Source organism: Parasteatoda tepidariorum, chromosome 3 (genome assembly GCF_982258835.1).
Source record: "Parasteatoda tepidariorum strain Cologne lab strain chromosome 3, Ptep-v5.0, whole genome shotgun sequence".
Taxonomy (NCBI): Eukaryota; Metazoa; Arthropoda; class Arachnida; order Araneae; family Theridiidae; genus Parasteatoda; species Parasteatoda tepidariorum.
In genome coordinates, this window is record NC_141757.1 from 3,637,109 (window position 1) to 3,781,287 (window position 144,179).

The 144,179-nt window shown below is 33.0% G+C and overlaps 1 protein-coding gene across 2 annotated transcripts; it reads left to right on the forward strand.

Moving 5' to 3' along the window:
* Window positions 1–3,078: 3,078 nt before the first annotated feature.
* On the forward strand, window positions 3,079–77,944 carry LOC107451065 (uncharacterized). 2 transcript variants are annotated; one of them, XM_087158611.1, is made up of 14 exons: window positions 3,079–3,247; window positions 32,228–32,821; window positions 51,133–51,259; window positions 52,737–52,770; window positions 56,080–56,145; window positions 56,386–56,428; window positions 58,966–59,039; window positions 59,988–60,048; window positions 67,577–67,619; window positions 69,666–69,694; window positions 69,774–69,816; window positions 69,898–69,994; window positions 71,253–71,327; window positions 77,552–77,944. In XM_087158611.1, the coding sequence occupies exons 2-14, from the start codon at window positions 32,308–32,310 to the stop codon at window positions 77,621–77,623; spliced, it is 1,278 nt and encodes a 425-aa protein (XP_087014737.1). In that variant the 5' UTR covers window positions 3,079–3,247; window positions 32,228–32,307; the 3' UTR covers window positions 77,624–77,944. The 2 variants fall into 2 exon arrangements, with proteins under 2 accessions (XP_087014737.1, XP_087014738.1); XM_087158612.1 differs by lacking the exons at window positions 67,577–67,619; window positions 69,666–69,694 and having other exon boundaries at window positions 3,113–3,247.
* Window positions 77,945–144,179: the final 66,235 nt, after the last annotated feature.

Sequence of the window (144,179 nt, forward strand, 5' to 3'; positions counted from 1 at the left end):
TTTCTTAGCCGTTAACTATTTCATTTTGATATATTGTAGTTATCGGGTAATTAGTGGTAATTGACTGCAAAGGCAAAATTCTACTTTCCAACCAAAAAAAGTCTCAAACTTTAATCATATGTTCCATGTTAAATTTTATTTTATACCCGTTGTTGAACTGCAGACCCAATTTTTTGGGTTTAAGACTACTAGTGTTCAACTTCGTAGCCTTGAAATTTCAAACCCAGTCCAGAAGACAAGGGTACTCCTGGATCAAGTATTGGGAGAATTTTTCCTTCGGGGAGGACTTTTGATGGAACTAACCCGCATTTGATTTACATGGAGAGCAATCATCATCGTATGAAATAGACAATGCTTTAAAAAAATATCAAAATTAAATTAAAAATAATTAAAATTAAACTTTTTTTTTCAAAAAGTGATTTCGTAACTTACTTTTTAGTACGTCTTATTATTTCGGTATTCCAACACCGTGAGTCAGTTTACGAAGAAACTTTCGATTGCCACAGATTTTTTGTTTTTTTTGTTTTCTCGTTTTGCCCTAAAAAGGAAAAAGCTTTTTATGATTGCATTTTCTAAACACGTTCTTAAAACACTTTTTGAGCTGAAGTCGAAATGTGAAGTCTCTATCTTTCACTCTATCAGAGATTAAAGAAGACGCCGCGATGGAACACCTGCCAATGTTCCGTAAATGGTCAAAAAGCATTGTCCACGACTGAAATGAAGACTCCTCTGTCCTTCCGGACAAAAGGGTCGGCCACGGAGCTATTTCCAGTAGCTAATTTGTGAAGGGACTTGTTTCTCTTGGGCTGTCGCCACCAATTATCTCGAAGGGAAATAGCCCTTGGGGGGTGAGGATATACCAGAGAAGACATCGTAAATTTCCTTTTTACAGTGATGCGTGTTAAATGGTACCAGTTGCAAAAGACCACCCCATGTGATCTCACGAAGATCGGATTCAGTCGATTTCACTTCTGGGAAAAATGTAATACAAGAGTAGGTAAAAGGAAGTAATAAGATGTAGAAGAATTAAGGGGGATAGGGTATTAAGCATGCAATACTGTATGTAATGCAGAAGAATTAAGTATGCAATAGATTTTTCTATCGCTAATTCAGATAAATGAATTTTTGTACCGTCCCCACCTCAATTAATACATAAATAAGTAAAATTCTACTTTAAAGAATTCTACAAAATTAAAAGACAGGGTACTGGTAAATTACAGACTTTCTGTGAGAAGTCCTATTTTGTGCGAAATCTCATTGAATTATTCTTGCAAAATACAATGGCGTAAGAGAATTTGTAAACTGGGTCGATTATCTCTAGAACTATTGGATCAATTTCAATCAAATTTGATATGTTCATACATTGATACAGTACAAAACAAATAACCATTCAACAATTGTAATACACACGCATGATTGTGCCCAACACTCTTTGGAGTCGGAAGGTATGAAATGGCCACATGACAATTCAGGCCAATTGCCACACAGGAAATGATAAACTGTCTTATTTCAAGTATGAAATCACGCTTGTATTGACATTTTGTTTGCATTTCATACAGGAATCCGTGCTATAAATCAATTAACGAAAAGGCATAACAGAAATGTCTTCAACATGGAACTATGATGGAACAGATCGTACTATTCGAAACAGTTTGGTTCAAGCTGGATTCTTAGTTAGCGCGGAGAATTTGGAAAGTGCGGAAGACGAGGATGATATTCCGTTAGAAAAACTTAAAAAAATGTGGGTACAGCTAAGAGAGAACCACGAAATTAACAATGACGCACTGATGAATGATTTTCATTTTATTGATTTTGAAGTGGCAACCACAGAAACATTAACTGAATCGGATATTTTGGATAGTGTGAAAAATAAAAACAATCCAACTATAAATTGTGACGATGAAGAAATCACCAACACTTCATATGATAAAATCATTTTAAACTATTAGATAGTAGACAATAATTTACAAGATGAAGGGGCATCCATTGCTAGTTTAATTATGTCTTGTGTTTATGAATTTAAAACATGTTTCGTGTTGTTTAAGTATTTCAAATGATAATTTTTTTTATTTAACGAATTTTCCATGAAACGATCTTTTTTATCGGGATTTAGCGGCTTCGTTAAATAGAGGTCCGACTGTATTTTATTTTGCTGTAGTCTTTTTTCATATTTACTATATAATAAGTGATATGAAAAAAAGTTGTAGTTTTTTTTCCATATTTAATATATTTACAGCCGCGATGGCTCAGGGGATAGAGCGTTCGCCTTCCAATGAGACGAACCGGGTTCGAATCCCAGTAGATACGATTTCCGCATCCGGCTTGCACCGACCACAGTGCTGACGTGAAATATCTTCAGTGGTAGACGGATCATGGGTGAGAGTCCAATTGCCGTCCGACTAACCGTGGGGGGTTCTCGTGGTCTTCCTCTCCATGCAACGCAAATGCGGGCTAGCTCCATCAAAAAGTCCTCCACGAAGTCAAATTTCTCCCAATATTCGATCCAGGAGTTCCCTTGTCTTCTGGATTGGGTCCAAAAGGACAAGGCTACGAACACGAGTCGTCGTTAAACCCATAAAATTGGGTTCAACGAAAGTTATAAAATATATGATAAACTGATTGCATTAAAATGTTTCAACTTTATTAAATTAACTTACATTTGCTTTAAGTATATCATATTCCAATTTTATTAACGATTATATTTGTTTTAACTTGCATTAAATATTTTTCAAATTGTGGTATGAAGTAAATTTTTATTCCTCGAAAATTGAATTTTCAATTTTTTTTTTTTTTTTTTTTTTTTATGAACTGACAATTTTAAACACGGTGAGCATTGATTAAGTGCTGAGATCAAAAAATTATTAACTGATCAAACTTTACTGACAGAAAAGGGGAGATTTGAGACCAACCAAAGGATCAGAAGGAGGGTCCTTTTTTTTTTTCATTTATTTATTGCCGCAAAACTCTCAAATCTGATGATTGTCAGAGATGGCGTTAGTGGCGATTATATCGTCCGACCAATCGGAGGAGACGAAAGAAGAATCGGTTGCCTTTCGGAGAGAGGGGGGTCGAGGGACCAGAAAAGTGTTCGGAAAAGGGGGGTAGGGGGAGGAAAAAGCGCGTGGAGAGCGATCACTTTAACGAAACACCGGGAGCCCCTCTATTCATATCAGATCCCTTCAGCAACATAGATTCAATCCCTATTATTTCTGGAATCAACTTTTTTCTTCTTCTTTCAACAATAAAAGTAAGTGTGTATAAATATTTTTTTTTTTTTTTCCTTTCGGTTTGGTACATTTTTAGTCAAAAAAATCTTAGAAAAGCTTTTTTTATTATTATTATCTTAGGAAAACTTAAATTATAGTGGATAAGTTAAAACTTATACAATTCCTACTATTAGCTCACACTTTCCCTTTTAACTTGCCTAATTTTTAATAGTTAATAAAATACTTTTTATTCATCCTGCATATTCTCTAATACTTAATGCTGTAATTATTTGGACGGACATCATTAATTGCGTAAGTTTCTCCTTTTTGAATAAAAGCAGGACGTTAAATATTTATTTTCTGAAATTCTTGCCCCAAATATATCATTTTTGTTCCCTGAAATACTTTGTAATATTTCTTTTGTACAGTGTCATCAGTTAAGGGATCACAGTACCCAAAAAATGACAAAAATACCAATTTTTTTTATTGCTTATAATAAAACTTCAAACTATTTCAAATGCACTGAAAAAAAATCAGGTCTCTATCTATATTTTTGAAAAAGTTGTGAATGATTTTAGATTGTCCTAATACAGAATCTTGCTCTGCAGACAAACTTTAAAGGGTTTTTTCTCATAAATGATAATTTTGTGTTTTGATCTTGATTAAATGCCTAAGGAATTTTTTCTATTTAAGATAAAGCTTTGAAGTAAACTTTTTTATCTTAAGTATAATACACTTATTTAAACTGTGCATGGAATAAGCATTTTTATAACGTATTACAATTTTTACAGCATGTTATATATACCTAACAGGAATTTTTACCCTTTTTTTTCTACTTTTTTACAAAATATTTTATAAAAAATACTCTAATTGAAATATCAATAAATGAATGCACAAAATTGTTAAGAAGAATATTGTAAGTACTAAGAAAAAAAATTTTTTTTTGAAAATAAGTAAAAGCCTTAGGAATTTAAAAAATTTGAATTTTTTCAACTTTTTTTAAAATTTTAAAAAATTTAAACAATTTAATTGTTTTATGAAGATAAATTATTGATTATAAGTTAAATAAGCATGTAAAGCATCCTCAAAATGAATGATTATACCTTTATTTAAAATATTGTTGCAAAGGTACTGTAACCCCTTAAAAGATCAATCATATTTTGAAAATGAATCGCTTCAATTTTTATGTTCTAAATAAACTTTTCCAACTTAGATCAAATTCACATTTTATATGCGTTTAAAAACAAAGATAAAGTTTCGAACTAAACCGTGAGTTCCAAAATTATTTTTCGTTGGTCTTATACTGTGGTCGGAAAAAACTACATTATTTTTTGTAGTTAACTGCAACACTACTTTGATGCAAATGTCGTTAATTACAACTACTTTTTTTTAAACGTAGTGCAAACTACTTTGGAATTGTAGTAACTACTTCACTAATTCAAGCAGACGAACTTTGTAGGAAAACTTAATGGACACCCATGTTCCGAATATTTTTGAATGAGAAATTGGCTTTATTCTATATAAGAGAATAATTAAGAAATATATATTTATATTTATGCGAGTCAGTTTGTTATTACTAAATATTTTTTTTCTTTTTCGAATTTGCTCATTTTAACCTTCTAATTTTTATATCGTTTTCGACAGCAAATATTAAATTTAAGAAATTCGAAATTATCAAATACTTCAAATTGTTTAATGCTCTAAGAAATAAAGTGCATCGAAAATACGTTCCCGTCTTTTTGAAATAAGATCAATGTTTTCCGAATGTGGAATCCGCATGTCGTGACCCAAGTGATGATTCGTAATGACCATATATGGCAGTACTTTTACTTTCGTTACTTGTACCGCCGGTACAAGCAAAAAGTACGTACTTTTACTTGTACTTCGTTACTTTTTAAATTTAGTACTTTTACTTGTACTTTCGTTACTTTTTTAGGGAAAAAGTACAAGTATTTGTAACGGAAATATCGAATAAAATCGTTACTTTTTTCTAAAACTCGGTAAGCTTTCTAAAAAAACAAAAAATTAAATTTAAAAAAAATGCTTGTTTTTTTGATTTATAAAATTAATGTGCAATATATATGCATTCACAGCTAACTTCGTGTTTAAATACCTAATGTTTCAACTTATACTGCACATTGAATTATTTTTTACTAGCTCAAAGATCACAAAGCTATCTGAAACCCCGTGTTTGCTTTGTTTATGTTTGTGCTTTTAAAACGCGTTTCTAAAGAGTAAAACAATTTTAAATCAATGGTAATTTGAATAAATAAAAATAATAAATTAAAAATTAAAATTAATTGATAAAATTTCTTTTTCGTGCAAATTCATGAAAAGTTTGATATTAAAATTATGTTTGATTTTAAAATTATATTATACGATTATATTATAAAATTATATTATAATATTCTTCCGAATTTAAAAATAAATTAATATCCATAACTTTCAAAATTAAAAATAATTAAATAAATAACAACAATTTTGCAAAAACATTAAAGAACTTAAGAATATTATTCAGTAAAATTTTAGGTTACTTTGAATCGATTACCTAGAAATGTACTTTTAAATCGTTACTTTTTTTGTTTAGTACTTGTACTTTTACTTTTACTTCTTACTCGTTACTTTTTAAAATAAGAACTTTTTACTTTTTACTCGTTACTTTTTTTAAAAATACTTGTACTTTTACTCGTTACTTTTCAAAAGTAACGTTGCCATATATGGTAATGACTCATTTAAATATTAGTTATAAGTGATTCCAAATACGTCATTCCTGTTTTAGAAGGTCGGAAAAGCTACATTATTTTTCTAGTTTACGGCAACTACAAATACTTTGTTACAAATGTAATTAACTACAACTACTTTTTTTTTTTTTTTTAAATGTAGTCACTAGAAACTACTTGAAGGAGACGAACTTTGCTGCGGAACTTAATTGACACTCATATTCAAAATGGTTTTGAATAAGAAATTAGTTCTCTTTAAATATAAAGCAAAAAAATAAGAAATATTCATTCATGTTTACATGAGACAGTATGTAATTCGAAACCTTTTTTTTTTTCTTCTTTCGAATTTGTTCATTGAATCATCCACTTTTTATACTTTTTTCGACAGTGAATATTTAATTTAAGAAATACAAAATTATCAAATATTTAATTTTTTTGAATTATTTAATGTTCTTTAATTTCCTCTAAGAAAGTATGCACATCGAAAATGTGTTCTTTTACTTTCAAATAACATCCATGTTTAATGAGTGCATATGAAAGTGTGAATAAAATTATTAATTATATATTTTTCGTAATGGCTAGTTTAAGTATTAATTATACGTGCTTTTAAATATGTATTTTCTGTTAAACGCTCAGCTACGAGGTCATTTTTATTACATTTGTGGGCGGACCTGCGAAGATTATTACTAAGGCCCGGAATTTGATGACATTTGCATTTTATGCATTTTTGGACATTTTTTGTCTTTAAGAGCATTTTTTTAGATTTATAGGGCATTTTTCTTTAAATTTTGGGGCATATTTTGCAATTTAATGCATTTTTTAAAGTTTTTTGTTAATTTTTTCCAATTTTTATTATTTTTTATCAATTTTCATTATTACACTGGCTTCCAAACAATGAGGAAAATCTATAGGATATTAACAGGTGAAGCATAATCTTTTCAAATTGAAGAAGAATTGTCAGTAAGTGAGACCGTCTTTTTCAAGTACGCACCAATAACATCAGTAGACGTTGAAAGAAGCTTCTGCAGAAATGAAAATTTACTTTCAGACAAGAGACGCTCGTTTACATTTCAAATTATCAAAAAACATTTAATAATCCACTGTAATTCTGATATTTAGTAATATTATGAGATGGAAGTTGTTACATCCATTAAAGCTTCTATACAAAATAAAAACATTTTGGTGTCAATATATTTTCCTTTTTTTGTTATTTTAGGATATAAAACATATTTTTCAAATTTTAATTTTAATGAACGTAGAACAAGTATTGCATTGCTTTATATTTTCTAAATGACTCATAATAATTTTAAAGAGCAAAAAAAATTTTTAATTCAATATTTTTACTTTATTTAAGGCATTTTTTGTGCAATTTTTGCATTTTTAAGGACATTTTTTGTCCTTTTTAAGGGCATTTTTTGCACTTTTTAAGGGCATTAGTTGAGATTTTTTAGGTCATCAAAATCCGGGCTCTAATTATTACCCATCAAATTCTAAAAATTCGTTGTGTTACAGCCGCGTCTAAACTAACGTTAAACGTAGTTTCAAGGAATCGCTGTAAATTACTGTCCCCCCCCCCTTCTTGTATCGCACAACTCACTGCACGATTGTTTTTAAAAAAGTAGCACATTATACTACTAACTACGCGAAACAAGTAATATGAAAAGAAAATTAAAGTCAATGGTTCTATAGAACATCAAAGTAATGTATATTAAAGCTGATATTAATACTCGTTTAATACACAACTATTTTTGGGGCCGCAAAAATACAGGGGCCAACATTAACATAATGCTGCAATTACGAATACGAGAGGAATTTCTGGATTCTGTTTTAAACCAACGTGAATTAGTCTATAATTAATATTTTGCTCCAGTACAAAATAGTTAATGTGAATAGATCTGTAATTTATCATTTGCTCCAGTACACAGAGATGAAAACCACGAAAACCTCCCATGGTTAGCTTGAGAGCAAGGATATTCTATAATCCATTATCCGCCTACCACTGAGGATATTTCACATCGGCACTTTGGTGGGTGCGAGACGGAGTTCGCATGGATCATCCAACGCTGGGATTCGAACCCGATTCACCTCAATTGGAAGGCGAACGCTCTATCCCCTGAGCTATTACGGCTCTATTAAAACTATTTGAGAAATATTCAGTGAAAGAGATTATTTAGAAAGCTAATTTTTAACATTCCTTTAGAATTGGCGCCGCACTCCCTTGATCGCCTCGTTCACCTGCCGGCGAAAATGTTCTCGAACTTCCTTTGGGATATCTCCGCAATTCGGGCTCCCTTCTCATTCCTTATTTCTAGTGTTGGTATTCTTTTAAAAATGAAACAACCTGTGAAGGCTTTAATTTGTATAGTATTTGTATACATTACGTACACACATTTCAATACTACTTGGAAATTTTACGATGCATTATTTTGTATTCATTCGTTTAATATGATAGGTTGACTAAGGAAAGTTTGCATGAAACTTATTACAAAAAGAAATATAATTTATTGAAATTTTTATTTAAATATTCACCAGTCAAACTCTTATTGTGCAGTCATTGGAAAAGTGTCTTTATGTAAAAAACAAGTAATATATAAAAGTCAATTCCTTCTTTATTTCCACTAATAATGGTAACTAATATTTATAGTTATAATAACGTGTTATTTAATTGAAACTTACGCAAAACAAGCGATATAAATTTCTTTTTAAAAGTCTATTCCAACTAAGGGTCAACAAAGAAAAATTTATTTCAGTGACTTTTTATTAAATAATTAAATTTTTTTTCTGCAACATAAAACTAAAATTAAGTAATTAAATTTTATGAATGAATTAATATTTGAAAAAAGTGTATAAACATCAAGTTTTAAAAAATTTATTTGAATTTGAGTGGATGCATAAAAAGTATTTTATTAACGATTGAAAATTCGAAGAAGCTATACAGAGAGAGAGTGTGTATAAATAGTGGAAATCGAATAAAGGAAAATCATACAGAAGTATTTATGATTTAATGGTAAGAATTGAAAAATTGAGAGATAAGGAACTATAACAAATTAAGCGAAAAAATCACGTTTTTCCTGTTCTTAGCTAATTTGATTTTTAAAGAAAATTTCAGCTGCTTAAGTTGAAAACAAATAAAAACTTTTTGTGTGTGTGTTTTTTAAATTTTATAACTGGGTTGTTAGAAATGTTCAGCTTCTTCAACTGTAAGTAAGGTTACCAGTCTTGAAAAAAACACATGATCCAAAACTGTAACATTGGCAATTAAACGGTTAGCCTATGGGCCGTTTCATAACTGTAAACGATAACTAAATGTTTTTATCATAAAATATTTCAGATGAAGATAAATTGATGCGATAACTTAATAATGAGGAATGTCACTTTTAGTTTTGGTCCTTTGATTCTCAATAATAATCAAATTCAAAAACGTAATAATAACGAAGAATAACATAAAGAGGGAATGATATATAAATATTATTGTTAACCACGGGATCATTAAATGATTTTAATGTAGATTCTGTTATAAGTATCATATGATTGGACTAATAATAATTAATAATTTGACTTTATATTTTTCTTTTTTATATTATACTTGTTTTTATAATAAAAATGTAATTCTTTAGTGTTCAATAAAGAAATAGTATAATAATAAAGAGAGAAACAGCTTTATATCGAGAGGTGGGTGGGGGTTGAAGTGTAAAGAAAAAAGCAAACGATGTATTTTAAGGATTAATATTTATGGGGAGGGTAAACATTATAGGATGTGCTGTAAAAATATTTTATTATCCAGATCACGTGCTCAAAGTTTTTCCCTTTACATCTACTTTGTTTTGTTGACAGTCGATGATTTTATTATGTAAGACATGTGGGTTCTTCGTCTGTGTTGATGAATTTAAAGAAATTTGTTTTACTTATATTATTTTAAGCATGTGAAACGAAATTTTTAAGGTTTATTAAAGAGAATATGTATTTCTCACTAAATACACCAAAAAAATTCACAATAAACTCAAAAAGTGCATTTTTTAATGACAAAAATATATTTTTTTAGCATAATGAAAATATTTTGCCATTGAGAGTTAGTATTTTATCATATTTTACCTAGAGCAAACGAAGAAAAAAATATTTTGCCATAGGGAGTATTTATTTTTTCATATTTTACCTGGAGAAAAATTTGTTAAAAAATATAGATGAAATTAGTATTGCATAGCTGCCAACTCTACTGGATTTTGGCCAGTTTCTCCTGGTCTGCTGGTTTAATTAAATTTTAATGTTTTTTGTACATTTTTGAAAATTCCCTAGAATTGCGTAAGTTTCCTAACAAAATCCCTATTGAAATAGAGTTTTTGTTCAGATTATTGATATTTAAATAAGTAGTATTACATAATGAAGCGAACCTCATTTATTTAAAACAGTTAAAAAAAATTTTTGTTATGAGATGTTCAGTTTATTTTTATTCAGAACTCTCTTCGTAAATTAATTTAAAAAAATCTTTTAATTATCTTTGATGAATTAAACGCCTTTTAATATTCGAAATTATGAGTAAACATAATACATAACATTTCAAGTATGTCTTGTGTCGATCATACCTGGAAAATATTGCAGTTTTTCTATTTTGATGACAAGAAAAATCTCTATTAAAATTCCCTATGTGTAAAAATACTTAGTACATTAGGCAACAATTATCATACAATTTATATTATTTCTTAAAACCAACTGGATTTTTTTCCTATCCATGTTGACAGCTATGCACCTTGGCAAAACTTTGGCCAAGGTGTGCACATTAAAGCTCTAAAAACTGTTTGTTTCGGTATTGAAAAATTATTTACAATTCTAATATAGCATATTTGACACCAGTTTCACAGGTATAATTGTTCTTTAATTAATAAAAGGAAGAAAAAAAAAACGCTTTTTAACGACGGCAAGAAAAATAATACTACGACTTAAGAGGACACCATACCACGGGAGAAAAGTTTCCTCTCAAATTCTCTTTTTCCTTCATTTCTAATTTAAAATTTAAAGTGTAGAAAAAGTGAGTTGGGGCAAACCTTGAGTAAGCCACAAAGTTTCAAATACTGAAAAGAAAAATTTAAAGTAAACAAATGAAAATAAATGATGAAAAGATAAACTTAGGATTACGCAACGGCGAAAATTTCTTCTAATAATTTGTTTGCATTTTAATATTTTGAAGAAATTTTTTTCAGCAATTGAAACATCATGACTTATTATAGGTTTGTCTGAACTTACTATTTTCTTTCTTTTAAATTTTAAATTAGTTATGAAGGAGGAAAATAATTTGCGACGAAACTTTTCTTCCACGGTTTTCCTAACTTAAATTAAACGTCCATATTTATTTAAAAAGAAAAAAAAATGCAATTTGTCATTCTAGAGCTTTGAAATATTTAAATTTTTGTTTACTTTACTCCCATTTTTAACTCGTTTTTTTTAGAAAGCTATATTTTTAGGTTAATTTATTTCTATAAATAATGTGTTTTCATCTTCATCATGTTTTTCAAAGGATTATTAACGAAACATATTTGATTGAGGGATTTTCTATTATTAGTTTGCAAAATATAACTTTTTGATTTTGAAATGGAGATCGGAAGTAGTGTAGTCGCTACTTATTTTCGTAGTTTGTAGTGTAGCGTGCGATTTTTTAAATTTTTTTTTTTTAAGTAGTGTTGCGATTAGTGCGACACAAAAAAACAGTCGTACTTTACTCCCATTTTTAACTCGTTTTTTTTAGAAAGCTATATTTTTAGGTTAATTTATTTCTATAAATAATGTGTTTTCATCTTCATCATGTTTTTCAAAGGATTATTAACGAAACATATTTGATTGAGGGATTTTCTATTATTAGTTTGCAAAATATAACTTTTTGATTTTGAAATGGAGATCGGAAGTAGCGTAGTCGCTACTTATTTTCGTAGTTTGTAGTGTAGCGTGCGATTTTTTCTTCTTCTTTAAGTAGTGTTGCGATTAGTGCGACACAAAAAAAAAACAGTCGTTTGTAGCAATTCCTAGCAACTACTAATGTTCATTTAGAAAAGAAATACGGTTCTAATTTCTAGAATTAGATGGGTACAAATCTTCGCGAGTCCATCAATGGATGCAATGAAAACATCATTTTTTAACATCAAATAAACAACATTTTAAATTATTATTTAAAGGTAAAGGAAAGTATTTTCGCTGTACCGAATTGCTTAGAGGAAATGAAAGAACATTAAAGAATTAAAAAATTGCTGGTATTTGATAATTTTGCATTACTTAAATTAAATATTCGCTCTCGAAAAAGACATAAGAACGTCGAAGGTTCAATGAACAAATTCGAAAGAACAAAAAAAAAAAAGGTTTGGAAAAACAAACTGGCTCATGTAAACATGAGTGAATATTTCTTAATTATTCCCTTATATTTAGCGTAAGCCAACTTCTTATTCAAAATCATTTAAAACACAAGTGTAAATTAAATTCTACAACAAAGTTAGTTTCCTTAAAATAGTGGAGTAGTTACACTAATTCCAAAGTAGTTCGTAGTCCCTATATTTAAAAGAAAAAAAGAAAGACAGTTGTAGTTGCAGTTAACTATAATTGCAACAAAGTAGTTGTAGTTGTAGTTAACTATAATTGCAACAAAGTAGTTGTATTTGTAGTTAACTTGAAAAATGATGTAGCGTTTCCGAGCACTGGGTGGATTGCAGGACTACCTCATTAATACACTGGAGTAAGAAATTAGTAGACTGGGTCTATTATCCTTAGAACTACAGAACCGATTTTAATGACATTTGATGTGTACAATACATTGATACAATGCAAAATAAATAACAATTCAACAATTGTAAAGCACACGCATGATTATGCGTAACACTCGTTGAAGTCTGAAGGTATGAAACAGCAGTTGCAGAATAAACAACAAATAAATGGGTTAATAGGGTGTACTGTCCCCTCTTACAGGTATACAAGACTTGCAGCGTGGTTTCATACTTGAAATAAGGCAGTGTATCATTTGACCTGAGTGCCCTGTGGCCATTTCATGCCTTGAGACTCCAACGTGTGTTACGCATAATCATGCGTGTGCTTTACAATTGTTGAATTGTTATTTATTTTGCATTGTATCTATGTATTGTACACATCAAATGTCATTAAAATCGGTTCTGTAGTTCTAAGGATAATAGACCCAGTCTACTAATTTCTTACTCCAGTGTAAATGAGAAAAGACATAACTCATTTCACATTTTTCTTAAAATATTTGGAAGAAATTTTTTTTTTTTTAAATAAATATATAATGTGAATCATGTGAAGTGACATGGTGAATTCATTTTTTTTAGAAATCTTTCAAAATTTTACAAATTAGCTACTTTTATAAAAAAAATAGTACATGAAAACCTTTCCAATCCAATGGTTTATATAGGTAATAATTTAAAGGTTTTATTGCAGTATCATCAAAAAATATTAAAAGAGTTATGGGGCAAATTTTTTAAATTTTTTTTTTTGATAGGGGGTGGTGAAAGTTTTCTGACTTATAAAGGGGACAGGGATTCAAAGAAACGTTAAGAACCTATACAGTAAATTTTAAACTATTAAATAATTTTTTTCAGTTCCTCTTTTTTTTTTTGTCAAAGAAAAACATTTACCGTTATTAAAGAATAGATTTTCTCTCCCTTCCAAAAAATTGTAAATTATACAATTATATGCAATCTTTAATGTGTTGTTTATGTGATATATCGATAATGTGTTTTAATGTGTAGAGCAACTAAACAGTCTTTTTACATCGAAATTTTTTTTTCATTTCCCAACGGAGTAAAATTCGGAGAAGAACTAAATAAGTGGTAATTACAGAAGTAATTGACAGTCATTGCTAAATAACGCGTTTTTATTAAGATAGAAGTCTCAAATTTAAACAATTTATAAAATTAATGGAAAAAAAACTATTTATTTATTACTGCAACTGAAAGTAAATGCTACCTAAAAGTTTGCCACAAATTTAAATTTTAATTTCGACTATGCATTCTGATAAAAAAAATAATAAACTTTTAAAAAATTTCATAGCCATATTTTCAAATTACTGTATTTAGCCTAAACGTGTTAATTTACAGTAATACGTTTTCTTTTTCCAAGTCTCAAATTTCACCCATGTGTTACTTATCCGATAAAAAGAAAAACTTTCTTTTTGGTGTTTGTGTAATTATCGGCTTGATTAATGGTTATGACCTAAATTGACAGTAAGCTAAAATAACGCTTTCCAACTAAATTAGAAGTCTCAAACTTGAATAATTTGCATCATTATTTGTTAATTAACATAGCATTCAGCTCAGTTGATAATAATATTCAAAGATCCCTTCCCTCCAATTCTCATCAAGAGTTTAACGCAGCATAGCCGATTCCGACTCTTGTGCTGTTAAACAGGGAAGATGTCATAAAAGATGAGAAACGGGGAAAATTTTGGTAAAATTACTGAACTGTATCGTAGGACATTCTGGTAAAAAAGCCATAACTATATAAATGACTGAATTGCTTATAGTAAAATTTAAAATAATGACTAACGCTTTCACCCATCAGAAAATTCCATTTCATGTTTTGCTCATTCCGACGATTTAACGAATAAATTAATATTTGGAAAAAAAACAAAAACAGTATAAACATCTTCTACTACTAGTTTAAAAAAATGTATTTAAATTGTGAGTGGATGAATAAAAGGTATTTTATTAAACGATTGAAAATTTGAACAAGATATTGGGTGAACTAATAGTAAGAATTGAATAATAAGAAATAAAATCAATGAAAATATACCGAAACCAAAGGTAATACGATAAAACTGTGAACTGTTTCAATTGTAAAAATAATAATCCTAGAAGCGTTCCTTCTAATTATGTTGTCTCTGTTCCTTACGTGTAAAGCTATTGTGTTTACAATTAAAATTTGAATGGTTTCTCCGAACTTTATTAAAATAAATCGGGAAAGCATTTAAACTTATATTGCCGTCAGAAGACGAGCGGGAAAAACTGGCAGCAGACTCGGTTATAAATGTTACAGTCATCCCCACAAACATTCGCTCTGTTTTAAATAGATTTTCGGCAGTAAATTTTATATGTACAGTCGGACCTCCAATTAACGAAGTCGATAAATCCCGATAAAAAGTTCGTTCTATGGAAAATTCATTAAATAGAAAATCACCATTTGAAATACTTAAATAACACAAAACAGCTTTTAAATTGATAAACACTAGACATAATTAAAATAACACCTTTATCTTGTAAACTAGTATCTAGTATCGAATTGTGTCAAATGATTTTAACATTTCATCATATGAAGGTTTGGTGATTGCTTCATCATTTTCGCCTTCTTCCTCTTCGCCTTCCGCACAATTTTTTGATGTATTGTTTTTATTTTTCACACTGTCCAAAATATCCGATTCAGTTAATGTTTCTGTGGTTGCATCTTCGGAATCAATAAAAAGAAAATCATTCATCAGTACATCATCGTTTATTTCGTGGTTCTCTCTTAGCTGTACCCACATTTTTTAAAGTTCTTTTAAAGGAATGCCATCCTCGTCTTTCGCGCTGACTGAGAATCCAGCTTTAGCAAAACTGTTAAGAATAGTACGATCTGTGACATTCTATTTCCATGTTTTAGACATTTCTGTTATGCTTTTCCTTAAACTGATTTTTGGTTTGGATTCCTGTATGAAATGCAAACAAAACGGGATTTTACCGCTTTCTCTAAAAGTTAAGTGGCATCAATTCAAGGTCATTCCCCCCCCCCCCATAAAATGCATTAACAAGTTTGAAATGTTCCGAAACATATTGCGAAGAGGGAAAGTGGATCTCAAAAAAAAGTTCGGTCAATATAAAATTCACGTCGCTATTTGGAACTTATTTTACTAAGAAATTTCAAAAATGTTCTCGGTTCCTCGAAAAAAAAATCGCAAAATGGAAGTTCGTTAAATAGTCTGACTGTGTTACGAACAGGCGCCGTAGTCGTTCAAAGAAAAGGAAGAGGACACACGTTCCAACAAAAATCAGGACTTTTTTTTTTTTTTTTTTTAGAGCAGTATACATACGGGATCAACCGCTTCGAGACGATATAAATTTCTGCTCTAGTTTTTTTGTAGGCAAAACTTCAGAAATTTGTAGCTTTAGTCTTTCTGCCTGGAGAGAAATTAAGAATTTTAAATTTAACTATTGCCTAATCTGGAATTTGAAAAATTGAAATCCAAAGCTTTGAGACGATGCAATTTTTCTAAACTTATATTGAAATACAGTAAATTTTTAATGCTTCGTTGTGTACCTTTCTGCTTTAATGACAGCAGCACACCACTATGCATCAAATTAACGAGGCCTTTGATGCTTTAATGTAATAGTATGTAGCGAAATACCTGCCTCTTCATCAGAAATATTTGCCTATAGGCAACGGAGGTATGATGTGGAGAAATATTAATAAATAATAAAATAAATAATATGTGCAAAGAAAAATGAATCCGATTAATAATGAATATAATATACAGGTAAAGCAAGAAGTCCGAATAATATACAAACAATATTTACATGATCGAAAAGGGAGTATTTACATATTTACAATAAGGAACGAGTATAAACATGTCATAATCGAAGTACAGTAGAGCGCCGATTATCCGAACTGCTCGGGAACGAGCGTGGTTCGGATAATGAAAAGCTCGGATAATTGGAGAGTTGTTTAAAATCTAATTTAAATGATTATTATTTATAGTACAACAATACATGTATGTATGGCTATATGTATGTATGATATAACAATACATGTATGTATAACTACTATATGAAAACTGCTAAAAAATGTTGTAAATTAAATATAGTCTTCAGATGTAGTGGATATTATTTATTCTTCTAAATTAGAAAAATTGTCGATAAGTTAAAAAGTATTCTAAACTTAAAAATAAAGAAAAAAAGAAGAAAAAACGAATGCGGAGATAGTTCGGATGATTGGACGTTCGGATAATCGGCGCTCTACTGTAGCAGTAAAAATTTAGAGTAGGCATCATCCCTCTGCCTCGCCTTCCCCCCCCCCCCGAAATTGCACAGAGGGAGGACTTAGTCAAAAAATGGGAACATGAAAGATTAAAAGTGGAAATAACTATAATTTGAAAAGCAAGATCCGGATTCAAGTTCTGATATTTTGCATGGAATTTCTCTCCTCAAACCTGAGGTATATTAGAAGAACTTATGTGTGAGAAATTATTATATACATTTAAGTTAAGCATTAAAAGCGTGAATTCTGTTAGACCGTTTTAAAACTTTCGATTTCAGTTTTTCCCATTAACATTTGGCATTTGTTGAATTGAAAATTTTCAACTCTATTATCAGTTATTTCCCATCTAGAACGACTAAAGCTACAAATTTCTAATTTACATCATTTTGAAATTTCGCTTACAAAAGAAAATCTTAAATCCAAAATCTGAAGATCTGAAAAATATATCGTTTCAAAGCTTTTGATTTTACTATATACCAGATACGTTTACTATATACCAGATAAGTTTTAAAAAATGGCGAACAACCTACTAAAAAAAGTATAATTTGCTTTACTTAATTGTAATAAAGGCGACTTTCATCACAAAAGAATAATAAAATATTTTACTTTACATTAAAGGATTACCTACGTTTCAAACAGATTCCAGTTTATTTAAAACGAATTAAGATAAATAACTCATAATATTTGGAGACTAAGAAAGGTTTTACAATAGTTTTGCACCAAAAAATAGCCAGTATAAACAAAATCCCTGTGGCAGAATTTTTTTGGGATTTCGGCGACAAACTTTTCTAGCACTAATATTTTACTTCAAGATAATTTATAATTACAGCAATTATTAATTTAAAGCAACAGAAACGTTGTGTTTACAGAAGAAAGTATAAAATAAAAATGAATAAAATTTTTTAATCGTAAAAGTACTATTTTTTTTTTTTTTTTTAAATTTTAATATTTCAGGCGTTATTTTCGCATTTTGTAGGTGGAAAAATGAACTCTTTATTTCCTCTTTCGAATTTTGTTAATCATTACACAAGTTAAAATTCGTAAATAGATTAAAAATCGTAAAAACCATGCAGTAACTCCCAAAATAAAAGTCACGCAAATAAGACTCTTTAAAAAAGAGATACTCAAATAAGTGAATGTAAAATAGGGTGTTCTTTAAAGAAGTGAAAGAAAGAACAGCATTTCTACAGAGAACTATCTTTTATACTTTTGCGATTTCTGAATTTTTTTATTTTATATTAATTTGAATTTCTATCTGAAGCCAGTGATTTCCGTTTTTAGTTTAAAAAATCTCAAATTAGAATCGAAAACTCATGATTATTTTCTTCCTCTCCGATGAGCAAGAAAAAGATCTTTTAAAAAAATTTTATTTTTTCGAAAAATTGGGTATAATATAGCCTACGTCACAGGTTGTGTTGTTCCTACTAAATTTAACCCATAAACGGCATTTTCTGCGAGCCTAACTTCAAGCCACAAATAAACAAACGAAGTGTTCGATCGTTTAAATAGCTGCTCGATAGATTTTATTGCATTATAAAGAAAAGTTACTGAAACTAAATACAACTAAATAAACAACAACAACTAAAACAAATAACAACAACTACTAATAACAATAACTAAATAAACAACAACTAAATTCCATTCGTTTAGCATTGCGTCATATGTTGTTCCTACTAAATCGAAGTAGTTGTGTTTTTTTCATATTATACCCAATTATGCAGAAAGGAAAACGAAAAATTTTCTTTTTCCAAATGAAAAATCCTTCTGCAAAAACTCTTTAACGTACGGCGACAATGTCGCCTTGTCACAGCAATTCTGCATGATAATAATACTTAGTACCCGGTATATTCGAATGCGTTAGTAAAATTCGAATCCAGTTCATCGGAAGGCGAACCCTCAATCCCCATAGCCAATACGGCTCTATTTGCCATATTGTTGTAAACCATTTTTATATTTTAAAAACCGAATTTTTCGCTTTTTTTAAAAAAAATATAGATAATTTAGGATAATTTAATAGATATCTTGCCAAGGCCACTGTTTCGACACAGATGACAACCCATCCACATCGGATTAATTTATGTCCGTATTGAACCACAATTTGCAAGAACCTTAATAGTTTGATTTGAAGTAGCATATTATTATACGATAATAATACGCTACGATAACACGATACGTTCACACGATAATATCGTTCAACTTGAGGGGATTTAATTTAACATTTTAATATAGTTGCTTCTGCATTAGCACCGAACGTTGAACTGATTTTTTCTGAAAGTGTGATGTGGGCATAATTACAGTATTCATCATTACAGTAAACGTTCGTCCACAGTAGATGGGAATCTCTTTCTAGTGAGATTGCCTACATAATACACACACTTAACGTTATTAATAATTACAGTCCCTGGCCAAATTATGAGACGTACTGTAAGATTCTATGAAAATTCTTAATTATCAGGTTCTACAGCTTTATTGTTATGCGATGTTTGCACTCAGTGGCGTACGCAAGGGAGGGGTTTAGGAGTCTAAACACCCCCCTTGAGCTCAGACAAAATGGAAAAAATAAAAATTTTAGTAGAAATTATGTAGGCTATTTTTTAAGACTATATATTTTTATTTGCCTTATGCCTACTTTTTTCCCCTCACTCTATTTCTCAGAATACTGAGAAAACATTTACTATAATAGGGTTGTAGTTTTGAAACCAAATTCACGTGATACTGTTACGGATTGGTTCCTTTCTGTCCTGCCATTCGCGATAGTTTTCGAGACTGGCTGTCATTCGCGATGATTCTGGAATACTAGACGTTCTGTCGTCTTTGAGACAATTCGAGAATTTTATTATGCGGTGAAAAATTATATGAAAGGGGGAACGGAGTACAGTGGAGTTAGTACTTGTATATGGTGTAAAAATTTTTCTTTTATCTTCAATTGTTTCTATTACCATGTATCAAATTTCGATTTTATTGTTATGTATATCCCAGACTTGAATTTTGATTTTCAACTGTTGTACATTATGAGATTTAACTTACCGTTAACGCAGCACCCCCTTCCCATCCTCCAATTAATTTTTCTATTGCGATGGAAGAGTAGATATTCAACACTGGATAGGTACTCCGATAAAACTTGAAAGTTAGCTGGTGGAATTAGTTAGTCAGACTAAGAGTTATCTCTGCCGCTAAATCTGCTTTTGTTTTGTCTTAGCAAAAAGTTCATTCAATCGCCGAACCCGTCGTCGCCACTATTTCGACTACTGAAGAAATACCTTAGGAGATACTGTGCTCGTTGAAGTAATTCATTCCAGCTCGAAACTTTGAGATCGTAGCATAGCGGATATTTCTGTGCCAATATATATATATATATATATATATATATATATATATATATATATATATATATATATATATATATATATACAAAAATATAATATACAAAAATATAATATATAATAATATAATATATAATATATATAAAAATACATCGGCAGAATATCTTAAAATAGTAGAAAAATTGACTCCGTTCAGAAATATGGGTCGCAACTTGTAGTTTTTAACTCGTTATGAACATGCAATTTTTGTGTAACAACTTCTGACGATGACGTGTTGTAATATGCATTACGCTAAAACCAATCTACCATACATATTTTCCTCCAATATAACATTCAATTAATTCAAAATATATGTCAAGACACACATTGGGGGGATATTTATAGATTCCGCTAGAAAAGTTGGAGAAAATATGCAAATAAATTGACAGAATCGAAATTTTCAGTAAAACGCGTGTTGACCGCATTCCATATTTTCTTCGGCATTTCCAACTTCACTCAGGCGGTGGCTAATTAATGATACTTTTCAGCTGTTATTTAGGGAAAATCGCTGTCAAACTGAAGAGTTTATGGAAATCCAAAACCCCCCTATTCTCTCCCCCCGAAGGAAGGCAGGGGGGGGGAGAGAAAATAGCTAAACAGATTAATGATAACTATCTCCAATGTGGGACAGTTATTTGGGCGTCGAAACGTGGCTTAATTAAAAATGCACAGTTCGAATCTTTTGAAATGAGTAATCGTTGCTGCAAAAACATACAGCGAAAACGACACGGGTTGAAAATCTCCCTTTTGTATAATTACCACTTTCTCACACCTCTTTTCAAAAGCATTTAATTAAAACGGTCCGATCCCTTGTTTATTTCGTCTCGCCTCTTTTTGTTCGCTGAATGTTTTGCGGTGATGTGTCGCCCCCTTCTTAAAAGTTACCTGTCATCGTTTCGATTTGTCAGATGCGAAAACTTTTCGGTGGCTTTTTCTCTTTTCTTTACCAAAATAATGGATTCCCTCGTGTCGGTAATTTTGCAAGCGACCAGAAATATCATGTATTTTAAAATGGTGCAAAATAATAGCATCGTTTTACTAAAGATGAATGAGTTCGAAAACAATTCTTTCCCTCCAGCTGTTAAAAAAAAAAATCGTTTGCTGATTATCATCAGCAAACGATCATTAATCAAGCAGTCATCGCCTATTTTAAACCTCAGCAGCGTCTCATTTGGGTTTTTTCCCGATGATTATGATTATTTAAAAAGTCTGACAGGACTCAAGGCATTAGTAATGACGGCTGTTGAGCTAAAATTAACACCGTTTCATTTTTTTAATTATTTATTTGCAAAACACTTTGTTTCTCAAATTTTATTTCGAGTCGTATGGATTTTCAACTTCTAACAAGAGAAAAATCCGATAAAGGGCAGATATAGGTAGAATGAATGTTATGGTGACGTAAATTGGATGGTTATTCGTGGTAGTTCGGACATTTGATTTTCTATTCCCAAGTCACTTGATGGTCCCATCAAAGCGTTTTGATGGTTTATGCTCGCGATAGTCCGACATCATTTGATGGTCATCATCCAACATTTTCCATTATGTATGCCATGGTGTTTGATAAGCCAACAAACTTCCATCATTCCATGATGGAAAATGCTACTTTAATTACTATGATGGTTAACCATCAAGAGAAGTTTGATTCTCATGGACCAACAATCAACGATGGTTCCAACTATACATTTCCATGATGGTTGAATTTTTTTTAAGTTGGCCCATCATAAATCACTCCGAATTCCTACATTAGGATGATGGTGGTTCATTAAATATTTAATTCTTCAAATATTTAATTATTTTATATTTGCTAAAGATATATTCAATAAAGAACGTTGCGTGGCAGCACGTATGGTCCACATCACCCAATTTATACTTTTATAGTTATCTGATATCACAGGTCTTTTTTTTTTCAATTTCATTTTTTTAAACTTGTAGTGTATGACACTTGATGTTAATACAGTTCTTTCAAATATTAATTCATTCATTAAGTTAATATTAATTTTATTTTTTTATGGGAAAAATAATTGTAATTATTTAATAAAAAGTAACTAAAATAAATTTTTTTGTTGTTGACCTGAATGGGAATTGACATAATTTTGTTTTTTGTTTTTTTTAATATTACTTATACACTGGTTATCATAAATTAAGGAAAATTCACAAAAATCGCGATAACTCAAGAAATTACACATGGAATTTTATGAAACTTACCCACAATATACAACACATAGTAAGGTATTAAACAACATAAAAAGAAATTATCAGACATTAATAGTAGTATAGAAATTAGCACATGTATAAAATAAACAAATTGGAAGTATCGGTTTGCAATAGAAAAAGTACCTTTAATATGGAATATGATTGCCTCTAGAAGCAATACAGCACAAACAGCGATGTGTGATGCTTTCAATTATGCGGTCTATCAGTTCAATAGGAAGTGAGAGCCATTACTCTTGTAAAGCAGTTGCAAGCGTGGCAAGGGTCTGAGGGGGCGGATTGATGGCAGATACACGCCTCCCTAGAGCATCCCAAACGTGCTCGATAGGATTCAAGTCCGGGGATCGAGCTGGCCACTCCATGCGAGTAATTGTTTCCTGTTGAAGATAATCATCAACAATGCGAGCTCTGTGTGGTCTTGCATTATCGTCCTGTAACAGGAAGCAATCACCAATTGCCCCGGCATATGGGCGCACATAAGCATCAAGGATGTTGTCTCGATAAACCTGAGCATTCACGGTTCCCCTTGGAAAGACATGGAGGTATGTGCGCCCTCCTAAGGATATGCCTCCCCAAACACAGACACTGCCTCTTCCGTATGCATCTCTTTCACGGATGTTTGATGGATGATAACGGGTCCCAGGTTCTCTCCATATCAAATAACGTCTACTGTCACTTTCTAGACTAAACCTGAACTCATCCGTAAAGAGAACAGGCCTCCATTGATCTGACGTCCAGTGGACATGTTGTCGGGCCCACTGCAAACGGTCTCTCCTATGGCGTGATGTGAGCGGCACGCAAATGGCTGGTCGTCTCGCATACAGACCACCTTCGTGGAGCCTTCTGCGCACAGTTGACGTTGACACCAACCTTCCGGTGGCTGCAGCAAGAGAGGATCTAAGATGTGTCGGAGTAGCGGTTCTATTCCTGCGTGCACTTAATGTCAAATATCGGTCATCGGCACTGGTCGTAACAGTTGGCCGTCCTTGACTGAACCTCCTAGATGCCGAATCTGTGGTTTGAAATTGCCTCCAAAGTCTATGAACCACAGATGGACTCACATTTAGCCATCTGGCCACTTCTGATTGACTCTGCCCTGCCTCTAGTCTCCCGATGGCTCTCCATCGTAGTTCTTCAGGCAAATGATGCCTAGAGGTCATTATTACGAATTGGCTATCTCAGATTTTCAATGTCGCAATCACAGTAAAATTTGTGTGCTTTCTCTCAAACTTGGACTTTTATGCTCCAGGCAGATGACGTAAGCCGAGTGCAGCGCCACTAATTTGCATATTGCAATTTTACTCAGCTACTCTTAGTGGACAACATATGCAAATTTTGCACGGTTTGGCTTACTTTTGAAAGAGTTATCGCTATTTTTGTGATTTTTCCTTAATTTATGATAACCAGTGTATTTCTATGTCAACTTCGATTAAAAGTTTTGGAAAACGCTGTTATTGTGCTCTCAATCGTAGAAGATACCTAAAATAAAACAGTCAGGAAGTCACTCTTTAGAAGTGAAATGGCAAAGGGGGGGGGGTGTCGATTTGGAATCACTTCTAAATAAACAGTTATATTATTAACCACATCACAAGAGATTAAAATAAGGGAGGGAATGAATTGTCCCCGAGAGCAGCTGTTAAAAAGGATTGTGTTAATCCACGATTGTTTCCCTCCCTCCCTCCCTCTCAGAAAAGCATTTCTCCCGGATATTAAACACACATCAGGGATTTCCTCTCGCCACTTTCACTCATGTGAATAAATTGGTGAATTGCACTCGTTTTTTCAACCCAGTTACCCCGATTTGTATTCACGTCATCTCAAATTCACCGATATTTCCCCGTCATCTTAACTCGACAAAGTTGATAACTGTATTAAGTACATCCTTATGTCCCGCAAATAAAAGAGTTTTTTTTTTGTTTATTTATTTATTAAAAATTGTGATTTAAAATATTTAGTAGCAAGGACCGGAGTTGGCAAGGTTTAAAACAGATTAGATTAATTCAAACCTTCCTGTCCAAAACCTCTTGGTTCAAAACCGTCTTAAACTGTCCAAAACCCTTTTATTCAAATTAAGTCACAATTTTTAGAAAAAAATTTGTGAAAAATAAAAGGTTAATTTTTGAACTAGAAACAAAATGAAGATAAGTCTTTATTTTATTAAAACAGTTTATAATTATTTTTAATATTGCATTATTTATCCTTATGCAAAAACATAATTTATCTGTATTAAAAGCATATTTATTCATATTTAAAGGTATTCACTTTTGTTGTTCAATGAATTACGGAGCTTCAAAAGCTATAAATCTTTTCCTGTTATATCATATTATTTTCCTTTAATAAGTTAAAGCAGATGAATAAAAAGTATCTAACATTTATTAATATATGTAATTATTATGTGTACAATGGTTACCCCATATAGAATTTCTGCCTTAGGTTTTGAACACTTTAAGACAGTTTGGGACAGTTTCGGACAGTAAAACCCACATGATTTGTCCAAATTTAATTTAGGATGTCCGAAACCCAAACTCTGCCAAAAGGGCATTCATAGATAAAATCTTAAAAATTGTCAACATAATGATAATTGATTTTGCCTTAAAGTTACTTAAAGCAGTCATTAAAAGATGGTGCTTGATAATAATTGTCCACTGTTAAACATAAAGAAGTTACTTTTACCAGTGATATAAATACAATATGGAAATTCAATGTTTAAACATATGCTAAGCCCCAGAAAAATAAATATTGAATTAAAAGCATGATCCGCAGATTAATTTAGAAAATTAACGATAAATTGAGTAATTGCAACAATCTGAATTACAATGAACAATAAATTTAAATGAATAAAAATTGTTATTAGAAAACTAACAAGAAATTAGCAGCTTTTACTTTGGATGTGATTTTCAATTTAAAAAAAGAAAGCTTTTTGAAGTTTTAGATGTTACTCAATTAACAATGCATTAAATTTTAAAAAAAACTATTCAAATAAACAATTAGTTTCAATCAGCTTTAACGCTGAGTTTGATTGCCTATTTTTTAATGCATATTTTTATAAAGTTTAACACGCATTTAATTATTATGTTTCACATTAAAAGTTTAAAATAAAAGAACAGCAATAATACTATAATAATAGTAGAAGTAATAAACTAATTGTAAGCAGCTTTAGCACTGTTTAGGATTTACTATATTTTTTAATAATTTTTTGTTTGCAAATTAAGAAGTTTAAAATAATGAATCTGAACAATAAATTTTAAACCGTTTTTTTAAATATCGTTGTAAACTTTATTTTGCTATGGTTCATTGCATAATTATTATTTATGCACATTTTCACAATACATTTCACAATTAATTTATTACTATTATTAAGTTACTATTATTATTAATTTATTTAAGAATTACATTTTTACTCTCATCCACTTTAATGCTGGTTTTAGTAATTTAGTAATAACAGTAGTAATTCTTAACAGTAGTAATTTTTAGTAATTCTTAACTAATTAAAGAAAAAACTATTCTAAAATTGTAATTCTCCATTTCAATTCACTTTATTAGAGCCGCGATGACTGGTCGATACGAACTCCGCACCCGGCTTGCACCGACCACAGCGTTGACGTGAAATATCCTCAGTGGTAGACGGATCATTGGTTAGAGTCCCCTTGTCGTCAGGCTAACCGTGGGAGGTTTTCGTGGCTTTCCCCTCCATGTAACGCAAATTTGGGTTAGTTCCATCATCCCCGAAGGCAAATTTCCCCCGATACTTGATACAGGAGTTTCCTTGTCTCCTGAATTTGTCTCAAAATTACAAAGCTACGAAGTTGAACATTAGTAATCGTAAAAAAAAAATTTTGGGTTGACTGTTGAACGACAGTTATAAATTATAAAAATTAAATGCAAGACTGTCTTATACAAGCACAATTAATCTTTAATTATTCGAATCTTTGTTTTATTTACTAGCTAAATTCCTGTTTTACGGTTATAAAATAAAATAAAATATGGCAAATAGCTTTTGATTCATATTCATTATAATATATTAAATAAATCTCGTCTAGTGGCCAATTCCGGACATTAAATTATGAACACTTTCATTCTTTGAAAATAGTTTTGATCTGACGTTACATAAAACTTCAGCTGTTACAGGAAGAGAGAGGTATTAAAAAAGAAACTTTTTGTTTGATGATTGTTTTCGTCATTATCGAGGCAGAAATGCCTTTGACAACAACAATAAATTGATGAGTTGAAAACTGTCTCTTAACTGATTTCCTAATATAGAGATATATATAATACTTTTTGTACTAATTTTTATTCTTTAATACCCAAGTCAAAATTCTTGATGGTGGTTCCAGTGCGACTCATGATGGTCCAACATCATTTGATGGTCACCATCATCCATCATTTTCCATTATGTGTTCATGGTTCTTGATATGACAACGAACTTTCATCATTCTATGATAGAAAATGTTACTTTAATACTTTGATGGTTAACCATCAAGAGAAGTTCAAGCTAGAAGATGGTTAACCATCAAGAGAAGTTCAAGCTAGAAGATGGTTAAACATCAAGAGAAGTTCAAGCTAGAAGATGGTTAAACATCAAGAGAAGTTCAAGCTAGAAGATAGTTAACCATCAAGAGAAGTTCAAGCTAGAAGATAGATATCCATCAAGAGAAGTTCAAGCTAGAAGATGGATAACCATCAAGAGAAGTTCAAGCTAACAGTGAAGTGATGGTTCCAACTATACATTTCCATGATAGTTTAATGGGAATTCTTGTTGGTTCTCAGAAATATACAATCAAAACATAAAATTGTTTTTTAAATTATTTTTTTAAAATTATTATTATCTTGGATCATCATAAATCTGTTGGAATTCCTACATTGAAATGATGGTTGTTCATGATCATTCTAACATTTGATTTCTAGAAAACTATGATGGAAATTTCTGATGGTTTAACATGAACAAACCATCAAAACAAGTTGTCATTCTTATGTTGGACCATCACAAACCAGTCCGAATTCCTACATTGGGGTGATGGTTACTTATGTTGGTTACCATAAAAAAAAATAATGATCCATGACGGAATTATTGGTAATTACCATGAAGATTATGTTGGTCCATCAATGATCAATGACGCCATCAAACATTTTGACTTGGGCAATTATACGAATTGTATTTAATAGATAGGATATGCCTGTCATACAAATTTAAAATTTATTTTTGAATTTTAGAAATTGATTTTAAATTTAAACAACATATCGGGCATTTAATTTTAGAAACCCACCTTCTATCTTTCTTTCCCTTTTTTTTCATCTTAAGTTTGCAATACTCTAGGTTAACTAGAATTCTGACCTGCTTCATGAATTTTAGATTTATTGGAATCATTAAAAAAAACTTTTTTTCGCAATTTGACTGAATTTGCTTAAACTTTTAGCAATAAGCCTTTAATAAAGCTTTTTTCAATAAGCGCTTTTTACTCTGTGTGTGAAGTATTTCAGATTTGATCGTTTAATAGTTATTAGGTCGATTTAAATAGCATGAAATTAGGTCGTTTATATATTGGAAATTTTTTTTTTTTTTTTTTTTTTGCGATTCTAATTGTTTCTTTCCTCGAGTTCCAAAGTCCAGTTATCTACTGAAATGTTTCAACGTGTCATGATTTTGTGGCATTTTTATTTTACTTTTCACAAAAATTATAAATAATAAGAGGATTTCAACATCTTGCATGATCACTGCTCAAAATTTTCCTCCAAACTTGTCAGCAAAAAAATAAGCAAATCACAATTTACCTCCCCTCGTTCGATATTCATGAAATACACTGGTTGTAAGAAATTAAGAGAATTTGCAGACCTGGTCCATTATTTCTAGAACTACTACACCGATTTTAATGACATTTGATATGTACATACATTGATACAATACAAAATAAATAAACATTCAACAATTGTAATATACACGCATGATCACGTGTAACCCTCGTTGGAGTTGGAAGGTATGAAACAGCGATTGTAAAAAAAAAAAATGTGTTAATTTGAGGTAGGGTCCCCTCTTACAGATATACAGGCCTTGTAGCGTGATTTCATACTTGAAATAAGGCAGTTAATCATTTCCTGTGGCAATTCTATGTATTCCGACTCCACCGAGTGTTACAAGCATGATCATGCGTGAGTATTTCAATTGTTGAATGGTTATTTATTTTGTATTATATCAATGTATGTACATATCAAATGTCATTGAAATCGGTGTAGTAGTTCTAGAGATAATCGACCCAGTCTGTAAATTCTCTTAATTTAATACACCAGTGTATTTGTAAGGATCTCGACTTGAAAAATGAGTTATATATATTTCCTAATCAGCCTAAATGAGTATGGGCTCACTGTAATTAGAATAAAAAGTGTCTACATTAAAATGTCCTAAATTATAAAAACTTTTGAATTTTTTAATGATGCGGGCTCTTTGGAAATTGTCAGTAGCACTCTGCAAAGAGTCAAACTGTTATTCGATATATTAATCGATATATCCTCATAGTTGCCAACTCTACTGGATTTTTCAGTAGACTACTGGATTTTGCCAGTTTTTGCTGGTCTACTGGCTCCATTAAAATTCTCCTGATTTTTGTACATTTTCGAAAATTCCTTAAAATTGAGTTAGTTTCCTAAAAAAAATCCATATTGGAATTTTTGTACAGATTATTGCCTGCTTTCTTGAATATTTATATATAATGAAGTGAACCTCATAATGATGAACCTCATAAAGCCTCATAACCTCATAATGATGAACCTCATAATGAACCTCATAAAGCATAATGAAGTGAACCTCATTTATAGAAATCAGTTCAAAACTGTTTTCGTTCTAAAATGTTAAGTTTATTTTTTTTCAGATTAAATAAATTAAATAAAAATTGTTTTTAATTATTTAAAAAAATCTTTTAACTATATTTTATGAATTAAATGCTTATTAATATTGGAAATGTGTAAACATAAGGCAATGAATGATATTTGAAGCATGGTTAATGTCAATCATAACTGGAAAATAGTGCAGTTTTTCTGTTTTGATGACTATACAAATCCCTAAATTTCCCCGTGTGTAAAATATTTTGTATATTATGCAACAATTGTCGTGAAATTTATATTATTTCATAAAATCTACTGGGTTTTTTCTTATCCATGTTGACAGCCATGCATCCATTTCTATTCTATTTCATATTCTTTGGGATGAAATTCGACAATTCTGAATTTCACACACACATAGAAGAAGAAAAGAAAAATTCTTAGAATAATAATAGGTAAAAAAATATGTGGGCGGCAAATACAATCCGCAAAGAAAAGCATTTCACCTTTAGAGAACGGGATTACAAATAATTTCCCGGGCATTTTTTCCCGTAGCGTAAACACTTTTCTCTGTGTTTGTGTTTCCCGTCAAAATCCTTCCCACTTGTTCCAAGGCAGAGAAACAATCACGCGGGAACAAAACAAGCAAACGATATCAATAATAATGGCGGGAAGAAATCGAACACACATATATATGCGTTGAATCGCCTTTTAGGAGGGATATTTTTATTCTATGTGCCAAATCTCCCAGGCAGAAATCCCTTTTCATCCTTTAAAAGAACGATTCTGAATAGGGGTGAAAGGGAAGAAATAAGACTTGCAATTCATTGCATATTTGACAATCAAAATTGTTTTTCGAATGAAACTCATATCGTTCTCATTCTTAAATCAAACTGGTCTTTATTATGCGTAAATTACAGAAATTTACAAGAACGTAAAGTTTTCTCAATCAGTTTAAAATGATGTTTGACAAAAAATATTATAATTTTTAAGATATTCCTTAAAAATTACTTTTGGTATCAAACATGGCACGTCTTTAAAAAGTTCTTAAAGGTGCATATTTTCGTTTTTTAAAACTCCTAAAGGTACTTTTTCATGGGGTGTGCTTTTTCAAAGTGCTTAATTTTCCCTTTTCGAAAATGAGATTTTTTCTTTACCATGTCGATTTTCGCCGCATATTATGCAAAAGCATGCTTTTCACAGTGTTCTATTCAACGTTTTCACAATTTATTCAACTGCAATCTATTTCTATGTGTCGTCGGCCCATAGCGTATGAAAGAGCCAATCATTTTACATGTTCGATGAAACACTTGCGAGTCCGTATGTGCTTCTACTGAGCTGGATTCAGTGAAATAATTGCACTCTCATGTACAACTCTGCTGCATTTTGCAAGATATTCTCCATTTCATTTTTCACTCTCTGAAACCGAACCGAAAAATCTCTCGATCTTATCATGGTGGTTAATATAATCAAGAAAAGAGTTCTTTGTCAGAAACTAGTTATCTTATCATGATTGAGCAAAGTTTTTGAAAATTATTTTGTATTTTGTTAATGTATATAGTCCTCAAAAATATTTTTTGAGTGCTTCAAAAGTACTTAAAGTGCTTATTTTTGGTTGAAAGATTTGGCTACGCACCCGGTTAAAAAATAGTTTTTTTCTCTTTTATAATAAAGGGAATTCATGGGCGCTGCAGGTTTCCAATTTTTAATTAACGAAACGAAATCTTAATTACGGGACGAAATTTAAATACACAGTCACAATAGTTTTCGAATGCAATATAAAATTAATTATATCTGCTAAAGAGCAGAAATATTTATTGTTCTTTCTTGTTTTTAACTTTGATAGATTTAAATCAATAATAGCTGATGCAAATTTGTTCATTTGACTTAAGGGAGTCCTTTAAGGCATATATCCATGAACCCCCCACCCAGCCAAAAACGCCTATGGTTGATATAGGAAAAAAAGGCAGTAAATGTCACATTTTTAGACGGTCCACGCAAAAAATCTTGACATGAGTCAAAATGATACGTTTAGATTTATGTAAACATTTGTAGATTTTTATTTAGCCTTTGAGAGGATACTATATCACGGGAGAAAATTTTCATAGTAGATTCTGTTTCGCCTCCATTGACATTTTAGAATTTAAAGAAAAGGGAGTTCACAGAAAAACCTGGAGTATACCATGAAAAACCAAGTGCAGAAGAAATATTTCCATAATATTAAAATGCAAACAATTGATGCTCAATCAGATTTGATTTTTTGGAAGCATTTGAAACTTCCTGGTTATCTTTAGGTTTATCTAAACTCGCTTTTTCTATATTTAAATTGAATCAAGAAGGTGTGAAGCAAAATTAGCCACGAATTGTTTCTCTCGTGGTATGGCAGTCATAATTCAACCGCAGGGGAACCGCTAGAAACCACTAGACTTCAAAAAAAAATTTTTAAATTTTTTTAAAATTTTCAATGGCAGAAATTGACAAAACACTTAACAAGAAGAATATATGCAAATGAAATAGATTAGATAAAAAAGTAAATGACTCATCAGCAGATGTCTAGCACTCCAATATCTTGTACAGCCGAATATCCCATCAAATGCTTCCTATCCATTACTTCGAATTTCCTACAGAGTACTTCAACTAAATTTAAGTACATGAAAATTTAACTAGAGTATAAAATTTGAAAGGAAGAAATGGAAGAAAAAAAATAATTAAGGCGACATAAGATTTTCAAATGAACGAAAATTTAACAAAAAAAGAGAAGAAGAAAAATTCGATTTTACGCTTTTCATATTTTTGAAATCTAATTCCTGATGTTTCTATTCATTTTATAAAGCTTAATTTCTGACTAAAAATAATGCTTAACATATTGTACCACCCATCTATTTAGATATAAAATTAACACTTGTATATTTTGATTTCATTTCAGGTTTTTTTCTTCAAAAGAATGGAGAATTAGTTTCTTCGCAATCACACAACTAACTGATCGTCGACTTTACGAACGAAAAGATGGATCCAAATCCCTACAACGACGTAAACAAGAATCCCCAATCCACATTCTACGGTGCTCTATCTGGATCTGTCTGCTTCCCCATGCCTCTCATGTACAATCCCATGAACTCCTACCCTTTCATGTCAGCTCCCTTCCTACCCATGCATCATCCCATGTTGTCTAACCATGGACTGCAGGATTCCCACGTGCTCAATCCTGCTTCAGATTCCATGCAGCTGGCAAAATCTTCCGAAGATTTGAGCACCAGGGCATTTGCCTACCTTCAAAGCAGATATCAGTCTATGGGCAAATGTTTCCTGCCCCCCTCGAGGAAATCTTCTAAATATTGCCCGTCTATAGTAGATGTCCAGTCAACGGATGAGAAGATGGGATACAGTGATCCCATTATGGGAGTAACGAGTAACAGTACCAGTTACTCCGATAAAGACTGTTACTTATCTAGTCCTGGTACAGAAGTGGAAGAACCAGATTCATCAGGGAAACGTTCGACCGATGTTATAGAACAAAAAGGTTCGTATTTTGTTCTTCAATTGCAATTTAGTATTATGCTGTGTAGTGTATCAACCTCTACAAAAATATAATTCTAATTCACTAGCCACTAATCACTTCACACTAATTCACTATATAAGACATGTTAACTCGATTCTATGTTGGAGTACCTTTTCATAGATGACGGTTGACAATGTCGGTAAGAGTCCGTACTTTGAGAAGAACTGCTCGAGACTAAGAGTCTGGGGCAGTCTGCTGCAATAGTGTAACAAGCGAGAGCACATTTCTAATGTGGGTGCAATAGAGGAATGAAAGGTACTCACGCTGACCAATGCAAGAATCAAAACAAAATTATTCACCCCACACCCCTATTCAAAGTGAATTTTCCTCATAACCATGGTAGCAGCCAATAAGCGAGATTGATGTCTGGAGGAATTCTCCTGAAAGCCGGACTATACAGAGATTAAAATTGACAAATGATAAATTTCTCTCATTGTTTTTACGATTTTTCTTCTAACTAAATAATTTAATTGCTAATCGCAAAACATGAACTTAATAAAGTATGAAATTTAGGCCGGGATATCCTGGTTGGTAGGGCACTGGGACCATGTTCAAGAGGTCTTGGGTCCCCCCCCCCTAAGACTCCCAGTGTAGTAAGTGGTGACTGATGCACGTTAAATCTGTCGAGTCACAAATTCTTCCATGTTCCCATAACAAATCATACCTCGACTGTTCAACAACGGTTATATATATACACGCACACGCACACACACACACACACACACACACACACACACACACACACACACACACACATATATATATATATATATATATATATATATATATATATATATATATATATATATATATAGGTTATAAAACTCCTTTCCCGAGAAGTCGGCCCCTATAACCAGTCAGTAAGAATTTTAATATCTCGATGTATCGTCAAAAATATCGATATTTAACTATATACTGATCGCGATATTTTTCCATTTAAACTAATCTGTGTTGTTTTTACATAAGGCAATGTTTTGTTGGTGTCAGTGCTGACAATGATATAGTATCTAATAATTATTTTCATATTATTCGTTTTTTGATACGTTAAGTTATCATTAATGATTGCACGTGCAATACCGATATATTGCACGTGTATTCTGTATATTGCAGGTGTATATTGCTCGTGAATTATTGGTTTATTGAACGCGTATTAGCATTGTATTGCACGTGTATTATCAGTATATTGCACTTGTATATTGCGCGTGAATTATCGGTGGCCGGTGTCCTGCAATAAACAATATCTGACGTAGTGTTGACTTTATTATCCCTAGAACCTATAAGTAGCAAATTTCGTTAACATAATTATTTTTTTAAAAATTAATTTGCATTTTTAAATTTATTAAAAAAAATAGAATTAATATATTTAATTATTTATTATTTCTGCAAGGGTACTTTCAAAATTGTTAAGAATACAATCAAGTCAATCATTGTTTGCAATATCTCTCTATTGTTCTTGTCGCAATCCATTATCGCAACGAGTTCTTTCTTTCCAGTGGTGTCATCTATGACCAAGAAATCAACTTCTGCCTCACCCATACGTCACACTCGTTTATGGGCCGATCCCATTCATCCACAGTTAGTAATTTTGACCTGAACCAGAGAACGACCCATCTCCAATTCACCACAACAGAAGTATAATTTGTTTTATGAACATGGAGGACTTTTTGACCCGATAGATATAACGTGCACCAGTCATGGGAATCTTCGGCTGGCTGGATTTGAACTCGAAATTCGAAAAGGGGGAGAAAAAAAATCTTTCCCTTTTTTTCCTTTTTTTTTTAAAATAAATGATTTTTTTTTTTATATTAAAATATTTAGCTTATCGTGTGAAATTTACTTGCATTTATTTTAGTTTTATATTCTTTATCTTCATGAAAGTGGCAATTTTAAGTGTGAGAAAGCGTTCTTTTATTGTTCCTTTTTATTTTTCCTTCATTGTAAAAAGAGGAAACAGAAAAGTTCACCAGTATACCAGAAGTTCACCAGTTAGACACCTAGTTTTCATTTATTTCATTAACTTAGCTTTGATACACTCTGCACTTTGACGTGACAGTCCCTGGTAAAATTATTTGACGAACTCTAAGATTCTGTGTAAAATCTTAAATATCAGGTGATACTATACAGCTTTATTGTTTTTTACGCGAATGTTTGAACTTGTATACGTTCGTTTATCAATGGGTTAAATTTGACGATATATATTATAAATTTGCCGATTGGATAAATTAGACTATATATTGTATAATTATAGAATATTTATTGTATTAGATATTATATTAGTGTATTATAATAATTAGACCAAATCATTAGACGTACTGTAGTGCTTTAATAATGACATGTCTTGCACGAGTTTATAGGCAATACTTTTATATTTAAACATAGAAGCAATGGGTTTTTATTCAGGAGATTTTTTATATACTTCCTATTTGTATTTATTTTTAACATATTGCATTACAATGTTAAGCAATTGATACACAAACATAAACAAGTGCAAACCTGTTTTAGCCGATCACCTGATAACTAAGATTTTACAAGGAATCTTGAAACACCTAACACCTTTAAAACACCTAATTTAACGCAGGAACGTAGCCTTACGCTTTTACTAATTCTTGTTTTATTCCATTCTGAAGATATATCTGCTGGAAAGTTTTTGACATAATATTCTTAAACTTTTTTGAAAGAAATAGCCTAACTGAACTCAGATAATTAAAAACTAGGTCTATCTAAAGTTTTCTTCTTATTAGCACTACACTAACACTTAAACACAACAGATGGCAGCACCAAAGAAAATTTATTTCTTCTTATATTCTTCTCCCCTCTGTCCCACACTTTATTCTCGCAATATTTTTTCCTAATTTCTCTTAATTATTTAATGATTCTTTTAAATGTTGCATTTTTGTATGCTTAACTCCCAACTACTAAGAACGAGGATAAAATCATTGGTTTCAATATAGTTAAGACTGCATTATAATTGTTAAAAACTTTTTCAATCAGCGCAAATATTGTATTCCATTCTCAGAGGTGATAAAAATATTGCAGAAATAGCAACATTTTTGACCTCTCATCTATTGTTTAGCTTTAAGTACCGCCTTTTCTTTGAATTTCGGAATTCAACCATGGATGAGATATTTAGTTACAAAAAGTGCATTTTGAGGGAACATTCACCATAGGACTCTGTCTTAATGGTTCGAGGGTGTGACTTCAAATATGCTAATTATCTAGTGCAGACTATTTTAAATTCCGTAATCAGATGCAAAAACATACTTTCTCTGAATAAACATAACTTTTGTTCAACAGATTCGATTTTCTAACCCCCCGTAATATAGAGGGGGGGGGGGTTGCCGTAATCTGGGAAAATAGAGTCCCAATAGTTTGGTAGGGTGAGCGATCCAAATGTTAATTTTATTTTTTCGTATTTCGCCTTAGCTCGAGAGCTTATTAAAAGGAGGAAATTAAAAACGTTTTACACACAATTATAAAAATTCTTTTATCGAAAAATAATTCCATGCAAAAAATAACTTTAGTAAATATTTATTATTTAATAATAGTCTGAAAAATTTTGATTAGAATTTGAAAAATAAATTTAAGGTATACAGTTTTTTGCATCATTTAATTTCACAGGGAAAAATTTAAAAAAAAAATTGTGCGAAATTGGTTGAATAGTTCCTGAGAAATCTAGTTTTGTACGACTTTATACGTACGACTTTCTTAAAATTTAATTTCTCAGGATGATTCAAATTTTGTATTTAGCCACGTGAAAAACCTACAATATTTTGTAATTCAAGTTATATCTGAACAAGTAACTTGCTTTCATAAATGTATTCGCTAACATAAGATATAAATAACTTAAATGACGGTAGATGGAGTACAAAAAGTTATTGAAAGGGCCCCGGTCAAAAATTTTTGCCACAGGGCCCCGAGGGGCGAAGTTACGGCACTATTCAAGTACCGCCTTTTTTTCAAATTTCGGTATCCATCCAGAGATAAGATAATTAGTTACAAAAAGTACATTTTGAGTGTTTTTTTTTTTACTTTTCTAAAATTTTCATAGTTTGCTGGGTACTTAAAAGAAACTTTTTATCTCAAATTCATTTTCATCTCCATTACTAATTTAAAATTTAAAAGAAAGAAAAATTTGAGTTCAGGCAAACATAGAGAGTAAGCCACAAATTTCAATTGCTGAAAAAAAAAAGTCAAAATATCAAGATGATAACAAATTATTGAAAGAAAAATTCTCCAAGGGTTGTGAAGTCAGATTTTTCAACAAAAAATAAGCAACTTTTAAATAATCTTTTAAGCACTCAGGAAATAATTTTTAATTACTTTCGAAAAAAAATCATCATTAAATCTATCATTTAAAGCTCTTAATTTATCAACATAAAATCCAAAAAATTCAAGATAGGAAATTAAGTACTTTTTACAAACCGCGAATAAAAAAAAAGCACCCTCAAGGACTTTTAAAAAACATAAAATCAAAAATAAGCACCTTTTAAAAACGCTACGCACCCTGTTCTCCATAGCATATCTCACTCATATATATGTATTATTTGGCCAAGATAAAAATAAAAGCAATAAAAATAAAACTACCCGACCAAATGTCATCAAACTTGGTAAATGTCTATAAAAGGTCATGGGATTTTAGTTCCCGCAAAAAAAAAAGAAAAAAAAATTGTCAAAAATTCACCACCAGCGGAGAATGGCACTTAATGCAATAGTGTTAAACAAATGTGAAATATGCAAATTTGTTTTACACGTCATGTGACTTAGCAGTTATAAAAGTGAGGCGCCTTGTCTGAGTTGTCAGTGTTCTGAGTCGACAATGTCTGTTACCATGCAAGACCGTGCTTTGCTCGTGAAATGTTACTATGAATGCGACAGCAATGAACGGAGGGCTTTACAAAAGTTCCGTACTGTTAGAGGAAAACGCCGAGGTCCAATGACACCGCAAGGTTTACGGCAAATTTACGGTAAAAATCGTGTAAAACAAATTTACATATTTCACATTTGTTTAACACTATTGCATACAGCGCCATTCTCCGCTGGTGGTGAATTTTTTAACTTTTTTTTTTGTTGTTGCGGGAACTAAAATCCCATGACCTCTTATAGACATTTACCAAGTTTGATGACATTTGGTCGGGTAGTTTTATTTTTATAGCCATTTCAAAGTGGAACTTTAATTATAAAGACCCTGTATATATAGTCAAACCCCACTATAATGAACCTTCAAGTGACCAAAATTTCGGTTCACTGTAACTGGAAGTGCACTATATCCGCACTGCAAATAGTTTTAACTAATATTTCCGAACTGCACCCTATTATTACACATCACTATTTAAATAAATAACCCTTAAAAAGAAATGAAAAAATGATTAAAAAGCAATATGTAGTAACAAAAATTGTGTTAACTTATATTTTTTATGACTCTTCGTGCTGCGTACAAAAATTCCAAGGATGACCTTTATTTAGGGAAAGTGAGATAAAAGAAGCAAACAAGAAAAAATGCTTATGATTACATTCCACTCAATAGATAATTTTAAAATTTTGGCATATGTATTTTACGTAGAAATTTCCAAATTTTGGCATATGTATTTCACGTAGATATTTCCAAATTTTGGCATATGTATTTCACGTAGAAATTTCCAAATTTTGGCATATGTATTTCACGTAGAAATTTCCAAATTTTGGCATATGTATTTCACGTAGAAATTTCCAAATTTTGGCATATGTATTTCACGTAGATATTTCCAAATTTTGGCATATGTATTTTACGTAGAAATTTCCAAATTTTGGCATATGTATTTCACGTAGAAATTTCCAAATTTTGGCATATGTATTTCACGTAGAAATTTCCAAATTTTGGCATATGTATTTTACGTAGAAATTTCCAAATTTTGGCATATGTATTTTACGTAGATATTTCCAAATTTTGGCATATGTATTTCACGTAGAAATTTCCAAATTTTGGCATATGTATTTCACGTAGAAATTTCCAAATTTTGGCATATGTATTTCACGTAGAAATTTCCAAATTTTGGCATATGTATTTCACGTAGAAATTTCCAAATTTTGGCATATGTATTTCACGTAGAAATTTCCAAATTTTGGCATATGTATTTCACGTAGATATTTCCAAATTTTGGCATATGTATTTCACGTAGAAATTTCCAAATTTTGGCATATGTATTTCACGTAGAAATTTCCAAATTTTGGCATATGTATTTCACGTAGAAATTTCCAAATTTTGGCATATGTATTTCACGTAGAAATTTCCAAATTTTGGCATATGTATTTCACGTAGAAATTTCCAAATTTTGGCATATGTATTTTACGTAGATATTTCCAAATTTTGGCATATGTATTTCACGTAGAAATTTCCAAATTTTGGCATATGTATTTCACGTAGAAATTTCCAAATTTTGGCATATGTATTTCACGTAGAAATTTCCAAATTTTGGCATATGTATTTCACGTAGAAATTTCCAAATTTTGGCATATGTATTTTACGTAGAAATTTCCAAATTTTGGCATATGTATTTCACGTAGATATTTCCAAATTTTGGCATATGTATTTCACGTAGAAATTTCCAAATTTTGGCATATGTATTTCACGTAGAAATTTCCAAATTTTGGCATATGTATTTCACGTAGAAATTTCCAAATTTTGGCATATGTATTTCACGTAGAAATTTCCAAATTTTGGCATATGTATTTTACGTAGAAGTTTCCAAATTTTGGCATATGTATTTCACGTAGAAATTTCCAAATTTTGGCATATGTATTTCACGTAGAAATTTCCAAATTTTGGCATATGTATTTCACGTAGAAATTTCCAAATTTTGGCATATGTATTTCACGTAGAAATTTCCAAATTTTGGCATATGTATTTTACGTAGAAGTTTCCAAATTTTGGCATATGTATTTTACGTAGAAATTTCCAAATTTTGGCATATGTATTTCACGTAGATATTTCCAAATTTTGGCATATGTATTTCACGTAGAAATTTCCAAATTTTGGCATATGTATTTCACGTAGAAATTTCCAAATTTTGGCATATGTATTTCACGTAGAAATTTCCAAATTTTGGCATATGTATTTCACGTAGAAATTTCCAAATTTTGGCATATGTATTTCACGTAGAAATTTTTCAAATTTTGGCATATGTATTTCACGTAGAAATTTCCAAATTTTGGCATATGTATTTCACGTAGAAATTTCCAAATTTTGGCATATGTATTTCACGTAGATATTTCCAAATTTTGGCATATGTATTTCACGTAGAAATTTCCAAATTTTGGCATATGTATTTCACGTAGAAATTTTTCAAATTTTGGCATATGTATTTCACGTAGAAATTTCCAAATTTTGGCATATGTATTTCACGTAGAAATTTTTCAAATTTTGGCATATGTATTTCACGTAGAAATTTCCAAATTTTGGCATATGTATTTCACGTAGAAATTTCCAAATTTTGGCATATGTATTTCACGTAGATATTTCCAAATTTTGGCATATGTATTTCACGTAGATATTTCCAAATTTTGGCATATGTATTTCACGTAGAAATTTTTCAAATTTTGGCATATGTATTTCACGTAGAAATTTCCAAATTTTGGCATATGTATTTTACGTAGAAATTTCCAAATTTTGGCATATGTATTTCACGTAGATATTTCCAAATTTTGGCATATGTATTTCACGTAGAAATTTCCAAATTTTGGCATATGTATTTCACGTAGAAATTTCCAAATTTTGGCATATGTATTTCACGTAGAAATTTCCAAATTTTGGCATATGTATTTCACGTAGAAATTTCCAAATTTTGGCATATGTATTTCACGTAGAAATTTTTCAAATTTTGGCATATGTATTTCACGTAGAAATTTCCAAATTTTGGCATATGTATTTTACGTAGAAATTTCCAAATTTTGGCATATGTATTTCACGTAGAAATTTCCAAATTTTGGCATATGTATTTCACGTAGAAATTTCCAAATTTTGGCATATGTATTTCACGTAGAAATTTCCAAATTTTGGCATATGTATTTCACGTAGAAATTTCCAAATTTTGGCATATGTATTTTACGTAGAAATTTCCAAATTTTGGCATATGTATTTCACGTAGAAATTTCCAAATTTTGGCATATGCATTTTACGTAGAAATTTCCAAATTTTGGCATATGTATTTTACGTCGAAATTTACAAATTTTAGCATATGTATTTCACGTAGAAATTTACAAATTACCAATAAATGAGGTGAAAAAAATCAGTCGAAGACAGGAAAAAGTTCATAATATCCAATATTCTCTCATCATTTGGTTCACTATATCCCCAAAAAATAATATTATACGTGTATAGCATGGAACGGGAGCGAATATTTCGTTCACTTTAAACCAGGGCTCGAAAAACCGCCCGTCCTCGGCGGTCAAAAATTCCCTGCGGACAACGAATTTCTCGAATCCGACGTCCGCGCAGACGGCCATTTTCCCGTTAATGTTCGTGATACATTTTCAATTTTTGTTATCTTACAAGAATCTAGCGCCTCACTTTTAAAATGACCCTCTAATCTAGAAATACAGCAACATACTGCGTATGGTGGAATTGATGTTTTCTCTGTCTGGGAGTACTGTAGCGGTTGAAAGAGGCTTTTCAGCAATGAACTTACAAAAAAATAAGCATTACGTACTGGTCTTAAACAAGAAGCGTTAAACGCAATTATGAACATCCACCTAAATGGAAAAACCCTTTCAGATTTCCGCGCAGAAACCTCTGTAAATCATTGGCTTGATTGTGGAACTGGCAAACGTCATATTTGATTCAATTAAAAAAAAACAACAAAAAAACGCATTACCCTCGGATAAATTGACATTCCAGATAACTCGACTTTTGTCATTTAAATTATTTCATGAAATAAATACTAGGTTACTATTAGTAACCTAGTATTTCTATTATTCCTGTATAATGTAATCCTAGTATTTGTAATCCCAGTAACTACTAATTCATTGTGCAATTTATATAAATGTTTTTGATAAATAAGAGAAAATTATGTTTTTATTTATTTAGAGGTTAGTTTCAAATGAGGACGGGTACATTGTTGGACATGCCGTCCTCGGGGACGGGTAAAATTTCTGAGTTTTTTCGAGCCCTGCTTTAAACGATGTTCACTATAGTGGGGTTTGACTATATATAATGAGAACGCTTTTATATCTACATCCTACTCACTGTACAATAGTTCATTAATGAAGTAATGTTTAACTTCTGAGGGGATTTCATCCCCTAAACCCTCCCCAAAACTACTCCACTGATGGAGGTGGAAGAGAATTAGCAACGAAAAGCTTCTTCCGTGGTACGGCGTCTTCTTAAGAAGATCGCGGGAGAAGCTTCCCATGGTAAATTCTCTTTCATCTTCATTCATAGATATTTTAAATAAGATTTCATCTTCATAGATATTTATTTAAAGTGGAGGGAAAATGAGTTTTCAAATGCCGAAAGAAACAAAACTTTTTTTCTTCCCCCTTCTAATTATCAAAATGCACACAAATTATGTCAAGAATACTCAGGATTAAGCAGTGACAAAGCAATTCGTTAAGAAATTGTTCGCATTTTGATACTTAGATTCTTTTTCTTCCAATTCTTATTCTTACTATATCTTGTTCAAATGTTCAATCGTTCATAAAAATACTTTTTATTCGTCCACTAACACATCTTTTAAAAAATTTGTAGTGGAGGACACTCGATGTTAATACAATTTTTTCAAATATTAATTCATTCATTAAATAGGAATGAGTGAAAAATTGAATGGAATATTCTGATGGCTTAAGCGTAAGTCGTTATTTTAAATTTTACTAGTATAAGCGATTCAGTCTCTCACACATTTTAAAAATAGCATCAGTGATCCTTTCTGACTTATAGCTCTACTTGAGCAAAAAAAGAAGTTTATTAGTTCACACTCTTCCTATATATATATATTTATATATCTTGTTCAATCGTTCATAAACTACTTTTTATTCATTCACTCAAGTTCAGCTTGTAGTGGATGACTACTAGTGGATGACTACTAATGCAGTTTTTTCAAATATTAATTCATTCATTAAATAGGAATGAGTGAAAAATTGAATGGAACATTCTGATGGCTTAAGCGTAAGTCGTTATTTTAAATTTTACTAGTATAAGCGATTCAGTCTCTCACACATTTTAAAAATAGCATCAGTGATCCTTTCTGACTTATAGCTCTACTTGAGCAAAAAAAGAAGTTTATTAGTTCACACTCTTCCTATATATATATATTTATATATCTTGTTCAATCGTTCATAAACTACTTTTTATTCATTCACTCAAGTTCAGCTTGTAGTGGATGACTACTAGTGGATGACTACTAATGCAGTTTTTTCAAATATTAATTCATTCATTAAATAGGAATGAGTGAAAAATTGAATGGAACATTCTGATGGCTTAAGCGTAAGTCGTTATTTTAAATTTTACTAGTATAAGCGATTCAGTCTCTCACACATTTTAAAAATAGCATCAGTGATCCTTTCTGACTTATAGCTCTACTTGAGCAAAAAAAGAAGTTTATTAGTTCACATTCTTCCTATATATATATATTTATATATCTTGTTCAATCGTTCATAAACTACTTTTTATTCATTCACTCAAGTTCAGCTTGTAGTGGATGACTACTAGTGGATGACTACTAATGCAGTTTTTTCAAATATTAATTCATTCATTAAATAGGAATGAGTGAAAAATTGAATGGAACATTCTGATGGCTTAAGCGTAAGTCGTTATTTTAAATTTTACTAGTATAAGCGATTCAGTCTCTCACACATTTTAAAAATAGCATCAGTGATCCTTTCTGACTTATAGCTCTACTTGAGCAAAAAAAGAAGTTTATTAGTTCACACTCTTCCTATATATATATATTTATATATCTTGTTCAATCGTTCATAAACTACTTTTTATTCATTCACTCAAGCTCAGCTTGTAGTGGATGACTACTAGTGGATGACTACTAATGCAGTTTTTTCAAATATTAATTCATTCATTAAATAGGAATGAGTGAAAAATTGAATGGAGTATTCTGATGGCTTAAGCGTAAGTCGTTATTTTAAATTTTGCTAGTATCAGCGATTCAGTCTCTCACACATTTTAAAAACAGCATCAGTGATCCTTTCTGACTTATAGCTCTACTTGAGCAAAAAAAGAAGTTTATTAGTTCACACTCTTCCTATATATATATATTTATATATCTTGTTCAATCGTTCATAAACTACTTTTTATTCATTCACTCAAGTTCAGCTTGTAGTGGATGACTACTAATGCAGTTTTTTCAAATATTAATTCATTCATTAAGTTTCATTAATTTTAGATTAGATTTCGATCGCTTTTTTTCCCCCTTGGTTTAAAAAAAAAAGTTTTTTTTTTCTTTTTCTTTTTCTTTTGTTCATCTTTGAAGGGAGTCGCCATTGACGCACAAAAATAAAATAAAATAAATAATCAAACTTGGGTGGAATTCAAATTGTTATTCCATTAAACAAAAATAGTTATTAATTCCTCGATCGCTATGGAAAGGGTTAATTCTTACTAGCGATGATACAAGATAAATCCTCAAAAAAAAAAAAATAATAAAAGCGGGGGCGGAGTACCGTCTCGGGAGTAGAACTTTCAATAAAGTAACCCGAAAAGCGGTACAAAAACCAAATACATAAATTGCTGGGCGAAAGCGGAATTGCAATAAGTAAAGGAAACAAGGAGAAGAGGTTAAATGACACCCATAAAAAAGTTCCGCTCTCTGCTCACAAGTATTTTAATAAATGTATAATACAAACTCTAAAAACGGCCACGCCCACTTTAATAATAAATCCACTTCTATTGGAGCTCATCTTTTAAAGGACGACCTTATCAAATGCAATAAAAGGTTTCTACACTTGTGATCATTTCTCTCGACCCCCCCTCCCCTTTTCGAATGCTTGGATGGGGGGGGGGAGAGCATTTATCTTTAGATCCTCTGACAGTCACGAGTTCTTCATCAGTTATTAGTTCTTGGGAGTTCCAAGATGCGAACTACAGTATTCTTTTTTTTTTTTTCATTGATCTTTATTTCTCCCAGTTATCTCTTCTGCATTCTCCATCTTAAGTCTCTCCCTCTCTCCGGTTTCAGTTTTTTTACTTTATTTATTTATTTTTTATATTTTATTTTGAGTTTTAACCTCCGCCAAAGTATTGAATAGTTTAGTTTGAAAGGAAGAGGAATACATGACTGTCGAATGCTTTAGTATTTTTTTTTTAATGCAGTACGGCAAAAAAATTGTGCTGTGAATTTAGTTTTGGTTTTATTTATTTTATTAAACACTAGACAACTAAAACTTATATCAGTGTTATACAATGTTACACTAAAGCTGAAATCAGTGTTATACTAAAACTTAAATCAGTGTTATACAGTGTTTCACTAAAACTTAAATCAGGGTTACACTAAAACTTAAACCAGCGTTATACTAAACTTAAATCAGTGTTATACAGTATTTCGCTAAAACTTAAATCAGAGTTACACTAAAACTTAAACCAGTGTTATACTAAAACTTAAACCAGTGTTATACTAAAACTTAAATCAGTGTTATACTAAAACTTAAATCAGTGTTATACAGTGTTTCACTAAAACTTAAATCAGGGTTACACTAAAACTTAAACCAGCGTTATACTAAACTTAAATCAGTGTTATACAGTATTTCGCTAAAACTTAAATCAGAGTTACACTAAAACTTAAACCAGTGTTATACTAAAACTTAAACCAGTGTTATACTAAAACTTAAACCAGTGTTATACTAAAACTTAAATCAGTGTTATACAGTGTTTCACTAAAACTTAAATCAGGGTTACACTAAAACTTAAACCAGCGTTATACTAAACTTAAATCAGTGTTATACAGTATTTCGCTAAAACTTAAATCAGAGTTACACTAAAACTTAAACCAGTGTTATACTAAAACTTAAACCAGTGTTATACTAAAACTTAAACCAGTGTTATACTAAAACTTAAACCAGTGTTATACTAAAACTTAAATCAGTGTTATACAGTGTTTCGCTAAAACTTAAATCAGGGTTACACTAAAACTTAAACCAGTGTTATACTAAACTTAAATCAGTGTTATACAGTATTTCGCTAAAACTTAAATCAGAGTTACACTAAAACTTAAACCAGTGTTATACTAAAACTTAAACCAGTGTTATACTAAAACTTAAATCAGTGTTATACAGTGTTTCGCTAAAACTTAAATCAGGGTTACACTGAAACTTAAACCAGTGTTATACTGTGTTAAATCAGTTTCCCAGAGAAAGTAAGTTTTTGAGTCTGATTTCGTAACTTAAAATATTGTCAACACAAATTAAGTAGCATATTTATTTTATAACCGTCGTTGAACAGTCGGTCCAATTTTTTTTGTGGCTTTGCGACAACTCATGTTCACTTCCGTAGCCTTGACATTTTGAGCCCAATCCAGAAGACTCCTGGATCAATTATTGGTTGAAAGTTTGCCTCCGTGGAGGACTTTTGGATGGAACAAACCCACGTTTAAGTTACATGGAAAGGTGAACCGCGAGAACCTCTCTCGGTTAGCCTGACAGCAAGGGGACTCCATAACCCATGATCCGTTTACCACTGAGGACATTTTACATCAGCACTGTGGTAAGTGGAAGCCAGATTTGTATCAATCAGCCATCGCTAAGATTCGAACACGGTTTACTTCATGGGAAGACTCTATCCCGTGAGCCACCACAGCCCCTTATGTTTATAAAGCAAAAGCATGGGTGACCAATTGTCAAGGTATCTTTTTCCGCGTAAAAAAGGGATATTCTTCTATTATTCCTAAGAAATCTGCCACAAAAGAATATTTCTTCTGTTGATCATATACCAACAATATCCCCCTTGTTTCCTTTCTGGGCAGCCTACAATTGAAATCAACACTCAGTGTTATTAATGACGTCAGAAAATACTACAGTACAGAACCCGTTATCCGGAAATCAGAAAACCGGAAAACCAAAAAACCGGAATGAAATTCCATACATTTCCCCGCTATTTTCAAAACAAAAATTTTTTTTTTTCCTCATAAGATTTTAGTATTTTTCTTTCTACTTTGAAAGATGTTTATCTTACCATCATTTTGGAAATAATCATTAGTGTATTACTTCGTTTTAAGATTATTTCCAAATTTTTTTTTTTTAGTTGGGTTTAACAATAAAAAAAGACGGCTTTTTGTAGCGATTCGGAAAACCGGAAAAATCAGTTATCCGGAATAGCGATGGTCCCGATCGTTCCGGATAATCGGTTCCCTACTGTACTTATCTTTTGGTCTTTTTCAATTCCTGCTATTAGTTCATTCTCTCCCTCTATCTTGTACAAATTTTCAATCGTTAATAAAATAATTTTTATGCATCCGATCAAGTTCAAATATATTTTTTTGAACTTGGACGACACCTAATGTTAATATAGTTTTTTTTTGAAACATTAATTCATTCATTTAATTTATTTAATTGATTTTAGTTTTATATGGGATAAAAAATTATAATTATTTAATGAAAAGTATCTAAAATAAAATTTTCCTTTGTTGACCTAAGTAAGAATTGACTTTAATTTTTTTTACTTGTTTTCTGAAATGCTCACTGAAACAATTAATTCAATCTGCTACTGCGAATCGTCGTTATAACAGAACAATACATATAAGTCTGAAACACTTTAAACCAGACCGGAAAAGGTGGATGCACCCAATATCATAACTCCCTTCGCATGTGGTCATAATCTTATTGTCCGAACAGCTTCTCAAATTCCACAATCATCTCTACTGTAACAATATAATAAATAAATAAGGTAGAGAGATTGTTGAACAAGAGGAACTTTTATCCCCCTCTCCTCTCCAGTAATTGATTCTTCTTCCCCACAAGTAATTGATAATGTCATAGATACTCCCGTATTTATTTTCTCCCTATTTTTCCTTTATTTTACGAATGTCGACCGAGTAAACGATAGGAGACCCTCCATTGCTTGCAGATAATCGAAACGCCTACGTACTGGAAGTTATATTTTTAAAAAAATGCTTCAAAATGTATGGATTTTAAACGGTTAGGTCAGGTTGCAAAAACGTTTTATGATAGTAACGCAATCGAACGATTGTATGCAAATCGAATGACGTACAAAGTATCTATGCAATAAAAAGCGAAACGTTTTTTTTTTTTTTAAATGATATTTGTTTTACTCGATATATGCGGATATTGAATAAATATTGGAATCGTTAATATCCCAGAAAGCATACAACCGTACGGCAGCCTAGCGTCGGAATTTTCTTTTTATTATCACAAAAATGTTTGAACTGAAAACCTTTTTTCAATAAAGCAAAAATAGTGCAGTTTCAAACCTTTCATCCTAAAAGGATTAAAAATCATTTTTAAAACTTTTTTAAAAAATATTGTCATTTATGTAAAATGGACATTTAGGTCACACTAGCGATGGGATCAAATTGCATTGTCGAGTAAAATTTCATGACAAGGTGGATTTTTAAGATCAGCGTACAAGACTTTGCGATAAGAAACCTTATAATTACCTGGATTTAAAGATTATTTTCACCTTCAGACTAGCTTTATTAACTGATTTTTTCACGCTTGAAAATCCTAAGTCCACCTCGATTTAAGGTTTTTCTATAATAGAAGGTTGTTTTTCCAAGGTTTTGGATGAGGGTAATGTGAGTAACATAGAGCAGATTATCACAGATATTGTTTTAAGGTTAGAAGGTTTTTTGCGTAAACCGAATAACAAACCTTTTTTGGTTGACATTAAAAGGTTTTTGCTGAGTGAACATAAACCTTATTTTGCTATCTGGGTACCCCTGTCAGCGGAATCAGTCCTTTATTTTTGTTAGAGTAACATTACTTCACATTATTATGAAACATTTTATGATGAAGATAATTTACAACTATTATTAAAGGTGATGGTATTTCGGGTATACCTCGGAATTCCGAGATTTTCGTATCACTTCAGGATTTAAAAACAGGACCTGGAATTTTTTTTCCCGCGAACATTCTTAGAATTCAGATTATTTCTGGACCAATGGTTGGCGGACTTTCGCAAATTAAAAATTTCTATTACAACGTAGTTAAATTTTTTTTCTTCTGTTTTTTTAATAACCGTCATTGAACAGATTAGTGGTTTACGACCACTAATGTTGAACTCCGTAGCCTTGTAATTGTAAACCTGATTCAGAAGACAAGGGTACTCCTAGATCAAGTATTGGGAGAAATATCATTTCGGGGGGGGGGACTTTTTGATGGAACTAACCCGCATTTGTGTTAGATGCAGAAGAAAACCACCCAGGGTTAGTCTGACGGCAAGGGGACTCAAACCCATGATGCATCTACCACGGAGGATATTTCACGTCAGCACTGTGGTTGGTGCAAGTCGGGTGGGGATTCGTATCGCCCAGCCATCACTGAGATTCGATCTCAGGGTACCCCATTGGAATCCCCTGAGCCATGAGGGTATTTGAGTATAAAGGTTGGGAGCCGCTTCACTAAAGTAGCATCAAGAACTGAATTTTCGCGTTATTGCTAAATTATCTCTTTAGCATCTATAAATTCAATTTATTTTTAAATCAAGTTACCAACGATTTAAATTAGATAAGTAAAATTATCTATATATAGTAGAGCGCCGATTATCCGAACTGCTCGGGACCGAACGTCGTTCGGATAATGAAAAGTTCGGATAATTGGAAGGTTGTTTAAAATCTAGTTTAAATGATCATTATTTATGCATTAACTTGCCTTCACACTTTTTCCAGGTTTAGGACAGGCAGTACTATCTAAAATAGCTCTGTTTAAAAAGAAAATTTCAAATTTTAAATATTTTTATTTATTTTTTTTTAAAACTTTTTATTTCATTTTGAATATTTTTAATCATATGTCAGCTTTTTAAATTTTTTTTTGTCAATTACTGATTTAACCACATTTTTCTTTATTTTCATTACAAAAGAAATCCAGCAAAGACTTTTGTTTCAAAGAAGATGCTCTTTTTTGAGCAGCCATATTCCTTATTCTTTTAAATAGATCAACTGAACTGGATCAACATCATTTTGGCGTTCTAGTCAATTCATTGCAATATCTAATGAATTGCATGCTTCTATATGAGAAGGTCCACTATTTTGAACTTGATCACCTATGTCTTCCTCTTTGTCTGTGGAGTTCCGATTTTCATTCAAAATTTTAGCAACTATTTCATCATCATTTGAAATAACGGGACTTTTTCAGTGTCTCGACACCAGTCTTCTATTTCTTCTGCTGCATAATCTGGCATCTTTTCATCCGAATGATCTACTTTTTCAGAATTTTAGAAAAACTGTTGATAAGTTAAAAAGTATTCTAAACTTTGAAAAAAAAAAACGAATTCAGACATAGTTCGGATAATTGGACGTTCGGATAATAAGGGTTCGGATAATCGGCGCTCTACTGTATATATATATATATATATATATATATATATATATATATATATATATATATATATATATATCCCACTTCTTCAGAATCGGATTTACGAATGAAAATAGAATCTTTCAATTATATTAATATATAATGCATAAATAGTCATGATTATATGAAGCATACGATTTTGTTAAGCATAGATAATGAGTAGCTGCCAACTCTACTGGATTTTCCGGTAGACTTTTGGGATTTTGCAAGTTTCTCCTGGTTTAATCAAAATTCTCCTAGTTTTTGTACATTTTAGAAAATTCTCTAAAATTGAGTAAGTTTTCTAAAAAAATCCCAATTGAAATAAAACTTTTATACTGATTATTGCTTGATTATTTAAATAAGTATTACTAATACATAATGAAGCCTACCTCATTTATTGAAATCAGTTTAAAACTCTTTTTGTTCAAAAATGTTTCGTTTATTTTTATTTAGAACTATCTTTTTTAAGTTAATTAAAAAAATCATTTAACTATCTTGGATGAATTAAATGCCTATTAATAAGCGAAATAATGAGTAAACGTAATACATAACATTTCAAGTATGTTTAATGTCAATCAAGACTTGAAATTATTGCAGTTTTTCTATTTTGATGACTGTAAAAATCCCTAAACTTCCCAATGCGTATAGTATATTATGCAAGAATTATCATGAAATTTATATTATTTCATGAAATCTACTGGATTTTTTCCTATCCATACTGGCAGCTATGATATTTAATTCATTTTTTTCTCCGCCTTTAGAAATAAAATATAATTTAATTATTTCAGTGATTCCAAGGTGGAATTGTGATTCAAGTCAACCTCCCATATGTCCGATATGTGGACGTACCATTCCTTTACAAGACTTAAGTGACCACTATCTAATGGAGTTGGACAAACTGAACGATCTCGTCACGTGAGTACTTTCTCATTCTAAGGAGGAAGCTATGGATGGAAAAATTATTTATGAGAATAATATTTATTATGCACCTTATGTGACTGTTTTCACAATTAAAAATAGAGTGTTACAATTTCCTTTAAGCCAATTTCAAATTAAACTTTATATTTAAAATAACTTTTTAGAATATCTAATTGCTTCCTATTAATTATTTAATTACATCAAATTTGGGTTCAACGGCTTGAATGTAATCAAACGTTATATATAACATTTCATATTCTGTTTTTTTTTTTTTTTTTTTTTTTTTTCAATGCTTTTTTTTCAAAATGTAGAGAAACATGGAAAAAGTAACAGAATAATGAAAAAAGAGAAGAAACTTATTTAAAAAAATTATAAGAAAAAAAAGAAAAGATAAAAGAAAAGATATAATCACTTCCTATATAATCACCCCCCTAAAGAAAAGATATAATCACTTCATCAGCTCACACGAGTATATCAGCAAAAAGGAGTGCTTTCTGTTATTGTATCAATGTAGCCAAAGCAAAATATACAATAGTGTGAGAAGCACTAAAAAAAAAAACAAATTGCTTTAAACAAAATAGAACACATTAAGTAATAAATGCGACGTAAAAAAAGAAAAGAAAATGCAAAGAAAAAACAGAACAAAACATAAAGCGAGTAGAGAATTCAAATGAAGTTATGTGCGGAAACTTTCAAGAATGATTCAAAATATTTTCGTAATAAGATTGTCAGATTACAAAATGTGAAAACAGAAGCTCAAATTGAAGTAATAGAGGGATATTGTTTTATAGCTTGTTCTGACGATAGTACTGAAGCGAGTTTGATTTGTTCGTTATCAAAGATTAGCCGAAAACGGATGCGCCCAACATGTATAACACTTATAAGTATAACCTTTCCTGTGAAACTCAGTCAATATACAGTTTATCCACGTTGAGGATTTTAGGTGTTTAAACACCCATTTTTTTTTTGTCCTTTCTATAAATTTAAATGTTTCTAAAATAAAATTTAAAAGAATTAACACTTCTTTTAAAGGCTAGGATCTGTTTACATTTGTTACGAAATATTTGAGTGCACTGCAACACATTTTGGTTACACGCAGGGGAAAGCCATGAAAATCACTCGCAGTTTGCCACACGGCACCGATTCCATATTCAATGGCCATGTTTCTTTATTCCAACAGCACTGGTTATTTTCATTTATATTTCGTTTTTTATTTCAATTTCTTATTTATTTCTTTTTTTTAAATCTTTTTTTTACAAACATCCAAACACAATACCTCAGCACGAGATTTCAAGCACGATTTTAGTGGCCTATTTAAATATTTTGGATCAAAGATTGTAAAATGCAATAAAGAATAACTTGTGCCCAAGCGAACTCAGGCTCTTAACATGAGCTTATATATAATTTGCTTATTTATTTACTTATTTTTTGAATTCCATAATATTCTCACTCACAAAAGCTTTCTTTTTTACAGAAGAAAAGAATGGTTGAACGGAGACGAAGAATTGGTAAGACCATCTATTGTTTAAAAATTTGGATTTAAATTTTCTTCAATAAGTTAATTTTTTTCTTTTTTTCTTTTTGTAAGTAAGTTCAATGTTGTGGATTGTTTTTATAAAAAATTGAATCCATTTAAGGAATGGAGGCTTAACTTAACTCTAAAAAGCAGGAAAAGTTAGCAATTTTTTACAAAACTACTGGAAAGTTCCTATATTATACCTGGAAAATAATCAGTCCGTAACAGTAACAGTAATTGTCAGTAACAGTAAATAGTTATCGAGGTTCGAGTTAAATAATTTTAACATCTATTACAATTATTTTTTAAAATCCCACTTTTTTACTGAAACTTTTTCATGTTTCCATTATCATTCTATTATGTATTTTGTTTTTTTTTTTTTGCTCGCAAAATCTAATATTTGACATTACAGATAAAATAAAAATAAATTTTTCTGGTGAAAAATTGCATGGAATAGATAAAATATATGGTTTGGAATTTACCCGATACACCAAGAAAAGTCAGGGATTTTTTTCTCTTCTGAAATGAGGACGAAAACTGGAATACCATCGAACATTCATTAGTTATAATTAAGAGGTCAGTTCGTGCACAAAACGTTGCACCAGCAAAACTTATGAACATCGATTGAGGCTAAATATTCCTGCAAATAACTTTCAACTACTTTTTGCCACCTCGAGCTGCTTCTCTTCGTTAGAGCTAGAGACAGCCATGACATCTTTCACCTCAGTAGTTTTTAACTCGCCAATAGTTTTTTGTATCTTTAATATTAGCATTTTGACTGTAAATTCCAAGTTATGAGCACACCGTTCTATTGATCTTATACCCAAGTCAAAATTTCTGATGGTTTTCCATTGATGGAACAACATAATCTTGATGGTAAACATCAATAATTCCATCATGAATCATTATATTTTCTGATGGTAACCAACAGGAATAACCATCTTCCCAATGAAGGAATTCGGACTGATTTATGATTGTTCAACATACGAATGACAACTTGTTTTGATGGCATGTCCACGTTGAACCATCACGAATTTCCATCATAGCGTCTAAGAAATCAAATGTTGGAACTATCATGAATAACCATCATCCCAATGTGAGAATTCGGACTGATTTATGATTGTTCAACATACGAATGACAACTTGTTTTGATGGCATGTCCACGTTGAACCATCACGAATTTCCATCATAGCGTCTAAGAAATCAAATGTTGGAACTATCATGAATAACCATCACCGCAATGTAGAAATTTGGACTGATTTATGATTGTTCAACATACGAATGACAACTTGTTTTGATGGCATGTCCACGTTGAACCATCACGAATTTCCATCATAGCGTCTAAGAAATCAAATGTTGGAACTATCATGAATAACCATCATCCTAATGTAGGAATTCGGCCTGATTTATGATTGTTCAACATACGAATGACAACTTGTTTTGATGGCATGTCCACGTTGAACCATCACGAATTTCCATCATAGCGTCAAAGAAATCAAATGTTGGAACTATCATGAATAACCATCACCGCAATGTAGAAATTTGGACTGATTTATGATTGTTCAACATACGAATGACAACTTGTTTTGATGGCATGTCCACGTTGAACCATCACGAATTTCCATCATAGCGTCTAAGAAATCAAATGTTGGAACTATCATGAATAACCATCATCCCAATGAAGGAATTTGGACTGATTTATGATTGTTCAACATACGAATGACAACTTGTTTTGATGGCATGTCCACGTTGAACCATCACGAATTTCCATCATAGCGTCTAAGAAATCAAATGTTGGAACTATCATGAATAACCATCATCCCAATGTGAGAATTCGGACTGATTTATGATTGTTCAACATACGAATGACAACTTGTTTTGATGGCATGTCCACGTTGAACCATCACGAATTTCCATCATAGCGTCTAAGAAATCAAATGTTGGAACTATCATGAATAACGATCATCCCAATGTAGGAATTCGGACTGATTTATGATTGTTCAACATACAAATGACAACTTGTTTTGATGGCATGTCCATGTTGAACCATCACGAATTTCCCTCGTAGTGTCTAAGAAATCAAATGTTGGAACTATCATGAATAACCATCACCGCAATGTAGAAATTTGGACTGATTTATGATTGTTCAACATACGAATGACAACTTGTTTTGATGGCATGTCCACGTTGAACCATCACGAATTTCCATCATAGCGTCTAAGAAATCAAATGTTGGAACTATCATGAATAACCATCATCCCAATGAAGGAATTTGGACTGATTTATGATTGTTCAACATACGAATGACAACTTGTTTTGATGGCATGTCCACGTTGAACCATCACGAATTTCCATCATAGCGTCTAAGAAATCAAATGTTGGAACTATCATGAATAACCATCATCCCAATGTGAGAATTCGGACTGATTTATGATTGTTCAACATACGAATGACAACTTGTTTTGATGGCATGTCCACGTTGAACCATCACGAATTTCCATCATAGTGTCTAAGAAATCAAATGTTGGAACTATCATGAATAACGATCATCCCAATGTAGGAATTCGGACTGATTTATGATTGTTCAACATACAAATGACAACTTGTTTTGATGGCATGTCCATGTTGAACCATCACGAATTTCCCTCGTAGTGTCTAAGAAATCAAATGTTGGAACTATCATGAATAACCATCACCGCAATGTAGAAATTCGGACTGATTTATGATGGGCCAACCTAAATAAAAAATTGTTTTGATGGTATTTTCCTGCTGAATGAACAAGAATTATTATTTAACCATCATAAAAATGCATTATTTAACCATTATGGATCGTCGCGATTTTCCATCTTAGTATGTTAAATCAAATGTTTGAACGATCATGCACAACCATTATTCCAATGTAGGAATTCGAGCTGATTTATGATGGTAATATTCTTGAAAACCAACAAGAATTCCCATTTAACCATCATGGAATTATAGATGGAACCATCATGGATTATTTATCCATGAGAATCAAGCTTTTCTTGATGATTAACCATCATAAACTTTTATCCTGGAATGACAGAAGTTTGCGGTCATATCAAAAACCATGAAGGCATAATGGAAAAATGTTGGATGATGATGACCATCAAATGATGTTGGACCATCAAGAATAGCACTGAAACCAGCATAAACCATCAAAATATTTTTGATGAGACCGTCAGGAATTTTTAACTTGGGTACTGAGTTCAACAAAGATTTAGATAGTACCACTGAAGTGCCGATAAGTACTAGGATAACAAGTGCCGATTTTGTTTTTCAGATGACCTCATCTCGGTACCAGTCTTATCATGATGTTGAGAGGAGATGCCCAGAATTTCGAAAAGAGGTAATGTCTCTTTGAATTTTAGGTTCATATTTTCATTAATAATTTTGACGGACATGGTGGGAAATAAATGCGACACTTTCTTAGATTAGCAGATAATTTTTAGAACTTTTTTTAAAATGTATAGCAATAAGAATATGTGGTTAATAATTGTGAATAAATATGTCAATATCTGTTTGTTTTTATATTAAAAAAAAAAAAAGAAAACATTTATTATAGATCAATTGATTCCTCTAATTTCAGACTTATCTTCGAGTGAGAGCGAACAGAATAAATAGGCTGGCAGGTAAGAATGAATTCTTTAACCCATTAAAAACTAAGGCACTTTAGTCAATTAATATCATAGAGCTGAGATGGCTCAGGGGATAGAGCGTCTACCTTCCAATGAGGTGAACCGGGTCCGAATCCCAGCGATGGCTGGTCGATACGAATTCGCAACCAACTTCCACCGACCACAGTGCTCATTTAAAGTATACTCAGTGGTAGATGGATCATGGGTTAGAGTCCTCTTGCCGTCGAGTTAACTATGGGAGGTTTTCGTGGTTTTTCTCCCAAGGTAACACAAATGCGGGTTAGTTCCATCAAAAATTCCACCACGAAGACAAATTTCTCCCAATACTTGATCCAGGAGTTCCCTTGTCTTCTGGAATGGGTTCGAAATTACAAGTATTCAACATGAGTAGTCGCTAAACCGGGTTCAAGGACGGTTACAAAAAAAATTAATATAGTAAAATAAACCAGCAATTTCCTGCCTGCTTACATATATTTTTTTCCCTTTGAAATAAAGTCTTAAAATTCGGAAATACAATGAAAAATCTCAACAAACATCTTAAATCATACGAGATTCCGATATCCTTATGAGTAATGAAAGTAAATTAAACAAACCTTTCTTTTAACGTAGGAATTTATATCGCCTTATGCAACATAATGAAAACACCTGTCGTTAAAGAATAATTAAAATATTTGCATCTTCATCAATGATAGCTCAGTAGTTAAAGTGCTAGACTCCCAAGATGGCGACTAAGGTTTAAATTAGATGCCTGCAAACAACGTCACGCATGGGTAAATCGCGGTATTGGTGTACGCCGTGACTAAGCACCCAATCAGGTTCGACACGCACGCGTGACGTCGCTTTTTTATTTTATATTTATAACCGCCATTGGACAGTGGAACCAATTTTTAGGTTTACAACTTCTAATGTTCAACCCGGAAGCCTTGTCATTTTGAACCCAATCCAGAAGACAAGGATCAAGTAGTAGGAGAAATTTGCCTTCCTGGAGGTTTTCTTGATGGAACTAATTCGCATTTGCGTTTCATGGAGAGGAAGAACACGGAAACCTCCCACGGTTTGTCTGACGGCAAAGAGATTCTAACCCATGATCCGTCTATCACTGAAGATATTTCACGTCAGAACTGTGGTCAGTGCAAGTCAGATGCGAATTCCTATTGACCAGCCATCGCCTGAATTCGAACCCGGTTCACCTCATTGTATGGCGAACGCTCTATTCCCTGAGCCATCGTGTCTCGCGTGACGTCGCTTGCAGGTATCCAATCAAATATACAACTGAAATTAATTCAGTGTGATAATAAATCGAGCTTAAATATCTGTATCGTTAACACACCATGCACAACCAAATGATTAGACATAATCATAATGATTTTTGCGGTATTCTTCTCCTCTACTTGCAAGTATCCAATTCCAGTGAGTCTATTATGTACTTTCAGAACCGTCCTTAAACAGAAACTTAGAATATTTAATCCATTAGTACACCAACTAGTAAAAAAACTTTTTTATTTAAAAGACTAAAAAATGTCGCCCAACAAAACAAATAAATAAATAAACTATTGTGCACCACGGATAACGAAAAGTTATATTTTTTATACTTTTTATTTATTCTGTATAAATACTTATAATTCAGCTAAACATCACAATTCCATCATCTACATGATGATTTTTTTTCGAGTAACCAAGAACATATTGGAAATTTCTTCGTAAAATAACTTCCAAATAGCGAAGGGAATTTTCTATTTAACGAACTTTTCTTTGAGATTCACTTTCTTTATTTCGAATATTTCAGAACATTTCAAACTTGTTAGCGCATTTTATGGGGGAAACGAATTTGAATTGATTTTCGAAGCCGCTTAACTTTTAGAGACCCCGTAAAATCCCGTTTTGTTTGCATTTCATACAGGATTTCCTACCAAAAATTAATTTGCGAGAAAGCATAACAAAAATTTCTAAAGCATGGAACTATGATGTTGCAGATCGTACTATTCGCAACAGTTTTGTTAAAGCTGGATTCTTAGCCAGAAGAACTTTTAAAAAATGTAGGTACTGCTAAGAAAGAGTCAAGAAATTAACATTGATGTACTGATTAATAACTTTCTTTTTACTGATTCTGAAGTTGCAACCACAGAAACATTAACTGAATCGAAAATTTTGGAAAGTTGGAAAAATAAAAACAATTCATTATGAATTGTGAGAAGTTGAAAACGGAAATGATGAAGAAATCCTCAAATCTTCATATGATAAAATGTTAAAATCATTCGAAGCAATTCGATAGTAGATACTAGTTTGCAAGATAAAGGTGAATCAAGAGCTATTTTAATTATGTCTAGTGTTTATTAATTTAAAACCTGTTTTGTGTTGCTTAAATATTTCAAATGGTAATTTTCTATTTAACGAATTTTCCACACAACGAATTTTTTATTGGGATTTAGCAACTTCGTAAAATAGAGGTGGGACTGTTTATCCATAACTTGAAATATTGATTCTGTCCACAATTAGCTCATAAAAAACTAACCTGAGAATTCTATCATTAGGTCCTAGATCAAAGAGATTGTGTATGGAAGATTCTTGGAAACTCCAAAAAATTGGCCCTCTTGTTAGTCCAAAGGTAATTTTTTTCTTAAACGAAATATTCTTGCTTTAAAAATGTTAAAAAGTACCACACATTTACAGTGGGATTTGCTTGTAATTCAATTGTTATGAAAGGTTTTCTGCAATTAAGTCTATTATTTCCAAAATTTTGTCCAAAACTATTGATCTAAACTTTTTTCATTCATATAAGTTATCATTGTTCAATGCAACTTTGATAACACTGATAGGGGGAATTAGGGACTGGTTGAAGTTTTCTGTGAAAAGCATGGTCCCTGCTTTGAATTATTTATTATAAAATAAAAATTTATTTTTCTTCTTTGTAAAGCAAGGTTGGGAATAATTTTTTTAAGCTTTTCAGTAATGTTGCTGTCAACAACTATTGAAAAAAAAAAAATTCTGTTTTAAATTATTGTTCATATTATTTTAATATTATCTTTTAAAAAAATACGAAGTTTTTTTTTAAAATTAAGTTAACTAGTCTAAGTTAAACTTATTAAACGAAATTTTTTTAAAGAATTAAGCTGACGTAAAATATCCTCAGTGGTAGACGGATCATGGGTTTCAGTCCCCTTGCCACCAGACTAACCGTCTTCTGGATTGGGTTCAAAATGACAAGGCTACGGAATTGAACATTAATAGTCGTAAACCCAGAAATTGGGTCAGCTGTTCAACAGCGGCTTTAAAATAATACTTATTTATTACATAAGTAGTAAACTTTATTAAATTCCGACGACTTTTTGAGTTATGGTCATTTATATGATTTTTCCTTAAATTATTTAACCTGTGTATTATTCTAAATATAGTAGTTGGGAAATAAATGATTTTTTTTCTTTTCTTTTTCGTCACAGGTATGGTATTAAGGCAACTCTTTTAGTGTTATATATATATATATATATATATATATATATAAATAAAAAGAACTGTAATTAAAGATCAAAAAATAATTGTTTTGATTTTATATTAGAAAGAAGATCTCCAAGAAGAGAATACAGCGCATCAATCTATGCTCATGCTAGAATTAACAGGTATGCCACCACTATTTTCACTATACCATCCTCCTAAATCACCTAATGCACTGATGTAAGATATTAAAGAGAATTTGTAGACTGAGTCGATTGTCTCTAGAACTACTGGCCCGATTTTAATGAAATATGATACACATTGATACAATGCAAAACAAATAACCATTCAATAAGTGTAATACGCATGCATGCGTAACACTTGTTGGAGTCTGACGGAATGAAATGGCCACAGGACAATTCAGGCCATTTGCAACACCTTATTTCAAGTATGAAATCACGCTGCAAGGTGTGTATATCTGTAAGAAGGGACCCCTATTAACCCAATTTTTTGTTGTTGTTGTTTATTCTGCAACTGTTTTTTCTTACTTTCAAACTCCAACGAGTGATACGTATGATCATGCGTGCGTATTACAATTGTTAAATGTTTTGTACTGTATTAAGTTGCTGGAGGAAAAAAAATAGTTCAAAATAATTCAGAACCACGCTTTTGAAAACAAGTCTAATATCGATACAGAAAGTAGTTTCAAAATTATAGTTTTATTTATTACCCATTAACAAAATAGGTCTTGGTTAGGATTTGATGGCATCCACACACTTTTCAACTGTGTTCAAGAGTCATAGTAAACAGTGCGCATGCGTCGTCATTGCATGCGTTGCTATGGCGACCGCTGCCTGTTTTTCTTTTTCTTTTCACTAGCAGGCATTTTTAATGTATAATTACATAATAATAACTTAAAGTATTTTTATATTCTTTTTATTATTAACGTATAATGACTGCCTTGACGGTGATTTCAATATAAATAGGAATGCTGAAGATGGAAAAGTATTTTGTGACGTCTTGAAACACGTACATAAGCAAAATTTGTAAATCAATCCTACGACAAACACATCAATCGAAATAGTTTTTGCAACCCATGATTGTTGCGGCGTTTAACGGAGTCAATCCAGGAAGAAAAAGCATTTGACCAGTGATAAGGCGATCACAACTTTTATTTTACTTGTGTGTATCTCTATACATGCTTAATAGTTTTCATTCTCTTGCTTCACTTTATTTCAGTTGAAAACATATAAGTAGGAAATCGGAGTTAGAATTCCATATTTTAAATGTATTTTAGTATTTCTTTCCTTTTACTTACTTATTTACTTTGGTAGGATCCATTTCTTTGATAAATATTTCATTTCACCCTACTTAAGGATTAATATTCTTAATTAGAAAACTAGCAAGCGAAGCATAATTAAATGAAAAGGCTTTCTTAATTTTCTTTTAACACCCCGATCCCGGACTTCAGTTATTAAAATTTCATTACAATCAGGATATATACACCCGAATGAAATACGAAGTGACAACATTTTTTCATTTAAATGTGCTTATAGCTTACAGGGTACCGGCAACCCTTTTAGCGGCTCGTTAACCGTTTCTCTCCGCCACCGTCGATTCATGGGTCGAAGAATAAAAAAGCAAAAACAGGCACAAAAAGGTATGCAATAGAATAGAGAGAGAGAGAAGGGGACTCTAAATTTTACGAAATCATTTTACTCGCTGGTCGAGAGTTTAAAAATAGAATAAAACGTTCCCGAATTCCTGTTAAACGGAGTCATTTTTTGAGTATCAAAGTTTAACGACTTGCCGAGGAATGCGAAGTTATTCTCTCCCCGGAGAGAAGAAAGGTGTTATTTTGCATGATGATGCCAAGTGGGGAGTTTATGTAACACTCTGGGGAGCTTTTAATTAAATCCTTTCTTTCGATACTCCCCCCCCCTTTTTTTTTCCTCACGTGCTTATTGCTGGAATGGACTGACGTATACGCAGTTAAAGAGTCTTGTGAGGTAATTGCTTGTCAAAATCTGAACTATGTGCATTTTCGTCAAAATGACCTGCCATTTAGTTTTAACCTTTCATTAGAAAACGATGAAGGGTGGGGGGGGGGATTGCTTTCACTATGCTCAGTTTTTTTATTTTAATTCTTCAAACAAGCACGCTTCTCTATCATCGAACTCCAGCAGAATTATGGTTAGAAAATGATTAGAAGAATTATGATTAAGAAACTGAAACTAGTGAATCTAGCTAACACATTTTGAAAATGGGGACGAATTTTGGATTCTTCCCTTTATTAATTAGGATACTACGTATAAATATACTTTTTATTTTTGTACCTTATCAAACGTGGAAAAAAATTATATAAAGAGTCAAGTCCTTCAGTAACATTTAATTCAAAAAGTTTGGAACAATGCTTCGAACTAAGACTAGTGAATCAAGTTAACACATTTTTGAAAGTGATGACGAATTCGGATTCTTCACTTTAATAATTAGGATATGACTCTTTCACTCTTTCTTTTTGTACCTTATCAAATTATACAGAGTTAGCTACTTCAATAACGTTTATGAATTATGATTAAGAAACTTTTTTACGTTCTACACTAAGTTTACACTTGCTTACGTTCGTATATTAATTGATTAACATTGTAATGCAGTACGTTAAAAATAGGAAGCACATAAAAACTCTCTTGAATTAAAATCCATTACATGTATGTTTAAATATAAAAGTATTGCTTTAAACTTGTGCAAAACATGAAATTATTAAAACAGTATAGTGCGCCGAATAATTTGTTCTAATTATTATAATATACTAATATAATACATGATGTAATAAATATTCTATATTTATATAATCTATCGTCTAACTAATTTAACCAATTGATAGACGAACGTAAAGAAGTTCAAACCGCGTCAAAAGAATAAAGCTGTATAGTATAACCTGATAATTAAGATTTTACCTAGAATTTTGTAGTACGTCTAATAATTTGGCCAGGGACTGTATTTATTAATCATTCGTATGCACTACATTTTATGAATTTATATAAGAAAAAAGGATTTAAAATTGCGTATATAAGGAAATTTTTTGACTTATTTATTCCGATTGTAGTTTCCCTGTGGCTCTGAAAAATATATAAATCAAATTGTATAGAATAAGAAAAAAAAGCATTTAAATGTTTATAAATGCTGAATATGATGTATATTTTTTAGCTATTAATTTCAGAAAGAGTATCAGCATATATGCAAATCTTGCTTAAAATACAGCTTTACTTTAAAATCGAAATGAAAGAGAACCTAAACTTCTTTGTATGTTAAATACATACCTTTTCCTTTCTGAGACAATTATCTAGAACCTTTTGATACTTTCATAGTTTGAAGTAAAAAAAAAATTTAAATATTAATTTATAGATATATTGTTAAAAATTGTGGCATGGTAGAACTCGCTTTCTTGGGATGTCTTAATTTGGCTTCTTTTGATTTGTTTATTGCTATTTCTTCTTATTGCAAATAATGTGCCTTGCATACGTTAGAACACACTCAACATAATGAACACGTTGAGCCAAATGGCCTAAAAATAAACTAGATACAATAATCCGGAAATATGAACTGTAAAAATCCTGCAGTGCTCTCTAGTGTAAGAAACATTAGCCATGCATTAAAAAAAAAGTGTGATCTTTAAAAGGGGTAGTTCTCTTTTATTTAGAATAAACATATAAGATAGTACCAAATTTGCACTACTTAGTTTTTTAAATTTGAGAAACTATTTCCTCTTATAACTTTATTTTAAACAAATAAAATAAAACAGTTAAATATTTAAAGCTAAAAGAGTTCATTACGTGTTTTATTTTATTCAAAAATACCATTTTTCTGAAAATTTAAGAAATTGATTTTTCAAATGGCTGCTTTTTTATTACAATAGAATAATTCATAACCCAAAGAATTCTTCGTGTGCTTCATTTCCATGTAATTTAAAAGTAATACTTTAAAAATCGAAGAAAAACTGCAGTTTGTTTCAAAAATAATTTTTAAGAATATATATATTTTTTTATATATATAAAAGAATAATTTGCAACCCGACCGATCAGTTAAGAAAACAATTTAAATCGATTTCGTAAATTTGAAAAATTTGTTGAATAAAATAAAGGCACTTTTTAAATCAACATATTTTAGCAAAAGATTTTAAACAGACATTTTAGCAAAAGATTTTAAACAGACATTTTAGCAAAAGATTTTAAACAGTGCAAAAATTTGAAAGTTCATTTTTAACGTATTAATGCAGTTCCTTCATACTTGAACATTAGAAAAAGATAAAAAAGGAAGAAAAAAATGCTCTTTTCGAATATGTCAAGGATTATAAATTTAATAAAGCTTTTAATTTTCGGAATACCTTTTATTCTCAATAAATATATGAGATAATCGACTGATGATGAGAGAGAGAGAAACGGGCAAATAACTTCGATGAAGAACACAAGGTATTTGTGTTTTACATTTGTGCCGCTCTGTAGAATCTTTTGGGGCTCCGCTCTTTCTCTCTCGCTCTCTTTCAAAAATTGCTCTTTTCTTCGCCTGAAAGTGAAGCCGAGCAGACGATATTAAATAGGGCAAGACTCTTACTTGGCGACTTTTTCGCACTCAGTTGGCCCCATTCTCCTTTTTAAATAAGGGTGAAAAAAAGGCTTTCTTACAGAATAAAGAAAATTTTATAAATTTTTAAAGTTTTCTATAACAATTATTATTTAATTAGCTTTTTATAATTTTAATGAAGATGTTCTTTACCTTAGCATAACGAAAAAACGAAACAAGCATGATGAAGTTTCTTATTACAAAATTATAATTATTTTTTTTCTTTAAAAAAGAGGAAGGAAGAATTTTTTTAAATACTAAATTGGATTTTGTGGGGAACAAGGATGGAACTAGACAAAGTGTACTATAACACTGGATAACTGTGCAAATGGCACTAGACAAATGTACTCTAAGGCACTAGACAAAATGTACGAAATATGCTCTATTAAAATTTTTTTTTTATCGAAGATATCTGAAGAAGACTTTTTGTCGTGGGAGAGGGCACTTCTGCATTTTTACTTCGAAGTAAAGATTTAACTTATGTTCTTAGCAGAAATATATTAAGAAAAAAAAAACAAGGAAAAAAAAACATTTAAAAGATTTAAAATGTTTATTTTAAATCTAAAATGTTTCTGGTATTTTTTTTGTTTTTTTTTTGTTTTAGAAATAATTAAGCAAATGATTTTTCTTTTCTGAATTTGATGTGAAGAGTTAAGATCAATGCATTGTTATGAAATTTTGATTTTAATTTTACTTTAATGAGCAGATAAAAAGAAAAATTAAGATGTTTTTTGTTAATTTTTTTACTTGTTTGCTATTTGCAATCAATTGAACTTTATATTATTTATAAATATTATTTATTATTTAAATTATTATTATTTTTATATAACTGCGCTTTTACTTATATTATTTTACTCCATTTCTTAGAATATTCGATTGTTTTGTCCTTTGAATATAACAGTTTTTAGAGAAAACTGTTTTTAGTTTACTACAATTATTAATGATTTTTATTCTACTATTGACTGTTTCTAGTCAACACTTTTATACATCAAATCAAAGCTAAAATTGAAGCAAAAAAACAACATTATTATTATTTTTTTTCTCTTCAATTTTGGCTTCCAAAGTGTTGACTAGAAACAGGAAAATATAGCATAAAAATCGTTAATAAGTGTAATAAACTAAGAACAGTTTTCGCTTAAAGCTGTTATATTCAAAGGATTCTAAAAAATGGCGCAAAATAATAGAATTTAAATTTAAGAAAATATTAATCAAGAATTACATTAAAAAATAAAAAAATACACTATAATTTATAAATGCGTATAGAAGTTCAGTTTTTATTTATTATTTACTTGCTAACATAAAATCAACATTTTTCAAGGCTTTTTTTTTTTTTTTTTTTTTGCAATGAAAATAATGGATAATCCGAATATTTTAAAAAGATTTGTATTTGTCCTTTTTGGAAGAGAAGTTGGCGGCGCTCAAAAACGCTGCCCAAATAAAAGAGAACCAAAAATTTCTATCTCTCAAAATCCCAGTAACCCCCTTTTTGGTGTATCCTCGGTTGTGACAAGGTACAAATCAGCGTAGCATCAATATCACTTGCCCTCCTCCCTCCCTTTTCCACTCCAGCATTTATTGCCCCCCGAGTATCTTTACGGGAGCATCAGAGAGAGAGAAGGGCATTCCATTCCGGGCAGGCAACTTTTGCCCCGTTTTGCACCAGTAATTTATGGGAATTTATTTGAGTGGAGAGAGAGGAAAAGATGCCATTCAAAGAGAGAGGAGACCTCGTCGCAACGAGCAAACACGCAGAAAGCAACTCAACTCCAGCCTTTTAGCCTCGAAATCAAAGTGAGAAAATTACCGCTTAACTTGGGATCCTCAGCTTCTCGGCTACTTTCTGGAAAGATTTAATTAACGACGTTTTCACGAGATATTCATTTCGGGAGTTTTCCGACGCGGTAATTTCCGCTCTCTCTCTCGGCTGTTGCGGGTTGGAATGTTCGTGTACTAAGAACATTTTTTTTTTTAGCTTCTCCCCCCACCGCCTAGCTACGACTAGTAACTGATCTTAATTTTTTTCAATTAAAATTTCTATGTTTTTCTATTCTCTTCAAGATAAAGATGCTTCCATGAAAGTAGAATAAAGTACATGCCAAATCTCTATTTAACGAAGTCGCTGAATCCCGATAAATTGTTCCTTATATGGAAAATTCGTTAAATAGAAATTCACCCTTTGAAATACTTAAGCAACACAAAACAGATTTTAAATTCGTAAACAGCACACACAATTAAAATGAATGCACTTTTATCTTGTAAATTATCTACTATCGAATTGTTTCGAATGATTTTATCACGCGAAGGTTTGGTGATTACTTCATCATTTCTGTCTTCGTCTTCCTCACACTTTATTGCTGTATTGTTTTTATTTTTCATACTGTCCCAAAATATCCGATTCAGTTAATGTTACTGTGGTTGCAGCTTCAGAATCAATGGAGAGAAAATCGTGGTTCTCTCTCTGCTGTACCCACATTTTTTAATGTTCCTCTAAAGAAATATCATCCTCGTCCTCCGCGCTAAGAATCCAGCTTTATCAAAACTGTTACGAATAGTACGATCTGCAACATCATAGTTCCATGCTTTAGAAATTTCTGTTATGCTTTCTCGTAAATTAATTTTTGGTAGGAAATCCTGTATGAAATGCAAACAAAACGGGATTTTACCGCTTTCTCTAAAAGTTAAGCGGCTTCAAAAATCAATTCAAATTCGTTTCCCCCATAAAATGCGCTAACAAGTTAGAAATGTTTTGAAATATTTTGGGAAATATAGAAAATAGATCTCAAAGATGAGTTCGTTAACTGGAAAATTCACTTCGAATTTTGGAAGTTATTTTACGAAGGAATTTCCTAAATGTTCTGGGTTCCTCGAAAAAAAATTTGTTAAATAGAGAAATTCGCAAAATAGAAGTTCGTTAAATAGAAGTCCGAGTGTATTAAAAACTCTCAAAATAGTTGATACTTTTAAGTCAATACTCTTTAAGATTAAGTTTAGGATTAGTCGATACTTTTTAAGATTAAGTTTAGGATTAGTGTATTTTTAAAATATGAATGCATTCATTTTTTTTCCATACGTATGTTTATTACTTTTTTACAGTTCAGCAGCTGGCATCAGCGGAAAGAAAACCCGAAACAGAAAAGTATCCTTTTTAGTGACTTCTATTATTTAAGGAGCGTTGTTTGTGCAATTTAAGGGTTCCTTTTCAAACAGAAAAAAGAATTTACTTATTCCTGAAAAATTATAACTCCGAATTTTCTTTCCAAGCGATTTGTTGTTCCATTTCATTCATTGAAAAGTTCTGCAATGAACTCGGCTGGCGTATTTTAAATTTTAAGCTTAAAAGTATTTTTAAAACTTAAACTACTTAAAACTATGCAGTTAAAATCTACTACGTTCATTAGAACGCAAATGAAATAAAACATAATAATTAGTTGCTGTATGAATAACGAATTTCCGAGCAAACATTTCTTCGTAAAAAAAAAGTTTCTGCTTCCTAAAAGCGGAAGAACTTCCGGTGTATTCCTCCGCTGCTTACGAGGCAATGTGTAAACAGGCTTAATACTCCAATCAGTTATATTATTGGCATTTGTGATGAAATTTAAGCATAATTTTGTCATTTATAAGAGTTTTCAATAATTTATAAATCCCAGCAAGTCGTGAGGTTTAAATAAATTTAAGAAAATTAACATCACAACATAAATGAACGATGAGCTTAGAAATTCTTCAGATGTATGTTTAAGAATATTAATATCACAACGAAGGATGTAGTCCAGGAAGTGAAATATATTTGGAATGTTTTTTATGAAGCGTTCGATATAAAAAACTTCTCTTTAATATTTGCAAAATATAAGCGTTACATTTTGTGTTTTGATGCAACAGTCCTCATCCGTCAATTATTTTTTCATCAACTTATAACGAATTATTACAATATTGATCAAAAGAGCAGTGATGACTCAGGAGATAGAGCGTTCACCTTCCAATGAACCGGGTTCGAATCCCAGCGAAGTCTGGTCGATATGAATTTCGCATCCGGCTTGCACCTACCACAGTGCTGACGTGAAATATCTTCAGTGGTAGACGGATCCCTTGCTGTCAGGCTAACCGTGGGAGGTTCTCGTAGTCTTCCTCTCCATCGTAAAATCTCGTGAACCCCAAAAAATTGGGTCGGCTGCACAGCGACGGTTATGATATAAAATACAGAGAATGTGTAATGTTTACATTTAGGGATCTTTGACAATAAAGCACACCAAAACATTAAACTGAAATTCAATAAAAAACCACACCACCCATAGCCCCCCAGGAAAGACACTGATAGTTATTTTAAAGTTTATAGAAAAGTATTGATCAAAATAAATTAATTTCGTTCAAAAAAATTAAATTTGAAAGAAGTCTTCAGCATTTATAATCGAATATTAAAACTGAAATCATAAAGTAAAGAGAAAATCAGAAGTAAAATTATTTATTATTTGTTAATTTAAACAACAATTATTAATTTGTTTGTAACTACAATACTGTAAGCCAATAGAAAGTTTTAAAGAAGGAAAAAAAAATGAAAATAAAGGAAAATATAAAAATGACAATCGAAGCTGACGTCGTCAGGGGGTACAGTTATCCGGAAGTCATAAGAACACAAAGTCTTTTCTATTGAGAGAGCAGGACAAATGTCTACAATTTGCTCTCTCTGTACCCCAAAAGATTTTGTAAAAAGTCAAGGAGGAGAGAAAAGAACACAAAATACAAAAACAAGGTTTATGTAATGAATACAAATGTGGATTATTTCCATCAAAAAGTCCCCCGTGATGGCAAATTTTTCCGATACTTGATTCAGAAGTTTTTAAGTTTGTGTAATTTGTTTTTGTATTTTATTTTGCATTTTTTATTTCTTTTCTCTCTTCTTGGATTTTTTACAAAACCCTTAGGGTACAGAAAGAGCAATTTTTAGTTAGAAAAGGTTTTGTGTTCTTATGACTTCCGGATAACTGTAACCCCTGACGACGTCAGCTTCGATTGTCATTTTTATATTTTTCATTACTTTCTTCTTCAAAAGTTTCTATCGGTTTCAATTTTCTTATGGGATTTCTGCTGCATTGCACAACTCTCCTTTGGAATTGTAGTATTTGACTGTTTTATACATGATTACAGTACTGTAAAAGCAAAAATAATTCCTTAATTCATCATTCTCCAGAAATATTTTCCAGGAACATTTAAGCGACGGTGAGTATCTGTCTTTAATGATACTTTTTAATTGAAATTTCATTTTTCTGTCAATGACGTATATCTTCTTCTATTGCAGATCAAACAAAATCTGGTCTAGCAGACAGCAGCTCCTGCAATAAGTAAGTTATCTTCTGACGTCATCATTATTCAAATCCATTTTCGTCTCTCGTTTGTTAATTTTTAAAAAATTTTATTTACAGTTTAGAAGTGGCATCATGTCCAACAGACTCAAAGCAATCAATGGAGGAAGACAATCCTTGTTCGAGTCTTGTTGACATAAAATGTCAAGTGTGTTTAGTAAGTATCAATAGCGAGCAAATGTACAGTAGTGTCATTAGAAATGAGGGGTCCTAGAGTCCCCAAAGGTGGGGCAAGTGGGGCGTTTGCCTTGAGCCACTCATCGGTGATGTTTGAAATTTATTTTAATAATAATAAAACTTTATGCGTTCTTTTTAAAATTTATAATTTATTCCTAGTATAAGATTTCAAGAATGATTTAAAATACTTTCGTAATAAGATTGCCAGATTACACAATCTCAAATGGAGGTAAAGGCGTAAACAGAGAGATTTTGTTTTATAACGCGTTCTTACTGTAGTACTTAAGCGCGTTTACTTTGTTAGTTACCATGGATTAGCCCGAAAATGGATGTGCGCAAGGTAATATACTGGACAATTTAAAGAAGTTTATAAGTAATAAGGTTGGTATTTAACTATACAATTTTAATGATTTTTGAAAATTGACATTTATTTAAGAAAAAAGAAAGATATATATAAAAAAAGATATATTATATATATATAGATAGATAGATATATATAAAATTTGGAACAATTATTACTTGTGGGTTTAATCCTTGCCTAACTAGACCTGGCACCATTTTCTTTGACTGCTTAAATAAAATTATTACTAACAATCAAACTATTTTAGAATTTATTAAACAAAATTAATTCTATTGTGACTTGATTTCCAAGAACTCCTTAATGGCATTCCCCTTTCAAAATTAAAAGATGTTCTTTTGAGTTACTACTATGATTATAAAATGGGATGAACATCTAAAAGCGTGTTTTGATTAATCTAATAATGTAAGAGCCTAATAATGTAATATAATCTAATAATGTAAAAGCCTAATAATGTAATGTAAAAGCCTAATAATGTAATGTAATCTAATAATGTAAAAGCCTCCAGGAGAGGTAAATGAAGGAAGAAGAATTATCATTTGTGTTGGACTATCAATACTGGGCATCATTTTGAAGAGTTGCTCAATACTGATTTCTTGATGATTTATTTTTTATTCCCACCCTATAAAACGACAGGTATTCAGTTAGTAAAAAAATGGCAATCCTGTCATTTTTCCCTTCTCTGACTCTTTTGAAAATGTTGATTTGATATTACCTTCTAATTGGATGCAGTTAATAGTGAGAAAAAATGAATATTAAAAAGAAAACGATCGTGCTTTGCTTTCAACTATATAAGACATTTATGTGCGTAATTTACAATAAGGCTGTTCTTTTTTTTACCTATGGCCATAATAACTGTATTTTATTTCTCGTTATTTAGGAGTCCTATAAGAAACCTGTAGTTTCTGTTTGCTGTTGGCATGTGCACTGCGAAACCTGTTGGCTGAAATCACTGGTAACTACCACCTTTCTTTTAAACTTACAGTTCTATAGTGTCGATTAAAATCAGCAAAATAGGTTTGTAACTGTGAATGACAGAAACGTGTGGTTGTTGACTTCCACCGGTGAATGTTGACAATCACTTAGTCGCTTTGGAAAATATCCGAAATATATACTAGGTATAGCTAAGTGCAAGGTCTACCCTACACTAATGTTTTTTTTAAGGTTCAGTGCCACTGTCCGGTGTTAAATGTACTAAATTTTATTTATTTGCTATTTAAATATATGTAAGTTGTAAGCTAGATTTTAATTTATGTGTTATTTGAATATATGAAAGCTATAAGTTAGAATTTGTATCATCGGTTGTAATGGTGATATCATAGAACAAAATTTTTTGTGTGGAAATAAAATGTTTTTTATTTTTCAAATTTTTTTTTGTAGAAATAGAGTCTTAATAATTTTATTTAAGTTAAGCGGTAGTTTTTAATAGAGAGCGACAAAATATTGCACTTTCTAGTAGAATCTCGTAACATTCTCCGAACGCTGATGTTTCTCCTAATCTATCCTCAGCAGATATTAAAATATCGAATAAATATAATAATATCAACGAATAAACTAATATAGAATCAGGTATAACAAATATTTCGGACATTCACCGAAGCTACTATGTGATTGTTGACATTCTCTTGATTTCGGTTCTTTGCGGTAACAGGTGTGGTACAAAGAAGCAAATAAGAAAGACAAATCGGGTAATAGAAGCGATCTAAAAAGAGCTTCTGTTCTGGGGAGCATTGTTTTTAATGTAAAACTATAAAAGATAGATATAAAGGATTTTTGAAAGGAAAGCAGTTCCGAGGATTGACGAACGATAGCGGGCAGTCTCTGCTGTAGCGTTGAATAAACAATTTATGAGAACATGTTTGTTGTTTTTTTGTTTGTTTCATGGGATTTGTAATTTTTAAGTTAAAAATAAAATCGATTTTTATTTGCCTTACGTAATCTGTAATCACAAGATCGGTAGAAAATGCTCCGGAAATATTTTTATTTATGCATCGGGGAGTAGTAGTATTCTTCATAAGTCTGTATTAGAAGTTTATATCTTTCTTAATTAGAAGATCGTACTTCAGATAGTTATTTCATTTACTTTTATATTTTTTTTAAATAGGAAAAGGAAGAAGTTTCCTTTTTTCCTTTTAAAAAAAATTTTTTTTTTTCTTTTTGGTTCGAAAGAATGGAAGGTTTTTTTTTTTCCTCACTACCCTGAGATTTTTATAAGTTGCCAATACATATTTTAAAATATTTTTATTATTCATAGTCAACACCCTCAAAAATGTCGGGTCAAAATTTGAATAGTTTATTATTTTAGTTTACCTGATGAAATGTAATTGAAAATAAACAAGTAATATTAGAAAAAAAAAAAAAAGAATTTTAAAGTCAATTCCTACTTAGGTCAAAAAGAAAATTTTTATTTCAGTTACTTTTTATTAAATAATTAAAAAATTTTCTTCTATATAAACCTAAAATTAATTAATTAAATTTAATGAATGAATTACTATTTGAAAAAACTACATTAACATCAAGTGTCATTCATAACAAGTTTAAAAAAAAAATGTGTTTGATGTTGAGTGGAGATGAATAAAAAGTATTTTATGAACGATGTAAAATTTGAACAAGATAGAAGGAGACTTGTGAACTAATAGTAGGAATTGAAAAAACATATGTAAATCGTGTATATTTTTGTGATGCAGTAAGTAAGTCAGTAGTAAGATTCTTTTGTAACGCGTTTTAAGAATTTCGTTTTTATAGAAATTTACATATTATTTCGCTTAATTTTTTTCTCCCTCTTGTAAAGTACCTTAAGTTTTAGGAAAATAAAACTTCTTTTAAGAGTGTTAAGGCGACACTATTTTGAGGAAAAATTGTACTTTTTAAAGAGTCAATTAATTATTATTTTTTTATTTATTTCTCCGCTTCTACTCTTTAAAAAGACCGCAGAACTAAAAGTACGATTATAAATAATTTTTTGACGAAGGTTGGAAAGAGTTTTTAGCCTTTTTAAATAAAATAAAAAAACGAAAGAAAAATCTGCTAAAACTGAAAACTTATCAGGACAAACTTACCGTATAAAAAAGTTTTAGCATTAAAAATGAGCAAGGAAAAAAAAAAATCTTCGTGTAAGAAAGTGACAAACATTTAAAATTTTCGCCTCAACAATTATGATAAACGATAACGGGTGCCACATGTTTAAAGCTCATTTGAAATTTCAATTTAATTCCCCTACCCCTCCCCTCCTCATCATTGCGGATAATTAATGAAACTGTTAACGACTCTTACGCAAATGACCACAGCAACCTTTGCTTCGTTTTCCGACCCTTTAGAAAAACACATCGGTGAACCAGGAAAGAACAGCCCAGGAAAAAAAGAATAAAAAGCACCTAGTTAGTAATTATATGAATTGAACAACCGATTCAATTCGAGGAGACTACTTCTAATTGATACATTAGTTATAGCAAGGCTAGTACATTTTGTAGAATTGTATTTACAACAAGTAATATGAAACAAAAAAAAATTTTTTTTCAAGTCAATTCTTACTTAAGTCAACAAAGAAAAATTTTATTTTAGTTACTTTTTATTCAATAATTAAAAATTTTTCATTTTTATAAAACTGAAATTAATTAATTGAATTTAATGAATGAATTGATATTTGAAAAAACTGTATTAACATCCAGTAGCATCTGTTACAAATTTAAACAAAAAAATGTAATTGATCTTCAGAGGATGAATAAAAAGTATTTTATTGGGGATTGAAAATGTGAACGAGATATAGTGACAGTGTGAACTAATAGTAGGAATTGAAAAAAAAATAAGTAAAGTAGTAAAAGTTTAAATTCATTTCAGACAACTTCAAATTAAACTTAGCATTTTAGTTAAAAAATATCTAATTACGTTCGAATGATTATTTAATTAAATTCGGGTTCGACGGTCCAAGTCGAATCGGACTTTAAATTTGCATGTACAGTCAATTCGCTATAACTCGAAGTACGATAACTCGAATATTACTATAACTCGATTTTTTTTATGAGGTCCCGACCCTTTTATCTTCAATTTCATGTTAATTATTCTCGATTACTCGAACTTTACTCCCTTTAACTCGATTTTTTTGGATGTTTTAAAGCAAGAAAAAAAACCTAGGAGTTGATATCTTGCCCCTTCCTTTGCAACGCACACACAATGTCTTTCGCACTCTTCATGGAGAAGCTAAGGCTGTCCCTCTTGAAGTATGTGAACAGTGGTTAAATGAAACGTTACCAAATTTACTTCAAGGATACAGTTAAAATGTTTTCAATATTGAATTTATTTTTTAAATGTCTTCCAAATAAGACTATGATGTTTAAGGATGAAAACTGCTCAGGGGGTAAAATGAGCAAGGAATGTTTGACTGTCCTAGTTGGAGGAAATGCGTCTGGAACAGAGAAATTGCCCTCACTTGTTATTGGAAAATACCGAAATCCCCGATGTTTCAAGAATGTAAAAACGTATCCTTTGGATTACAAGTCGAACAAAAAGTTTTGGATGACATCAGTTTTATTTGAAAACTATGTAAGAAAATTGGATCGGAAATTCTTCGCTAAAAAAAGAAAAGTGATACTCTTTATGGATAAATGCACAGCGCATAGTGTAGATCTACCTAATTTGAAAGCAGTAAACTTGCAGTTTCTCCCGCCAAACACAGCAGCAAAGTTGCAGCCGATGGACCAGAGTATCATAAAGTGCTTGTCGGAAAAATGATTTTAAATATTATAAACATTTAGAAGATTTGTAATTAATAAGCATTAATTAAATAATCCGACAATATTCTGAAAGTCCAAAACCGAAACTAACGGTAAGTCGAACTTCCAATATGTCGAAGTTTTTCGTCAGTCCTATCAGATTCGAGTTACCGCGAATTCACTGTAGTTGTATATTTGTATAAAGGTACATTTTTTCAAAGGACTTTTTTGTGTTTTTTTTCCTTCCAATGCTTTTTTTATTTTTTTTAAATTTATTTATTTATCAATATTTTTGGGGATTAGACGTTTTAAACACCAAGGGACACAGTTTCATTGTTTATTAAATTCACCTCTAGTTTTTTTAAATCAAACTCCTAACTAGTTTAATTTAAAAAATTAATTTCGCACCAAATTTAATTAAATTTGTTTTGCATATAGTTTAAATAAACTAATTTTGCATTTAATTTGCGATAATGGGATAGCAATCCCATTATCGTAACCCAGCTGTTTCGGACAATTTTGAAGCGCAATTGTCGTAAGTCGGTAAAACTATAACTTTGAATTACATAGCCCGTTTTTCCGAAAAGGATTATCTGGGCTTTAGAACATACAAAATTTTATTTTAAAAATTATTAAACTGTTCTTTGATTTAACAAGATTTCGATGATAATTATTAAAATCAACAAGTATCTCTCAAATGGGTACTTGCACACACATATGACCTATGACATCATCACCAGCTGATCATTTATAAACAAAATAGAGTGTTAAAGTTGAGCTAAATCTCTTCACATAAGTTAGAATGCTAATTAACATGGATTTAATTCACGTTTATTTTCACGTATAATTAGTTTGTTTATATTCCACATGGCTTCATGGTCTTTGTTGTAAGTAAGAAATATATAGTGAAAGAATTGAAATCTTTGTGAAAGTATATGGAATGTGCCACTTAAGATAATTGATGCTTACTTGAAATAGAATAGAAAGAATTGTTGCTAACGTAAACAAATGACACGTTTCAGCAGCTCATCAAAATTGAGATGCCCACACTTCGTCAAATGCGTTTTCACACATCTTTATAGGCCGGCTTTAGAATAACTTTTCAAATGGTTGTTGTCTATTTTTTTTTTCTTACTCATTTTTGTTTGTGATATTCACCTGAATTAGTATTGAAAACGATAGGGGAGAGTGGGGTCAATTGTAACATTTTTTACTTAACTATTTTTAACTAACAAAAAATCCAATATATTATTAGTATTAATTGACAGACGAGTAAAGTAGACTATCCTCTTCTAGAAAAAAAAATAAATACCTGATTTTAAATATTATTATATTAGTTATTAACAATTTTTGACAGTCGTGCAGTTGTTACAATTGTCCCCACTTACGGGGTCAGTTGTAACAGTTCATAAATTCAACTAAAACATAGTTAATTATACATATTATCATAGTTGTGATATATTTTTTTATTGATCAAAATAGTAGTGATATTTTAGGAGTAAAAATAATAATGAGCAGAAACCTAAAGGGTTAAACTTTTAACTTTAAGGGGTTAAAAATGTTAATTTATGCTGTGAAAGGTGACAAATAAAATAATGCACATGCAACATAATATAAATGATATAGGAAACTATTGGTGGTTCTTAAAGAGCTAAGTAATGGTTTGTAAACATAAGATTATTTATTTTCAGCTGTTACAATCGTCCCTTTACTTATTGTTACAATTGTCCTCAAGACGCCATTTCAGCTTCATTTGTTAAAAACAATGCTAGTTAATTAGCAAAACTAATGTTTTTTTTATTGAAATGTTAATTAAAGTGTCCACTTACGTATTCGGTTACTAATTTTTATTTGTTTAAACAAAATTACTTTGTTACAATATAATATTCTAATACCAAAAAAAGTACTTGCGTGGCGTGAAAATATCTTTTGTGACGTAACTCTTTCAAAAGTACATAAAAATGGTTGCCATCAGGGGTGTACATGTAGATTTATTAAATACACCTTGTGCATCACCTAGGAACCAAATCTAGAACCCGACACTCGAAATTTTTGCTCTGTTACAATCGTACCCTGTTACAATTGACCCCACTCTCCCCTACTGTTTGAACTTAGAACTTCTGATTCTTAACCAAAACAATAAAAACAAAAATACTGTTCAAATGATGAAATTCTATTTTATTCACAACTCAAGAAGTATTTAGGGGGTCTCTCTGGTCCCATATCTCAAAAATAAACTCACCCACTTAACGCATAACAAAATTAAAAGTGATAAAAAGAATTCCAAAAGAATTATCAAACAGCAGCGGTCGCCATAGCAACGCATGCGCACTGTTTACTATTACTCTTGAACACAACTGAAAAGTGTGATGACGTCCAAATATGATGCGCACGCCATCATAGCCAAAACAAGACCCATTTTGTGACTGAAGATGATTATTTTTGACACATTCTTTTTTGTGTTTTACAGGGTAGCAAGAGAGTGTGCCCACAGTGTGACACTATCACTTCTCCAGCTGACTTGAGGAGGATTCATTTGTAATATATCTCTCTCATTTACATATCGTAGTCCAGATGGTCTCAAATTAAACCAGTTGTACACAGTCAGACTCCTCCACCACAAGATCTCCCGTCTTCCTTCTTTTAATGTAAACCTTGAACTAAGGGTCTCATACCGTAATTTGACTCTCAGTCGTCTTCTTACTGTGGATGGACTGTAGTATGATCTAGTTTCTTTTATACGTTGCGTGGGTATAGTACTAAAACTTATTTTGAAGACTTTGTACCTTGTTTCTAACACCTGTTTCATATGTATATAGCACGATAACGTTAAAAGGTTAAAAACAAAAAAGGGAAAAACAAATTAAACTAAGAAAATTAACAAGTTTTCTGTATATTTTTAACTTAAATTTTTTTGCCTTCATTTTCTTTCTTTCTTGGTGGCTTTATATTATTAGATGAAGCAAAACAAGTTTTTAGTTCTTTATACCAATTTGTAATCACAGTAGTAACTGAAAAGAACATCTTTTAGTTTAGAAAGAAGAGTTCCATTAAAAAGATCTTGGAAATCAAAAGTCGCAGTAGAATTAATTTCATTTTACTTAATAAATTCTAAAATAGGTTTGATTGTTAGTGATAATCCAGGAAAAACCTTCTTTAATAATATTATAAATAATTTTATTAGAGTAGTCAGAGAAAATCATGCCAGGTTTAGTTAGGTAAGGATTAGACCCACAAGTAATTGTTCGAAATTTAATAGGAATATTATATATATATATATATATATATATATATAAATACATTCAATGTTTTTTTTAAAGGGTCCGTTTAAATATACATATAAAAGGGGTGTGTGATTTGCTTATTTTTGTTAACAAGGGAGAAGACGTAGGATTACATAAGACTTTAAAATCACGTTATTTTCGATTTTTATTTTAATTAAAAAAGAAAAACATTGTGACAAAAAGATTTGCAAAAAACATTTATTAATAGAAAACCTCAAATATGAAACAGAATCTTTTTTGGGAGGGGGAAGTTTTAGCAAAACACTTCTTCTGTGAGTTGTAGAGATCAAAATTTTATGAAATTATGATTAGTTTTTCATAGAGTCGCATAGTTTATTTGAATATAATCAACTATTTAACGCTAGCATGGTAGAATGGATTTGTTTATTTTTAGCTGCCAAGAAGAAATTCAAAATATGCTTATACAATACAATACTTTATTCTCTATTTACCGTTAGACTGAACAAGATATCAAAATTATAAAATTGCATACATAACTTTTGAGTACTATACCCACAGTTTATATGCAGGAGAATTTTATGTTTCAAAATTTTTATTGCTCATGATCCCAGAAATTGTTTGATTGAAGGCAAAAATTGCGCAGGAAACAACAATTTGAAGAACAATTTGTTCCTGATTGTGATAAGGTGATTGTGATAAGTGATTGTGAATGAATTGAGTCTTTCATATGTTGTTGTTTGGACTCTTTCTTTATTTCATAATAGAAATTGTTTTATACAATGTTATTCAATGTGTTTTTCAACCAAGTTTATTCTCATTGTTATTTTTTTTTCTTCGAAAAAGTGAATAAAAAATATATGTATTAAATCAATGATAATTTTTAAAAACCTCGAGAAATTATCGTCCACTATAATGAACATACATTCCACTATAATGAATACACATAATACTTAATGTTATTTTTTGTGGATATAGGGGAACCAAAAGAGGAGAGGAATATTGTGAACTTTTTTCTGTCTTCGACTGATTTTTTCTTCTTCATTTTCGGTAATTTTGAAATTTCTACATAAAATGCATTGTAGTTCAAGATGAGCGTTCGATGACGTATACTATCAAACTCACAAATGGACCAATCAGAGGTTAGCGCTGATTTCCAGCTGATAGCGTCCTGTCCTAAGAAACCAGGCCTTTATGACTTATTTAAATAAATAATGTGCAATAAGAGGGAGCATTTCTGAAAAATTAGTTATAATTGTTTGCAATACGGATATAGTGAACTGAAATTTCGGTCCTTTGAAGATTTACTATAGCGGGGTTTGACTGTAATGTAATTCAAACTAATAATAATAAATAAGTTAAACAAATAAGTAAAATAATTCAAACTGTGGTATAATCCTTTACAATTACGTTATTAGAAATTTGCATGCCTTAGTATTTTTACTGTATAGAAAAATAATGTAAGATTACTGCACGAAAAAATATGTATTAATTCATTTTAATTAGTTTTGGATTAATGTTTCTACACTGTTTCCAGTTTTATCTTCGCAGAATTCCGTTTTCATCTCCTTTAATACTCATATTTAGACTTCAATTCAAAAATGGGGTAGATAGGGGGAAAAAATGAGCACGCAGAATAACTTTTGATTTAATGGTCGAACTTGCATTCAGGAACCAAAGCTTAAATATGCCCATTAATGAGTGCAGACGTTAAAGTTACAGTACTTCCGATGAATAAATAAAACTTTTTTTGGTCGAATTCGAACTCTTTACATTAAAGTATGGAAGGGGGTTAACATCAATAAGGAGAATGTGTTACCAATAGTTAGGCCTGAAAATCTGTCTAAAGTTTTTCGTCTTAAGTGAATCAACAATATTTTGCACATAACTCTGAAAATTCTTTCAGCCAAAGACAATTCCATACAAAATATAACATGTGAAATTTCAGCATTTTAAAGAAGGTAGTTTTAAATATCATATTAGTATTTCAAATTAAATCGGTCGATTTCTGAGCAATTAAATTTTAAACTTACGACTTTTTTAAAATTCGATTTTTCATGAACTAATCAACCGACTTTGCTCAAATTTTGTATTTAGCCATATAAATTTACGTTCTTTTAAATTATGCTTAAGAAAAATTGTATATCTTGCAATTCAAAGTTTTTCGATTATTATTTGGCAACTGTGTTTACTAAGATTTTTCAAGTCCAAATGCTATAAAAAATTTATGAATGCTCATCCTTTAATAAAATAACAAATAATTATTAAAAATTATTTTTCGCATGGAATTATCTTCAAATAAACAAATTTTATGATTTTTAAATTTTTTTTTTTATATTTCGCTTAAAAAGTTTTCGAGACATAAATAGCGAAATACACATAAATTTAAAATTAAATTTTAGAACCCTTTCCAAACCAAACTACCGGGCAATGTTTCACAGATTGTGGCTAAATTCACTGTTCTTCGATGTTGAAACATCCAAATCCGCCAGAAAGAAATTTTAACATATCCGAGATTCCCTCTGTGTTCCATTAAGTTGGAGTCCTAGTACATTGAAATTTTAAAATTAGATCAAAAGTTATTCAAAGAGACGGTAAAACCCTAGAATAGTCCACCTCTTGGCGACTTTTTGAAATCTCACCAAGTTTGGCAATTATTACTGGGATCAATGTTGCTTTTTGATTATTAAAAAAAAGAACTTAAATTATTGCAAATTTATTAAAATATTTTAATGGAACTAAAATAACGGTGCATGATGTAGAGGAAACGAAAACATTCACATAACGAAGGGACTTTTATTTTGAAAATAATTTTGGCCTAAAACATAATAATTGATGTGGTTACGATATCGAAGAACGTAAAGCAGAAATGGATCTTTTTTAATCTACTTTACCGTTTGTTGCACATTTATGAAGCACTCTTAAGAGACGAACATTTGAAATAAGAACCCATCAATATTATCAAAGTCGCTTATAACAACCCAAGTCAATATTTTTGATGATTTTCCATTGATGAACCAACATAATCTTGATGGTAATCAACATAAGTAATCATCACCCCAATGTAGGAATCAGGACTGATTCATGATGGTCCAACATAAGAATAGCAACTTGTTTTGATGTTCACGTTGAACCATCAGAAATTTCCATCATAGTTTCTTAGAAATCAAATGTTGGAACGATCATGAACCACCATCACCCCAATGTAGAAATTCGGACTGATTTTTGGTGATCCAACGTAAAAAAACAAATTGTTTCGATGATATGTTTTGATGGATGCTGAAAGATGAATAATTATTATTAAACCTTCATGGAAATGCATTGTTGTACCATTATGGACCATCAGAAATTTCCATCCTAGTATCTTAGAAATCAAATGTTGGAACGATCATGAACCACCATCATCCCAATGTAGAAATTCGGACTGATTTTTGGTGATCCAACGTAAAAAAAAAACAAATTGTTTCGATGATATGTTTTGATGGATGCTGAAAGATGAATAATTATTATTAAACCTTCATGGAAATGCATTGTTGTACCATTATGGACCATCACGAATTTCCATCCTAGTATCTTAGAAATCAAATGTTGGAACGATCATGAACAACCATCATCCCAATGTAGGAATTTGGACTGATTTTTGGTGATCCAACGTAAAAAAAAAAACAAATTGTTTCGATGATATGTTTTGATGGATGCTGAAAGATGAATAATTATTATTAAACCTTCATGGAAATGCATTGTTGTACCATTATGGACCATCACGAATTTCCATCCTAGTATCTTAGAAATCAAATGTTGGAACGATCATGAACAACCATCATCCCAATGTAGAAATTCGGACTGATTTTTGGTGATCCAACGTAAAAAAAAAACAAATTGTTTCGATGATATGTTTTGATGGATGCTGAAAGATGAATAATTATTATTAAACCTTCATGGAAATGCATTGTTGTACCATTATGGACCATCAGAAATTTCCATCCTAGTATCTTAGAAATCAAATGTTGGAACGATCATGAACCACCATCATCCCAATGTAGAAATTCGGACTGATTTTTGGTGATCCAACGTAAAAAAAAAAAACAAATTGTTTCGATGATATGTTTTGATGGATGCTGAAAGATGAATAATTATTATTAAACCTTCATGGAAATGCATTGTTGTACCATTATGGACCATCACGAATTTCCATCCTAGTATCTTAGAAATCAAATGTTGGAACGATCATGAACAACCATCATCCCAATGTAGAAATTCGGACTGATTTTTGGTGATCCAACGTAAAAAAAAAAACAAATTGTTTCGATGATATGTTTTGATGGATGCTGAAAGATGAATAATTATTATTAAACCTTCATGGAAATGCATTGTTGTACCATTATGGACCATCACGAATTTCCATCCTAGTATCTTAGAAATCAAATGTTGGAACGATCATGAACAACCATCATCCCAATGTAGAAATTCGGACTGATTTTTGGTGATCCAACGTAAAAAAAAAACAAATTGTTTCGATGATATGTTTTGATGGATGCTGAAAGATGAATAATTATTATTAAACCTTCATGGAAATGCATTGTTGTACCATTATGGACCATCAGAAATTTCCATCCTAGTATCTTAGAAATCAAATGTTGGAACGATCATGAACCACCATCATCCCAATGTAGAAATTCGGACTGATTTTTGGTGATCCAACGTAAAAAAAAAAAACAAATTGTTTCGATGATATGTTTTGATGGATGCTGAAAGATGAATAATTATTATTAAACCTTCATGGAAATGCATTGTTGTACCATTATGGACCATCACGAATTTCCATCCTAGTATCTTAGAAATAAAATGTTGGAACGATCATGAACAACCATCATCCCAATGTAGGAATTTGGACTATTAGTCCAACATGAAAGAGAAAAAATGAAATAGTGTTGATGGCCTGAGAACCAACAAGATTTCCTGAATCATGGAAATGTATAGTTGTTACCAGCATGGATCACCATGAGAGTCAAACTTCTCTTGATGGTTAACCATCATTAAGTAGCATCTTCTATCATTGGATGAAGGAATCATTGGTTGTCATATCGAAACCATGAAAGCATAATGTTAAATGTTGGACGCTGATGGACCATCATGAAACCAACATAAACCATTGAAAATTTTGACTTGAGAAGGGATTACACTAATTGCTCGTTGCAACCAAAAGCGAGTTCGTTAAAAAATTATATAAGTTCATACAAATTTAATGGGTAATAAATATAGCTCTTATTCTATTTGTTTGCATTTGTGCAGTATGAAAAAAAATTAGTTATTCTCTATTTGTGTTATAGTTTTTTGGATAAGACTCATTGCCCTAAACACATAGTCGGTGTAAGAAACAAAGTTTGTCAAACCAAAAATTATCAACAAGAAAAAGAAGAAAAAAGAATTAACTGAGCTGGAGAGATGGAATCATGTAGAAATTTTATGAATAAAAAAAAAATATTGCTCGCTATAAGCTCGTTAAAAGCGAGCTATGATGAAATAAACATTTTATTAACCAAATATTTTCGATTTCTACGCTAAATCCGGGTTCTCGTTAAATCAGGACAAATCATAAGAGAGCTCCATTGTATATTCATCGTGTATTTTAAAATAAAACTGATAATTTTTTTAACAAATATCACTAGATGTTTTATCTTATATTAGTTTTTAGAAATGAATTAGTAAAAAAATTTAATTCGAACAATGTGATTTATGTTTTTGATAAAATCATACAATAATAAATAGTTTGCTCAAACTTCTCCGAAATATTTTAATGGTTAAGTATACAAGAAAACATTGTAACGAAATTTTTCCACCTGACCCTTGGTCCACTAACGTTATCCCAAGTAACGAAATTCGAGTCAGTCTTAAACAATGAAATCATCAAAACCTATTCAATTCTCCAAAAACTTTGTCTACTGGTGTAATTGAAATTCTCCTAATTTTTGTGCATTTTAGAAAATTCCCTAAAATTGAGTAAGTTTCATAAAAAAAAAAAAAAATCCCTATTGAAATAGAATTTTTGTACAGATTATTGCTTGCAGGTATATTTAAATAAGTATCGCAAATACATAATGAAGTGAATCTCATTTATAAAAATCAGTTCAAAACTTCTTTTTTTTTTTTATAAAAAGGTTCAATTTATTTTTATTCAGAACTTTTTTAAAATTAATTAAAAACATCTTTTAACTATCTTTGAAGAATAAAATGCCGATAATATTCGAAATTATGAGTAAACATAATACATAACATTTCAAGTATGTTTAATGTGAAATCATAAGTGGAAAATAGTGCAGTTTTTCTATTTTGATGAGTATAAAAATCCCTAAGTGTGAAATATTTAGCAAATTATGCAACAAGTACCATGGAATTTATATTATTTCGTAAAATCTACTGGATTTCTTCCTATCCATATTGGTAGCTATGCTTCATTATCATGACTCATCAAATTAGTGTTTTAAATAAAAACATAAGAAACCATATCAAAGCGGAAAAATGTTTGAGCAAATTGTAAGTTGCATCTAAACCATTCACGATTGGAGCAAGGTTGTTTTGTTTATTCGTATATCACTTCATTCAAGTTTAGGTAACCCTAACTACTTCCTTTTATAACAAGCATTCTTAAAATCTGTATTAAAGAAACATTTTTGTTGTTATTTATCGTAAAATTTTGCCAACGATGATTGTCGCGTATCATTTAGTGTAAAATGAATCAAAATAGAGATTAAACTAATATTGGTTGTTGATAAAATAAAAAATTTGTTTCACTTTATTGTGTGTGTGTTTTACTTGAATTTAGATTGTATTCTTTTGAAAAATACTCAATTTTTTCCCCTTAATTAACAAAATACTAAAAACAAACATTTTATTATATGAGAGGTCGAGAAAAATTAGGCAAAATATTAAAATTTGTCTGTTAGTCAGTTTGGTAAATATCCGAAATATATACTAGGTCTAGTTAAGTGCCACTGCCCGGTATGCCCTACATCAATTTATTTTAATGTCAAGGGCCACTGCCCAGTATGCATTTAATTCCACATCATACTCCGAACACTGATGTTTGTCCTAATCTATAACCAGCAGAAAGTTAAAATATTAAATAAATATAATGATATCAACGAATCAATTAATATCAAATCGGCTGTAACACATATTTCGGACAATCACCGAAGGGACTATATGATTGTTGACATTCAGCGGTGAAAGTCGATGTTCTCCGGAATTCGGTCACTCACGGTAGCATATATGAGCAATTCTACAAATAAACGCCAGTTAGGCGGCCAAAAAAAAATAAAAAAAATTTGGGGGGGGGCACACTATTTCTACATGAATTTTCTTCTTCTTTACACCCTAAAAAGGCAAGAAAAAATCGTGAACATGACATTTTTTCTTTGTGACATACTTTAAATGTGACTTACTCTTTCTGACACACTCAGATAAATCTGAGCCATTTATTCAGATAAAACGATTTTTACATAAATATAATATTATTATAATGTATTTATAGAGAGGCCACTCTTTATAAATACATTAATCTCTCTAAAATGTACATTAATCTCTCTAAATGTAAATGTCTCTCTAAAATGTATTTATAGAGATTTCATACTATAAGATTATATTTTAGTATAAAAAATAAAAATATTTAATCAAAGTTCGTAAAGTGAAAAATCGAGAAAAATTGGTATTTTGCCATTTAAAGCATGTCGCAAAGAAAAAATTTCATGTTCAATATTTTTTCTTGCTTTTTTAGGGTGTAAAAAAGAAGTAATTTCATGTCGAAATAGCGTGCCCCCCCTCAAATTTTTTTTATTTTTGTTTGGCCGCCTAATTTGCGTTTATTTGTAGAATTGCTCATATGAGCAATTCTACAAATAAACGCCAATTTTTTTACTAAAATATATCTTATAGTATGAAATCTCTATAAATACGTTTTAGAAAGACATTATAATAATATTATATTTATGTAAAAATCGTTTTATCGGCATAAATGGCTCAGATTTATCTAAGTATGTCACAAAGAGTATGTCACATTTAAAGTATGTCACAAAGAAAAAATGTCATGTTCATGATTTTTTCTTGCCTTTTAAAGGTGTAAAAAAGAAGAAAATTCATGTAGAAATAGTGTGCCCCCCCCCCAAAAAAAAAAGAAAATTTTTTTTGGCCGCCTGATTGGCGTTTATTTGTAGAATTGCTCATATGCATATGCTAGCTGAAATAACAATTCTTCGTACTGATTGAATAAAAAAAGAAATCAATATATCAGCACTAAATATCACAACAAAATCATACAAAACCATATAACGACACAATTGAAAAAGCAAAACTAATTTCAATTATTTATTACGAACTGAATATCCGTTCTTGGTACAAGGTGGGAATAAAAAGAACCAATAAATCAGTAATAAATACTACAAAATCATCCATAAAATTATGAAACTAAATAACGACTCAAATAACAAAGCTAAAGTAATTTTAAGTTTTTTTTTATTTATCTATTACTATTATTACTATTCGTTTCCTTTCCTGATGACTTTACGTTATTAGATTAAGCGAAATACGTTTTTATTTGTTCTCCCCTTCAAAATTAAGATTTTCTGTGTCATTTGGCATGATGCTGTTGCGCAAGGCAATTCATGATATTAAAAATTTAGCACGTATTTCTCCAATCACGTATTTTGATCTTATTTTCTCTTGCAAATTAATAAAGTTGGGAAAGGACGGCAATAGATATAATGATCTAAGAAAGTATTTAATTGCCTCAAATTCACTTACATTTTAAAAAATAAAACGAGCTATTGGGAAAAGGCATTCGAAACCAGGTTTGATAAAATAGAAAACACATTTTTTCACTTTCCTATCGCGTTCAACAGATTGGAAAGGGCTGCATGGAAATTCTATCTCTGCTTTTATCGGTGAGGGAGCCATTTTGTTTGCATTGAAAATGACATTTATTGTCGCCAAGTTGCCACTTTACAAATATATATATATATATATATATATATATATATATATATATATATATATATATATATATATATATATATATATATATATATATATAAAAACCTTTTTGAGAGAAATTGGATACAAATTTAGTTTTTCCAGTCTTTTATCATACGTTTCCCCCCTATTGTACGATATAACGAGAGTGCTCGATATAACGAAAGTGACATATTAAGACAACTTTCCAACTGCCGCCAAAATGCTAAAATTAAAGATACGACAATAGCAATTCACGAGTTAAAAAAAAATACAAGCCTTCTGTTATTGGTTATTTATTTAAATTTTTTTAGGGGGGGGTGGAGAAATTTTTCTGAAAGATATTTTTTTTAAAATTTATTTTTGTTTTCTGTATCGAAAAGTGAAAAACGAACATCATTTCATTTTATTTTTTCTTCTTCAGCCTTAAATCGTTGCCAATTTGGGCAACGAAGTAATTGACCAATTTAAAAAAAAAAAATATCGATGTTTTAGATATTAAGATTAGTACTCATGAATTATGGGAGACCGATGTCGTATCGGCAAGAACTCGGGAAAGCAGTCGCTTAAAACATTTTTTAAATTGCCAAATGGTCTGACTACCGGTTGAGAAGTTTCCTTTAAAGGGGGGGGGAGGGGATTAAGAATCAGTAGAGCTTTAAAAACTTTCGATCTTTCCTCATAGGGGGGATGGGGGGAGAAGACGTGATGAAGGAAACCTCATTAAAAGCGAATTTTAGGTGAGAATCATGGCGTCAGCATAAAAATCACTTTTCGAGGAGTTGAGGTTTAAACTTTTCTAATTAGCCCATAAGCTGACAGCGCTTTTTTTTTTTCTTTCAAGGCATCGACCAAAAAGTGTTTTCGTGTCGTCATCGAACAAGAAGTGACCACGTTAATCATTTAAGATACGAGAGAGAGAGAAAAAAAGAAAAGAAAAAGTAGTGAATGATGCTAGTTCATATGTTTAGTTTCAAACCCTTTGAGCACAATAATTAAATTCCTCGCAAGTACATAAAATGATCATTAATCATTGAAAATGCGGTGCTTCTTGTAATTTCGAGTCTATTTAAATCCTCCAGGTGTTAACTTTTTCAACTAAACAATTATTTTAATTTAAAAGCTGTCACGTGGTTATTGAGCAAAGTGTGTGGGGAAAAAAAACAGCTAAGATTCTGCAGGGCGAAAACGGATAGTTGGAACCCAAGTCAAAATTCTTGATGGTTTATGTTGGTTTCAGTGCGATTCATGATGGTCCAACATCATTTGATGGCCACCATTATCCAACATTTTCCATTACGTGTTCATGGTTTTTGATAAGTCAGCAAACTTCCATCATTCCATGATGGAACATCCTACTTAAATGCTATGATAGTTAACCATCAAGAGAAGTTTGATTCTCATGGAAAACATTTCCTGATGATCCGTGATGGTTAATGATGGTTCTAACTATACATTTCCATGATTTTTTAACGGAAATTCTTGTTGATTCTCCAGAATATACCATCAAAACAATTTGGTTTTTATGTTGGACCATCCTAAATCTGTCCGAATTCCTACATTGGGATGATGGTTTTTCATGATCATTCCAACATTTGATTTCTAAGACACTATGATGGAAATTCGTGATAGTTCAACGTGAACAAACCATCAAAACAAGTTGCTATTGTTATGTTGAACCATCCGAATTCCTATATTGAGGTGATGGTTACTTATGTTGTTACTATAAATAAACATAATGGTTCATGATGGAATTATTGATGACTACCATCAAGATTATGATGGTCAATCAGTAGAAAACCATCAGAAAAGCTACAAATGCAATCAGATATGACTAAGCTTGAAAAAAAAAAAGAAACTGTCTTCATATTTTATTTTGTTAACACAGCACTGAGCCCATTTTTAGTAGGCTCATAATTTTAAACCCAGAAGACAAGGGAATTGCTGAATCAACATTGGGACAAACTAGCCTTCCTAGAGGCGAGGGAAACCACGATTCGCCAATTTCTGAGGATATTTTGCGTCACCACTGCAGTCGGTGCGAGCTGGAAGCAAAATTTAAATCGACCTGATATCGAAGGAATTTGAACCTGGGTCACCTTATTGGGTGGTGAGAGCTCTATCTCATGAACTACCGCGGCTTTTGCTTTAATGTTAAGAGAAACAAAAGCAATTAAAGATTTCAAGTAAATTCAATAAAATTTCAAACAAAATCTGCCACGTTTTATGACCGTATTTCCATCCCGATATGCAAAATAGTCAACTATGAAGATATAAATAGTTAAATATTATTGGTATTGAATAATTTTAAGTGTTATTTCATGTAAAAGTTATTGCAGTTTTAAGTGCTCTTATGACCGAATTTTTTTCTTCACCTTTGGCAATGTATTTAACGCTGCAGATCCTCACTCGAGATCTTTATTTTAAAAGTTCGCGCTTTATTTAATGTCTGAATAAATAAAAAAATATATAAATATAGTTTAAAAAAATAAAATAAGAACGAGTATCGATACTTTTTAAAAGGTTTAAGATGGATAAAAATTATACTGTTCAAACATCCCCATCGTAAGCATTTCTGCCTGTAGACTGACTTACAGTGCTATGTAACTCAGTTTACAGTATTTTCTATGCTATGTAAAGCAGTATTTTATTCCGATTTTACATCAAAATAGTTGTTCAAAACAAAAGAGGTTCGTTTCATTTCTCAAATTATTATTGTTGATATTTTGAAGCTTATAAACAAGTTTTATATATATATATATATATATATATATATATATATATATACACACAAATTAACATGAAAAACATGAATAAAATAAAAATAAAAAACTAAATGGTAGAGAAACAAGAATGGTATAAGCAAATAGTCGTTGTCAAGACACATCTAATTGCCATAAATAATGCGATATTTCTGAATAAAGAATAATTATCCTAAGATAAAAATTATTCTTTATATGTGTCGATATCGCAAAAAACCTTATTTTGAAAAAAAAATCATGAAAATATATATATATATATATATATATATATATATATATATATATATATATATATATATATATATATATATATATATATATATATATATATATATAATATTTATATATATAATATTAATATATATATATATATATATATATATATATGTATATATATACATATATATATGTATGTATTTGAGTGGATGAACGAAAAGTATTTTATGAACGATTCGAACAAGATATAGGGAGAATGAGAACTCTAATAATAGGAATTGAATAATGACATTCATTATAGCAACAATCTCGCTATAATAACAATTTCATTTGTTTTTATAAATAGTCGTTATAAAGGACTCTTACTGTATTATAAATTGAAGTCAGTGGGGGAGATTTGTTCAAAGCTCTGATTAGCGCAAACATAAAACTTCGAGAAAACAGATTTTGATAGTTTGTGTGTGTATTGGACTCAGGGGGGTGGGTGAGCAAAAGATCAAAATTCGCGTTCTATTTGGATACGATATCAAGTACGATTCTTAGAGTTTCCTAAACCCCTTAATTACTTTGTTCTTATAACTTCCTTCACAAACGTAGCCTCGTTTCTTTAAAAGATTTTTAACACTTGCTGCCACATGATGCTTTATTGTACAGAAGTTTTTTTTTAATTTTTTTATCCCCGCAGGTTGGAGGTTTTTATCATCCCCCCCCCCCTGTCTCCTTACAACTAAAGTCGTTTGCAAGTACTGAGGGAGATGGGAAATATTGTGAGAAAAAAAAAATTCAAAACCCCCTCATTTTTTTTCTCCAGGGAAACAGTCGGAGGTGAATCGTTTTTTATTCTTTTCTTTTCTGGGTGCTCTTTCCATTGAATGTATGTATCTTGTGTTAACTGCAACTGTAAGAGTTTTAATTAAAGAGGGGGAAAAAAACTTCAACTATGATTCATTTATTTTTTTATTGTTATTTTTTTTTTTAAATATTTAAAGCTGTTTTAGCGAACAGCTTTAGCGTATTCTTCCCATAGAATGATGGGGGTCGGTCAAATTTATTTTATTTAAGTTCTTTTCCTATAACGGATAATTATCATTTAGAAAAATATCTTTAATGTTTCTCCCATTTATACTTTTGCGGTGATTCTTTTAAGAAGGCGATTTTTCTTTCTTTCCTTTAGAAAAGAATGTTATTTATTTACTTAACTTTTTTACAATTCCTACTATGAGTTCGCACTCACCCTATATCTTGTTCAAATTCTCAATCATTAATTTAATACTTTTTATTTATCCATTCAAATATATTTTTTAAAACTTGATGTGGATGATGTTTATACAATTTTTTCAAATACTAATTCATTCATAAAATTTAATTACTTAAGTTTAGGTTTATATGGGAGCAAAAAAGTTTAATTATTTAATAAAAAGTCACTGAAAAATTTTTTTCTTTGTGGACCCTAAGTTGGAATTGACTTTTTAAAAAAATTTTTTTTATTGCTTGTTATGCGTAAGTTTCAATTAAATAACACGTTATTATAACTATAAATATTAGTTACCATTATTAGTGGAAATAAATATCATCCTTTTATTTTTTGTACATGTAGGGTGCCAAATTTATGAAAACACTATTTATTAACTTCTATCTAAAGATCAAATTTCCTAATATTATCAAGATGCAATTTAAATGATTGGAAGGTTAAATTTACCCAAAGATAATTCAAAATAATAAATAATAAATATTTCTAGTTAATTTTATTTTATTTTATTATTTAATCTACCTTTAGCCGAAAATATAAATTTTTAGATCAAGTTTATGACTTGAGTAATTTTAAATAATAAAAATCGAACTAATAGTTCTTGAACAATTAATATTTAAAATTTCGATTTCTTTGAGAAGAAGAAAAATATTCTTTCATTTTATAATATAACCATCGTTGAACAGCCGATCCAATTTTTGTATTTACGACTACTAATGTTCAATTCCGTAGCCTTGTCATTTTGAACCCAATCCAGAAGACAAAGAAACTTCTGGATCAAGTATTAGGAGAAATTTGCTTTCATGGAGGATTTTTTTGATGGAACTAGCCCGCATTTCCGTTACATGAGGTAGAAGACCATGGGAACCTCCCATAGTTAGCCTGACGGCAAAGGGACTTGAGTCCATGATCCATCTACCACTGAGGATATTTTACGTAAGCACAGTGGTTGGTGCAAGCCGATTGCGGATCCAGATTGATCAGCCATTGCTGGGATTCGAACCCGGTTCACCTCATTCGAAGGCGAACGCTTTATCCTCTGACCCCTCGCGGCTCAAGTTATTCTTTTATAAAAAATTTTCTTTGTGAAAGTTATATTCTATTGACGTTATTTAAATAGAGCTTCTATTTAAATAGCGTGAATTATTTTCGAAATTTGAAATGTAAATCGAAAATTGCCAACGAGTAGAATATTATTTGTACATTTACTCTGATTTTTTTTTTAATATTCGTTTCTATAATATGATTTTAAGAATTGCCACATTAAATGCGTCTTAGTGGAAATATCACCAACATTAAATGACGTTTTTTTTTAAAAATTTTTATTATCTATGTATTTTTTAAAATCTTCATTCCGTTTAGAAGTGCACGTAGCATTTATTTTAATAGTATGAGTTTTATTTTATAAATTATGAAAACTATTACATAATATTTTGAAAGTCTGGTACCTTAACAAAAGAGAAAATAATAATAAAGCGAATTTAATTCGCAAAATATTAAATTTTAAGCTAACTTTGTACTCATTGATTTTAAAAATGCGTTAAAATTTTTGTAAAATGTAAGCAGTTTATTAGAGTTAAAAGAAAAAAAAAGACTTTTTTTTCCGGAACGCAATTCTTCACGAGTAAAGAAAGAGGAACTAACGCACATATTTTTTTCTACCGATATAGAGGAGGGTAGGGCTTTGGAAAAGGATTCCCAAAACAAAATTTTTGATATTTTTCGATTGATGGACCAACATAATCTTGATGGTAACCATCAATAATTCCATCATGAACCACTTTTATTTTTGCTAGTAACCAACATAAGTAACCAATGCAGGAATTCGGACTGATTTTTGATGGGCCAACATAAAAAAATTGTTTCGATGGTATATTCCTGTAGGACCAACAATACTTATTATTAAGCCATCATAAAAATGCATTGTTACCATTATAGACCATTACGAATTTCCATCATAATATCTTAGAAATCAAATATTAGAATGATCATGGACAAACATCATCCCAATGTAGGAATTCGAACTGATTCATCATGGTCCAACATAAAAAATTAAAAAAAATTTCATGGTATATTCCTAAAAGGCAACAAAAATTTCCATTAAGCCATCATGGAAATGTACAGTTGTTACCATTATGGATCACCATGAAAGTCAAACTTCTCTGGATGGTTAACCATCATAGTATTAAAGTAGCATTTTCCATCATGGAATGATGGAAGTTTGTTGACATATCAAATACCATGAATGCTTAATGGAAAATGTTGAATGATGGTGACCATCAAATGAAGTTGAACCATCATCAATCGCACTGAAACCAACATAAACCATCAAAATGTTTTGATAGGACCATCAAGAATTTCGACTTGGGTTATATTCTATAATTTGCAATTTAAATTCTTTCTCGAAATTAAGTATGCAGGGTATACCTTAATAAACACCCTTGTTATTTTTTCCAATCCCTAATATAATTTACTATAGCCTTGCCAAGGAAAGTAAATAATGATTATAATACATTATAGAGGTCAAATTAATATTCATACAAGGATTAAAAAACAGAAACGTTATCGAAATCTTAACAAAGCATACCTAAAGTAGGACTGAAAAAAAAATCAAAACTTGTTTGAATGCTGGAGGAACCAAAAGAGGAATTAAACAACGAATTACAAACGGAAAAATTTTTTTTAAAAGCCTATGAGAAAAAAAAATTTAGTAATAAACTTGTAACTTATTACTTTTATTTTGGTTATGTGCAATAATTACACAAAATTTCTTTAACCTAACTTAAATATTTACTGTGATTTTGACATCTTCATAAAAATCAAATTTTGTCTTAAATTCTATAATTTTGATAATAGTCAATAAAATTAAAGAAAGCTTTTGGATCAATTTAAAGTTATTGCTTTAAAAATTGAGAAAACTTCGTTAAAAATTGCGCCAGCCTTTAAAGTAATTCTTTTATACTGCACAAAAATTACAATATCATCAGCATACACAATTAAAATAATATTTTGACGTTTATAAACACAATTTAAGTCTTTAAATATATTCGAAGTTTCAATATCGACTACTTTGATGTAGCCATGCTATAAATAAACTTTACCTTCATAACATTTAACATCATACCCTGGAGGTTCTATTTCTCTACAAATATGCATCAACTTGATAACAGTTTAACATTGATACTAATAAAAGAAATCTGCTTTAAATGATACTAATAAAATTAGTACCACACTTTGGGAAACACTGCTTTAAATGAAAAGCATATTCACACGAAAGAATCTTCTACGCGCAAAATCTAAATTCAAAGTTGAAATTAAAGCTGCATTTGTACTATCAATATTTTCGTTAAGTTAGTCTTTAAATTTAGTTGGATAACCATGTAATACATACAATTTATCATTTCTGCGTACACTGAATATATAATCATTAAATTTATCCCAAACTATCCTCCTATTGCGGCTCCATTCAACATAGTTACCAGCAACTCCGCGAATTAAATTACGCCTCATTTTGGGCACACATAGAACATTTCTTAAAGTAATTTCCACCTTACCTTAAATATCCATACTGTAAAATCAGCGTCTCTTACACCAGTGACAATCTGTTACCGATCAGAACCTCTGTCGAAGTAAATCCTTTTAAACCTCATTTTTTACACCAGTGGCAATCGTTGAACTGTTACAGATCAGAACCTCTGTCGAAGTAAATCCTTTTAAACCTCATTTTTTACACCAGTGACAATCGTTGAACTGTTACCGATCAGAACCTCTGTCGAAGTAAATCCTTTTAAACCTCATTTTTTACACCAGTGACAATCGTTGAACTGTTACCGATCAGAACCTCTGTCGAAGTAAATCCTTTTAAACCTCATTTTTTACACCAGTGGCAATCGTTGAACTGTTACAGATCAGAACCTCTGTCGAAGTAAATCCTTTTAAACCTCATTTTTTACACCAGTGACAATCGTTGAACTGTTACCGATCAGAACCTCTGTCGAAGTAAATCCTTTTAAACCTCATTTTTTACACCAGTGACAATCGTTGAACTGTTACCGATCAGAACCTCTGTCGAAGTAAATCCTTTTAAACCTCATTTTTTACACCAGTGGCAATCGTTGAACTGTTACAGATCAGAACCTCTGTCGAAGTAAATCCTTTTAAACCTCATTTTTTACACCAGTGGCAATCGTTGAACTGTTACCGATCAGAACCTCTGTCGAAGTAAATCCTTTTAAACCTCATTTTTTACACCAGTGACAATCGTTGAACTGTTACCGATCAGAAACTCTGTCGAAGTAAATCCTTTTAAACCTCATTTTTTACAGATATGCAGCAGAATCTGTTAGAAACTTCCCGATTAGCATTCCGCACACACAATGTTTACGTTCAAACTCAAATAGTCTTTTTCACATCACTTCCGACGTTGCATATTTACTTTCTGGTGTCCACGGTGTGATCCGGTTTTTCACAGATCTACAGAACGACGAGGATTTCTAATATTTAGTTAGACTGCCTTCCATTGATGTTTTTTTTTCTTCCAATCGTCTGCTTGTCTTTTACCGTCTCACTTAGGAAGCATCAGTTACGAAACGATTTAGTTCAATCTAAGAAAACATGTAACGGCAACTTTGTGTCGGCTTTTAATTTTTACTGTCACGAAAATGTTCGTCATAAAAACCTTTTTTCAATAAAGCAAAAATATTTCAGTTTCAAATCTTACATCTTAAAAGGATTAAAAATTATTCTTAAAGCTTTTTTAAGCAATTTAAAGAAAGCTCAGTAATTCAATCGTACCACAGTGGACTGACCGTGAAGATCACCAAAGTCAAGCATCACTAGCTGTGGTCAGTGTGTGGGGGGATGACCATTTGCGCAGGGACCGAGGGTGTGCGGTATGGGTCCTCGTTAAGCTGTTCTACCTTAAAGTGCTCGACTTCGCGCTCAGGTCGTCGGGCTACATACCCTCCGCGTAGAGTCAAAATTGTGATGTCATTTCTTAGGATCATCCTCAGATATGCTTCCCAGACCGTCGCCAATAGCCCATTGTGCAGATCTAGTGTGACGTAAATGAAATAAAATTGATTCGTCAGGTGAAAATCTAGTGTTAAGGACATCATCTACCAAAATCAGCCAGACGAGATCTCGATGTGGGTTCAAAGTTTACTTTCAGCCACTGGTTGCGGGTTCGAAACCGGGATAGATGTTTCTCTCTGTGTGTTGTCCTCTATTGTGAGATGTGTGAATGTGACCCATCCTATAAACGGGTATCTGGGGCAGTGTGACGTGGGTAATTCCGTGACTTAAGTTCACATGTGCCCGCTCGGTAAAGTTAAATGAGTAATACTTCCGGCATCTTCCTAGGCGAAGAACGTTCAGTGCCTGCTGATGAAAAAGTTGACTTTCAGTGTTACCCAAGCTGTGTGACCGACTTCAGTACCAGCAATCAGGGATTTTCTCTCGATACCAGTGTAGATTGTTTCTGTTTTCGTAGAAGATAGGCCAATTTGTCACTCTCATCTGCTCTATCCTCAAGTGGTATTCCAGTTAAAAAAAACTCAAACATCATTTTTCCATTAGCAAAACTTTCATATCAAATTTCAAGCTTAACTAATTAAAATCTACAAGCTCTGGAAAGGTTAAAACAGTTCCATCAGTTGATTCAGTCATGTTGAAAATTGAATATCTAATTCAACTTTCCACTCGTTATTAGTCTAAATATTCCATTTAATCCAGACAAAAGGCTTACGGGTTCGAGGACCGCTACCAATTTTCTTATGTTAGCAGAGGATCCAAGGTAGTTAGTAAATGTGTTAACTAGGACTGGGCTATAAATCGATGTATCGAAGCATATCGATTTAACGCATATATCGGCAAGACGATACAAAGACTTTCATTCAAGGCGATGCATCAGAAATCTGATTTAAGCCATCCCATCTTCAGAGGATCAAAATTGTGATGGCATGTTTTCGGATCATCCTCAGGGATGTTTCCCAGACCGTCACCAATAGCCCATTGTGCAGCTCCAGTGTGACGTAAATGAACTATAATAGAACTATAATAACTGAAATGATAATAATAAAAAATAATTTTTTAAATATTAATGTATAATGTTAAAATGTTAAAATATTAATTTTTAAAAAACGCTTTAAAACAAGTTTTTAACACTTTGTTTTACGCGTATTATTAATTTCTAAACAAACATTTCAATAAATACTTTAAGTAAGATTTGTACATTGTGGTCAATTTATTTAATATCTTTCTTAAGCAAAACATATATATCTTCAAATTTATAAATTGATTTAAATCAATCTGAGCATGAAATTTTGATAGAAACCTGACTTTCTGTGCCTTACAAGTAAATGAAATTCAAAAATACTCTATCGCGATACATCGCTATATCGCGATGCAAAACTGACGATGCATCACGATATATAATTTCTAATATCGCCCAGTCCTAATGTTAACTCATAGGAGAAAATTCGTAGATTTAAATATTTCCTTATTACATACAGTACCATCTCGATACAGCAATCAACTGAAAATAATTACTATGATTACAGTTTAAAACACTATTATATATATACATGCATAGTAACATATAGGATCCCCTAATATTCTTATAATTATTTCCTCCGTTGGATGTACTATTACCCGGTAATAAAATACCCTGGACAAATATGAATATTGCAGTTCAATATTAAAGGGCCATGTTGTAAGACAGAATATTGACTTCGAATTTCCTCTTTTTAACGCTAATAAACACATTTCAATACATATTATTATACATTGCTGTTGTTCTTGTTGTAGTTAATTTACGTCGCACTAGAGCAATGGGCTATTGGCGACGGTCTGGGAAACATCTCTGAGGATGATCTGAAGTAAAGCCATCACAATGTTGAACCTCTGCAGAGGGGATGACACCCCCGCTTCGGAAGCCCAACTACCTACACGTGAAGTAGAGTACTTTACGGTAGAACAGTATAACCAGGACCAAAACCGCACACCCTCGGTCCCTACCTAGACAGATCCCAGTACTATTATATATAGACATACATACACAGTAACCTATGGGGACCCCTATCAGTCTTATAATTATTTCCTCAATTAGGATACTCCAGAACTAGGAAATATAATACTTGTTCCAATTTACATATTATAGGTCAATATTGAGGGGCGATATAGGACCATGTAGTAATAAAGAATATAGACTTCGAATTTCCTCATTTCAACGCTATTTAACACACTCTTATATTTCCGAGTTTGAAAATTATTCCTTGATATTAAAGGGAGCTAGGAGGTCTCGAAATTTGAACCTCACTCGCGCCATTTTATTCCTTTATTCTGTTTTTTTTTATTATTCCATTGCGCTTTATTTGCTGGACTTCACACACAGAAAACACCCCTTGCATGCAAGAATATCCAAAATGTAACAAAGCGAGTCAAAAAAGAGCAAATGAACAGATTTTTCTGGATTTTTCCAGTTTTTTCCCATTTTCCCAATAAAAAAAAATTATTTCTTACATGCAGGACCCTCCAGAATGTCGAAAAACACATTGAACAAAATTTTTATGTAAAATAAACAGAAGAAGAAAAAAAAAGAATTTTTTTTAAAAAGCGTACGTCACTGGGATTCGAACCCAGGACCCCTCCCTCCTGCTGCAAGCTTGCTTGTCTGGTATACAACCACACAGTCCACGGTGATACGTGAAGCCTACCACAGTTTCCCTTCAAAACCTCTCTCCTTTCATCTTCGCTATATACATTTAGGGGCACACTGAGACCCCCTTAATTGGCCTATAAAAATTTTCCTCGGCAGCTTTGTCTGGACCATAGACCCCTACTTAGGGACCGAGTTTGAAAATTATACCATCATATTAAAGGGAGCTAGGGGTTCTCGAAATTCCAACCTTACTCGTGCAATTTTATTTTTTTATTATTTTTTTTTATTATTCCATTTCGATTTCTTTCCAGGATTTCACACACAGAAAACACCCCTTGCACGCTAGAATATCCAAAATGTTACAAAGCGAGCAAAAAAAAAAAGCAAATGAACAGATTTTCCTGGATTTTTCCAGTTTTTTCCAATTTTCCTAATAAAAAAAATTATTTCCTACATGCAGGACCCTATAGAATGTCGAAAAACACATTAAAAAAATAATTTAATGTAAAATAAACAGAAGAAGAAGAAAAAAGAAATTTTTTTAAAAAAGCGTACGTCACTGGGATTCGAACCCGGGACCCCTCCCTCCTGCAGCAAACTTGCTTGGCTGGTAGCCAACCACCCAGTTCACGGTGACACGTGATGCCTACCACAGTTTCCATTCAAAACCTCTCTCCTTTCATCTTCGCAATATACATTTAGGGGCCCACTGAGATCCCCTTAATTGGCCTATAAAAATTTTCTTCTTCAGCTTTGTTTGGACCATAGACCCCTACTTAGTGTCCGAGTTTGAAAATTATACCTTCATATTAAAGGGAGCTAGGGGGTCTCGAAATTTGAAACTCACTCGCGACATTTTATTTTTTTATTCTGTTTTTTTTTAATATTCCATTACGCTTTCTTTGCTGGATTTCACACACAGAAAACACCCCTTGCATGCTAGAATATCCAAAATGTTACAAAGCGAGTCAAAAAAGAGCAAATTAACAGATTTTTCTGGATTTTTCCAGTTTTTTCCCATTTTCCCAATAAAAAAAAATTATTTCCTACAGGAAGGACCCTCCAGAATATCGAAAAACACATTAAAAAAATAATTTAATGTAAAATAAACAGAAGAAGAAAAAAAAAGAAAATTTTTTTAAAAAGCGTACGTCACCGGGATTCGAACCCAGGACCCCTCCCGCCTGCAGCAAACTTGCTTGTTTGGTATACAACCACCCAGTCCACTGTGATACGTGAAGCCTACCACAGCTTCCCTTTAAGAGCTCTCTCCTTTCATCTTCGTAATATACATTTAGGGGCCCACTGAGACACCCCCCTAATTGGCCTATAAAAATTTTCTTCGGCAGCTTTCTTTGGACCATAGACCCCTACTTAGTGTCCGAGTTTGAAAATTATACCTTCATATTAAAGGGAGCAAGGGGGTCTCGAAATTTGAACCTTACTCGCGCCTTTTTATTTTTATTTTTTTTTTATTATTCCATTTCGTTTTCTTTGCAGGATTTCACACACAGAAAACACCCCTTGCATGCTAGAATATTCAAAACGTTACAAAGCGAGTCAAAAAAGAGCAAATGAACAGATTTTTCAGGATTTTTCCAGTTTTTTTCCCATTTTCCAATAAAAAAAATTATTTCCTTCATGCAAGCCCCTCCAGAATATAGAAAAACACATTAAAATAATAATTTAATGTAAAATAAACACAAGAAGAAAAAAAAAGTAAATTGTTTGAAAAAGTTTACGTCTCTAGGAATCGAACCCAGGACCCTTCCCTCCTGCAGCAAACTTGCTTGTCTGGTATACAACCATCCAGTTCACGGTGATACGTGAAGCCTACCACAGCTTCCCTTTAAAAGCTCTCTCCTTTCATCTTCGCAATAAACATTTAGGGGCCCACTGAGTCCCCCCTAATTGGCCTATAATAATTTTCTTCAGCAGCTTTGTTTGGACCATAGACCCCTACTTAGTGTCTGAGTTTGAAAATTATACCTTCATATTAAAGGGAGCTAGGGGGTCTCGAAATTTGAACCTCACTCGCGCCATTTTATTTTTTTATTCTGTTTTTTTTTAATATTCCATTACGCTTTGTTTGCTGGATTTCACACACCGAAAACCCCCCTTGCACGCTAGAATATCCAAAATGTTACAAAGCGAGTCAAAAAAGAGTAAATGAACAGATTTTCCTGGATTTTTCCAGTTTTTTCCAATTTTCCAGATAAAAAAAATTATTTCCTTTCATGCAGGACCCTCCAGAATATCGAAAAACACATTAAAAAAATAATTTAATGTAAAATAAACAGAAGAAGGAAAAAAAAGAAATTTTTTTTAAAAAGCGTACGTCACCGGGATTCGAACCCAGGACCCCTCCCGCCGGCAGCAAACTTGCTTGTCTGGTATACAACCACCCAGTCCACTGTGATACGTGAAGCCTACCACAGCTTCCCTTTAAGAGCTCTCTCCTTTCATCTTCGTAATATACATTTAGGGGCCCACTGAGACACCCCCCTAATTGGCCTATAAAAATTTTCTTCGGCAGCTTTCTTTGGACCATAGACCCCTACTTAGTGTCCGAGTTTGAAAATTATACCTTCATATTAAAGGGAGCAAGGGGGTCTCGAAATTTGAACCTTACTCGCGCCTTTTTATTTTTATTTTTTTTTTTATTATTCCATTTCGTTTTCTTTGCAGGATTTCACACACAGAAAACACCCCTTGCATGCTAGAATATTCAAAACGTTACAAAGCGAGTCAAAAAAGAGCAAATGAACAGATTTTTCAGGATTTTTCCAGTTTTTTTCCCATTTTCCAATAAAAAAAATTATTTCCTTCATGCAAGCCCCTCCAGAATATAGAAAAACACATTAAAATAATAATTTAATGTAAAATAAACACAAGAAGAAAAAAAAAGTAAATTGTTTGAAAAAGTTTACGTCTCTAGGAATCGAACCCAGGACCCTTCCCTCCTGCAGCAAACTTGCTTGTCTGGTATACAACCATCCAGTTCACGGTGATACGTGAAGCCTACCACAGCTTCCCTTTAAAAGCTCTCTCCTTTCATCTTCGCAATAAACATTTAGGGGCCCACTGAGTCCCCCCTAATTGGCCTATAATAATTTTCTTCAGCAGCTTTGTTTGGACCATAGACCCCTACTTAGTGTCTGAGTTTGAAAATTATACCTTCATATTAAAGGGAGCTAGGGGGTCTCGAAATTTGAACCTCACTCGCGCCATTTTATTTTTTTATTCTGTTTTTTTTTAATATTCCATTACGCTTTGTTTGCTGGATTTCACACACCGAAAACCCCCCTTGCACGCTAGAATATCCAAAATGTTACAAAGCGAGTCAAAAAAGAGTAAATGAACAGATTTTCCTGGATTTTTCCAGTTTTTTCCAATTTTCCAGATAAAAAAAATTATTTCCTTTCATGCAGGACCCTCCAGAATATCGAAAAACACATTAAAAAAATAATTTAATGTAAAATAAACAGAAGAAGGAAAAAAAAGAAATTTTTTTTAAAAAGCGTACGTCACCGGGATTCGAACCCAGGACCCCTCCCGCCGGCAGCAAACTTGCTTGTCTGGTATACAACCACCCAGTCCACTGTGATACGTGAAGCCTACCACAGCTTCCCTTTAAGAGCTCTCTCCTTTCATCTTCGCAATATACATTTAGGGGCCCACTGAGACCCCCCTAATTGGCCTATAAAAATTTTCTTCGGCAGCATTGTTTGGACCATAGACCCCTACTTAGTGTCCGAGTTTGAAAATTATACCTTCATATTAAAGGGAGCTAGGGGGTCTCGAAATTTGAACCTCACTCGCGCCATTTTATTTTTTTATTCTGTTTTTTTTAATATTCCATTACGCTTTCTTTGCTGGATTTCACACACAGAAAACACCCCTTGCATGCCAGAATATCCAAAATGTTACAAAGCGAGTCAAAAAAGAGCAAATGAACAGATTTTTCTGGATTTTTCCAGTTTTTTCCCATTTTCCCAATAAAAAAAAATTATTTCCTACATGAAGGACCCTCCAGAATATCGAAAAACACATTAAAAAAATAATTTAATGTAAAATAAACAGAAGAAGAAAAAAAAGTAAAATTTTTGAAAAAGTGTACGTCCCTGGGATTCGAACCCAGGACCCCTCCCTCCTGCAGCAAACTTGCTTGTCTGGTATACAACCACCCAGTCCATGGTGATACGTGAAGCCTACCACAGTTTCCTTTCAAAAGCTCTCTCCTTTCATCTGCGCAATATACATTCAGGGGCCCACTGGGCCCACTGAGACCCCCCTAATTGGCCTATAAAAAAATTTTTCGGCAGCTTTGTCTGGACCATAGACCCCTACTTAGTGTCCGAGTTTGAAAATTATACCTTCATATTAAAGGGAGCTAGGGGGTCTCGAAATTTGAACCTCACTCGCGCCATTTTATATTTTTATTCTGTTTTTTTTTAATATTCCATTACGCTTTCTTTGCTGGATTTCACACATAGATAACACCCCTTGCATGCTAGAATATTCAAAATGTTACAAAGCGAGTCAAAAAAGAGCAAATGAACAGATTTTTCAGGATTTTCCAGTTTTTTCCAATTTTCCTAATAAAAAAAATTATTTCCAACATGCAGGACCCTCCAGAATATCGAAAAAAATATTAAAAAAATAATTTAATGTAAAATAAACAGAAGAAGAAAAAAAAAGAAAATTTTTTTAAAAGGCGTACGTCACCGGGATCTAACCCAGGACCCCTCCCGCCTACAGCAAACTTGCTTGTCTGGTATACAACCACCCAGTCCACTGAGATACGTGAAGCCTACCACAGCTTCCCTTTAAGAGCTCTCTCCTTTCATCTTCGCAATATACATTTAGGGGCCCACTGAGATCCCCCTAATTGGCCTATAAAAATTTTCTTCGGCAGCTTTGTTTGGACCATAGACCCCTACTTAGTGTCCGAGTTTGAAAATTATACCTTCATATTAAAGGGAGCTAGGGGGTCTCGAAATTTGAAACTCACTCGCGACATTTTATTTTTTTATTCTGTTTTTTTTTAATATTCCATTACGCTTTCTTTGCTGGATTTCACACACAGAAAACACCCCTTGCATGCTAGAATATCCAAAATGTTACAAAGCGAGTCAAAAAAGAGCAAATGAACAGATTTTTCTGGATTTTTCCAGTTTTGTCCCATTTTCCCAATAAAAAAAAATTATTTCCTACAGGAAGGACCCTCCAGAATATCGAAAAACACATTAAAAAAATAATTTAATGTAAAATAAACAGAAGAAGAAAAAAAAAGAAATTTTTTTTAAAAAGCGTACGTCACCGGGATTCGAACCCAGGACCCCTCCCGCCTGCAGCAAACTTGCTTGTTTCGTATACAACCACCCAGTCCACTGTGATACGTGAAGCCTACCACAGCTTCCCTTTAAGAGCTCTCTCCTTTCATCTTCGTAATATACATTTAGGGGCCCACTGAGACACCCCCCTAATTGGCCTATAAAAATTTTCTTCGGCAGCTTTGTTTGGACCATAGACCCCTACTTAGTGTCCGAGTTTGAAAATTATACCTTCATATTAAAGGGAGCAAGGGGGTCTCGAAATTTGAACCTTACTCGCGCCTTTTTATTTTTATTATTTTTTTTTATTATTCCATTTCGTTTTCTTTGCAGGATTTCACACACAGAAAACACCCCTTGCATGCTAGAATATTCAAAACGTTACAAAGCGAGTCAAAAAAGAGCAAATGAACAGATTTTTCAGGATTTTTCCAGTTTTTTTCCCATTTTCCAATAAAAAAAATTATTTCCTTCATGCAAGCCCCTCCAGAATATAGAAAAACACATTAAAATAATAATTTAATGTAAAATAAACACAAGAAGAAAAAAAAAGTAAATTGTTTGAAAAAGTTTACGTCTCTAGGAATCGAACCCAGGACCCTTCCCTCCTGCAGCAAACTTGCTTGTCTGGTATACAACCATCCAGTTCACGGTGATACGTGAAGCCTACCACAGCTTCCCTTTAAAAGCTCTCTCCTTTCATCTTCGCAATAAACATTTAGGGGCCCACTGAGTCCCCCCTAATTGGCCTATAATAATTTTCTTCAGCAGCTTTGTTTGGACCATAGACCCCTACTTAGTGTCCGAGTTTGAAAATTATACCTTCATATTAAAGGGAGCTAGGGGGTCTCGAAATTTGAACCTCACTCGCGCCATTTTATTTTTTTATTCTGTTTTTTTTAATATTCCATTACGCTTTGTTTGCTGGATTTCACACACTGAAAACCCCCCTTGCACGCTAGAATATCCAAAATGTTACAAAGCGAGTCAAAAAAGAGCAAATGAACAGATTTTCCTGGATTTTTCAAGTTTTTTCCAATTTTCCTAATAAAAAAAATTATTTCCTACATGCAGGACCCTAAAGAATATCGAAAAACACATTAAAAAAATAATTTAATGTAAAATAAACAGAAGAAGAAAAAAAAGAAATTTTTTAAAAAAGCGTACGTCACCGGGATTCGAACCCAGGACCCCTCCCTCCTGCAGCAAACTTTCTTGTCTGGTATACAACCACCCAGTCCACTGAGATACGTGAAGCCTACCACAGTTTCCCTTCAAAAGCTCTCTCCAATCATCTTCGCAATATACATTCAGGGGCCCACTGAGACCCCCCTAATTGGCCTATAAAATTTTTCTTCGGCAGCTTTGTCTGGACCATAGACCCCTACTTAGGGACCGAGTTTGAAAATTATACTTTCATATTAAAGGGAGCTAGGGGATCTCGAATTTCCACTCTTTCTCGCGCCTTTTTATTTTTATAATTTTTTTTTTATTATTCCATTTCGTTTTCTTTGCAGGATTTCACACATAGAAAACACCCCTTGCATGGTAGAATATTCAAAATGTTACAAAGCGAGTCAAAAAAGAGCAAATGAACAGATTTTTCAGGATTTTTCCAGTTTTTTCCAATTTTCCTAATAAAAAAAATTATTTCCAACATGCAGGACCCTCCAGAATATCGAAAAAAATATTAAAAAAATAATTTAATGTAAAATAAACAGAAGAAGAAAAAAAAAGAAATTTTTTTTAAAAAGCGTACGTCTCCGGGATTCGAACCCAGGACCCCTCCCGCCTGCAGCAAACTTGCTTGTCTGGTATACAACCACCCAGTCCACTGAGATACGTGAAGCCTACCACAGCTTCCCTTTAAGAGCTCTCTCCTTTCATCTTCGCAATATATATTTAGGGGCCCACTGAGACCCCCCTAATTGGCCTATAAAAATTTTCTTTGGCAGCTTTGTTTGGACCATAGACCCCTACTTAGTGTCCGAGTTTGAAAATTATACCTTCATATTAAAGGGAGCTAGGGGGTCTCGAAATTTGAACCTCACTCGCGCCATTTTATATTTTTATTCTGTTTTTTTTTAATATTCCATTACGCTTTCTTTGCTGGATTTCACACATAGATAACACCCCTTGCATGCTAGAATATTCAAAATGTTACAAAGCGAGTCAAAAAAGAGCAAATGAACAGATTTTTCAGGATTTTCCAGTTTTTTCCAATTTTCCTAATAAAAAAAATTATTTCCAACATGCAGGACCCTCCAGAATATCGAAAAAAATATTAAAAAAATAATTTAATGTAAAATAAACAGAAGAAGAAAAAAAAAGAAAATTTTTTTAAAAGGCGTACGTCACCGGGATCTAACCCAGGACCCCTCCCGCCTACAGCAAACTTGCTTGTCTGGTATACAACCACCCAGTCCACTGAGATACGTGAAGCCTACCACAGCTTCCCTTTAAGAGCTCTCTCCTTTCATCTTCGCAATATACATTTAGGGGCCCACTGAGATCCCCCTAATTGGCCTATAAAAATTTTCTTCTTCAGCTTTGTTTGGACCATAGACCCCTACTTAGTGTCCGAGTTTGAAAATTATACCTTCATATTAAAGGGAGCTAGGGGGTCTCGAACTTTGAACCTCTCTCGCGCCATTTTATTTTTTTATTCTGTTTTTTTTTTTAATATTCCATTACGCTTTCTTTGCTGGATTTCACACACAGAAAACACCCCTTGCATGCCAGAATATCCAAAATGTTACAAAGCGAGTCAAAAAAGAGCAAATGAACAGATTTTTCTGGATTTTTCCAGTTTTTTCCCATTTTCCCAATAAAAAAAAATTATTTCCTGCATGAAGGACCCTCCAGAATATCGAAAAACACATTAAAAAAATAATTTAAAGTAAAATAAACAGAAGAAGAAAAAAAAGTAAATTTTTTGAAAAAGTGTACCTCCCTGGGATTCGAACCCAGGACCCCTCCCTCCTGCAGCAAACTTGCTTGTCTGGTATACAACCACCCAGTCCATGGTGATACGTGAAGCCTACCACAGTTTCCCTTCAAAAGCTCTCTCCTTTCATCTTCGCAATATACATTCAGGGGCCCACTGAGACCCCCCTAATTGGCCTATAAAAATTTTCTTCGGCAGCTTTGTCTGGACCATAGACCCCTACTTAGGGACCGAGTTTGAAAATTATACCTTCATATTAAAGGGAGCTAGGGGATCTCGAAATTCCAACCTTTCTCGCGCCTTTTTATTTTTATAATTTTTTTTTATTATTCCATTTCGTTTTCTTTGCAGGATTTCACACATAGAAAACACCCCTTGCATGCTAGAATATTCAAAATGTTACAAAGCGAGTCAAAAAAGAGCAAATGAACAGATTTTTCAGGATTTTTCCAGTTTTTTCCCATTTTCCCAATAAAAAAAAATTATTTCCTACATGCAGGACCCTCCAGAATATCGAAAAACACATTAAAAAAATAATTTAATGTAAAATAAACAGAAGAAAAAAAAAAAGAAAATTTTTTTAAAAGCGTACGTCACCGGGATTCGAACCCAGGGCCCCTCCCGCCTGCAGCAAACTTGTTTGTCTGGTATACGACCACCCAGTCCACTGTGATACGTGAAGCCTACCACAGCTTCCCTTTAAGAGCTCTCCCCTTTCATCTTCGCAATATACATTTAGGGGCCTACTGAGACCCCCCTAATTGGCCTATAAAAATTTTCTTCTGCAGCTTTATTTGGACCATAGACCCCTACTTAGTGTCCGAGTTTGAAAATTATACCTTCATATTAAAGGGAGCTAGGGGGTCTCGAAATTTGAACCTCACTCGCGCCATTTTTTTTTTATTCTGTTTTTTTTTTAATATTCCATTACGCTTTCTTTGCTGGATTTCACACACAGAAAACACCCCTTGCATGCCAGAATATCCAAAATGATACAAAGCGAGTCAAAAAAGAGCAAATGAACAGATTTTTCTGGATTTTTCCAGTTTTTTCCCATTTTCCCAATAAAAAAAAATTATTTCCTACATGAAGGACCCTCCAGAATATCGAAAAACACATTAAAAAAATAATTTAATGTAAAATAAACAGAAGAAGAAAAAAAAGTAAATTTTTTGAAAAAGTGTACGTTCCTGGGATTCGAACCCAGGACCCCTCCCTCCTGCAGCAAACTTGCTTGTCTGGTATACAACCACCCAGTCCATGGTGATACGTGAAGCCTACCACAGTTTCCCTTCAAAAGCTCTCTCCAATCATCTTCGCAATATACATTCAGGGGCCCACTGAGACCCCCCTAATTGGCCTATAAAAATTTTCTTCGGCAGCTTTGTCTGGACCATAGACCCCTACTTAGGGACCGAGTTTGAAAATTATACTTTCATATTAAAGGGAGCTAGGGGATCTCGAATTTCCACTCTTTCTCGCGCCTTTTTATTTTTATAATTTTTTTTTTTATTATTCCATTTCGTTTTCTTTGCAGGATTTCACACATAGAAAACACCCCTTGCATGCTAGAATATTCAAAATGTTACAAAGCGAGTCAAAAAAGAGCAAATGAACAGATTTTTCAGGATTTTTCCAGTTTTTTCCAATTTTCCTAATAAAAAAAATTATTTCCAACATGCAGGACCCTCCAGAATATCGAAAAAAATATTAAAAAAATAATTTAATGTAAAATAAACAGAAGAAGAAAAAAAAGAAATTTTTTTTAAGAATCGTACGTCTCCGGGATTCGAACCCAGGACCCCTCCCGCCTGCAGCAAACTTGCTTGTCTGGTATACAACCACCCAGTCCACTGAGATACGTGAAGCCTACCACAGCTTCCCTTTAAGAGCTCTCTCCTTTCATCTTCGCAATATACATTTAGGGGCCCACTGAGACCCCCCTAATTGGCCTATAAAAATTTTCTTTGGCAGCTTTGTTTGGACCATAGACCCCTACTTAGTGTCCGAGTTTGAAAATTATACCTTCATATTAAAGGGAGCTAGGGGGTCTCGAAATTTGAACCTCACTCGCGCCATTTTATTTTTTTATTCTGTTTTTTTTAATATTCCATTACGCTTTCTTTGCTGGATTTCACACACAGAAAACACCCCTTGCATGCCAGAATATCCAAAATGTTACAAAGCGAGTCAAAAAAGAGCAAATGAACAGATTTTTCTGGATTTTTCCAGTTTTTTCCCATTTTCCCAATAAAAAAAATTATTTCCTGCATGAAGGACCCTCCAGAATATCGAAAAACACATTAAAAAAATAATTTAATGTAAAATAAACAGAAGAAGAAAAAAAAGTAAATTTTTTGAAAAATTGTACGTCCCTGGGATTCGAACCCAGGACCCCTCCCTCCTGCAGCAAACTTGCTTGTCTGGTATACAACCACCCAGTCCATGGTGATACGTGAAGCCTACCACAGTTTCCCTTCAAAAGCTCTCTCCTTTCATCTTCGCAATATACATTCAGGGGCCCACTGAGACCCCCCTAATTGGCCTATAAAAATTTTCTTCGGCAGCTTTGTCTGGACCATAGACCCCTACTTAGGGACCGAGTTTGAAAATTATACCTTCATATTAAAGGGAGCTAGGGGGTCTCGAAATTTGAACCTCACTCGCGCCATTTTGTTTTTTTATTCTGTTTTATTTTAATATTCCATTACGCTTTCTTTGCTGGATTTCACACACAGAAAACACCCCTTGCATGCCAGAATATTCAAAATGTTACAAAGCGAGTCAAAAAAGAGCAAATGAACAGATTTTTCAGGATTTTTCCAGTTTTTTCCAATTTTCCTAATAAAAAAAATTATTTCCAACATGCAGGACCCTCCAGAATATCGAAAAACACATTAAAAAAATAATTTAATGTAAAATAAACAGAAGAAAAAAAAAAGAATTTTTTTTTTAAAAAGCGTACGTCACCGGGATTCGAACCCAGGGCCCCTCCCGCCTGCAGCAAACTTGTTTGTCTGGTATACAACCACCCAGTCCACTGTGATACGTGAAGCCTACCACAGCTTCCCTTTAAGAGCTCTCCCCTTTCATCTTCGCAATATACATTTAGGGGCCCACTGAGACCCCCCTAATTGGCCTATAAAAATTTTCTTCGGCAGCTTTGTTTGGACCATAGACCCCTACTTAGTGTCCGAGTTTGAAAATTATACCTTCATATTAAAGGGAGCTAGGGGGTCTCGAAATTTGAACCTCACTCGCGTCATTTTATTTTTTTTTCTGTTTTATTTTAATATTCCATTACGCTTTCTTTGCTGGATTTCACACACAGAAAACACCCCTTGCATGCTAGAATATTCAAAATGTTACAAAGCGTGTCAAAAAAGAGCAAATGAACAGATTTTTCAGGATTTTTCCAGTTTTTTCCAATTTTCCTAATAAAAAAAATTATTTCCAACATGCAGGCCCCTCCAGAATATCGAAAAACACATTAAAAAAATAATTTAATGTAAAATAAACAGAAGAAGAAAAAAAAGTAAATTTTTTGAAAAAGTGTACGTCCCTGGGATTCGAACCCAGGACCCCTCCCTCCTGCAGCAAACTTGCTTGTCTGGTATACAACCACCCAGTCCATGGTGATACGTGAAGCCTACCACAGTTTCCCTTCAAAAGCTCTCTCCTTTCATCTTCGCAATATACATTCAGGGGAACACTGAGACCCCCCTAATTGGCCTATAAAAATTTTCTTCGGCAGCTTTGTCTGGACCATAGACCCCTACTTAGGGACCGAGTTTGAAAATTATACCTTCATATTAAAGGGAGCTAGGGGATCTCGAAATTCCAACCTTACTCGCGCCTTTTTATTTTTATTATTTTTTTTTATTATTCCATTTTGTTTTCTTTGCAGGATTTCACACATAGAAAACACCCCTTGCATGCTAGAATATTCAAAATGTTACAAAGCGAGTCAAAAAAGAGCAAATGAACAGATTTTTCAGGATTTTTCCTGTTTTTTCCAATTTTCCTAATAAAAAAAATTATTTCCAACATGCAGGACCCTCCAGAATATCGAAAAAAATATTAAAAAAATAATTTAATGTAAAATAAAGAGAAGAAGAAAAAAAAAGAAAATTTTTTTAAAAAGCGTACGTCACCGGGATTCGAACCCAGGACCCCTCCCGCCTGCAGCAAACTTGCTTGTCTGGTATACAACCACCCAGACCACTGAAATACGTGAAGCCTACCACAGCTTCCTTTTAAGAGCTCTCTCCTTTCATCTTCGCAATATACATTTAGGGGCCCACTGAGATCCCCCTAATTGGCCTATAAAAATTTTCTTCGGCAGCTTTGTTTGGACCATAGACCCTTACTTAGTGTCCGAGTTTGAAAATTATACCTTCATATTAAAGGGAGCTAGGGGGTCTCGAAATTTGAAACTCACTCGCGCCATTTTATTTTTTTATTCTGTTTTTTTTAATATTCCATTACGCTTTCTTTGCTGGATTTCACACACAGAAAACACCCCTTGCATGCTAGAATATCCAAAATGTTACAAAGCGAGTCAAAAAAGAGCAAATGAACAGATTTTTCTGGATTTTTCCAGTTTTTTCACATTTTCCCAATAAAAAAAAATTATTTCCCACAGGAAGGACCCTCCAGAATATAGAAAAACACATGAAAAATATAATTTAATGTAAAATAAACATAAGAAGAAAAAAAAAGTAAATTTTTTGAAAAAGTGTACGTCTCTGGGAATCGAACCCAGGACCACTCCCTCCTGCAGCAAACTTGCTTGTCTGGTATGCAACCACCCAGTCCACTGAAATACGTGAAGCCTACCACTGCTTCCCTTTAAAAGCTCTCTCCTTTCATCTTCGCAATAAACATTTAGGGGCCCACTGAGTCCCCCCTAATTGGCCTATAATAATTTTCTTCAGCAGCTTTGTTTGGACCATAGACCCCTACTTAGTGTCCGAGTTTGAAAATTATACCTTCATATTAAAGGGAGCTAGGGGGTCTCGAAATTTGAACCTCACTCGCGCCATTTTATTTTTTTATTCTGTTTTTTTTTAATATTCCATTACGCTTTGTTTGCTGGATTTCACACACCGAAAACCCCCCTTGCACGCTAGAATATCCAAAATGTTACAAAGCGAGTCAAAAAAGAGCAAATGAACAGATTTTCCTGGATTTTTCCATTTTTTTCCAATTTTCCTAATAAAAAAAATTATTTCCTTTCATGCAGGACCCTCCAGAATATCGAAAAACACCTTAAAAAAATAATTTAATGTAAAATAAACAGAAGAAGAAAAAAAAAGAAATTTTTTTTAAAAAGCATACGTCGCCGGGATTCGAACACAGGACCCCTCCCGCCTGCAGCAAACTTGCTTGTCTGGTATACAACCACCAAGTTCATGGTGATACGTGAAGCCTACCACAGTTTCCCTTCAAAAGCTCTCTCCTTTCATCTTCGCAATATACATTCAGGGGCCCACTGAGACCCCCCTAAATGGCCTATAAAAGTTTTCTTCGGCAGCTTTGTCTGGACCATAGACCCCTACTTAGGGACCGAGTTTGAAAATTATACCTTCATATTAAAGGGAGCTAGGAGATCTCGAAATTCCTACCTTTCTCGCGCCTTTTTATTTTTATAATTTTTTTTTATTATTCCATTTCGTTTTCTTTGCAGGATTTCACACATAGAAAACACCCCTTGCATGCTAGAATATTCAAAATGTTACAAAGCGAGTCAAAAAAGAGCAAATGAACAGATTTTTCAGGATTTTTCCAGTTTTTTCCAATTTTCCTAATAAAAAAAATTATTTCCAACATGCAGGACCCTCCAGAATATCGAAAAAAATATTAAAAAAATAATTTAATGTAAAATAAACAGAAGAAGAAAAAAAAAGAAATTTTTTTAAAAAGCGTACGTCACCGGGATTCGAACCCAGGACCCCTCCCGCCTGCAGCAAACTTGCTTGTCTGGTATACAACCACCCAGTCCACTGAAATACGTGAAGCCTACCACAGCTTCCCTTTAAGAGCTCTCTCCTTTCATCTTCGCAATATACATTTAGGGGCTAACTGAGACCCCCCTAATTGGCCTATAAAAATTTTCTTCGGCAGCTTTGTTTGGACCATAGACCCCTACTTAGTGTCCGAGTTTGAAAATTATACCTTCATATTAAAGGGAGCTAGGGGGTCTCGAAATTTGAACCTCACTCGCGCCATTTTATATTTTTATTCTGTTTTTTTTTATTATTCCATTTCGTTTTCTTTGCAGGATTTCACACATAGAAAACACCCCTTGCATGCTAGAATATTCAAAATGTTACAAAGCGAGTCAAAAAAGAGCAAATGAACAGATTTTTCAGGATTTTTCCGGTTTTTTCCCATTTTCCCAATAAAAAAAAATTATTTCCTACATGCAGGACCCTCCAGAATATCGAAAAACACATTAAAAAAATAATTTAATGTAAAATAAACAGAAGAAAAAAAAAGAAAATTTTTTTAAAAGCGTACGTCACCGGGATTCGAACTCAGGACCCTTCCCGCCTGCAAACTTGCTTGTCTGGTATACAACCACCCAGTCCACTGTGATACGTGAAGCCTACCACAGCTTCCCTTTAAGAGCTCTCTCCTTTCATCTTCGCAATATACATTTAGGGGCCCACTGAGACCCCCCTAATTGGCCTATAAAAATTTTCTTCGGCAGCTTTGTTTGGACCATAGACCCCTACTTAGTGTCCGAGTTTGAAAATTATACCTTCATATTAAAGGGAGCTAGGGGGTCTCGAAATTTGAACCTCACTCGCGCCATTTTATTTTTTTATTCTGTTTTATTTTAATATTCCATTACGCTTTCTTTGCTGGATTTCACACACAGAAAACACCCCTTGCATGCCAGAATATTCAAAATGTTACAAAGCGAGTCAAAAAAGAGCAAATAAACAGATTTTTCAGGATTTTTCCAGTTTTTTCAAATTTTCCTAATAAAAAAAATTATTTCCAACATGCAGGACCCTCCAGAATATCGAAAAACACATTAAAAAAATAATTTAATGTAAAATAAACAGAATAAAAAAAAAAGAAATTTTTTTTAAATAGCGTACGTCACCGGGATTCGAACCCAGGACCCCTCCCGCCTGCAGCAAACTTGTTTGTCTGGTATACAACCACCCAGTCCACTGTGATACGTGAAGCCTACCACAGCTTCCCTTTGAGAGCTCTCTCCTTTCATCTTCGCAATATAAATTTAGGGGCCCACTGAGACCCCCCTAATTGGCCTATAAAAATTTTCTTCGGCAGCTTTGTTTGGACCATAGACCCCTACTTAGTTTCCGAGTTTGAAAATTATACCTTCATATTAAAGGGAGCTAGGGGGTCTCGAAATTTGAACCTCACTCGCGCCATTTTATTTTTTTATTCTGTTTGATTTTAATATTCCATTACGCTTTCTTTGCTGGATTTCACACACAGAAAACACCCCTTGCATGCCAGAATATTCAAAATGTTACAAAGCGAGTCAAAAAAGAGCAAATAAACAGATTTTTCAGGATTTTTCCAGTTTTTTCAAATTTTCCTAATAAAAAAAATTATTTCCAACATGCAGGACCCTCCAGAATATCGAAAAACACATTAAAAAAATAATTTAATGTAAAATAAACAGAAGAAAAAAAAAAGAAATTTTTTTTAAATAGCGTACGTCACCGGGATTCGAACCCAGGACCCCTCCCGCCTGCAGCAAACTTGTTTGTCTGGTATACAACCACCCAGTCCACTGTGATACGTGAAGCCTACCACAGCTTCCCTTTGAGAGCTCTCTCCTTTCATCTTCGCAATATACATTTAGGGGCCCACTGAGACCCCCCTAATTGGCCTATAAAAATTTTCTTCGGCAGCTTTGTTTGGACCATAGACCCCTACTTAGTGTCCGAGTTTGAAAATTATACCTTCATATTAAAGGGAGCTAGGGGGTCTCGAAATTTGAAACTCACTCGCGACATTTTATTTTTTTATTCTGTTTTTTTTTAATATTCCATTACGCTTTCTTTGCTGGATTTCACACACAGAAAACACCCCTTGCATGCCAGAATATTCAAAATGTTACAAAGCGAGTCAAAAAAGAGCAAATGAACAGATTTTTCTGGATTTTTCCAGTTTTTTCCCATTTTCCAATAAAAAAAAAATTATTTCCTACACGAAGGACCCTCCAGAATATCGAAAAACACATTAAAAAAATAATTTAATGTAAAATAAACAGAAGAAGAAAAAAAAGTAAATTTCTTGAAAAAGTGTACGTCCTTGGGATTCGAACCCAGGACCCCTCCCTCCTGCAGCAAACTTGCTTGTCTGGTATACAACCACCAAGTCCATGGTGATACGTGAAGCCTACCACAGTTTCCCTTCAAAAGCTCTCTCCTTTCATCTTCGCAATATACATTCAGGGGCCCACTGAGACCCCCCTAATAGGCCCATAAAAATTTTCTTCGGCAGCTTTGTCTGGACCATAGACCCCTACTTAGGGACCGAGTTTGAAAATTATACCTTCATATTAAAGGGAGCTAGGAGATCTCGAATTTCCACTCTTTCTCGCGCCTTTTTATTTTTATAATTTTTTTTTATTATTCCATTTCGTTTTCTTTGCAGGATTTCACACATAGGAAACACCCCTTGCATGCTAGAATATTCAAAATGTTACAAAGCGAGTCAAAAAAGAGCAAATGAACAGATTTTTCAGGATTTTTCCAGTTTTTTCCAATTTTCCTAATAAAAAAAATTATTTCCAACATGCAGGACCCTCCAGAATATCGAAAAAAATATTAAAAAAATAATTTAATGTAAAATAAACGGAAGAAGAAAAAAAAAGAAATTTTTTTTAAAAAGCGTACGTCACCGGGATTCGAACCCAGGACCCCTCCCGCCTGCAGCAAACTTGCTTGTCTGGTATACAACCACCCAGTCCACTGAAATACGTGAAGCCTACCACAGCTTCCCTTTAAGAGCTCTCTCCTTTCATCTTCGCAATATACATTTAGGGGCTAACTGAGACCCCCCTAATTGGCCTATAAAGATTTTCTTCGGCAGCTTTGTTTGGACCATAGACCCCTACTTAGTGTCCGAGTTTGAAAATTATACCTTCATATTAAAGGGAGCTAGGGGGTCTCGAAATTTGAACCTCACTCGCGCCATTTTATATTTTTATTCTGTTTTTTTTTAATATTCCATTACGCTTTCTTTGCTGGATTTCACACACAGAAAACACCCCTTGCATGCCAGAATATCCAAAATGTTACAAAGCGAGTCAAAAAAGAGCAAATGAACAGATTTTTCTGGATTTTTCCAGTTTTTTCCCATTTTCCCAATAAAAAAAAATTATTTCCTACATGAAGGACCCTCCAGAATATCGAAAAACACATTAAAAAAATAATTTAATGTAAAATAAACAGAAGAAGAAAAAAAAGTAAATTTTTTGAAAAAGTGTACGCCCCTGGGATTCGAACCCAGGACCCCTCCCTCCTGCAGCAAACTTGCTTGTCTGGTATACAACCACCCAGTCCATGGTGATACGTGAAGCCTACCACAGTTTCCCTTCAAAAGCTCTCTCCTTTCATCTTCGCAATATACATTCAGGGGCCCACTGAGACCCCCCTAATTGGCCTATAAAAATTTTCTTCGGCAGCTTTGTCTGGACCATAGACCCCTACTTAGGGACCGAGTTTGAAAATTATACCTTCATATTAAAAGGAGCTAGGGGATCTCGAAATTCCAACCTTTCTCGCGCCTTTTTATTTTTATAATTTTTTTTTATTATTCCATTTCGTTTTCTTTGCAGGATTTCACACATAGAAAACACCCCTTGCATGCTAGAATATTCAAAATGTTACAAAGCGAGTCAAAAAAGAGCAAATGAACAGATTTTTCAGGATTTTTCCAGTTTTTTCCCATTTTCCCAATAAAAAAAAATTATTTCCTACATGCAGGACCCTCCAGAATATCGAAAAACACATTAAAAAAATAATTTAATGTAAAATAAACAGAAGAAAAAAAAAAGAAAATTTTTTTAAAAGCGTACGTCACCGGGATTCGAACCCAGGACCCCTCCCGCCTGCAAACTTGCTTGTCTGGTATACAACCACCCAGTCCACTGTGATACGTGAAGCCTACCACAGCTTCCCTTTAAGAGCTCTCTCCTTTCATCTTCGCAATATACATTTAGGGGCCCACTGAGACCCCCCTAATTGGCCTATAAAAATTTTCTTCGGCAGCTTTGTTTGGACCATAGACCCCTACTTAGTGTCCGAGTTTGAAAATTATACCTTCATATTAAAGGGAGCTAGGGGGTCTCGAAATTTGAACCTCACTCGCGCCATTTTATTTTTTTATTCTGTTTTATTTTAATATTCCATTACGCTTTCTTTGCTGGATTTCACACACAGAAAACACCCCTTGCATGCCAGAATATTCAAAATGTTACAAAGCGAGTCAAAAAAGAGCAAATAAACAGATTTTTCAGGATTTTTCCAGTTTTTTCAAATTTTCCTAATAAAAAAAATTATTTCCAACATGCAGGACCCTCCAGAATATCGAAAAACACATTAAAAAAATAATTTAATGTAAAATAAACAGAAGAAAAAAAAAAGAAATTTTTTTTAAATATCGTACGTCACCGGGATTCGAACCCAGGACCCCTCCCGCCTGCATCAAACTTGTTTGTCTGGTATACAACCACCCAGTCCACTGTGATACGTGAAGCCTAACACAGCTTCCCTTTAAGAGCTCTCTCCTTTCATCTTCGCAATATACATTTAGGGGCCCACTGAGACCCCCCTAATTGGCCTATAAAAATTTTCTTCGGCAGCTTTGTTTGGACCATAGACCCCTACTTAGTGTCCGAGTTTGAAAATTATACCTTCATATTAAAGGGAGCTAGGGGGTCTCGAAATTTGAACCTCTCTCGCGCCATTTTATTTTTTTATTCTGTTTTATTTTAATATTCCATTACGCTTTCTTTGCTGGATTTCACACACAGAAAACACCCCTTGCATGCCAGAATATTCAAAATGTTACAAAGCGAGTCAAAAAAGAGCAAATGAACAGATTTTTCTGGACTTTTTCAGTTTTTTCCCATTTTCCCAATAAAAAAAAATTATTTCCTACATGAAGGACCCTCCAGAATATCGAAAAACACATTAAAAAAATAATTTAATGTAAAATAAACAGAAGAAAAAAAAAGAAAATTTTTTTAAAAAGCGTACGTCACCGGGATTCAAACCCAGGACCCCTCCCGCCTGCAAACTTGAATGTCTGGTATACAACCACCCAGTCCACTGTGATACGTGAAGCCTACCACAGCTTCCCTTTAAGAGCTCTCTCCTTTCATCTTCGCAATATACATTTAGGGGCTAACTGAGACCCCCCTAATTGGCCTATAAAAATTTTCTTCGGCAGCTTTGTTTGGACCATAGACCCCTACTTAGTATCCGAGTTTGAAAATTATACCTTCATATTAAAGGGAGCTAGGGGATCTCGAAATTCCAACCTTTCTCGCGCCTTTTTATTTTTATAATTTTTTTTTATTATTCCATTTCGTTTTCTTTGCAGGATTTCACACATAGAAAACACCCCTTGCATGCTAGAATATTCAAAATGTTACAAAGCGAGTCAAAAAAGAGCAAATGAACAGATTTTTCAGGATTTTTCCAGTTTTTTCCCATTTTCCCAATAAAAAAAAATTATTTCCTACATGCAGGACCCTCCAGAATATCGAAAAACACATTAAAAAAATAATTTAATGTAAAATAAACAGAAGAAAAAAAAAGAAAATTTTTTTAAAAGCGTACGTCACCGGGATTCGAACCCAGGACCCCTCCCGCCTGCAAACTTGCTTGTCTGGTATACAACCACCCAGTCCACTGTGATACGTGAAGCCTACCACAGCTTCCCTTTAAGAGCTCTCTCCTTTCATCTTCGCAATATACATTCAGGGGCCCACTGAGACCCTCCTAATTGGCCTATAAAAATTTTCTTCGGCAGCTTTGTCTGGACCATAGACCCCTACTTAGGGACCGAGTTTGAAAATTATACCTTCATATTAAAGGGAGCTAGGGGATCTCGAAATTCCAACCTTTCCCGCGCCTTTTTATTTTTATAATTTTTTTTTATTATTCCATTTCGTTTTCTTTGCAGGATTTCACACATAGAAAACACCCCTTGCATGCTAGAATATTCAAAATGTTACAAAGCGAGTCAAAAAAGAGCAAATGAACAGATTTTTCAGGATTTTTCCAGTTTTTTTCCATTTTCCCAATAAAAAAAAATTATTTCCTACATGCAGGACCCTCCAGAATATCGAAAAACACATTAAAAAAATAATTTAATGTAAAATAAACAGAAGAAAAAAAAAAAGAAAATTTTTTTAAACGCGTACGTCACCGGGATTCGAACCCAGGACCCCTCTCGCCTACAAACTTGCTTGTCTGGTATACAACCACCCAGTCCACTGTGATACGTGAAGCCTACCACAGCTTCCCTTTAAGAGCTCTCTCCTTTCATCTTCGCAATATACATTTAGGGGCCCACTGAGACCCCCCTAATTGGCCTATAAAAATTTTCTTCGGCAGCTTTGTTTGGACCATAGACCCCTACTTAGTGTCCGAGTTTGAAAATTATACCTTCATATTAAAGGGAGCTAGGGGGTCTCGAAATTTGAACCTCACTCGCGCCATTTTATTTTTTTATTCTGTTTTATTTTAATATTCCATTACGCTTTCTTTGCTGGATTTCACACACAGAAAACACCCCTTGCATGCCAGAATATTCAAAATGTTACAAAGCGAGTCAAAAAAGAGCAAATAAACAGATTTTTCAGGATTTTTCCAGTTTTTTCAAATTTTCCTAATAAAAAAAATTATTTCCAACATGCAGGACCCTCCAGAATATCGAAAAACACATTAAAAAAATAATTTAATGTAAAATAAACAGAAGAAAAAAAAAAGAATTTTTTTTTAAATAGCGTAGGTCACCGGGATTCGAACCCAGGACCCCTCCCGCCTGCAGCAAACTTGTTTGTCTGGTATACAACCACCCAGTCCACTGTGATACGTGAAACCTACCACAGCTTCCCTTTAAGAGCTCTCTCCTTTCATCTTCGCAATATACATTTAGGGGCCCACTGAGACCCCCCTAATTGGCCTATAAAAATTTTCTTCGGCAGCTTTGTTTGGACCATAGACCCCTACTTAGTGTCCGAGTTTGAAAATTATACCTTCATATTAAAGGGAGCTAGGGGGTCTCGAAATTTGAACCTCTCTCGCGCCATTTTATTTTTTTATTCTGTTTTATTTTAATATTCCATTACGCTTTCTTTGCTGGATTTCACACACAGAAAACACCCCTTGCATGCCAGAATATTCAAAATGTTACAAAGCGAGTCAAAAAAGAGCAAATGAACAGATTTTTCTGGACTTTTTCAGTTTTTTCCCATTTTCCCAATAAAAAAAAATTATTTCCTACATGAAGGACCCTCCAGAATATCGAAAAACACATTAAAAAAATAATTTAATGTAAAATAAACAGAAGAAAAAAAAAGAAAATTTTTTTAAAAAGCGTACGTCACCGGGATTCAAACCCAGGACCCCTCCCGCCTGCAAACTTGAATGTCTGGTATACAACCACCCAGTCCACTGTGATACGTGAAGCCTACCACAGCTTCCCTTTAAGAGCTCTCTCCTTTCATCTTCGCAATATACATTTAGGGGCTAACTGAGACCCCCCTAATTGGCCTATAAAAATTTTCTTCGGCAGCTTTGTTTGGACCATAGACCCCTACTTAGTATCCGAGTTTGAAAATTATACCTTCATATTAAAGGGAGCTAGGGGATCTCGAAATTCCAACCTTTCTCGCGCCTTTTTATTTTTATAATTTTTTTTTATTATTCCATTTCGTTTTCTTTGCAGGATTTCACACATAGAAAACACCCCTTGCATGCTAGAATATTCAAAATGTTACAAAGCGAGTCAAAAAAGAGCAAATGAACAGATTTTTCAGGATTTTTCCAGTTTTTTCCCATTTTCCCAATAAAAAAAAATTATTTCCTACATGCAGGACCCTCCAGAATATCGAAAAACACATTAAAAAAATAATTTAATGTAAAATAAACAGAAGAAAAAAAAAGAAAATTTTTTTAAAAGCGTACGTCACCGGGATTCGAACCCAGGACCCCTCCCGCCTGCAAACTTGCTTGTCTGGTATACAACCACCCAGTCCACTGTGATACGTGAAGCCTACCACAGCTTCCCTTTAAGAGCTCTCTCCTTTCATCTTCGCAATATACATTCAGGGGCCCACTGAGACCCTCCTAATTGGCCTATAAAAATTTTCTTCGGCAGCTTTGTCTGGACCATAGACCCCTACTTAGGGACCGAGTTTGAAAATTATACCTTCATATTAAAGGGAGCTAGGGGATCTCGAAATTCCAACCTTTCCCGCGCCTTTTTATTTTTATAATTTTTTTTTATTATTCCATTTCGTTTTCTTTGCAGGATTTCACACATAGAAAACACCCCTTGCATGCTAGAATATTCAAAATGTTACAAAGCGAGTCAAAAAAGAGCAAATGAACAGATTTTTCAGGATTTTTCCAGTTTTTTTCCATTTTCCCAATAAAAAAAAATTATTTCCTACATGCAGGACCCTCCAGAATATCGAAAAACACATTAAAAAAATAATTTAATGTAAAATAAACAGAAGAAAAAAAAAAAGAAAATTTTTTTAAACGCGTACGTCACCGGGATTCGAACCCAGGACCCCTCTCGCCTACAAACTTGCTTGTCTGGTATACAACCACCCAGTCCACTGTGATACGTGAAGCCTACCACAGCTTCCCTTTAAGAGCTCTCTCCTTTCATCTTCGCAATATACATTTAGGGGCCCACTGAGACCCCCCTAATTGGCCTATAAAAATTTTCTTCGGCAGCTTTGTTTGGACCATAGACCCCTACTTAGTGTCCGAGTTTGAAAATTATACCTTCATATTAAAGGGAGCTAGGGGGTCTCGAAATTTGAACCTCACTCGCGCCATTTTATTTTTTTATTCTGTTTTATTTTAATATTCCATTACGCTTTCTTTGCTGGATTTCACACACAGAAAACACCCCTTGCATGCCAGAATATTCAAAATGTTACAAAGCGAGTCAAAAAAGAGCAAATAAACAGATTTTTCAGGATTTTTCCAGTTTTTTCAAATTTTCCTAATAAAAAAAATTATTTCCAACATGCAGGACCCTCCAGAATATCGAAAAACACATTAAAAAAATAATTTAATGTAAAATAAACAGAAGAAAAAAAAAAGAATTTTTTTTTAAATAGCGTAGGTCACCGGGATTCGAACCCAGGACCCCTCCCGCCTGCAGCAAACTTGTTTGTCTGGTATACAACCACCCAGTCCACTGTGATACGTGAAACCTACCACAGCTTCCCTTTAAGAGCTCTCTCCTTTCATCTTCGCAATATACATTTAGGGGCCCACTGAGACCCCCCTAATTGGCCTATAAAAATTTTCTTCGGCAGCTTTGTTTGGACCATAGACCCCTACTTAGTGTCCGAGTTTGAAAATTATACCTTCATATTAAAGGGAGCTAGGGGGTCTCGAAATTTGAACCTTTCTCGCGCCTTTTTATTTTTATAATTTTTTTTTATTATTCCATTTCGTTTTCTTTGCAGGATTTCACGCATAGAAAACACCCCTTGCATGCTAGAATATTCAAAATGTTACAAAGCGAGTCAAAAAAGAGCAAATGAACAGATTTTTCAGGATTTTTCCAGTTTTTTCCAATTTTCCTAATAAAAAAAATTATTTCCAACATGCAGGACCCACCAGAATATCGAAAAAAATATTAAAAAAATAATTTAATGTAAAATAAACAGAAGAAGAAAAAAAAAGAAATTTTTTTTAAAAAGCGTACGTCACCGGGATTCGAACCCAGGACCCCTCCCGCCTGCAGCAAACTTGCTTGTCTGGTATACAACCACCCAGTCCACTGAAATACGTGAAGCCTACCACAGCTTCCCTTTAAGAGCTCTCTCCTTTCATCTTCGCAATATACATTTAGGGGCTAACTGAGACCCCCCTAATTGGCCTATAAAGATTTTCTTCGGCAGCTTTGTTTGGACCATAGACCCCTACTTAGTGTCCGAGTTTGAAAATTATACCTTCATATTAAAGGGAGCTAGGGGGTCTCGAAATTTGAACCTCACTCGCGCCATTTTATATTTTTATTCTGTTTTTTTTTAATATTCCATTACGCTTTCTTTGCTGGATTTCACACACAGAAAACACCCCTTGCATGCCAGAATATCCAAAATGTTACAAAGCGAGTCAAAAAAGAGCAAATGAACAGATTTTTCTGGATTTTTCCAGTTTTTTCCTATTTTCCCAATAAAAAAAAATTATTTCCTACATGAAGGACCCTCCAGAATATCGAAAAACACATTAAAAAAATAATTTAATGTAAAATAAACAGAAGAAGAAAAAAAAGTAAATTTTTTGAAAAAGTGTACGCCCCTGGGATTCGAACCCAGGACCCCTCCCTCCTGCAGCAAACTTGCTTGTCTGGTATACAACCACCCAGTCCATGGTGATACGTGAAGCCTACCACAGTTTCCCTTCAAAAGCTCTCTCCTTTCATCTTCGCAATATACATTCAGGGGCCCACTGAGACCCCCCTAATTGGCCTATAAAAATTTTCTTCGGCAGCTTTGTCTGGACCATAGACCCCTACTTAGGGACCGAGTTTGAAAATTATACCTTCATATTAAAAGGAGCTAGGGGATCTCGAAATTCCAACCTTTCTCGCGCCTTTTTATTTTTATAATTTTTTTTTATTATTCCATTTCGTTTTCTTTGCAGGATTTCACACATAGAAAACACCCCTTGCATGCTAGAATATTCAAAATGTTACAAAGCGAGTCAAAAAAGAGCAAATGAACAGATTTTTCAGGATTTTTCCAGTTTTTTCCCATTTTCCCAATAAAAAAAAATTATTTCCTACATGCAGGACCCTCCAGAATATCGAAAAACACATTAAAAAAATAATTTAATGTAAAATAAACAGAAGAAAAAAAAAAGAAAATTTTTTTAAAAGCGTACGTCACCGGGATTCGAACCCAGGACCCCTCCCGCCTGCAAACTTGCTTGTCTGGTATACAACCACCCAGTCCACTGTGATACGTGAAGCCTACCACAGCTTCCCTTTAAGAGCTCTCTCCTTTCATCTTCGCAATATACATTTAGGGGCCCACTGAGACCCCCCTAATTGGCCTATAAAAATTTTCTTCGGCAGCTTTGTTTGGACCATAGACCCCTACTTAGTGTCCGAGTTTGAAAATTATACCTTCATATTAAAGGGAGCTAGGGGATCTCGAAATTTGAACCTCACTCGCGCCATTTTATTTTTTTATTCTGTTTTATTTTAATATTCCATTACGCTTTCTTTGCTGGATTTCACACACAGAAAACACCCCTTGCATGCCAGAATATTCAAAATGTTACAAAGCGAGTCAAAAAAGAGCAAATAAACAGATTTTTCAGGATTTTTCCAGTTTTTTCAAATTTTCCTAATAAAAAAAATTATTTCCAACATGCAGGACCCTCCAGAATATCGAAAAACACATTAAAAAAATAATTTAATGTAAAATAAACAGAAGAAAAAAAAAAGAAATTTTTTTTAAATATCTTACGTCACCGGGATTCGAACCCAGGACCCCTCCCGCCTGCAGCAAACTTGTTTGTCTGGTATACAACCACCCAGTCCACTGTGATACGTGAAGCCTACCGCAGCTTCCCTTTAAGAGCTCTCTCCTTTCATCTTCGCAATATACATTTAGGGGCCCACTGAGACCCCCCTAATTGGCCTATAAAAATTTTCTTCGGCAGCTTTGTTTGGACCATAGACCCCTACTTAGTGTCCGAGTTTGAAAATTATACCTTCATATTAAAGGGAGCTAGGGGGTCTCGAAATTTGAACCTCACTCGCGCCATTTTATTTTTTTATTCTGTTTTATTTTAATACTCCATTACGCTTTCTTTGCTGGATTTCACACACAGAAAACACCCCTTGCATGCTAGAATATCCAAAATGTTACAAAGCGAGTCAAAAAAGAGCAAATGAACAGATTTTTCTGGATTTTTCCAGTTTTTTCCCATTTTCCAATAAAAAAAAATTATTTCCTACACGAAGGACCCTCCAGAATATCGAAAAACACATTAAAAAAATAATTTAATGTAAAATAAACAGAAGAAGAAAAAAAAGAAAATTTCTTGAAAAAGTGTACGTCCTTGGGATTCGAACCCAGGACCCCTCCCTCCTGCAGCAAACTTGCTTGTCTGGTATACAACCACCAAGTCCATGGTGATACGTGAAGCCTACCACAGTTTCCCTTCAAAAGCTCTCTCCTTTCATCTTCGCAATATACATTCAGGGGCCCACTGAGACCCCCCTAATAGGCCTATAAAAATTTTCTTCGGCAGCTTTGTCTGGACCATAGACCCCTACTTAGGGACCGAATTTGAAAATTATACCTTCATATTAAAGGGAGCTAGGAGATCTCGAAATTCCAACCTTTCTCGCGCCTTTTTATTTTTATAATTTTTTTTTATTATTCCATTTCGTTTTCTTTGCTGGATTTCACACATAGAAAACACCCCTTGCATGCTAGAATATTCAAAATGTTGCAAAGCGAGTCAAAAAAGAGCAAATGAACAGATTTTTCAGGATTTTTCCAGTTTTTTCCAATTTTCCTAATAAAAAAAATTATTTCCTACATGCAGGACCCTAAAGAATATCGAAAAACACATTAAAAAAATAATTTAATGTAAAATAAACAGAAGAAGAAAAAAAAAAGAAATTTTTTTAAAAAAGCGTACGTCACCGGGATTCGAACCTAGGACCCCTCCCGCCAGCAGCAAACTTGCTTGTCCGGTATACAACCATCCAGTCCACTGCGATACGTGAAGCCTTCCACAGCTTCCCCTTAAGAGCTCTCTCCTTTCATCTTCGCAATATACATTTAGGGGCCCACTGAGACCCCCCTAATTGGACTATAAAAATTTTCTTCGGCAGCTTTGTTTGGACCATAGACCCCTACTTAGTGTCCGAGTTTGAAAATTATACCTTCATATTAAAGGGAGCTAGGGGGTCTCGAAATTTGAACCTCACTCGCGCCATTTTATTTTTTTATTCTGTCTTTTTTTAATATTCCATTACGCTTTCTTTGCTGGATTTCACACACAGAAAACACCCCTTGCATGCCAGTATATCCAAAATGTTACAAAGCGAGTCAAAAAAGAGCAAATGAACAGATTTTTCTGGATTTTTCCAGTTTTTTCCCATTTTCCCAATAAAAAAAAATTATTTCCTACATGAAGGACCCTCCAGAATATCGAAAAACACATTAAAAAAATAATTTAATGTAAAATAAACAGAAGAAGAAAAAAAAGTAAATTTTTTGAAAAAGTGTACGTTCCTGGGATTCGAACCCAGGACCCCTCCCTCCTGCAGCAAACTTGCTTGTCTGGTATACAACCTCCCAGTCCATGGTGATACGTGAAGCCTACCACAGTTTCCCTTCAAAAGCTCTCTCCATTCATCTTCGCAATATACATTCAGGGGCCCACTGAGACCCCCCTAATTGGCCTATAAAAATTTTCTTCGGCAGCTTTGTCTGGACCACAGACCCCTACTTAGGGACCGAGTTTGAAAATTATACTTTCATATTAAAGGGAGCTAGGGGATCTCGAAATTCCAACCTTTCTCGCGCCTTTTTATTTTTATAATTTTTTTTTTATTATTCCATTTCGTTTTCTTTGCAGGATTTCACACATAGAAAACACCCCTTGCATGCTAGAATATTCAAAATGTTACAAAGCGAGTCAAAAAAGAGCAAATGAACAGATTTTTCAGGATTTTTCCAGTTTTTTCCAATTTTCCTAATAAAAAAAAATTATTTCCAACATGCAGGACCCTCCAGAATATCGAAAAAAATATTAAAAAAATAATTTAATGTAAAATAAGCAGAAGAAGAAAAAAAAAGAAATTTTTTTTAAAAAGCGTACGTCACCGGGATTCGAACCCAGGACCCTCCCGCCTGCAGCAAACTTGCTTGTCTGGTATACAACCACCCAGTCCACTGAAATACGTGAAGCCTACCACAGCTTCCCTTTAAGAGCTCTCTCCTTTCATCTTCGCAATATACATTTAGGGGCTAACTGAGACCCCCCTAATTGGCCTATAAAAATTTTCTTCGGCAGCTTTGTTTGGACCATAGACCCCTACTTAGTGTCCGAGTTTGAAAATTATACCTTCATATTAAAGGGAGCTAGGGGATCTCGAAATTCCAACCTTTCTCGCGCCTTTTTATTTTTATAATTTTTTTTTATTATTCCATTTCGTTTTCTTTGCAGGATTTCACACATAGAAAACACCCCTTGCATGCTAGAATATTCAAAATGTTACAAAGCGAGTCAAAAAAGAGCAAATGAACAGATTTTTCAGGATTTTTCCAGTTTTTTCCCATTTTCCCAATAAAAAAAAATTATTTCCTACATGCAGGACCCTCCAGAATATCGAAAAACACATTAAAAAAATAATTTAATGTAAAATAAACAGAAGAAAAAAAAAAGAAAATTTTTTTAAAAGCGTACGTCACCGGGATTCGAACCCAGGACCCCTCCCGCCTGCAAACTTGCTTGTCTGGTATACAACCACCCAGTCCACTGTGATACGTGAAGCCTACCACAGCTTCCCTTTAAGAGCTCTCTCCTTTCATCTTCGCAATATACATTTAGGGGCCCACTGAGACCCCCCTAATTGGCCTATAAAAATTTTCTTCGGCAGCTTTGTTTGGACCATAGACCCCTACTTATTGTCCGAGTTTGAAAATTATACCTTCATATTAAAGGGAGCTAGGGGGTCTCGAAATTTGAACCTCTCTCGCGCCATTTTATTTTTTTATTCTGTTTTATTTTAATATTCCATTACGCTTTCTTTGCTGGATTTCACACACAGAAAACACCCCTTGCATGCCAGAATATTCAAAATGTTACAAAGCGAGTCAAAAAAGAGCAAATGAACAGATTTTTCTGGATTTTTCCAGTTTTTTCCCATTTTCCAATAAAAAAAAATTATTTCCTACACGAAGGACCCTCCAGAATATCGAAAAACACATTAAAAAAATAATTTAATGTAAAATAAACAGAAGAAGAAAAAAAAGTAAATTTTTTGAAAAAGTGTACGTTCCTGGGATTCGAACCCAGGACCCCTCCCTCCTGCAGCAAACTTGCTTGTCTGGTATACAACCTCCCAGTCCATGGTGATACGTGAAGCCTACCACAGTTTCCCTTCAAAAGCTCTCTCCATTCATCTTCGCAATATACATTCAGGGGCCCACTGAGACCCCCCTAATTGGCCTATAAAAATTTTCTTCGGCAGCTTTGTCTGGACCACAGACCCCTACTTAGGGACCGAGTTTGAAAATTATACTTTCATATTAAAGGGAGCTAGGGGATCTCGAAATTCCAACCTTTCTCGCGCCTTTTTATTTTTATAATTTTTTTTTTATTATTCCATTTCGTTTTCTTTGCAGGATTTCACACATAGAAAACACCCCTTGCATGCCAGAATATTCAAAATGTTACAAAGCGAGTCAAAAAAGAGCAAATGAACAGATTTTTCTGGATTTTTCCAGTTTTTTCCCATTTTCCAATAAAAAAAAATTATTTCCTACACGAAGGACCCTCCAGAATATCGAAAAACACATTAAAAAAATAATTTAATGTAAAATAAACAGAAGAAGAAAAAAAAGTAAATTTCTTGAAAAAGTGTACGTCCTTAGGATTCGAACCCAGGACCCCTCCCTCCTGCAGCAAACTTGCTTGTCTGGTATACAACCACCAAGTCCATGGTGATACGTGAAGCCTACCACAGTTTCCCTTCAAAAGCTCTCTCCTTTCATCTTCGCAATATACATTCAGGGGCCCACTGAGACCCCCCTAATAGGCCTATAAAAATTTTCTTCGGCAGCTTCGTCTGGACCATAGACCCCTACTTAGGGACCGAGTTTGAAAATTATACCTTCATATTAAAGGGAGCTAGGAGATCTCGAAATTCCAACCTTTCTCGCGCCTTTTTATTTTTATAATTTTTTTTTATTATTCCATTTCGTTTTCTTTGCAGGATTTCACACATAGAAAACACCCCTTGCATGCTAGAATATTCAAAATGTTACAAAGCGAGTCAAAAAAGAGCAAATGAACAGATTTTTCAGGATTTTACCAGTTTTTTCCCATTTTCCCAATAAAAAAAAATTATTTTCACATGCAGGACCCTCCAGAATATCGAAAAACACATTAAAAAAATAATTTAATGTAAAATAAACAGAAGAAAAAAAAAAGAAAATTTTTTTAAAAGCGTACGTCACCGGGATTCGAACCCAGGACCCCTCCCGGATGCAAACTTGCTTGTCTGGTATACAACCACCCAGTCCACTGTGATACGTGAAGCCTACCACAGCTTCCCTTTAAGAGCTCTCTCCCTTCATCTTCGCAATATACATTTAGGGGCCCGCTGAGACCCCCCTAATTGGCCTATAAAAATTTTCTTCGGCAGTTTTATTTGGACCATGGACCCCTACTTAGTGTCCGAGATTGAAAATTATACCTTCATATTAAAGGGAGCTAGGGGGTCTCGAAATTTGAACCTCACTCGCGCCATTTTATTTTTTTATTCTGTTTTATTTTAATATTCCATTACGCTTTCTTTGCTGGATTTCACACACAGAAAACACCCCTTGCATGCCAGAATATTCAAAATGTTACAAAGCGAGTCAAAAAAGAGCAAATGAACAGATTTTTCAGGATTTTTCCAGTTTTTTCCAATTTTCCTAATAAAAAAAATTATTTCCAACATGCAGGACCCTCCAGAATATCGAAAAAAATATTAAAAAAATAATTTAATGTAAAATAAACAGAAGAAGAAAATAAAAGAAATTTTTTTTAAAAAGCGTACGTCACCGGGATTCGAACCCAGGACCCCTCCCGCCTTCAGCAAACTTGCTTGTCTGGTATACAACCACCCAGTCCACTGAGATACGTGAAGCCTACCACAGCTTCCCTTTAAGAGCTCTCTCCCTTCATCTTCGCAATATACATTTAGGGGCCCGCTGAGACCCCCCTAATTGGCCTATAAAAATTTTCTTCGGCAGTTTTATTTGGACCATGGACCCCTACTTAGTGTCCGAGATTGAAAATTATACCTTCATATTAAAGGGAGCTAGGGGGTCTCGAAATTTGAACCTCACTCGCGCCATTTTTTTTTTTTTTTCTGATTTTTTTTAATATTCCATTACGCTTTCTTTGCTGGATTTCACACACAGAAAACACCCCTTGCATGCTAGAATATCCAAAATGTTACAAAGCGAGTCAAAAAAGAGCAAATGAACAGATTTTTCTGGACTTTTTCAGTTTTTTCCCATTTTCCCAATAAAAAAAAATTATTTCCTACATGAAGGACCCTCCAGAATATCGAAAAACACATTAAAAAAATAATTTAATGTAAAATAAACAGAAGAAAAAAAAAGAAAATTTTTTTAAAAAGCGTACGTCACCGGGATTCAAACCCAGGACCCCTCCCGCCTGCAAACTTGAATGTCTGGTATACAACCACCCAGTCCACTGTGATACGTGAAGCCTACCACAGCTTCCCTTTAAGAGCTCTCTCCTTTCATCTTCGCAATATACATTTAGGGGCTAACTGAGACCCCCCTAGTTGGCCTATAAAAATTTTCTTCGGCAGCTTTGTTTGGACCATAGACCCCTACTTAGTATCCGAGTTTGAAAATTATACCTTCATATTAAAGGGAGCTAGGGGATCTCGAAATTCCAACCTTTCTCGCGCCTTTTTATTTTTATAATTTTTTTTTATTATTCCATTTCGTTTTCTTTGCAGGATTTCACACATAGAAAACACCCCTTGCATGCTAGAATATTCAAAATGTTACAAAGCGAGTCAAAAAAGAGCAAATGAACAGATTTTTCAGGATTTTTCCAGTTTTTTCCCATTTTCCCAATAAAAAAAAATTATTTCCTACATGCAGGACCCTCCAGAATATCGAAAAACACATTAAAAAAATAATTTAATGTAAAATAAACAGAAGAAAAAAAAAGAAAATTTTTTTAAAAGCGTACGTCACCGGGATTCGAACCCAGGACCCCTCCCGCCTGCAAACTTGCTTGTCTGGTATACAACCACCCAGTCCACTGTGATACGTGAAGCCTACCACAGCTTCCCTTTAAGAGCTCTCTCCTTTCATCTTCGCAATATACATTTAGGGGCCCACTGAGACCCCCCTAATTGGCCTATAAAAATTTTCTTCGGCAGCTTTGTTTGGACCATAGACCCCTACTTAGTGTCCGAGTTTGAAAATTATACCTTCATATTAAAGGGAGCTAGGCGGTCTCGAAATTTGAACCTCACTCGCGCCATTTTATTTTTTTATTCCGTTTTATTTTAATATTCCATTACGCTTTCTTTGCTGGATTTCACACACAGAAAACACCCCTTGCATGCCAGAATATTCAAAATGTTACAAAGCGAGTCAAAAAAGAGCAAATAAACAGATTTTTCAGGATTTTTCCAGTTTTTTCCAATTTTACTAATAAAAAAAATTATTTCCAACATGCAGGACCCTCCAGAATATCGGAAAACACATTAAAAAAATAATTTAATGTAAAATAAACAGAAGAAAAAAAAAAGAAATTTTTTTTTAAATATCGTACGTCACCGGGATTCGAACCCAGGACCCCTCCCGCCTGCATCAAACTTGTTTGTCTGGTATACAACCACCCAGTCCACTGTGATACGTGAAGCCTAACACAGCTTCCCTTTAAGAGCTCTCTCCTTTCATCTTCGCAATATACATTTAGGGGCCCACTGAGACCCCCCTAATTGGCCTATAAAAATTTTCTTCGGCAGCTTTGTTTGGACCATAGACCCCTACTTAGTGTCCGAGTTTGAAAATTATACCTTCATATTAAAGGGAGCTAGGGGGTCTCGAAATTTGAACCTCTCTCGCGCCATTTTATTTTTTTATTCTGTTTTATTTTAATATTCCATTACGCTTTCTTTGCTGGATTTCACACACAGAAAACACCCCTTGCATGCCAGAATATTCAAAATGTTACAAAGCGAGTCAAAAAAGAGCAAATGAACAGATTTTTCTGGACTTTTTCAGTTTTTTCCCATTTTCCCAATAAAAAAAAATTATTTCCTACATGAAGGACCCTCCAGAATATCGAAAAACACATTAAAAAAATAATTTAATGTAAAATAAACAGAAGAAAAAAAAAAGAAAATTTTTTTAAAAAGCGTACGTCACCGGAATTCAAACCCAGGACCCCTCCCGCCTGCAAACTTGAATGTCTGGTATACAACCACCCAGTCCACTGTGATACGTGAAGCCTACCACAGCTTCCCTTTAAGAGCTCTCTCCTTTCATCTTCGCAATATACATTTAGGGGCTAACTGAGACCCCCCTAATTGGCCTATAAAAATTTTCTTCGGCAGCTTTGTTTGGACCATAGACCCCTACTTAGTATCCGAGTTTGAAAATTATACCTTCATATTAAAGGGAGCTAGGGGATCTCGAAATTCCAACCTTTCTCGCGCCTTTTTATTTTTATAATTTTTTTTTATTATTCCATTTCGTTTTCTTTGCAGGATTTCACACATAGAAAACACCCCTTGCATGCTAGAATATTCAAAATGTTACAAAGCGAGTCAAAAAAGAGCAAATGAACAGATTTTTCAGGATTTTTCCAGTTTTTTCCCATTTTCCCAATAAAAAAAAATTATTTCCTACATGCAGAACCCTCCAGAATATCGAAAAACACATTAAAAAAATAATTTAATGTAAAATAAACAGAAGGAAAAAAAAGAAAATTTTTTTAAAAGCGTACGTCACCGGGATTCGAACCCAGGACCCCTCCCGCCTGCAAACTTGCTTGTCTGGTATACAACCACCCAGTCCACTGTGATACGTGAAGCCTACCACAGCTTCCCTTTAAGAGCTCTCTCCTTTCATCTTCGCAATATACATTTAGGGGCCCACTGAGACCCCCCTAATTGGCCTATAAAAATTTTCTTCGGCAGCTTTGTTTGGACCATAGACCCCTACTTAGTGTCCGAGTTTGAAAATTATACCTTCATATTAAAGGGAGCTAGGCGGTCTCGAAATTTGAACCTCACTCGCGCCATTTTATTTTTTTATTCCGTTTTATTTTAATATTCCATTACGCTTTCTTTGCTGGATTTCACACACAGAAAACACCCCTTGCATGCCAGAATATTCAAAATGTTACAAAGCGAGTCAAAAAAGAGCAAATAAACAGATTTTTCAGGATTTTTCCAGTTTTTTCCAATTTTACTAATAAAAAAAATTATTTCCAACATGCAGCACCCTCCAGAATATCGAAAAACACATTAAAAAAATAATTTAATGTAAAATAAACAGAAGAAAAAAAAAAGAAATTTTTTTTTAAATATCGTACGTCACCGGGATTCGAACCCAGGACCCCTCCCGCCTGCATCAAACTTGTTTGTCTGGTATACAACCACCCAGTCCACTGTGATACGTGAAGCCTAACACAGCTTCCCTTTAAGAGCTCTCTCCTTTCATCTTCGCAATATACATTTAGGGGCCCACTGAGACCCCCCTAATTGGCCTATAAAAATTTTCTTCGGCAGCTTTGTTTGGACCATAGACCCCTACTTAGTGTCCGAGTTTGAAAATTATACCTTCATATTAAAGGGAGCTAGGGGGTCTCGAAATTTGAACCTCTCTCGCGCCATTTTATTTTTTTATTCTGTTTTATTTTAATATTCCATTACGCTTTCTTTGCTGGATTTCACACACAGAAAACACCCCCTGCATGCCAGAATATTCAAAATGTTACAAAGCGAGTCAAAAAAGAGCAAATGAACAGATTTTTCTGGATTTTTCCAGTTTTTTCCCATCTTCCAATAAAAAAAAATTATTTCCTACACGAAGGACCCTCCAGAATATCGAAAAACACATTAAAAAAATAATTTAATGTAAAATAAACAGAAGAAGAAAAAAAAGTAAATTTCTTGAAAAAGTGTACGTCCTTGGGATTCGAACCCAGGACCCCTCCCTCCTGCAGCAAACTTGCTTGTCTGGTATACAACCACCAAGTCCATGGTGATACGTGAAGCCTACCACAGTTTCCCTTCAAAAGCTCTCTCCTTTCATCTTCGCAATATACATTCAGGGGCCCACTGAGACCCCCCTAATAGGCCTATAAAAATTTTCTTCGGCAGCTTTGTCTGGACCATAGACCCCTACTTAGGGACCGAGTATGAAAATTATACCTTCATATTAAAGGGAGCTAGGAGATCTCGAAATTCCAACCTTTCTCGCGCCTTTTTATTTTTATAATTTTTTTTTATTATTCCATTTCGTTTTCTTTGCAGGATTTCACACATAGAAAACACCCCTTGCATGCTAGAATATTCAAAATGTTACAAAGCGAGTCAAAAAAGAGCAAATGAACAGATTTTTCAGGATTTTTCCAGTTTTTTTCCAATTTTCCTAATAAAAAAAATTATTTCCAACATGCAGGACCCTCCAGAATATCGAAAAAAATATTAAAAAAATAATTTAATGTAAAATAAACAGAAGAAGAAAATAAAAGAAAATTTTTTAAAAAGCGTACGTCACCGGGATTCGAACCCAGGACCCCTCCCGCCTTCAGCAAACTTGCTTGTCTGGTATACAACCACCCAGTCCACTGAGATACGTGAAGCCTACCACAGCTTCCCTTTAAGAGCTCTCTCCTTTCATCTTCGCAATATACATTTAGGGGCCCACTGAGACCCCCCTAATTGGCCTATAAAAATTTTCTTCGGCAGCTTTGTTTGGACCATAGACCCCTACTTAGTGTCCGAGTTTGAAAATTATACCTTCATATTAAAGGGAGCTAGGCTGTCTCGAAATTTGAACCTCACTCGCGCCATTTTATTTTTTTTATTCCGTTTTATTTTAATATTCCATTACGCTTTCTTTGCTGGATTTCACACACAGAAAACACCCCTTGCATGCCAGAATATTCAAAATGTTACAAAGCGAGTCAAAAAAGAGCAAATAAACAGATTTTTCAGGATTTTTCCAGTTTTTTCCAATTTTCCTAATAAAAAAAATTATTTCCAACATGCAGGACCCTCCAGAATATCGAAAAACACATTAAAAAAATAATTTAATGTAAAATAAACAGAAGAAAAAAAAAAGAAATTTTTTTTTAAATATCGTACGTCACCGGGATTCGAACCCAGGACCCCTCCCGCCTGCAGCAAACTTGTTTGTCTGGTATACAACCACCCAGTCCACTGTGATACGTGAAGCCTAACACAGCTTCCCTTTAAGAGCTCTCTCCTTTCATCTTCGCAATATACATTTAGGGGCCCACTGAGACCCCCCTAATTGGCCTATAAAAATTTTCTTCGGCAGCTTTGTTTGGACCATAGACCCCTACTTAGTGTCCGAGTTTGAAAATTATACCTTCATATTAAAGGGAGCTAGGGGGTCTCGAAATTTGAACCTCTCTCGCGCCATTTTATTTTTTTATTCTGTTTTATTTTAATATTCCATTACGCTTTCTTTGCTGGATTTCACACACAGAAAACACCCCTTGCATGCCAGAATATTCAAAATGTTACAAAGCGAGTCAAAAAAGAGCAAATGAACAGATTTTTTTCTTGAAAAAGTGTACGTCCTTGGGATTCGAACCCAGGACCCCTCCCTCCTGCAGCAAACTTGCTTGTCTGGTATACAACCACCAAGTCCATGGTGATACGTGAAGCCTACCACAGTTTCCCTTCAAAAGCTCTCTCCTTTCATCTTCGCAATATACATTCAGGGGCCCACTGAGACCCCCCTAATAGGCCTATAAAAATTTTCTTCGGCAGCTTTGTCTGGACCATAGACCCCTACTTAGGGACCGAGTTTGAAAATTATACCTTCATATTAAAGGGAGCTAGGAGATCTCGAAATTCCAACCTTTCTCGCGCCTTTTTATTTTCATAATTTTTTTTTATTATTCCATTTCGTTTTCTTTGCAGGATTTCACACATAGAAAACACCCCTTGCATGCTAGAATATTCAAAATGTTACAAAGCGAGTCAAAAAAGAGCAAATGAACAGATTTTTCAGGATTTTTCCTGTTTTTTCCCATTTTCCCAATAAAAAAAATTATTTTCACATGCAGGACCCTCCAGAATATCGAAAAACACATTAAAAAAATAATTTAATGTAAAATAAACAGAAGAAAAAAAAAAGAAAATTTTTTTAAAAGCGTACGTCACCGGGATTCGAACCCACGGCCCCTCCCGCCTGCAAACTTGCTTGTCTGGTATACAACCACCCAGTCCACTGTGATACGTGAAGCCTACCAAAGCTTCCCTTTAAGAGCTCTCTCCTTTCATCTTCGCAATATACATTTAGGGGCCCGCTGAGACCCCCCTAATTGGCCTATAAAAATTTTCTTCGGCAGCTTTGTTTGGACCATAGACCCCTACTTAGTGTCCGAGATTGAAAATTATACCTTCATATTAAAGGGAGCTAGGGGGTCTCGAAATTTGAACCTCACTCGCGTCATTTTATTTTTTTATTCTGTTTTATTTTAATATTCCATTACGCTTTCTTTGCTGGATTTCACACACAGAAAACACCCCTTGCATGCCAGAATATTCAAAATGTTACAAAGCGAGTCAAAAAAGAGCAAATGAACAGATTTTTCAGGATTTTTCCAGTTTTTTTCCAATTTTCCTAATAAAAAAAATTATTTCCAACATGCAGGACCCTCCAGAATATCGAAAAAAATATTAAAAAAATAATTTAATGTAAAATAAACAGAAGAAGAAAATAAAATAAAATTTTTTTAAAAAGCGTACGTCACCGGGATTCGAACCCAGGACCCCTCCCGCCTTCAGCAAACTTGCTTGTCTGGTATACAACCACCCAGTCCACTGAGATACGTGAAGCCTACCACAGCTTCCCTTTAAGAGCTCTCTCCTTTCATCTTCGCAATATACATTTAGGGGCCCACTGAGACCCCCCTAATTGGCCTATAAAAATTTTCTTCGGCAGCTTTGTTTGGACCATAGACCCCTACTTAGTGTCCGAGTTTGAAAATTATACCTTCATATTAAAGGGAGCTAGGCGGTCTCGAAATTTGAACCTCACTCGCGCCATTTTATTTTTTTTATTCCGTTTTATTTTAATATTCCATTACGCTTTCTTTGCTGGATTTCACACACAGAAAACACCCCTTGCATGCCAGAATATTCAAAATGTTACAAAGCGAGTCAAAAAAGAGCAAATAAACAGATTTTTCAGGATTTTTCCAGTTTTTTCCAATTTTCCTAATAAAAAAAATTATTTCCAACATGCAGGACCCTCCAGAATATCGAAAAACACATTAAAAAAATAATTTAATGTAAAATAAACAGAAGAAAAAAAAAGAAATTTTTTTTTAAATATCGTACGTCACCGGGATTCGAACCCAGGACCCCTCCCGCCTGCAGCAAACTTGTTTGTCTGGTATACAACCACCCAGTCCACTGTGATACGTGAAGCCTAACACAGCTTCCCTTTAAGAGCTCTCTCCTTTCATCTTCGCAATATACATTTAGGGGCCCACTGAGACCCCCCTAATTGGCCTATAAAAATTTTCTTCGGCAGCTTTGTTTGGACCATAGACCCCTACTTAGTGTCCGAGTTTGAAAATTATACCTTCATATTAAAGGGAGCTAGGGGGTCTCGAAATTTGAACCTCTCTCGCGCCATTTTATTTTTTTATTCTGTTTTATTTTAATATTCCATTACGCTTTCTTTGCTGGATTTCACACACAGAAAACACCCCTTGCATGCCAGAATATTCAAAATGTTACAAAGCGAGTCAAAAAAGAGCAAATGAACAGATTTTTCTGGATTTTTCCAGTTTTTTCCCATTTTCCAATAAAAAAAAATTATTTCCTACACGAAGGACCCTCCAGAATATAGAAAAACACATTAAAATAATAATTTAATGTAAAGTAAACACAAGAAGAAAAAAAAAGTAAATTGTTTGAAAAAGTTTACGTCTCTTGGAATCGAACCCAGGACCCCTCCCTCCTGCAGCAAACTTGCTTGTCTGGTATACAACCATCCAGTTCACGGTGATACGTGAAGCCTACCACAGCTTCCCTTTAAAAGCTCTCTCCTTTCATCTTCGCAATAAACATTTAGGGGCCCACTGAGTCCCCCCTAATTGGCCTATAATAATTTTCTTCAGCAGCTTTGTTTGGACCATAGACCCCTACTTAGTGTCCGAGTTTGAAAATTATACCTTCATATTAAAGGGAGCTAGGGGGTCTCGAAATTTGAACCTCACTCGCGCCATTTTATTTTTTTATTCTGTTTTTTTTTAATATTCCATTACGCTTTGTTTGCTGGATTTCAAACACCGAAAACCCCCCTTGCACGCTAGAATATCCAAAATGTTACAAAGCGAGTCAAATAAGAGCAAATGAACAAATTTTCCTGGATTTTTAAAGATTTTTCCAATTTTCCTAATAAAAAAAATTATTTCCTACATGCAGGACCCTAAAGAATATCGAAAAACACATTAAAAAAATAATTTAATGTAAAATAAACAGAAGAAGAAAAAAAAAGAAATTTTTTTAAAAAAGCGTACGTCACCGGGATTCGAACCCAGGACCCCTCCCGCCTGCAGCAAACTTGCTTGTCCGGTATACAACCATCCAGTCCACTGTGATACGTGAAGCCTACCACAGCTTCCCTTTAAGAGCTCTCTCCTTTCATCTTCGCAATATACATTTAGGGGCCCACTGAGATCCCCCTAATTGGCCTATAAAAATTTTCTTCGGCAGCTTTGTTTGGACCATAGACCCCTACTTAGTGTCCGAGTTTGAAAATTATACCTTCATATTAAAGGGAGCTAGGGGGTCTCGAAATTTGAACCTCACTCGCGCCATTTCATTTTTTTGTTCTGTTTTATTTTAATATTCCATTACGCTTTCTTTGCTGGATTTCACACACAGAAAACACCCCTTGCATGCCAGAATATTCAAAATGTTACAAAGCGAGTCAAAAGAGAGCAAATGAACAGATTTTTTTGGATTTTTCCAGTTTTTTTCCCATTTTCCCAATAAAAAAAAATTATTTCCTACATGAAGGACCCTCCAGAATATCGAAAAACACATTAAAAAATAATTTAATGTAAAATAAACAGAAGAAGAAAAAAAAGTAAATTTTTTGAAAAAGTGTACGTCCCTGGGATTCGAACCCAGGACCCCTCCCTCCTGCAGCAAACTTGCTTGTCTGGTATACAACCACCCAGTCCATGGTCATACGTGAAGCCTACCACAGTTTCCCTTCAAAAGCTCTCTCCTTTCATCTTCGCAATATACATTCAGGGGCCCACTGAGACCCCCCTAATTGGCCTATAAAAATTTTCTTCGGCAGCTTTGTCTGGACCATAGACTTCTACTTAGGGACCGAGTTTGAAAATTATACCTTCATATTTAAGGGAGCTAGGGGATCTCGAAATTCCAACCTTACTCGCGCCTTTTTATTTTTATTATTTTTTTTTTATTATTCCATTTCGTTTTCTTTGCAGGATTTCACACATAGAAAACACCCCTTGCATGCTAGAATATTCAAAATGTTACAAAGCGAGTCAAAAAAGAGCAAATGAACAGATTTTTCAGGATTTTTCCAGTTTTCCTCATAAAAAAAATTATTTCCAACATGCAGGACCCTCCAGAATATCGAAAAAAATATTAAAAAAATAATTTAATGTAAAATAAACAGAAGAAGAAAAAAAAAGAAATTTTTTTTAGAAAGCGTACGTCTACGGGATTCGAACCCAGGACCCCTCCCGCCTGCAGCAAACTTGCTTGTCTGGTATACAACCTCCCAGTCCACTGAGATACGTGAAGCCTACCACAGCTTCCCTTTAAGAGCTCTCTCCTTCCATCTTCGCAATATACATTTAGGGGCCCACTGAGACCCCCCTAATTGGCCTATAAAAATTTTCTTCGGCAGCTTTGTTTGGACCATAGACCCCTACTTAGTGTCGGAGTTTGAAAATTATACCTTCATATTAAAGGGAGCTAGGGGGTCTCGAAATTTGAACCTCACTCGCGCCATTTTATTTTTTTATTCTGTTTTTTTTTAATATTCCATTACGCTTTCTTTGCTGGATTTCACACACAGAAAACACCCCTTGCATGCCAGAATATCCAAAATGTTACAAAGCGAGTCAAAAAAGAGCAAATGAACAGATTTTTCTGGATTTTTCCAGTTTTTTCCCATTTTCCCAATAAAAAAAAATTATTTCCTACATGAAGGACCCTCCAGAATATCGAAAAACACATTAAAAAAATAATTTAATGTAAAATAAACAGAAGAAGAAAAAAAAGTAAATTTTTTGAAAAAGTGTACGTCCCTGGGATTCGAACCCAGGACCCCTCCCTCCTGCAGCAAACTTGCTTGTCTGGTATACAACCACCCAGTCCATGGTGATACGTGAAGCCTACCACAGTTTCCCTTCAAAAGCTCTCTCCTTTCATCTTCGCAATATACATTCAGGGGCCCACTGAGACCCCCCTAATTGGCCTATAAAAATTTTCTTCGGCAGCTTTGTCTGGACCATAGACTTCTACTTAGGGACCGAGTTTGAAAATTATACCTTCATATTTAAGGGAGCTAGGGGATCTCGAAATTCCAACCTTACTCGCGCCTTTTTATTTTTATTATTTTTTTTTTATTATTCCATTTCGTTTTCTTTGCAGGATTTCACACATAGAAAACACCCCTTGCATGCTAGAATATTCAAAATGTTACAAAGCGAGTCAAAAAAGAGCAAATGAACAGATTTTTCAGGATTTTTCCAGTTTTTTCCAATTTTCCTCATAAAAAAAATTATTTCCAACATGCAGGACCCACCAGAATATCGAAAAAAATATTAAAAAAATAATTTAATGTAAAATAAACAGAAAAAGAAAAAGAAAGAAATTTTTTTTAAAAAGCGTACGTCTACGGGATTCGAACCCAGGACCCCTCCCGCTTGCAGCAAACTTGCTTGTCTGGTATACAACCACCCAGTCCACTGAGATACGTGAAGCCTACCACAGCTTCCCTTTAAGAGCTCTCTCCTTTCATCTTCGCAATATACATTTAGGGGCCCACTGAGACCCCCCTAATTGGCCTATAAAAATTTTCTTCGGCAGCTTTGTTTGGACCATAGACCCCTACTTAGTGTCGGAGTTAGAAAATTATACCTTCATATTAAAGGGAGCTAGGGGGTCTCGAAATTTGAACCTCACTCGCGCCATTTTATTTTTTTATTCTGTTTTTTTTTAATATTCCATTACGCTTTCTTTGCTGGATTTCACACACAGAAAACACCCCTTGCATGCCAGAATATCCAAAATGTTACAAAGCGAGTCAAAAAAGAGCAAATGAACAGATTTTTCTGGATTTTTCCAGTTTTTTCCCATTTTCCCAATAAAAAAAAATTATTTCCTACATGAAGGACCCTCCAGAATATCGAAAAACACATTAAAAAAATAATTTAATGTAAAATAAACAGAAGAAGAAAAAAAAGTAAATTTTTTGAAAAAGTGTACGTCCCTGGGATTCGAACCCAGGACCCCTCCCTCCTGCAGCAAACTTGCTTGTCTGGTATACAACCACCCAGTCCATGGTGATACGTGAAGCCTACCACAGTTTCCCTTCAAAAGCTCTCTCCTTTCATCTTCGCAATATACATTCAGGGGCCCACTGAGACCCCCCTAATTGGCCTATAAAAATTTTCTTCGGCAGCTTTGTCTGGACCATAGACCCCTACTTAGGGACCGAGTTTGAAAATTATACCTTCATATTAAAGGGAGCTAGGGGATCTCGAAATTCCAACCTTACTCGCGCCTTTTTATTTTTATTATTTTTTTTTATTATTCCATTTCGTTTTCTTTGCAGGATTTCACACATAGAAAACACCCCTTGCATGTTAGAATATTCAAAATGTTACAAAGCGAGTCAAAAAAGAGCAAATGAACAGATTTTTCAGGATTTTTCCAGTTTTTTCCAATTTTCCTAATAAAAAAAATTATTTCCAACATGCAGGACCCTCCAGAATATCGAAAAAAATATTAAAAAAATAATTTAATGTAAAATAAACAGAAGAAGAAAAAAAGAAAATTTTTTTAAAAAGCGTACGTCACCGGGATTCGAACTTAGGACCCCTCCCGCCTGCAGCAAACTTGCTTGTCTGGTATACAACCACCAAGTCCATGGTGATACGTGAAGCCTACCACAGTTTCCCTTCAAAAGCTCTCTCCTTTCATCTTCGCAATATACATTCAGGGGCCCACTGAGACCCCCCTAATTGGCCTATAAAAATTTTCATCGGCAGCTTTGTTTGGACCATAGACCCCTACTTAGTTTCCGAGTTTGAAAATTATACCTTCATATTAAAGGGAGCTAGGGGGTCTCGAAATTTGAACCTTACTCGCGCCTTTTTATTTTTATTATTTTTTTTTATTATTCCATTTCGTTTTCTTTGCAGGATTTCACACACAGGAAACACCCCTTGCATGCTAGAATATTCAAAACGTTACAAAGCGAGTCAAAAAAGAGCAAATGAACAGATTTTTCAGGATTTTTCCAGTTTTTTTCCCATTTTCCCAATAAAAAAAAATTATTTCCTACATGCAGGACCCTCCAGAATATCGAAAAACACATTAAAAAAATAATTTAATGTAAAATAAACAGAAGAAAAAAAAAAGAAAATTTTTTTTAAAAAGCGTACGTCACCGGGATACGAACCCAGGACCCCTCCCGCCTGCAGCAAACTTGCTTGTCTGGTATACAACCACCCAGTCCACTGTGATACGTGAAGCCTACCACAGCTTCCCTTTAAGAGCTCTCTCCTTTCATCTTCGCAATATACATTTAGGGGCCCACTGAGACCCCCCTAATTGGCCTATAAAAATTTTCTTCGTCAGCTTTGTTTGGACCATAGACCCCTACTTAGTGTCCGAGTTTGAAAATTATACCTTCATATTAAAGGGAGCTAGGGGGTCTCGAAATTTGAACCTCACTCGCTCCATTTTATTTTTTTATTCTGTTTTATTTTAATATTCCATTACGCTTTCTTTGCTGGATTTCACACACAGAAAACACCCCTTGCATGCCAGAATATTCAAAATGTTACAAAGCGAGTCAAAAAAGAGCAAATGAACAGATTTTTCTGGATTTTTCCAGCTTTTTCCCATTTTCCCAATAAAAAAAAATTATTTCCTACACGAAGGACCCTCCAGAATATCGAAAAACACATTAAAAAAATAATTTAATGTAAAATAAACAGAAGAAGAAAATAAAGTAAATTTTTTGAAAAAGTGTACGTCCCTGGGATTCGAACCCAGGACCCCTCCCTCCTGCAGCAATCTTGCTTGTCTGGTATACAACCACCCAGTCCATGGTGATACGTGAAGCCTACCACAGTTTCCCTTCAAAAGCTCTCTCCTTTCATCTTCGCAATATACAT

What these genes read in the sequence shown, in the direction of transcription:
- LOC107451065 (XM_087158611.1), top strand. Translation starts at nt 32,308, where the DNA reads ATGGATCCAAATCCCTACAACGACGTAAACAAGAATCCCCAATCCACA. An exon ending in GACAGCAGCTCCTGCAATAA is followed by an intron (nt 69,817 to 69,897) that starts GTAAGTTATCTT and finishes TTTTATTTACAG; the next exon opens with TTTAGAAGTGGCATCATGTC. An exon ending in CCTGTTGGCTGAAATCACTG is followed by an intron (nt 71,328 to 77,551) that starts GTAACTACCACC and finishes TGTGTTTTACAG; the next exon opens with GGTAGCAAGAGAGTGTGCCC.